The 144,179-nt window shown below is 42.6% G+C and overlaps 1 protein-coding gene across 2 annotated transcripts; it reads left to right on the top strand.

Moving 5' to 3' along the window:
- Positions 1 to 36,083: 36,083 nt before the first annotated feature.
- On the top strand, positions 36,084 to 119,546 carry hace1 (HECT domain and ankyrin repeat containing E3 ubiquitin protein ligase 1). 2 transcript variants are annotated; one of them, XM_078542490.1, is made up of 24 exons: positions 36,084 to 36,237; positions 45,985 to 46,039; positions 48,038 to 48,127; positions 50,620 to 50,724; positions 52,360 to 52,435; positions 57,582 to 57,713; positions 60,730 to 60,812; positions 65,761 to 65,857; positions 73,868 to 73,969; positions 76,839 to 76,945; positions 77,667 to 77,817; positions 81,421 to 81,767; positions 84,886 to 84,954; positions 85,036 to 85,123; positions 86,863 to 86,974; positions 90,643 to 90,740; positions 91,804 to 91,891; positions 92,111 to 92,260; positions 95,357 to 95,553; positions 99,004 to 99,135; positions 101,500 to 101,598; positions 103,089 to 103,159; positions 109,497 to 109,610; positions 118,673 to 119,546. In XM_078542490.1, the coding sequence occupies exons 1-24, from the start codon at positions 36,147 to 36,149 to the stop codon at positions 118,773 to 118,775; spliced, it is 2,757 nt and encodes a 918-aa protein (XP_078398616.1). In that variant the 5' UTR covers positions 36,084 to 36,146; the 3' UTR covers positions 118,776 to 119,546. The 2 variants fall into 2 exon arrangements, with proteins under 2 accessions (XP_078398616.1, XP_078398615.1); XM_078542489.1 differs by having other exon boundaries at positions 77,667 to 77,913.
- Positions 119,547 to 144,179: the final 24,633 nt, after the last annotated feature.

The following is a 144,179-nucleotide window of genomic DNA, read 5'->3' as shown; positions in this document are numbered from 1 at the left end:
ATGTTTGTGGATTGGGTGTCAATCAAGCGGATTGCTTTGTCCAGGATTCTGAACATTTTAGAGGTCCAGGAAAAAAAATTAAGTTATAAGTATGGTAAGCCTTGCCTTGAAGATGTTGAGAAAAAATACATGTTAAAAGGTGATTTGAAACTTAGAAGGAGCATGAGAAAACATCCAGTGGAGCAACAGCAGTAGTGTTATAAACACAATGGAAAAATACAAGAAAGGAAAGAGCTTGGAGGCTAAAGTGGAGAGAAGGGTCAGCTAACAGCTGATGAAATTTTCTTGTATCCTGCCCAGGAACATGAAAGAGGAATTAAACAAACTTCCCAAGATATTCCAGTTCAGTGCAGGCTTGAGAGTTAAAAATTGTTGAGAGGAAAAGAGGCAGTTGTCATGAAAGACAAACCCAAAGCCTCTTAGAAACAACTTTCAACTATACAAGTTGAGGGAGTTCCATGACATATCTGATTAGATAGGATGTCTGTTTCTATAGATGAAATAGGATTAAAGGTGAATCCAAGTAGTGGTTGCTGTTGATTGGAGTAAGGATATGAAGAAATTGTAGGGGTAATTCTACAATCCACTGGCAGAAAGACACACCTCTGATTTCTTGACGTATGCTCTCTGCAGGCATTGCCTCCCACCACCCTGCACCTGCCACACCACAAACGATATATTTCTGAGTCACTCACTTCTTGTGCCTTTAAAGAAATGAGAGAAACAAGATTTTCATTGTACCAATTAATATTCATTATAACAACTACATAAATATTCAGGTTTATCAACATCCACTTCGCCCCATTTAATGGATGGCAAGCCTAGATGTTAGCGATTCAACTGTTGCACAGTAAGAGGAATAAAGTTTACATACACCAAGGTTATGTGATTTAAGTAAGTTGATGAACAAAGCTGGGCAGAAAAGTAGATTTGAAACTTTGCACCACGCTTGTTTTGCCTTTGGGACCCTCCTGGACAGTGGCATTACCTGCAATTCTGTTATATGTATACAAGAGTTCAAATGCTAAGCGAATTGTTAAGAAGCTGAGCCATTGAACCAGTGCAATAGAAAAATAAGACTTGTATTAATATAGCACCTTTCACAGGAATTTTTAAGTGCTTCACAGCCAATGAAGTGCGATAGGTAGTGATTTGCCTGTATACATTCCTTAGGCCTTTTGATATTGTTAGCAACTGCCAAGTCAGACTCAAGAGACCTCTATCTCTGTTAAGGTTGCCACCAGCTGCACTATGCTATTGTGTTATTTAATGATGAAAAACATACACTTTAAATGTGCTTTCTTTCAATAGCATTGAATGGAAGGGCACATATATTTAATTTTAAATAATCTGTCAAATATTTGAATTAATATGAAATTGACAAGATCTTGCTCTTTTTAAAGCAATTTCAATAACTGCTTAGAGATGACAGAAAGTGGATGTTGATAAACCTGAATATTTATGTAGTTGTTATAGTGAATGTTAATTGGTAACAAAGATTTGGTCAAAATATTAAATGCTTTCCCTTGCAAAACCAAAATAGCAATCAAAGAAAAGGATTGCCTGACACAATATAATTAGTCGCAAAAGATTAATTCATCCTTAGATTTAGCAGGATAAGTCCAACTGTCTTGCAAAATATTGAATTTTATCAATTTGCCGTTACCAATAATGAAAGTAGCTCACAGCTGAGAATGATTTCTTTCCCAATACATATTGTGTTCTTTCTGGCTGTAAAGTTTGATGTTGAAAATGTAAAGTAGAACAGCTGTGGAGACGGAAAGTGATTGTATTACAAAACATAACATATTCTCCATCAAAAATGTTTGTTTAGATTTTAATTATTTCCCAACTGTTTTATTGTAATATAAATTAGTTAGTTACATGCTTTGAACTGATGATTGAAATAAACAAGGGGGAAACCAAAGCTGTTGGCATTGACCTCTATTTAAATTAAGGTGATGTATTTTCATAACATTTAGAGGACTTTCAAGTGGGAGGAAAAGGCAGTCATCATCTGGAAGAAATGTTTTGCACAGTTGGTGTGGGATTTGGGTTTCCAAGCCTTAAATAGCTTGGTCTTGTGCTTCTGACACTTCTTCACTTGATACATCCTCCAATACATCATCTGGGCTAGATGACAATTGAGTAACAAATACCGGGGGGTGAAGGGACCTTGTATTGTTTTTTATGTGCATTCAAATTAAAATTTTAATATCAAATCTTAATAAAGCTTAAGGTGGATGTCATTCCTTTTAGAAGCAGCCAAACCCATGATATACCTAAATTCTTGTTCTCTCTTTCTTGTCACTTGTTTGAAAATCTCCACTGTAATCAAACTATTGACTAATCTACATCTATTATAGAATCATAGATTGAAGGATTCCTTTTTTTCCAATGTGGAGTACACATACTTCCACAGAAAATTCATCCCGCTTACCACAAAGCACAGGTGCAGATTTGCAGACCCAGGGCACAGGGATACCACTGGAATGCACGCACATCAGATTAGGTCATTGGTAAGCTTCTCATTGCTTGTTCAGATAGGATCACTCTTACTCTTTAAGATTTTGGCCTGCAGGGCGATCTGGATCCATATGGGAAGAATCCCAGCCCCCCCCACCCCCCCCCCGACCACTGCTATCAGGTTTGTCTCCTCTGATTGAATTCGTAGAGAAACATTCTGGGCACATCCGTCATGTGAGGAAGTTTGATAAAAGACACTTCTCCTAGATAAGTTTGTTTTTTAGTGTGAATACATTAATCAGATTTATTTCAGCTTTTTTGTTGGATTTTCCAGAATTTAGGAATAAATTTGGGAATGGGGTTGAAGTGGTGAGGAGTTACACTTAAATAAATATATTTTGAAATTCCATATTTTGGATTTTACTGCGGTTATTATTGTTATTTTGTATGGCAGGGGAAGCTGTTATAGTTCAATGTTGAGATTAACAATCCATTCAATGGTTTCAGCTGATGCAGTTTGAATGATTGTGATGCCACCAATGGAATGGATCTCTTCGGGCAGTATAATACCATGATCGTGCAAACCATTGGCTTGCCTTTAAATAGTACATTAAATTAAATAGCAAATTAAATAATAGCACTTATTCTTCATGGTATTTATTTATTTCAGCTATTTTGCTGTTGATCACTAGCTTTTCATGTATAGTTCCAGTGTTCAGTATTTTCTTGTAAAAATAGCTCTTGAGTACCAGATCATTAACTGCCAAATATTTCGGAGGGAAATGGAAAACATGACTACAGACGTGAAGCCAAATAAAATTGTGGAAAGCTCATGAAGTAGACTGTAAATACTATGGAAAATTACATGTCAGGAGTTTTTCTAGAACCCCACAGTTACATGATATAGCTAAGGTCTGCAGAGGCTCGCTATATACTATTAGCCCAGATCTTCTGAGCAGCAGCAATGATCATCGGATTGCTGCGGTGGCCGTAAATTCCCCAGCTCGACCTTGCTGTGCGTTTCTTCCGGGGTCTCCTGGGCCTGGCTTTCAAAAAAATGCGCAGCTCAGCGTCCTTAGATTTGGGGAGAAGACAGGACAAGCCCACTTTTTATGGCACTAACTGTAGTCTGGTAAGTTTAAAGGTCCAGTCTTTGAATGTTGGTGAATGGATGAGTGAATGGGTGAGTGAGTGAATGGGTTAAGTGGGTAGGGATTAGGTGGGTGAGGTGGGTAAGTGGGTAGCTGGGTAAGTTGGTAGATGGGTAAGTGGGTAGGGATTAGGTGGGTGAGGTGGATAAGTGGGTAGGTGGGTAAATGGGTGAGGTGGGTGTGTGGGTAGGTGGATTGGATAGGTAGGTGGATAGGTGGGTTAATGGCTAGTTGGGTTGGAGGGGTAGTTGGATCAGGTTGGGTCATGATTTGAGTTGGGTGGTTGGGAGGCTGGTCAGGTTGGATCTGAAAGGTTAGTAAGGTTGTGGAGGAGGATAGTCATGCTGGATAGTCAGGTTGGGAGGGTAGTTAGGTGGGTGGGGTAGGTAGCCAGGTCAGGGGTAGTCAGGAATGGTCCAGAAGTTAGTTGGGCAGTCGGGAGGGGTATTTCGGTTAGGGGGGTAGTCAGGTCTGGTCGGGAGGGTGTGGGGGTGGGTAGTCGGATCAGTGTGGAAGGGTAGTCAGGGGATTGGGGGATAGTCATGTTGGATGGGGGTAGTCAAATTGGGTTGAGTCAAGGGGTTAGTCGGGTGGTTGGAAGGAATACTCAGATCGGGGGTGGAGTAATCAGGTCAAGTCAGAGGGGTAGTCAGGTCGGGTTGGGAGGTAGATTGGTCGGGCCGAGAATGTAGTCAATGGTGGGGGATGTGGGGCGGAGGGCATTGGTAGTCAGATCAGGTTGGGGGGAGTAGTTGGGTGGTCAGGAGGGGTAGTCAGGTTGGGAGAGTAGTTGGGTGGATGAGAGGGATAGCCAGGTTGTGGGGTAGTCAGGTGTGGTTGGGGGATTATTCGGGTGATTGGGAGGAATAGTGAGGTCAGGAGGGGTAGTTGGGTCTGGTGGAGGTTAGTCAGGTGATTGGAAGGGGTCGTTAGGTCGGGGAACATAATCAGGTCAGGTCAGAGGGTAGTCGGGTCAGATTTGTGGGAGGTAGTCTGGACAGGGGTGTAGTCATGTCGGTTTGGGGAGGTAGTCGGGTGGTTGGGGGCAGTTGGGTCAGGGGCAGTCAAGTGGTCCGGGGGAGTAGTTGAGTTGTGTTTGGGAAAGGTTGAGTTGTCGGGGGTAGTCGGGTGAATAGTCGGGCCGGGGGTAGTCAGGTTGGGTCATTGGGGAGTTGGGTTGGAGAAGCTAGTTGGATATTTGCGGTGTAATTGTGTAGAGGGATAATCAGATGGTCGTGGAGGTTAGTTGGGGAGGGTCAGAGGGTAGTCAGGTGGTCGGGAGGTTGTTAGGTCGTGCTGGGGGTTAGTTGGGTGCTCAGGGGGCAGTCAAGTTGATAATCGGGCTGGGGGGTTGTCAGGTTGGGTCAGTGGAGAGTTGGGTTGATGAAGGTAGTTGGATGATCGGGGTGTAATTGGGTAGAGGGATGGTTGGGGGTGTTAGTCAGGGTGGTCAGAGGGGTAGTCGGGGGTCGGTGGGGGGCTGATTAGGGGATCAGTTGTGCAGTTACCTAGTGTAGACTAGACTTTAATTTGTCTAACACTCCCTTGGTAACTATCTAGGCACATACTGTGGAATTGTACAAAGTTTCCGACTCTAACTCAGGGTCCCGGGAAGCAGGGGAATTGCCTATCGAAAATTAAAACTTCACAGGCAATTCCCATGGACGTTCATACTTCAGGACTTCTGCAGGGTTCTGACGTGCATCTTCAGATGATCCAGAGACCGGAAGATTTGGCCCATTGTCTCATTAGGGTATTAGTCACAGTTGTTGGAAGTATATCATTCGTAGTCTTCTTTAGTGCTTCCTGCACAGAATTGTTCCATCTTGCCAAGTCGAACCTCTTTATCAGCATTTGGACATTTTAGTATGTTAAAGGTGCTATATAAATGCAAGTTGTTGCTGTTGTTCATCATCATCTGTCTCAAAATGAAGATCATCAAATATATTTGGTGCTTCTATGGTCATGTTGGTAATTAGTTCAACTGCTAGCTCCACTGGGAATGATACATTTTCAATAATACAACCCCCCTATCTGTACCTCCTGTTAAAAGATGCTGGTGGATTCAGAGTGAATTATCTCAAAATCTGTCACCATTCAGGGTGCCTCATTATTCTTTGCAAATTGGGGTCCTATGTTGTACAATGGGCCCTGATGCACTTTCCTGCCTGGCGAGCAGTGTATATCATGCCAATCAGTGATCCTGAAAGACTGCTAGGGGTCATTCCAAAAATGGAAAAGCAAAGCTTTTCAGATGACCTTTGGGGCCTGGGGGACTATGACTGCCATAAAAATCTTCCTGTGTGGAGCGGTTTAAGGAGGGAATTTCAGAGTTTAGGTTCTAGACAGCTGAAGGCACAGACGCCAAAGGTAGAGTGATTAAAATCAGGGATGCTCAGGAAATCTATACTGTAGGAACGCAGAGATCTCAGAGGGGTGTAGGGCTGGTTAAGGCTACAAATGGGCAAGGCCATTGAGGAATTTGAACACAAGGATGAGAGTTTTTAAATCAAAGTGTTGCCAGACTGGAAACCAATGCAGGTCAGTGAGCACAAGGGTGATAGGATGCGAATTAGGATGCAGGCTGCAGGGTTTTTAATAAGCTCAAGTTTGTCACGGAATCACAGAATGACTACAGCACAGAAGGAGGCCATCAGGCTCATCATGTCTGTGATGGGTCTCTGAAGGAACAATTCACCTAGTGGCACTTCCCCACCTTCTCCACACACTCTCAGGCAGCGCATGCCAGATCCTAATCACTTATTATGTGAAAAGGTTTTTCCTCATGTCACCATTGTTTCTGTTGCCAATTACCTTAAATCTATGCCATCTATGCCATCTTGTTCTCAATCTTTCCACCAAGGGGAACAGTTTCTCCCTATTGACTCTGTCTAGACCCCTCATAATTTTGAATCCCTCTATCAAATCTCCTCTCAACCTTCTCTTCAAGGAAAACAGTCCCAGCTTCTCCTTAACTGGATGCGGAGTGGAAGGTGGGATGCCGGCCAGGACTGCATTGGAAAACCTGAGTCTGGCTTTAAAAATTGCCTGGATGAGAGTTTCAGCAGCAGGTGAGTTGAGAGAGGCAGTTGCATCTATAATGGAGGTGGAAGTAGGCGGACTTGATAATGGAGAGAATATGTGGTCAGAAGGTCAGCTAGGGGTGAAATATGATGCCAATAGTCCAGCTGAAAAATAAATTTTGGCAAGTGAGGGATGAAGTCAATAGCCAGGGAATAGATTTTATGGCAGGGACCAAAGATAATGGCCGGAATTTTCCGGCCCCATTGGAGTCCCGGCGTCATGGCAGGCAATATGGCGAGAAGGCAAAAAATTGGTTTTATGTTGTCGTGACACCAGTTTGCGATCGTCCACTCCACCCGTCAATGGCGGGCCGCATTTCCCACTGCCGCACATTGGGAATGTCATTTTAATATATTTGCATCTAATTATAAGCCCTGCTTGCTGTAATCATACCCCGATGTCAAATTTACCGCCCACATCATCGTGACTTCAGAACAGTGTGCTTCACGACTGCCTTTAAAAGGTTTGCACCTGACGACCTGAACTTCGAGGGGAACTCGGAGGTGAGTGCACACAACCTTGCGCAGCGTTCACAAACATCAAGGAAGAGGTGCTGTGGATTCGAGGGGTGCCCCAGGCAAGTTGTTTTTACCCAGCTGGTTTTCAGTGTGGTGCTGGGGCAAGTGCTCCAGTGCGGGTTAGACTGTGGGTTGGGGGCAAGGCAACACAGACAGACTGAAGGAAGGGGGTGGGGTGGGGTGAGGGAAGCAGCCACGCACTTGGAAAAGCTTGTCAAAAGTGAGCATTCTTCTGCAGCTGAGACCGTTCAGCTGTAGCTCCATTGACATGCTTGGAGCCGGGCCTTTAAAGCTTTTCTGCCCATTGCCCATTCAAGCATCGCAAAAGCATGAAAGTGCCACCAAATTTCACCCCTTGGGCGCAGACTGCAAATTAATATGAATTTTATGGGGCAGCAGAGCAATTGGCCAACAGGGCAAGTTGTACAATCCCCTTGCGAAAGGTAGCCATGGCGCAGTCACTGGCGGAGATGCACACAGCCCCTTGCAATGTCTTTATTAAGCTGTGGACCAGTATCCCTCATGATTCAAGCTAAAAGCGCAGTCTTGCAGTGTGGGTTAGAAGAATGCCTGAGCCTGAGCTGAGAGCACAGCATGCAGTCCAATGGCTGAAGCTGCCACCAATCGGTCAAGTGGAGTGGATCGGAGATGGGTGGGGTTTTGGATAGACAATGAAAATACTACACACTGGCCATCCAAATGGTGACCAGCGCTCTCCTGCATGCGTGAAGGGGCCTTCAGACTTAACCAAGAGAGGTTCTTAGTACACCCATGCCAACCCACGCGCCTCTCTCTTTGATCCTGCAAGAGGAGAACATCAGGATCACGGAGCCTGGTGATTTAGCAGTATGCCTCATGGCTTACAGAGACCAGAGAAGAAGAAGAAAAGAGTAGCGGAGGCGCCTGGCTCACCAAAGGGAGGAGCATCTCCCTCAAGATGAAGGGACGACAGGGCCTGCTGCGCACACAGTTGATGATCCACAACGAGCTGTTGCTTGTAGGCACCTCTCTAGACCCAGGGCCTATAGATGGTGCCTGTCATTTTCGCAGATGACAGAGAACCCATCTCAACAAAGATTGCGAATGTCTAGGGAACTGGTCAGTCACATATGCCACCTGCTGCAGGATTTGCCGCCACGGGGAACATGGAGGGCATCCACTGCCAGCGGCCGTGAAAGTGATCGTGGCACTCAATTTTTATGCCTGTGGCTCCTTTAAGGGCTCCACAGGTGACCTGTGCAGGATCCCACAAGGCTCCATGCACAAATGTATCCAGGAGGTCATGGACGCCATCTTCGCGAAGGCACAGAACTTTGTGCATTTTGCCCAGAATCAGGAAAGCCAGGAAACAAGAGCTCTGGGATTTGTGCAGATCTCAGGTTTTCCACAAGTGCAGGGTGCCATCGACTTCACTCACATGGCGCTTAGGTCTCCGTGGCAACAAGCAGTCAACTATGTCAAGGGCTTCCACTCGCTGAATGTTCAGCTGGTGAGTGACCACCAAATACACATCTGCAGGTCTGTGCATGACTCCCAGGGAGCATCCACAACTGCTACATCCTTAGCAGGTCTCGGATCCCTGACATCTACCATGGTCCAGAGAGGCTGCAGGGTTGGCTCCTAGGGACAAGGGCTACTCACAAAGGATGTGGCTGATGACGCCTGTGCAGCCTCCTCAGACTGCAACAGAGTGACAGTACAATGAGGGTCATACCGCAACCTGGGCTTTGGTGGAACAAACTATAAGCATTTTGAAAACAAGCTTCCGGTGCCTCGAAAGGTCCGGTGGAGCACTGAAATACAGTCCCCAGAGGGTGTTGCGCATCATTGTTGCTTGTTGCATGCTCCACACCCTGGCACTGGCGGACCTGGCTGAGGAAGAGATGCAGAAGCTGCACGTTTCCTCCGATGAGGAGGACATCGAAGGGGATGATGGCGATGAGGCTATCGCACTGACCAGACGAGGCAGGCGCGCTCGGGAGGCCCTCGTAGCTGGAAGATTTGTAGAGGATGATGATGAGATGCAGTGAGCACAGTCCTGACATCTTCACTTTGCATTTGTGAATGTTTGACTCCTATGAGGCTGATGGCAGCACACATACCCTCAGTGCTCATGCTTCTGTCATGGAGACAAGACTCATGTCATGGAGAGGCAGCCGAGGCCCTAATAGTTGCAAGATTCCAGGAGGATGATGACGACAAGTAGTGAGGACACTCCATAGATCTTCACATAGCCTCTGTGAATGCCTGACCCCTGTTTGGCCGGGGGCAGCTCGCTTGCGCTCTGTGATCAGGGTTATATCATGGAGACTGTTATGACCGGGATGGGAGGAGTGTGCGATTTATCAAGCCCCACTACTCCGCAGGTCGTACCATTAATTCAAATGTTTAATTTTCTCACCGAAATGACCATTTGTGTACCTATACCCCTAGTACCCAGAAGAAAAGAGACCCTGATCAGGCTTCTTTCAAAAACTCATAATGATTAACTTATTTCAAAACAAAACTTCTTTTAACAAGTTGCAAAGACTGGTTAACACACAATTGTAATTAGGAAGTATAACTATCTATCTCTTCCTAAAGAATTCCACCAGTGCGCGCGCGCGCACACACAGACAAACAAAGGACAAACAGAAAGAGTATCTTTGCAGAGATGGGCTTTAGGGGATGGTTGTTATAAAATAAAGGATAAAGTCCACAGGATCTTGATGCTGTCGACTTGGAGTGCCGTTAGGGACTATTAGGACTGTCTCCAATGCCAGTATACCTTTCTTTAGACAAGGGGACCAAAATTGTTCACAGTATTCTAGGTGTGGTCTAACTAGTGCCTTGTATAGTTTTAGCAAGACTTCCCTATTTTTATAATCCCTTCCCTTTGAAATAAAGGCCAACATTCCATTTGCGTTCCCTATTACCTAATGAATTTGTATGTTAGCTTTTTGGGATTCATGCACAAGGACTCCCAAATCCCTCTGTGCTGCAGTCTTTCTCCATTTAAATAATATTCAGCTCCTCTATTCTTCCTGCCAAAGTGCATAACCTCACATTTTCCCACATTATATTCCATCTGCCAAGTTTTTGCCCACTCACTTAACCTGTCTATATCCCTCTGTAGACTCTTTCTGTCATACACACCACTTGCCTTCCCACCTATTTTTGTGTTACTTGCAAAATTGGCAATAGTACATTCACTTCCCTCATCTACGTCATTAATATGTATTGTAAATAATTGTGGCCCCAGCACTGATCCCTGTGGCACTCCACTAGTTACAGGTTGCCATCCCAAAAGTGCCCCCATTATCTCAGCTCTCTGTCTTCTATTAGTTAGCCAATACCCTATTCATGCTAATATACTACCCCCAACACCAGGGGCTCTTATCTTATTTAGTAGCCTTATGTGCGGTACCTTATTGAACGCCTTTTGGAAATCCAAATATATTACATTTACTGGTTCCCCTTTATCTATACTACTTGTTACCTCCTCACAGAATTCTAATAATTTTGTTAAGCATGATTTCCCCTTCATGAAGCCATGCTGACTCTTTTTGATTAGATTATGTATTTCTAAATGCTCTGCTATTACATCCTTTATAATAGACTCTAACATTTCCCAATGACAGATATTAAGCTAACTGGCCAATAGTTACCTGTTTTTTGTCTCCCTCCCTTTTTGAATAAAGGTGTTCTCCAATCCTCTGGGACTTTTCCAGAATCTAAGGATTCTTGGAAGATTACTGCCAGTGCATCCACTATCTCTGTAGTTATTTCCTTTAATATCCCAGGATGCAACCCATCAGGTCCAGGGGACTTATCGGCACTTTAGCCCCATTAGCTTCCCTAGTACTTTTTCTCTAGTGATCACTGGTGGAACCAAATCTTGATGATTTGAGTCTCTCTTCTTTATATGGTCCACTTGTTTACAGATGACCCAGCTTTCCACTGCCATGTGGTAAGATAGAGGTCCAATCACTGCACTTATTTCACCCGGTAACCACTTTGGTCCTTCTCTGAAGTTTTTCACATCTATCGGCTCTCCCATGGTAAATTTCCTCTCACGACTATGCCAGTTGTGACTAGTTTTCTAGCTTCCCTGACTCCTTTGCGCCTTACCCTCTAAATTCAGCATTATTAAGCTCAATATTGTCCTGAGATGACGTTTCGACAGTAACTCTGCAGGGGTGACACCTGTTGTTGTATGAGGGGTAGTCTTGTAATGAAAAAGAAAGTGTGCTGGTTTGGTTGCCAAGGAATCACTAGTTAGCTTTTTCATGCCTGCCTTGAATGTTTGAACCTCCCTTTTGGCCAGTCCATTTGAGGAAGGGTGGTACAGTGCAGTTTTTACATAAGTGATACCGTTAAGGCTGATAAACCATTGAAACTCATCACTCGTAAATGCCATGCCGTTATTGGAAACAACTACTTCTGGCAGTCCGTGAATGGCAAAACTCTGACGTAGTTTCTCAATTGTAGCGCCCAACATTGGTGACTTCACCTCATATATGTCCAATCATTTTGAATGGGCATCGACAATGAGCAGAAACATTGTTCCCAGGAAAGGTCCAACGTAGTCAATGTGTAACCGCACCCACGGTCTACCTGGCCACTCTCGTGGGTGTAATGGAGCTGTCACTGGCGACTTTTGCAGTTGCTGACATTGCACACAGTGCTTTATTAAACTCTCTATTTTGCCATCCATCCCAGGCCACCATAAATAGCTGCGTGCTACGGCCTTCATTTAGGAAATTCCTGAATGGGCACTGTGCAGTTCAATTAAATGTGTCTCCCTTCCCTTTGGAGGAACTATGACTTACACTCTTCATAATAAGATGCCATCCAGGCTGGTTATTTCATGTCTTCGGTTGAAGTACGGTTTCATGTTGTCCAATGTGGTCTCCTGTGCCCAACCATGAAGCACTTGTTCTCGTACTTGAGATAGGACTGGGTCCCGACTTGTCCAGTCTCTGATCTGTCGAGCACATACCATTGAGGAATCTAAGAAATTTAACAGTATAACAAATTCCTGGAGCTGGAACATGCTCAACATTTTCTTGTAAAGGCAAACGATTAAGGGCGTCAGCGTTTGTGATTTGATTGCCAGGCCTATGTATGAAAGTGTATTCATATGCTGCCAGAATTAAAACCCATCGTTGTATTCTTGTTGAGGCTATGGGTGGTATAGCCTTGTCCTCACTAAACAATCCTAGCAATGGTTTTTGATCTGAAACGATTGTAAAATGGCGGCCGTATACGTACTGCTGAAATTTCTTGACACCAAAGGAGATGGACAGGCCTTTTTCTATCTGCAAGTGTCCCTTTTCCACTATGGTGGGCATTCTCGATACATAATCTATTGGCCATTCCATGCCGTCATCCATCCAATGAGAGAGCACTGCTCCCACTCTGTAGGAAGATGTGTCATATGTCGGCACCAATTCTTTCGTCGTACTGCACTAATAGATTGGACAAGTGCAACAATTGTTTCATCTTCATGAAAGCTTCTTTCTGGGGCATTTCCCAAGACCAACATTGGTTCTTTTTGACTGGAGAATGCAGGGGGGGCCAGCACTGTAGACAAATTGGGTAAGAACCTCCCATAATAGTCGATCATTCCAATGATTTGAGCTCTGAGGGATTCTTTGGTGCAGATTTTTAAAAAATACATTCACAGGTTGTGAGCTTTGCTGTCTGGGCCAGCATTTATTGTGTTTCCCTAGTTGCCCTTGAGAAGGTGGTGGTGAGCTGCCTTCTTGAACTGCTACAGTTCATGTGGTGTAGCTACACCTACAGTGCTATTAGGAAGTGAATCCCAGGGTTTTGATCCAGCGACAGTGAAGGAATGGCAAGATATTTCCAAGTCAGGATGGTGAGTGACTTGGAAGGGAATTTCCAGGTGGTGGTGTTCCCATCTATCTGCTCCCCAGTCCTTCTAGATGGTAGTGGTCGTGGGTTTGGAAGGTGCTGTCGAAGGAGCCTTGGTGAATTTCTGCATTGCATCTTGTAGATGGTACACACTGCTGCTACTGTGCATCGATGGTGGAGGGAGTGAAAATTTGTGGATGTTGCGCCAATCAAATGGGTTGCTTTGTCCTAAATGGTGTCAAGCTTCCTGAGTGTTGTGGGAGCTGCACTCATTCAGGCAAGTGGGGAGTATTCCATCACACTCCTTACTTGTGCCTTGTAGATGGTGGGCAGACTTTGGGGCATCAGGAGGTGAGGTACCCATCGCAAGATTCCTAGTCTCTGACCTGCTCTTTTAGCCACAGTATTTATATGGCTAGTCCAGTTCAGTTTCTGGTCAATGGTAACCTCCAGGATGTTGATAATGGGGGATTCAGTGATGGTGATGCCATTGAACGTCAAGAGGTGATGGTTAGATTCTCTCTTATTGGAGATAGTCATTGCCTGACACTTGTGTGGCACGAATGTTACTTGCCACTTGTCAGCCCAAACCTGGATATTGTCCTGGTCTTGCTGCATTTGGACATGGACTGTTTCAGTGTCTGAAGAGTTGCGAATGTTGCTGAACAGTCTGCAATCATCAGTGAACATCCCCACTTCTGACCTTATGATGGAAGGAAGGTCATCGATGATGCAGCTGAAAATGGTTGGGCCGAGGACACTACCCTGGGGAACTCCTGCAATGATGTCCTGGAGATGAGATGGCTGACCTGCAACAACCATAACCATCTTGCTTTGTGCTAGATATGACTCCAACCAGCAGACATTTTCCCCCTCATTCCCACTGACTCTAGTTTTGTTAGGGCTTCTTGATGCCACACTCGGTCAAATGCGGCCTTGATGTCAACGGCAGTCACTCTCACCTCACCTCGGGAGTTCAGCTCTTTTGTCCATGTTTGAATCAAGGCTGTAATGAGGTCAGGAGCTGAGTGGGCCTGCCGGAACACAATCTGGGCGTCAGTGAGCAGGTTATTGCTAAGCAAGTACCGCTTGATAGCACTATTGATGACCCCTTCCATTACTTTACTGATGATCAAGAGTACACTGATAGGACGGTAATTGGTCAGGTTGGATTTGTCCTGCTTTTTATAAAAAGGACGTGCCTGGGCAATTTTCCACATTACTGGGTAGATACCAGTGTTGTAGCTGTACTGGAACAGCTTGGCTAGGGGCGTGGCAAGTTCTGAAGCACAAGTCTTCATTATTGCCGGAATATTGTCAGGGCCCATGGCCTTTGCAGTATCCAGTGCCTTCAGCTGTTTCTTGATATCACGTGGAGTGAATCGAGGTGCCTCTCTTATGGCTCTCACTTTCTCCCCAACTGGGTGGAGGCCCTGTGAATCTACCTGGTGACCTCAGTCACTTGGAACGTGCACTTTTCTTTTTTTATATACACTCCAGATTGCAAGAAACATTTTAAGACTTTGTCAAATGCTCTTTTTCAGTGAATCCTGTCACCAATGCTTTGTCTAAATAGACTACACCTGGGGCAGTCCCTGCAGTAAGCTTTTGATTGTGCTCTGAAAGATGGCACAGAGTAGACAACGAAAGGCAATCTTGCATATTGGTACAACCCTTTGTGGGTATTAATGTGACAAATTCCCAACTATCCAACTCTAGTTGTTGTTAAGAGGACTCAAGTCAAATTTTGTGTATGTTGTCCCTCCTGCCAGCTTGGCATATAGGTCCTCAATTTTTGGAGTGGCGTGCCTGTCTAGCCTAGCTACTTTATTAACCATCAGTTTGTAGTCTCCACAAATTCAGACGCTTTGGCTGGGTTTAAGGAGGGGGACTATGGATTCTGCCCATTCTGAGAACTGAACAGGTCATATAACACCCAGTTTCTCTGGTCTTTTCAGTTCAATGTCGACTATTTCTCGCAGGGCATATGGCACAAGTTTCGCCTTCATAAAGCGAGGGGTTTCTTCCAGATTCACATGAATGTTGGCCTGCAGGCCCTGGATTTTCCCCAGTTTGTCCTTGAAGACAGTGACGTACTTTCTAAGTAGCTCTGGTAGCCCACTTGCTCTCAACTGGAAAATTTCAGACCATTCTAACTTAATCTCCTTTAACCAATTTCATTGCAGGAGGCCTGGCCCTTCACCTGCTACCACCATCAAGGGTCGTTTTGCCCATTGGCTTCCATAATGGACGATTACTCTGCTTATGGCTTTTACTTGAATGTCTTCACCCGTGTATGTTTTTAACTTGGCAGCTGTTTCTTCTAAACTTAATTGATGTTCACCATTATTCAAATATCTGTAGTGGAAGCTCCCGTGTCCACTTCCATTCTAACAGGTTCGCCATTTACTTTCACTGTGACAAATATGGTTCTGTCTTTCCAACTTTCAGATTAAACAACGAGTAAATGTCTGAATTTGTTGTTTCAGGCTTTGGGCTTCTTCTTTTGTTTACAAACCTGCTTGAACCTTCCCTTGCATTGTCTCATCAGACGTCCATTTCTATCACAATAGTAGCATTTGATTTTTTTAAACTGCCAATTGCTATAAGACTGCTTGTTTCCACCTCTATTAAAATTATTTGATTTTGCTGCCAAGTTATTTTTCTTTATTCTTCGGCTAGCGGGGGCTGTTTCTCGCTTCTCGGCAGTCTCATTTTTTGCGCCACTTTCGGCTGAGTTTTCCCGCCCGATGTGGAGGACATTTTGCACACCCTATATTGCTTTTGAATTTCTTGCTGTGCTTTCCATGACCAGCATTATTTCTAGCATCTTCCTGAAATCAAGATTCACTTCAGACAATAATCTTTTCTGAATAGAATCTTCTTTTGCACCACACACTAAACGATCTCTGAGCATGTCGTTCAGAGTCGTACTGAACTCACAGTGTTCCATTAGCTGCTTCAAATTTTCAACCACAGTGTTGGGGGGGGGACCTCAGTTAAGGAAGAAGGAAGACATGTCAGAAGTGCCATTTTGGAAGGCGGCATCGGAGGCAAAGGAACTGAGAGAATGGGATGGAGTCCTTACAGGAAGCAGGGTGTGAGGAGCTGTAGTCGATGTAACTGTGGGAGTTGGTGGGCTTATAATGAATATTGGTGGACGGTCTATCACCTGAAATGGAGACAGAGAGGTCAAGGAAGGGAAGGGAAGTTTCGGAAATGGACCATGTGAAGGTGAGAGAGGGGTGGAAATTAGAAGCAAAATTGATAAATTTTTCCAGGTCCAGGCGAGAGCATACAGCGGCACCAATGTACCAAAAAAAGAATTGTGGAAGGGAGCCTGAGTAGGACTGGAACAAGGAATGTTCCACACATAATGAGACAGGCATATCTGGGGCCCATGTGCCCATAGCCACACCTTTCATTTGGAGGAAGTGAGACAAGTTAAAGGAGAAATTATTCAGTGAGAGAACAAGTTCAGCCAGGTGGAGGAGAGTGGTGGTGGATGGGGATTGTCCGACCCATCTCCCACACCCTCACCCCTTTCCCTCCCTCCCAGAATCATGTTAGGGTCCCCTTTGTCCTCACTTTTCACCCCACCAACTTTTGCATTCAAAGGATCATCCTCTGCCATTTCCGCCAACTCCAGCATGATGCCACTACCAAACACATCTTCCCCTCACCACCACCCCCATCAGCATTCCATAGGGACATTCCCTCTGGGACACGCTTGTCCACTCCTCCAACACCCCCAACACCTATCCGATTCCCACGGCACCTTCCCATGCAATCACAAAACGTGCAACACCTGCCCCTTTACCTCCTCCTTCCTCACTGTTTAAGTGCCCAAACACTCTTTTTGGGTGAAGCAGTGCTTCACGTGCACCTTCTTAAATTTGGTCTATTGCATTCGCTGCTTCCAATGTGGTCTCCTCTACATTGGGGAGACCAAACATAGACTGGGTGACTGCTTTGCAGTCTGTCCGCAAGCATGACCCAGACCTTCCGGTCGCTTGACATTTCAACACACCATCCTGCTCGTGCCCACATGTCCGTCCTTGGCCTGCTGCAATGTTCCAGTGAAGCTCAACGCAAACTGGAGGAACAGCACCTCATCTTCCGACGAGGCACTTTACAGCCTTCCGGACTTAATATTGAGATCAACAACTTCAGACCATGAACTCTCTCCTCTATCATCACCCACTTTTTAATTCCTTATTTTAAAATTTGTTTTTATTTTTTACTTACTTAATTTACTTTTATTTTTATCCATTTATTCATTGTTTATCCCTTTTTCTATCCTTTTCCCTCAACCAATGCCCCCTCCCCCCACACCCACCCAAAAGGGCCATCTGGCACTTGTTCTATGTTGTTCTTTCACAGTGTGCTGACCTTTGTTCTGCTATTAACACATTCTGCTTTCTTACCTTAATGTCACTATCAGCATCTTCTTTAGTCTTCACCACTACCATTAACTTTTGTCTTTTGTCCATGACATCTTTGTCAATGTCTCCTTAGCCCCCACCTATCACTGACCTTCTATCCTGTTTTACCTGCTCCACCCCCACTTAAACAGTATAAATTCCATCACATTTATACCACTCTTTAGCTCTGAAGAAGAGTCATAGGGATTCGAAATGTTAACTCTGTTTCTCTCTCCATTGACGTTATTGAGTTTTTCCAGCATTTTCTGTTTTTATTCCAGTGAGTGTTAAGCCAGACCATCACATTGGTTTGAAAGTTACACATTGCACAGGGAAGAGGCCCTGGACTGAGACACCTGCTTTTATCTTGTGCAGGAACCAAAGCTTCACATCTGAGTAACACAAACACTGCTCATCATAATGAGGTGCCATAGGCAAGGAGTTGGGAGTTTTTTCACAATAGTGAACATTAAGTACAAGTGATTAATACCTATGCCCAGGCTGTGCAATTACATCTTCTTAACTTCCTAACCCTGCTGCTACTTCTTGGTGCTCCCCCCAATATCCACAATAGATGTGGAGGCAGCCTGCTGATCGCTACGCCCTGTCTGTGATGACCTTGACGGGTGTCCTCTGGAGGGCCGAGACCTGGAGGGTCCCAGCCTGCTTTCGGGCTCCTGCTGTGTGGCAGTGGCACTCTCCTCAGCCTGTGTAGCTGGAGCTGCTGGAGTCACAGCAAGAGGGGATTTGGATGGGCCGGACACTCCCGGGGGTCACCTGGGTTGATGGCCCCGAGGAGCACACCTGCTGATCCTCCTCCCTATGCCCAAGGGCTGCTGGCTGACTCCTTAACTTCTCCTGGCAAAATGAAACATTTCACCCCCTCTTTTGAATTCAAGTTACTCTAGTTTATTTAAAAATGCAAATGTTCCCTTTACACCTCACATTCTAAAAGTTCACCCTTGTTTGTCTAGTTAGCATTTCAAACCTAGCTTCTCTTCTTACATCAACACCTTCAGACCGGCTGCCTCTAATTCAGTTAAGTCGCACACACACAGACACACACACATACATAGACACAGACCCCACTATTACTCTACAGTAAATTCCAAATAAATAAAATTATTATATAGTCTTGACACCCTTGAACTGGCAGTGAGCGAGATCCCTGTGGATGTTTGATGGGTTTGTGAGTGTGTGCGTGATGAGAAGAGTGACTTCCCTGGTGGAATGAAGGAGATTCATCCTCTTTTGGCACTGGGTGGCTGTCCTCTTTTGCAGGGTGTGGACACTGACCACCGCTGCCACTGCTTCCCATGCTGGATTGGTGAAATTGCTTGCTGGTCTTCGCCCAGAGCTGGGGTAGAGGACTTCACAGCAGCCTCCACAGTGTCCAGTAGGCATCTGAGGGAGGCGTCGCTAAATTTGGGGGCAGCATGTTTCCTCCCTTTGGAGCCATGGCTTTGCAGAAGCTTCCGATGCCTTAGAGGGTACTAGCTCTGTGCAGGGGCACCCTTTAAATATGGTACCTGGATTTACTGAAGGCCTGAGGTGATGGCAGGGCGGGCAAGTCAGAGGCCGCCCCGTCAGCAACCTTACATGTTTCTCAGGACTGCATAATTAATAACGCAAGACATGTCAGGATGTTCCATTGGCTGGAAAGCGTTTTGAATCGGCTGATGGTTGTAAAAACCATTATATAAATGCAAGCTTTTCTTCTTTCTATAATATAATTGAAGGATAATTCTTATTGCCAATAATGTTTCTTATCCAGTAAGGTGTGGTGAAAAGCACAGGAAAAGCACATCATATTGACACGAGCCTGTTACCCATTTCCCATGCAAAACAATTTCCCAAAACCTTCTTCAGGTGCCAGCAACACTTTGGTCTTTTGTGTGCCACCAATTGTTGTTTTCTGTACATGTCAATAAAACATTTGATTTCTCTTTGATCTCCAGATCTGCAGGAATGTGGTTGACACTTAAATGCCCTCTGAAATGGTCTAGCATGCCACTCAGTTGTATCAAACCACTACAAAGCCTCAAAAAGGAATGAAACCGGACAGACCACCCGGCATCGACCTGGGCATTGGAAACAACAACGGCAAACTCAGCCCTGTTGATACTGCAAAGTCCTCCTTACTAACACCTGGGGGCTAGTGGCAAAATTGGGAGAGCTGTCTCACAGACTAGTCAAGCGACAGCCTGACATAGTCGTACTCATGAAATCATATCCTGCAGTAATGTCCCAGGCACCACCATCACCATCCCAGCAGAGGTGGCGGCACAGTGGTTAACAGTCGGGAGGGAGTTGCCCTGGGAGTCTTCAACATCGACTCCGGACCCCTTGAAGTTCATGGCATCAGGTCAAACATTGGCAAGGGAACATCCAGCTGATTACCGTGTACCATCCTCCCTCAGCTGATGAATCAGTGCTCCTCCATGTTGAGCACCATTTGAAGGAAACTCTGAGGGTGGCAAGGGTGCAGAATGTCCATCACCAAGAGTGGCTCGGTAGCACCACTACTGACTGAGCTGGCCAAGTCCAAAAGGACATAGCTGCATGACCATCATAGTGGCAGATGGTGAGGGAACCAACAAGAAAAACACACTTAACCTCATTCTCACCAACCTGCCTGCCGCAGATGCATCTGCCCATGACAGTAATGGTAGGATTGAACACCGCACAGTCATTGTAGAGACAAAGTCCCACCTTCACATTGAGGATACCCTGCCTCGTGTGATGTGGCACTACCACCATGCTAAATGGGATAGATTTCGAACAGATCTAGCAACTCAAGACTGGGCATCCATGAGGTGCTGTGGACCATCAGCAGCAGCAGAATTGTACTCAAACACAATCTGCAACCTTATGGCCCAGCATATCCCCCACTCTACCATTACTATCAAGCCAGGCGATCAATCCTGGTTCAGGGTTAAAAATGAGGTGTCGTGCCTAAAAATGAGGTGTCAACCTGGTGAAGGTATAAGACAGGACTTCTTGCATGCCAAACAGCATAAGCAGCAAGTGATAGACAGAGTTAAGCGGTCCCACAACCAATGCATCAGATCTAAGCTTTGCAATCCTGCCACATCCAGTCGTGAATGGTGGTGGACAATTAAACAACTCACTGGAGGAGGAGGCTCCACAAATATCCCCATCCTCAATGATGGGGGAGCCCAGCACATCAGTGCAAAAGATAAGGCATTTGCAACAATCTTCAGCCAGAAGTGTCGAGTGGATGATCCATCTCGGCCTCCTCCGGAGGTCCCCAGCATCACAGATGACAGTCTTCAACCAATTTGATTCACTCCATGTGATATCAAGAAACAGCTGAAAGCACTGGATACTGCAAAGGCTATGGGCCCTGACAATATTTTGGCATTAGTTCTGAACGCTTGTGCTCCAGAACTTGCTGCCCCCCAGCCAAGCTGTTCCAGTACAGCTACAATGCTGGCATCTACCCGGCTATGTGGAAAATTGCCCAGGTATGTCCAGTACACAAAAAGCAGGACAAATCCAACTTGGCTAATTACCGCTCAATCAGTCTACTCTCGATCATCAGTAAAGTAATGGAAGGGGTCATGAACAGTGCTATGAAGTGGCACTTGCCTAGCAATAACCTGCTCACTGACACCCAGTTTGGATTCTGCCAGGGCCACTCAGCTCCTGACCTCATTACAGCCTTGGTTCCAACATGGACAAAAGAGCTGAACTCCCGAGGTGAGGTGAGAGTGACTGCCCTTGACATCAAGGCCGCATTTGACCGAGTGTGGCATCAAGGAGCCCTAACAAAACTGGAGTCAATGAGAATCAGGGGGAAAACTCTCTACTGGTTGGAGTCATAACCCAGCACAAAGGAAGGTAATTGTGGTTGTTGGAGGTCAGTTATTTCAGTTCCAGGATATCACTGCAGGAGTTCCTTAGGGTAGTGTCCATAAGACCATAAGACATAGGAGCAGAAATTAGGCCATTCGGCCCATCGAGTCTGCTCCGCCATTCAATCATGGCTGATAAGTTTCTCAACCCCATTCTCCCGCCTTCTCCCCGTAACCTTTGATCCCCTTACCAATCAAGAACCTATCTATCTCGGTCTTAAATACTCAATGCCCTGGCCTCCACAGCCTTCTGTGGAAATGAATTCCATAGATTCATCACTCTCTGGCTAAAGAAGTTTTTCCTCATTTCTGTCCTCAGCCCAACCATCTTCAGCTGCTTCATTAATGACCTTCCTTCCATCATAAAGTCAGAAGTGGGGATGTTTGCTGATGATTGCACAATGTTCAGCATGATTGGCCACTCCTCAGACACCAAAGCAGACCACGCCCAAATGCAGCAAGGCCTGGACAATACCCAGCCCAGTCCTGGGCTGACAAGTGACAAGTAACATTCACGTCACACAAGTGCCAGACAATGACCATCTCCAACGATAGAATCTAACCATCGCCCCTTGACATTCAATGGAATTAACATCATTGAATCCCCTACTATTAACATCCTGGGGGTTACCATTGACCAGAAACTGAACTGGACTAGCCATATAAATACTGTGACTACAAGAGCAGATCAGAGACTTGGAGTCCTGCGGTGAGTAACTCACCTCCTGACTCCCCAAAGCCTGTCCACTATCTACTAGGTACTAGTCAAGAGTGTGATGGAATACTCCCCACTTGCCTGGATAAGTGCAGCTCCCAAAACACTTAAGAAGCTTGACACCATCCAGGACTAAGCAGCCCGTTTGCTTGGCACCCCATCTACAAACATACACTCCCTGCACCACCGACACACAGTAGTAGCAGTGTGTACCATCTACAAGATGCACTGCAGCAACTCACCAAGGCTCCTTAGACAGCAACTTCCAAACCAATGAGCACTATCATTAAGAAGGACAAGAGCAGCAGACACATGGGAACACTCCCACCTGGAAGTCCTCCTCCTAGTCACTCTCCATCCTGACTTGGAAATATATCACTGTTCCTTCACTGTCGCTGGGTCAAAATCCTGGAACTCCATTCCTAACAGCATTGTGGGTGTAACTACACCACATGGACTGCAGCGGTTCAAGAAGGCAGCTCACCACCAACTTCTCAAGGGCAACTAGGGATGGACAACAAATGCTGGTCCAGCCAGAAAAGCCCACACCCTGTGAATGAATAAAAAAAAACCTGTTAGGCTGAATGGCGTGCCTCTGTGCTGTAAAGTTCTGTGTAATTCTGTGAATCTTTTCCATCTCATTTGCTGCCTTCCATGGATGTTGGACATTGTGTCACCCTGTCTGGTATTCTCCCCCACTTTCATTTGTTATAAGGGGATGTGTGTGCCACATAGGAATGCTACTATCTTTTTACTCTCTAGTTCTCGCATAGTAAAAGTTGTGATTAAGTTAGTATAATTTAATGCTCACAAGATGCTGAGCGGAATCACAAAATAGTGCAGCATAGAAGGAGTCCATTTGGTCCGTCTAAATGCAAAAAAGAGTGAATTAATGATATTAACAGTTGACTATAAATCCATATTCCCTATTTTACATCTATTACTGTGTGGCAGGAAGCTGTTACATCTCCATGCATTCAAACCTATTTATTACCCCTTTCAACAATAAGTAAACTCAAAAATGTTCTTTAAGGTGCAATCTAAAGTTGAACAATGAAATGCTGCACAAATTATGACATTCACTTCCAGTGGGCACTGTCTTGCTTGTATTCCAGAATTTCTAGATACATCTGCATGTTCTTTCCTCAGGTTGAAATACACTGTACTTCCGATTCTCGCAATTGTCGTCCTATTCAAAACAGGTAGCATTCCTATTGCGAGTAATTTTCAACCATAATTTGAAATATTCGGTGTTGCTTGTTTTGTTATGCATTGCCTTTTTACTTAGGCTATTTTGACAAATGCAATTTGAACTATTTTATTGCCTATCATTTCCTTGCAATTTAATCCATTGTTCACTAAATATTTTGGAACAGAAAGGTGTAATTAGGTGTCAAGAATGGTTTATTTATTTTTAGTCAAAAAATTATCATTTCGAGCAGTCCTACATTGTCGTATGAGTTAAGTTTTCTATGATCAATGCATGGGAAATCCAGGTGTGGAGCAGGTCATAAGATGGGAACTGGTTTGAGGCTAAAGGTCAAGGGAAGGGAGGTTGTTAGCTTGTTAATTGCCACTGGGAGCAATACTGTTTAGGGTTGAGCTTGGAAGTTGAGAAGATCATGGGCTGACTTTGAGAGCCAGGGCATAAGTTGAGGCCAAAATCAACCCTGGGAAGAATGGTAGGGCCAGGGATATAATTATTTATGTATTTCATTGGTCAACAGAGCTTTCAATGAAATATGTTTTTTTGTTGAGTATGGCTGGTCAACACTTATCCAATCAGTTTCAGGAAAATAGACACATTGGACACAAAAAATGTAATTATATAAGTTCATAGATACATATGTACCTAGAAATTTGGAATGAAAAATGGCCTACCAACCCCAGTCATCTAAAATCGCCGTATGATTATTTGACTAAGCAGTTCCTCATTTGCCCCACCGAACAAAACTGTTGATCTCCAATTCAAGAAATGTTAAAGGGTAACCAATCCACCACTGGGCCCTTTGCACAGAACATTTTAGAATGATTGGAACAGAGGGAAGCTTGTAGAGAATCTAGTTGATTCAGGTTTGATTTATTATTGGGAAATATTGAATATTAAATATTGTGAAGACTGAACCCATTGTTTTCAATCCCTGCTTCAAACCCTGTTCCCTAACTACCGACTCTGTCCTCTACCTGACAACAGTCTGAGATTAAGCCAACTTTAGTGCCATATTTGATCCAGAGATGAGCTTCTGACCTCATATTCATGCGATCGCTAAGACCACCTATTTCCACCTCTGTAACATGGCTCGATTTCTCCCCATCTCAGCTCATCTGCTGCTGAAACCCTCATCTATGCCTTCATTACCTCTGGATTCGACCATTCCAATATAATCCTGGCTGGTCTCCCACGTTCTACCCTCTGTATACTTGAGGTCATCTAAAACTCTGCTGCAAGTCTCTTAACTCGTAGCAAGTCCCATTCCCCTGTCACCCCTTGCTGTCCTACATTGGCTCCTGGTTAATGAATTAGGAGCAAGAGCAGACCATTCGGCTATTCAAGCCTGCTCCACCATGGCTGATCTGATTCTGGCCTCTACTTTCCTGTCTACCCCCTATACCATTTGACTCCCTTGTCAGTCAAGAATCTATCTAACTCAGCCTTAAAAATAATGAATGACCCAACCTCCAACGCTCTCTGGGGAAGTGAATTCCACAGACTAATGACCCTCTGAGAGTGAAAACTTCTCATTTCCACTTTACAGAGACATGGTTGCAGGATAACCAAAGCTGGGACCTAAATATTGAAGGGTATTTGGCATTTCGAAAAGATAGGAAGCTAGGAAAAGGTGTTGGGGTAGCTCTGTTAATTAAGGATGTCATTAGTACAGTTGTGCCAGATGACTTTGGTTCGAAAGAGTCCAATAGAAGGCATTTGATGATCTGCCAACTCAGAGGTTACTATAGAAGATAAGGTTATTTCTGTAGGGGGCAACATATTAGCATGGATAAAGGATTGGTTATCTAACAGGAAGCAGAGAGTAGGGATGGCAAGCTGTAACAAGTGGAGTGCCACAGGGATTGGTGCTGGGGCCTCACTATTTACAATCTACGTCACTAAATTGGATGAAGGGACTGAATGTATGGTGGCTAAATTTGCTGATAGCACCAAGATTAAGTTGTCAAGAGGAGGTAGGGAGTCTGCAAAGGGATATAGACCAGAATGGCGGAGACAGAGGAAGGAGAAGGAAGCCAACCTGGGCTGCAATTTCCACTCCCCTGTGCAAAAACTTGCCCCCAATGCGAAAGAACATGTCAATTCAGAATTGGACTCCTCAGTCATCTGAAGTCTCACCAAGTCTGACGGATGTCATCCTCGATTCCAAGGGACTGCCAATGATAGACAGGTTAAATAAGTGGACAAAAAATTGGGCAGATGGAGTATAATGTGGGAAAATGTGAACTTGTTCACTTTGGCAGGAAGAATAAAAAAGCAGTATACTATTTAAATGGGGAGAGATTGCAGAAGAGGAATCTGGGCGTCCTGGTACATGAATCACAGAAAGTTAGTATGCAGGTACAGCAAGTGATTAAGAAGGCCAATAGAATGATGGTATTTATTGCAAAGGGAATGGAATATAAAAGTATGGAAGTTTTACTGCAGTTGTATTGGGCCTTGGTGAGACTACACCTGGAATACTATGTACAGCTTTGGTCTCCCTATTTGAAAAAAAGATACAATTGCATTAGAAGCAGGTACAAAGAAGGGTCACTCAATGCATGAATGGCTTATTTTATGAAGAAAGGTTGAATAAGTTGGGCCTATACCCACTGGAATTCAGAAGAATGAGAGGTGATCTTATTGAAACATATAAGACCCTGAAGGGATTTGATAAGGTAGATACTGGGAGGATGTTTCCACTGTGGGAGAGACGAGAACCAGAGGACACTGTTTAAGAATAAGAGGTCTACTGTTTAAGATGGAATTGAGGAGAAATTTTTTCTCTCAAAAGGTTGTTAGTATGTGGAATTCTCTTCCCCAGAAAGCAGTGGAGGCTGGGTCATTGAGTTTATTCAAGGCAGAGTTAGATAGATTTTGATGGACAAGGCAGTCAAGGGTTATGGAGGGTAAAGTGGAGTTGACCACAACCAGTTCAGCCATGATCTTATTGAATGGCGGAGCAGGCTCAAAGCGCTGAATATATATAAGTCCTATGTAAATAGGAGATCCCTTATTTTTAAACTGTGCTCCCTAGCTCTCATCTCTCCCATTAGGGCACAAATCCTTTCAGCATCCACCCTGTCAAGCCCCCTTAGGATCTTATATGTATCCAATGGATACATGGAATGGGGGCATTCATGGGATGGGGGTGTCACTGGCTGGGCCAACATTTATTGCCCATCCCTAGTTTCCCTTGAGAACTGAGTGGCTTGACCCCAGATGCCAATATAAAACAAAACAGTACAACAGTAACATTAATATGTAATTATTAAAGTTTGCACATTAAAGAGAAACACACATCATATACACATGAAAATCTGTGTTTTCAAACTATTTTGTGAAAATGTTATGTGATTACTGTGCCTAACTGTTCAGATCCAGATTAGAAAAGCACCAAGCTAATGACGAGCTCTTGAACTTTCTGCACAGGGCTTCTTCCTAGTCCCAACCCCTCACACCAACCCTCCAATTGCATCATGATCTCTCTCAGCCATTCACAGATCTTCCCATTGATTGATGCAACCTTCTCATGTATGGGGTCACTTGAAGGTTCTCTCTCCTTCCCTCCCAGTGAAATGGGACCAGAAAAAAATTGGGCGCGCACATGCGATGGGACCTCGGACCGATCCCAGCCATGACCCTAATTGCTCATCCCATAGAACCATATAGGTTTTCAGCACGGCAGGTGGCCAATTAGACCATCATGGTACCAGCTCTTTGTGAGAGCATTTCAAACCTAATCCCAGTACCACGTTCCGCCCTCAGCTATGGTTCAGTTGCTATCACTTTTGTCTCTGAGTTAGAAGGTTGTGCCGACAAGTTTGTTCTCAGTCCAGAAACCTGCGCACAAAATCTAGGCTGACACTTTAGCTTGGAACTAGGGGAGTGCTGCACTGTTGGAGGTACTGTCTATCAAATGTGACATTAGGAGACCCATCTGCCCCTCAGAAGAATGCAAATGATCCCAGGACGGGAGTTCTCCCCAGTTTTTTTTCTTTATTCATGGGATATGGGCATTGCTGGCTAGGTCAGCATTTATTGCCCATCCCTAATTGCCCTTGAAAAGGTGGTGGTGAGCTGCCTTCTTGAACTGCTACAGTCCATCTGATATAGGCATACCCTCAGTCCCTCAGTGCTGTTAGGGACGGAGTTCCAGGATTTTGACCCAGCGACAGTGAATGAACAGTGATATATTTCCAAGTCAGGATAGTGTGTGGCTTTGAAGGGAACTTCCAGGTGGTGGTGTTCCCATGTGTCTGCTGCCCTTGTCCTTTTCGATGATAGCGGTTGTGGATTTGGAAGGTGCTGTCTGAGAAGGTTTGGTGAGCTCCTGCAGTGCATCTTGTAAATGGGACATAGTGCTGCCACTGTGCGCACGTGGTGGAGGGAGTGAATGTTTGTGGGTGGGGTGCCAATCAAGCGGACTGTATTGTCCTGGATGGTGCCAAGCTTCTTGAGTGTTGTGGGAGCTGCATTCATCTAGGCAAGTGGAGAGTATTCATCACATTCCTGACTTGTGCCTTGTCGATGGTGGACAAGGTTTGAGTAGTCAGAAGGTGAGTTACTCACTGCAGGCTTCCTAGCCTCTGACCTAGTGTCCTGGTCAATATTTTCCTCTCAACCAGCATCACTATAAAACAGGTCATCTGAATTTATTGCATTGCTGTTGGTGGGAACTTGCTGTGTGTATGTTAACTGTTGCATTTCCACAACGGCAAAGTGGAGTTGAGACCACGAGGGCCAGGGAGAGAAATCATGGGCCAAAAACAAAAGTGCTGGAAAAACTCAGCAGGTCTGACAGCATCTGTGGAGAGAAAGACAGAGTTATTTCCCCTTTCAGGATTCACTAACCAATTCACCAAACAATCACAGAAAGGTCTGAGGAAAATGAAAACACCCATTGTTGGCATCTGGTTACAAATAACATCCGATATATGCAGCAATTTTTTAAATTCATTCATGGGACGTGGGCATCACTGGCTAGGCCAGCATTTATTGCCCATCCCTAATTACCTTTGAGAAGATGGTGTTGAGCTGCCTTTTTGAATCGCTGCAGTCCATGTGGTGTAGGTATATCCGCAGTGCTGTTAGGGAAGGAATTCCAGGATTTTGAATCAGTGACAGTGAAGGAAAGGTGATATATTTCTAAGTCAAGATGATGAGTGGCTTGGAGGGAAGCTTCCAGGTGGTGGTATTCTCATGTGTCTGATACTGTTGTCCTTCTAGATGGTAGCAGTCGTGAGTTTGGAAGGTGCTGTCTCAGGAGCCTTGGTGGGTTCCTGCAGTGCATCTTGTAGATAGTACATAGTGCTGCCACTGTGCGTCGGTGGTGGAGGGAGTGAATGCTTATGGAAGGGGTGCCAATCAAGCGAGCTACTTTGTCCTGGATGGTGTCGAGCTTCTTGAATATTGTTGGAGTTGCACTCGTCCAGACAAGTGGAGAGTGTTCCATCACATTCCTGATTTGTGCCTTGTAAATGGTGGGCAGATTTTGGGGAGTCAGGAGGTGAGTTACTCGCTGCAGGATTCCTAACCTCTGACCTGCTCTTGTAGCCACAGTATTTATATGGCTAGTCCAGTTCAGTTTCTGGGTCATTAATATTAAGAACAGCAATGATATAATGCGATGTTACCATAAAGGTGATCCCACCAAGTCTATACAACAACCAGAGAGTACAAATTTTACTTTAACAACATTGTGTAATATTATTAATTTGACATGAAAATATCACTTAGTTATTTATAATACTGTGCAGATAATAACACTGATTTCAGTGACTCCCTCAGCCCACATTAATATGTTCCAAACATTGCACCATATGGACACGGTGACAGTAAATTCATATTTGGAGGAAAAGATTCAATACTTGCAACCCAGATAAACGGCACAAGATCTTTTCCATTCTGTCGAAGACTTTCTCTTGCCTAGTGCGTGATATTATTCAATATAATTATTTTATACAAGGGGTGATGTTGGTTTCTATTTTGTCAGTAATCTCACAGGATAAAAATCAAATAATTCCTGAGCAAGCAAGTTGAATGATTGAACAGCATTGGTCTTCATTGTCAGTGAGAAGCATTAGCCCTCAGGTGTCAGTGCAACACAACCTTTTAGATGCCAGAGGACAAAGACTGAAGGGTTCACAATTGTATCTGTTTTCTTGATCACTAAGTCTGAAAGCTCTGCTGATGGCTGCTTCTCACTACAATATATTTTCAATATGCACTATGCAACTCAACTTTATCATGATATTTCAACATCTCAAAAACTCGTAAAAAGCACCATGATAGAGTGGGATAATAGGTAAGTAGACAGAAGGACAAGACTGAAGTCAATGGAAAGGACTCTTGAGAATCATGTGCAGTATAAAATAGATTACTAATTCATGATGTGCCCATTATGCACTCCTGTACTGTCAATCTCACCCCACAAAGCCTGCTCACAGTAAACTTTCATTAACAACAAAATAAACAGCACTCCAGCCATGATTCCACCCTCTGTTCGCAGGATAATTATGGATGTTAAAGGCAATCCAGCCCAGCTCATCTCATCCATCCAGAATGACATATGAACAGACATAAAAATAAAAACAAAAAGCTAAAAGCTTTTTGTATGAACAGACATATTGGGAGCAGGAGGAAGCCTCGAGCCTACTCCGTCATTAGATAACATTGCCTACATAATACCGGTGACTACAACTCAAAACTACTTAATTGGTTGTGAAGCGATTTGGACATCATGAGAGGTGCTGTATAAATGTAGGTTTTGTCTTTCTTTCATTACATCTGCATGCAGCAATAGTGAAATTGGAAGCCCAATGCTGAGTCTCTAAGGATAATTAATCACAGAGCTGCAACTGATGTTAGGAAAGTGGCAACAAAAAAATCATTAAATTTACAAAACAATTCAACTCTGTAGCCAATGCAACTTTACCATTCGACTTCCTTGGCGCCAACCCAACAGATGTTCAAAAAGGGAGTGAATAATTACAGGCCAGGCCGTCTAACCTCAGTGGTGGGCAAATTATTGGAATCAATTCCAAGAGACAGGATAAACTAACACTTAGAAAGGCACAGATTAATCAAGGATTGTCAGCGTGGATTTGTTAAGAGATCATGACTGACTAACTTGATTGAATTTTTTGAGCAAGTAACAAGGAGGATTGATGAGGGTAGTGCAGTTGATGTGGTCGACATGGATTTTAGCAAAGTTTTTGGCAAGGTCCCACATGGCAGCCTAGGTTAAAAAAAAATCCCATGGAATCCAGGAGAATGTAGCAAACTGGATACAAAATTGGCTCAGTCGCAGGAAACAAATAGTAATTGTTGACGTGTATTTATGCAACTGGAAAGCTGTTTCCAGTGGGGTTCCACAGGACTCAGCACTTGGTCCCCTGCGTCTTGTGGTGTATATTAATGATTGGATATAAATGTAGGGGGCATGATCAAGAAGTTTGCAGATGATACAAAAATTGGCCATGTAGTGTTTTTTAGCAAGGAGGGTAGCTGTAGACTGCAGGAAGATATCAATGTACTGGTCAGGTGGGCAGAAAAGTGGCAAATGGAATTCAACCCGGAGAAGTGTGAGATGATGCATTTGTGGAGGTCAAACAAGGCAAAGGAATACACAATTAATTGGAGAATACTGAGAGGTGTAGAGGAAGTGAGAGACCTTGGAGTGAATGTCCACAGGTCCCTGAAGGTTGCAGGACAGGTTGGTAAGGTGGTTAAGAAGGCATATGGAATTCTTTCATTTATTAGCCAAGTTTTGGAATATAAGAGCATGGAGGTTATGAGGAAACTATTTAAATCATTAGTGTCATGAAGCTATTAATGTATATAATGTTATTGGAAATTAATTTTTTTAAAAGAGGTTTAGTCTGTGGGTGTGTCTTAATTGGATTAAAGCCAGCTAGTCTGGGTGCTTTGATATATAGTGGTTTTGAGATGTGAACAGTAAGGTAGAGTGCATTTGCATTTTGTTGAATGGAGCATTCAAGAGTGGGAGTGAAATCTTGCACCTAGCTAGCAGACACGAAGCAATATGTTTATATTACTAATAAAATTGGTACTATGAAAGGGGTTTTATTGTTAGAAGAGGTAGAGTTCAAAGGGGCTGATGATACAATGAGAATTTACATTCATAGAGATGTGCTGGGTATAACAGAAAGCAGTTTTGTGTGTGCAGGGCAGAGGCATGTAACATCAAAGCTGCTGTAAGCCTACAACTGTCTGCCAATGAACCAAAGTGAAAGGATCCTCATTTTGAATTTGTACAGTGAAAATGCTTTGCCTGATGTCTGGTTAAATTCTATGAGTTGTTGTTGCCTTAGTGGAGATTAGTTTGGGAATTTGTTAAAAGTTGTGATAGTAGTAATTTGTAGCCATGTGTATATGTTTAACTTGTGTAAATTAATAAATGTCTCATGTAGTTTGATATAAAAACCTCTTGAGAACTGCTGGTCTTACTCCTGAATTTAGAGTTGCAACTCAAAACATACCACTTGAAAATATGGGTTATGCCAGATGTTAAGTTTCCCTCTGGGATTTTAAAAAACAGCGTTTACCAACTGCTGTGTCATAACATTAGTTAGACCACAACTTGAGTACTGTGTGCAGTTCTGATCACCTCATTACAGAAAGGATGTCATTTCACTAGACATGGTACAGAGTGGATTTACGACGATGTTGCCAGGGCTGGATAGGCTGGGGTTGTTCTCCTTGGAACAGAGGAGGCTGAGGGGAGGTTTGATTGAGATGTGCATAATTGTGAGAGGCCTGGATAAGGTACATGGGAAGGGTCTATTTACCTTAGCAGACAGGCCAGTGACTCGGGTGCAAAGATTTAAAGTGATTGGTAGAAAGATTAGAGGAGAGACGAGGAAAACTCTTTTCAGTCAGAGGGTGGTAGGGATCTGGAACTAACTGCCTGAAAGGGTAGTAGAGGGAGAAACCCTCAACTCATTTAAAAGATGTCTTGATATGCACCTCAAATACTGTAAACTGCAGGGCTATGGACCAAATGCTGGAAAGTGGGATTAGGCTGGGTGGCTCGTTTTTCAGGCGGTGCAGATTGGATGGACCAAGTGGCCTATTACTGTGCTGCAAACTTTCTATGATTCTAACCCACTATTGTACAATTGTGTTGTCTACTGTGAATTTACAGCCTATCCATTGGTTCCATATGATTTTGCATTATATTTGTACTAAATAAATGTACAAATAGTATTTTTTTAAATTCTAATTGTTGTTTGAGAAACAGGCAAATTAAGTGGAAAAATGTAATTAATTACTAAAAAACTCCAACAGCAAAATGAAGTGTAACAGCAAATTCCTGAGAGAAATCATTTCTAGAAGCACTTAAGTCATAGGATTGGGTAAAGGCTCTGGGATTTTAATGGGTTTTTTTGCCAAAGTTAGTGGATGATTGGGAATCCTCACCCCCCAGAGAAATTTTAATCGCACAGTATGACCGCCTTCTGCTAGATTTTAAACAGGATGAGGTGAACCTAGGGTGGAGTAGCGATTTGTAAAACTTTTCTTTAAGCAATCTCTTCGTGACAAATAGGGATTTCATTCCCAGACTTTGCAAGAGTAGTAAAATGAGTGATAGAGTCAATACATTGTTTAGCATCACTCCTGGTTTTTTGTTTCTTACATTTATTTTGATTGGACACAAGATTCTCAAGCCTCTGGTACATCAACACAGCATGTCATCAGAATTGTATCTACTTTAGGGATAATGAAAATTTAGACTGTTATTTATGTGCTAGTTTAAATTCAAAAGAGAATTTTGAGAAGTGTACAGTATTTAATTTTTTTAATTCAGTTACGGGATGTGGGTATCACAGGCTAGGCCCATCCCTAATTACCCTTGAGAAGTTGGTGGTGAACTGCCTTCTTCAACTGCTGCAGTCCCTGTGGTGGACGTACACCCATAGTGCTGTTAAGGGGGGAGTTCCAGAATTTTAACCCAGCAGTGAAGGAACGGCGATATATTTCCAAGTCAGGATGATGAGTGGCTTGGACGGGAACTTCCAAGTGGTGGTGTTCCCATGTGTCTGCTGCCATTGTCTTTCTAGATGGTAGCAGTCGTGGATTTGGAAGGTGCTGCCTAAGGAGCCTTGTTAAGTTTCTGCATTGCATCTTGTAGATGGTACTCACTGCTGCCATTGTTCACCTGTGGTGGAGGGAGTGTTTGTGGATGGGGTGCCAATCATACAGGCTACTTTGACCTGGCTGGTGTCAAGCTTCTTGAGTGTTGTGGGAGCTGCACTCATCCAGGCAAATGGGGAGTATTCCATCACACACTTGACTTGTGCCTTGTAGGTGGTGGACAGACTTTGGGGAGTCAGGAACTGAGTTACTTGCTGCACGTTTCCTAGCCTCTTGTAGCCACAGTATTTATATGGCCAGTCCAGTTCAGTTTCTGGTCAATGGTAACCCCCAGGATGTTGATAGTGGGGGATTCAGCAATGGTAATGCCATTGAATGTCAAGGAGCAGTGGTTAGATTCTCTCTTGTTGGAGATGGTCATTGCCTGGCAGTTGTGTGGCACGAATGTTACTTGCCATTTGTCAGCCCAAACCTGGATATTGTTCAGGTCTTGCTGCATTTGGACATACACTGCTTCACTATCTGAGGAGTCGTGAATGGTGCTGAAAATTGTGCAATCATCAGTGAACATCCCCACTTCTGACCTTATGACGGGAGGTCATTGTTGAAGCAGCTGAAGATGGTTGGGCCTAGGACACTACTCTGAGGAACTCCTGCTCTGTGTCCTGGAACTGAGAATTTGACCTCCAACAACCACAACCATCTTCCTTTGTGCTGGATATGAGTTCAACCACCAGAGAGCTTTCCCACTGATTCTCATTGACTCCAGTTTTGCTCGGGCTCCTTGATGCCACACTCGGTCAAATGCTGCCTTGAAGTCAAGGGCAGTCACTCTCACCTCACCTGTGGAGTTCAGCTCTTTTGTCCATGTTTGAACTAAGGCTGTAATGAGGTCAGAAGCTGAGTGGCCCTGGCAGAACCCAAACTGAGCATCAGTAAGCAGGTTATTGCCAGGGAAGTGGTGCTGGACAGTACTGTTGATGACCCCTTCCATCAGTTTATTGATGATGGACAGTAGATTGATGGGGTGGTTATTGGCCAGGTTGGATTTGTCCTGCATTTTGTGTACAGAACATATCTGGGCAATTTTCCACATTGCCATGTGGATGTCAGTATTGCAACTGTACTGGGACAGTTTGATTAGGGGGCGCGGCAAGTTCTGGAGGACAAATCTTCAGTACTATTGCCAGAATACTGTCAGAGCCCATAGTTTTTGCAGTATCTAGTGCCTTCAGCCGTTTCTTGATATCACGTGGAGTCAATCGAGTTAGCGAAGACTGGCATCTGTGATGCTGGGGACCTCCAGAGGAAGGCATGATGGATCAGCCACTCCGCACTTCTGGCTGAAGATTGTTGCGAATTCTTCAGCCTTATCTTTTGCACTGATGTGCTGGGCTCCCCCATCATTGAGGATGGGAATACTAAACCTTAAAAGTGACACCCTATCCCACCTCCCAAACACCCTTCCCATACAACCTTCCTCCAATCTCCCCACAAACCCTCCCCCAACAACTTGCCCCCAACCCCCTCCCAACTTCCCCCCCATCACCCTCCAACCTCCCTTCAACTTCCCACCCATACCCCCACTATCACCATTTTTCAGCCAAGAGAACTCTCATGGTAGTTGCTGCTGTGGACCATCGGGCAGCCTTGTGGTTTTTTTGGTGTGCTTTTCAAAAAAGATGGGAGCCACGAATCTGCCCGAAAGCTAGAAGCAGGTGCGTAGCAACTCAGTGAAACTGTCCTGAAAGAACGGTTATAAAATTCAGAAATGTCAGCCTGAGTGTTCCAGTTTTTTTTTAAGCCCGTGCTTCAGGCCTGAAGGACTAGCTGCTCAGGCTGGTTAAAGGGAACTCCGTTTAAAACACCAAGCCTGGGTCGCCCCCAAGCCCAGGGGCCCCAGTGTTTGGCACCATCTGCACCCGCCTCTCCTGGGCCCTGACCACAACGAGATCAGCCGTGATCTTTTTGAATGGAGGAGCAGGCTCGAAGGGCTGAATAGCCTCCTCCAGCTCCTAAGTCTTATGACAACAATAGTTATATTTTACAGAGTACTTAATTGGCTGTAAAGTGTTTTAGGCCATCCTGAGATTGAGAAGTGCTATAGAAATGCAAGGTCTTCTTTCTGATATCTACCTCTTTATCAAAGCTGTTGGTCACCTGTCCTCTGGTCTCCTTGTGAGGCTGTCTCAAATTTTGCTAACCCCTCCTGTGAAGCGCCTTGGGACATGCAATGATGTTAAAGGTGCTTTGCAAATGCGAGTTGAAAATCTCCTGCGGCTCGACATCCATTACAGCACTTTCCCTCAACAAGGAAATAACAGAGGATGAGTTAGATGTGTCAATGGACAAAAATCCTCCTCCCCTGCCCTTCCCTTCCCTGGGGACCTGATGTCAAAATTCCAGTACTGCGGCCCCCAGAATGCCACGCGGTGCGCTTCCGGTTTAACGTCCTCCAATCGGGTGGGCCGCTGAGGCCGGAAGTGGGTTAGCAGAGGGGAGCCTGGGTAACGGGTACAACAACAAGGAGTTCTGTTTGTTGTTTGAACCGGTTGGTGGTGGTGGCGGCGGCGGCGGCAGAGGCGGAGGGGCGAGGTCGCGCGATGTGGCGGAGCGGGAGGCAGCCGCGGTGAGGAGGAGGGAGGAGGGGCAGGTGCCGGTCCTGGTCCTGGTCCTGGTCCTGGTCCTGGTCGCTTTCCTCTTCCCGGTATCGCTGCGGCTGATGATGGAACGGGCGATGGAGCAGCTGAACGTGCAGCTGAACCGACTGACCCGTTCCTTGAGGCGGGCACGGACTGTCGAGCTACCCGAAGGTGAGTCAGGGAGATGCGGGGTGGGTGGAGGGAGGAAGAGCCTGTCTGCGGTGGTGGGGGGGTCAACTTGTTCCCCGTCCGAAGAAAAGTCACATTGGACTCCAATCGTTAACCCTGTGTCTCTTTCCATAGACGCTGCCGGATCTGCTGAGTTTTTCCAGCGTTTTCTGTTTTTATTTGATTTGCAGCATCTGCAGTATTTTACTTTGATCGCATTGGCACAGTTGGAACTGTAGACAGTTCCTCCGTGTCTAGCTATTCTGTTGAAGGGTCATACGGACTCGAAACGTTAACTGTGCTCCTCCCCGCAGATGCTGTCAGACCTGCTGAGTTTTTCCAGGTATTTTTGTTTTTGTTTTGGATTTCCAGCATCCGCAGTTTCTTTGCTTTTATCCTCCGTGTCCACCTAGTTGTTGCCTTCAAAGAGCTTGAATACCTTTTTATCCCATGTTTAAGAAAGTATACACTTGCATTGGAGGCAGTACAGCCAAGGTTCACTAAATTGGTCCCTGGGATGAGGGAGTTGCCTTGTGATGAAAGGCTGAGTAATTTGGGCCTATATTCTTTGGAGTTTAGAAGAATGAGAGGCGATCTCATTGAAACATACAAGATCCTGAAGGGGCTTGATAGGCTAGTTACTGAGATTATTTCCACTGTTCAGGGAATCTAAAACATGGGGCCACAGTCTCAGGATATGGGACTGATGATTTGGGACAGACAAGGAGAAATTTCTTCACTGAAAGGGTTGTGAATCCTTGGAATTCTCTACCACAACCTGAGGGCTGTGGATGCTCCATCACTGAATGCATTTAACCTTGGATAGGCAGATTTATGGTGTCTCAGGAAATCCAGAGATATGGGGAGTGGGCTGGAAAGTGGTATTGAAGCTCAAGATCAGCCATGACATATTGAATACTGGAACAGGCTCGAGGGCCACATGGTCTAGTCCTCCTGTTTCTTGTGTATTCCCTGTGTTTTTCTGCAGCGTAAATAAACTCAGCTCCTGTATCTCTCTCAGCTGCGCTGTCTGATATCAAGTGAGATGTGAGGTGCCCTTTGCACCTTGTCTGGTACCATGACATTCTTCCTTCAATATGGTGATCAGAATGGCAGAGTAGTCTAGGAAGAAATAAATCCATTGCTGTAACTCCAGTAATTTTTGTTCCATGTACCATACAGCCCAAGATCATATTTATAAAATCCAATATACTACAGATGCTGGAGATTTCAGATGATCCAAGATTATATTTGCTTTGTTTACCATTGTTGTACACAGTAGATTCTGTCTATCACTCTGTCCACCAATATTCCCAATTCCTTTGAACCATGCTGTATTCTATTGACTGGCACTGTTCAGTTTATCGTTCCAATGTTTGTACTTATTAACATTGGATTTCAGTTACATTTCTCGGATTAATTTTCCCTTTGCACTCCATCAGCCTGCTGTTAATTGTTTCCATCTTGGTGTTACTGACAAATTTTGACCTTCTCTACCTATATCTCCTCTAGTGGATTATTGATGTACACCGTGAATAGTAAAGATGCTATTTCTGATTCTTGTGTCCATTGATAGTTAGCTTCTAATTCACTTCAACAACTAACCTTTTGTTCCATGTTGTTCTACATTAAGACCAACCTCCCATGTGGTCTTGTGTCAGAGTTCTTGCAATCCTGATAAACATTATCCATCCCTTCATCCACAAGCTCTGATATCCACAAAAAAAATCAGCTGTTTGTTGAACGTGGCCTGCTGATGGACTTAATTTGTTTAGTTGGTTTGTGAAGTCCATCTTCAGGACAACTGGTAGTTTTATCCATGACCGATGTTGGGATCATTAGCTTGTATTTTCTAAAGCTGTCTTTTTACCCTTTTTATAGATAGCTGCTATGTTCCTTTCTCTCCAACCCTTTTGCTGATTGTCATGGTGCCATAAAGATCCCTATGGAAATCTGAACAAATTTTTACTTCTTTAAATACCTGTTTTTGTGGTTAAGCTGTCTTATCCTCATTCAGTGTCTTCCTTATTTTCCTCATTTTAATTTTTCATCTAGCCTGTGATCAAAATTTAATTCCTGTCTATGACCAAATTGGATGGATTAGGTTATGAATACATACATTGAGTATAGCATGTGCTTCCTATAAATGGGTGTACTGTAACATTCCCTGCCACTTGTTGATAACTGCTCTATTATTCATAATGTACAATATCATGGGAGATGTGTTAGTATGTCTGAGAAAGTGTGATTTCAGTATACTGATTTGACTTTAGATAATTTAGTTAATTATGATTTAAAATAAACAGACTTGCATTTATTTAGTGATTTTCACATTGTCAGAGCATCCCAAAGTGCTTCACAAACAGTTAATTACTTTTAAAGTGTAGGCAAAGATTTGCATTATTTTGGACTAGCTAATCTGTTCTTGGTGATGTTTATCATGCGAAGAATGTCTGTAAGGACATTTGAGAGTTTCTTGCTCTTTCAAAAGTATTGTGGGTCCATTTGAATGGAAAATCTAGGCTGACACTTCAGTTTGGTACTGGGAGAGTGCGGAATTGTTGGTGGTACCAACATACCAGCCTCTGTTTGAGCTTACTTAAAACTTGCTTCCCACACCCTAACTTGCACCTCTTTAGTAACAGGTAAAGTCCTCTTTACCTGTTACCCCTTTGCTCAGTTGGCTCTCACCAGGGCCTTGCTCCCTCCCCGCCCCCCCTCTCCCTGTCTCTGTAACCTTCAGTCCTATAACCCTCTAAGATCTCTGCACTCCTTCAACCCTGGCATCTTGCATATCCCTGATTTTTCTTTTAGAATAGCCTGAGAATCCAAAGCAGTACAGTGCCTCAGCTCTGTTTCCAGTGTTAACATGATAGAAATGTCGAGTTTCCTAGTTACTTTTTTAAGATACTAAAATGGAAAGCTATTGGAGTACTTTGTACTGATTATTTTGAAGTTGGTTAATACTGCTCTGTCAAAGTTTTACATTGAGTGAAGGATCTGTACACTATCATTTACTTGCTGATCTGTTGATTTCGGCTGAGTCATAGAAATTTCAGCATACAAGGAAGCTGTTTGGCCCATCATGTCTAAATTGTTTGAAACTGAATTCATTGTTTTTTTTCACCTCTATAACCTTTCTTTCTCTTAAGTGCTATGATTGATTTAGTTTTGTGCAACAAAGGGTTTGCATATTTGGTGATTAATTTATTAGCTACATTAGACAGCAAGATCAAAGTTGCCAAAAATCACCAGTTTGTTACCAAAATCATTGAGATATCTCAACAACAGCTATTCACCCATCAGCCCTTTGCTAGCTGACCTACAATGGCTCCCAGTTGAGCAAAGTCTTGTGATTTTAAAATTCTCAACCTTGTTTACAAATCCCTCAATAATAATAAATTGCATTTATATTGTGCCTTCAACATAATAAAACCTCGCAAGGCGCTTTGCAGGAGTGTTATAACGAAAACATAGACAATGAGCAACGAAAGGCAATGTTAGGTGAGGCAGCGAAAAGCTTGGTTAAAGAGGTAGATTTAACATGGAAAGGTGAGATGTAGAGGTGGAGAGCATTAGGGAGGGTCTTCAGAGCTTCGGGCTGAGGCAACTGAAAGCACGGCCACCAATGCTGGAGCAACAAAGATCTGGAATGCTCAGAGTCAGAGGAGCACGGATGGCTCAGAGGATTGTGACTGTAAGAGATCTCGTGGATGAGGGGATGAGACCATGGAGGGTTTAAAAATAAGTTTAAAAATTTTAAAATCAAGCTGTTGCTTAACTGGGTACAGGTGTAGGTCAGTCAGCACAGGGCTAATGGATGAATGGATCTTGGTGTGGACAGCAGAGTATTGGGCGACCTCAAGTTTCTAGAAGATAGTGCGTGGAAGGCTGGTTAGGAACGTGTTGAAATCGTCAAGTCTAGAGTAAACAAAGCCATGAATGAGGGTTTCAGCAGCAAAACAGCAGATGCAGGGGGTTGGATTCAGGTAGTCATAGAGAGATGTAGGTAAGTGGTTTTGGTGAGGCACAGGTATGTGCCCAAAAAATTTATCTCAGGACCAAACATTACATCAAAACTTGTGATTTGACAAGTTCAGCTCTGACATTGGTCAAGGAGGGGGCTAGAGCCGATGATGGGGGAACAGAGTTTGGGTAGCAGGGACTGAAGACAATGGCTTTGGTTTTTCTAATATTTATTGAGAGGAAATTTCTGCTCGTCCAGCACTGGATGTTGGACAAGCAGCCTGATAATTTAGTGAGATTAGAGGAGTCGAGAGAGGTGGTGGTGAGGTAGAGCTGGCATGCATGTGAAAATTGATGCTATGTTTTTAGAAGATGCCGCCTCGGGGCAGCATGCATATGAGAATTAGAAAGGGGCCAAGGAATGATTAATTGGGAGCAACAGAGTTAACAGTGCAAGAGGGAAGAGAAGCTTCCCACAACCAACGGATCAGATTTAAGCTCTGCAGCCCTGCCACATCCAGTCGGGAATGGTGGTGGACAATTAAACTACTCACTAGAGGAGGAGGCTCTACAAATATCCCCACCCTCAATGATGGGGGATCTCAGCATATCAGTGCAACAGTTGAGGCTGAAGTAGTTGCAATAATCTTCTGCCAGAAGTGCTGAGTGGCTGATCCATCTCAGCCTCCTCCTCTTGAGGTACCGAGCATCACAGAGGTCAGTATTCAGCCAATCCTGTCCAGCCTCATGATATCAAGAAACGGCTAAAGACACTGGGTACAGCAAAGACTATAGGCCCTCACAATATTCCGACATAGTACTGAAGACTTGTGATTCAGAGCTTGCTGCGCCCCTCAACAAGCTGTTCCAGTACATGTGTAACACTGGCATCCACTTGGCAGTGTTGGAAACTGCCCAGGTATGTCCTGTATTGCAAAAAGCAGGACAAATCCAACCTGGCCAATTACTGCCCCATCGGTCTACTCTCCATCATTAGTAAAGTGATAAAAGGAGTCATCAATGGTGCTATCAAGCAGCATATCTTGCATAGCAATAACCTGCTCACTGATGCTCGGTTTGGGTTTTGCCAGGGTCACTCAGCTCCTGATCGCATTACAGCTTTGGTTCAAACATGGACAAAAGAGCTGAACTGCAGAGGTGAGGTGAGAATGACTGCCCTTGATAGCAAGGCAGCAGTTGACCAAATGTGGCATCAAGGAGCTTTAGCAAAATTGCAGTCAATGGGAATCGGTGGAAAACTCTCTGCTGGTAGGGAGGTGGTTGTTGGAGGTCAATCATCTCAGTTCCAGGACATCATTGCAGGAGTTCCCCAGGGTAGTGTCCTTTGCCCAACCATCTTCAGCTGCTTCATCTATGCCCTTTCATCATTAAGGTCAGAAATGGGGATGTTTGCTGATGATTGCACAATGTTCAGCAACATTCGTGACGACTCAGATGCTGAAGCAGTCCATGTCCAAATGCAGCAAGACCTGGACAATATCCAGGCTTGGACTGACAAGTGACAAGTAACATTTGTGCCACACAAGTGTCAGGCAATGACCATTTCCAATAGAAAGATTCTAACCATCGCACCTTGACGTCAAGGGCATTACCATCACTGAATCCCCCACTATCAATATTCTGCAAGTTACCATTGACCAAAAATTGAACTAGACTAGCCATATAAATACTGTGGCTACAAGAGAGAAAGAGGCTAGTAATTCGCCTCTTGACCACCCCGCATTCTGCCGCCCGCCAAAACCTGTCTACCATCTACAAGGCACAGGTCAGGAGTGTGACGGAATATTCTCCACTTACCTGGATGAGTGCAGCTCCCACAACACTCGAGAAGCTCCAGGACAAAGCACCTTGCTTGACTGGCACCCCACCCACAAACATTCACTCCATCACCGACGCACAGTGGCAGCAGTGTGTACCATCTACAAGATGCACTGCAGGAATTTGCCAAGACTCCTCAGACAGCACCTTCCAAACTCACAACCACTACCATCTAGAAAGACAAGGGCAGCAGATAGATGGGAACACCACCACCTGCAAGTTCCCTTCCAAGCCACTCATTATCCTGACTTGAAAATACATTGCAGTTTCTTCACTGGCTGGGTCAAAATCCTGGAAATCCATCCCTAAAAGCACTTTAGGCATACCATGGACTGCAGCGATTCAAGAAGGCAGCTCACCACCACCTTCTCAGGGGCAATTAGGAATGGCCAATAAATGCTTACCAAGCCAGTGATGCCCACATCCCATGAACGAATTAAAAAAACCTGAAGATAGCTCAGCAGAATGGGTCAACAGGTAGCAAATGGAATTTAATATAGAAAATTGTGAGGTGATGCATTTTAGGTGAAGGGACAGGGAGAGGTAGTATAGACTTATTGGCATAGTCCTAACGAGTGTGCAGAGGATCCTTGGGGTCCATGTGCATAGATCCTTGACAGTGGCAGGACATACTGTGAGAGTAGAAGACTATACGCGATCTTGGGCTTCATAATGAGAGGCATTGAGTATAAAAACCATGCTGAAGCTTTACAAGTGTCAGCTGTGACTCAGTTGGTAGCACTCTCACCTTGAATCATAAGGTTCAAATCCCACTGCAGGGCATGAGTGCGAGAGTTGTGGCTGACACTCCTGTGCAATGCTGAGAGAGTGCCCCCTTTCAGATGAGATGTTAAATCATGGCCTCAACTGCATGCTTGGGTGGATGTAAGAGATCCCACTATTTTGAGGAGCATGGGAGTTATCCTCAGTGTCCTGACCAATGTTTATCCCTCAATCAACACCAGAAAAAACATTAGCTGGTTATTTTCATATTGGGAGTTAGTGTGCAAATTGGCTGCCGTGTTCTTACGTTATAATAGTGACTATTCTTATTTCTTAAAAATGTATTCTTTCATGGGATTTGGGCATCTCCAGTAAGGCCAGCATTTGTTGCCGATTCTTAATTTCCCTAAACCTGAATGGATTGTGAGGCCAGTTCAGAGTCAACCACATTGCTGAAAGTCTGGAGTCACATGTAGGCCAGATCAGGTAAGGATAGCAGATTTCCCTTCCCGAAAGGGCATTATTGAATCAGATGGATTTTCTACAGCAATCAATGATAGTTTCATGGTGACCATGAAACTGAGACTAGCTTTATATTTCAGATTTATTAATTGAATTCAAATTTCACCTGCTGCCATGGAGAGCATTAGCCTGGGCCTTGGGATTTCTCGTCCAGTCTACTATGTCATCACCTCCCCCACTTCATTGGATGTAAGGATATCTGGTTGTCACGAAATGCACTATATAAATGCAAGTCTTTTTTTATATAAAGTCCTGGCTACTCGAACATTTTGTCCAGCTCTGGTCACCACACTTTAGAAGGGATGTGAGGATCCTTGAGAGGGTGCAGAGGAGAATGGGTCTCTAGAGATCTGAGATCTTAGCTACAATGTTAGGATGGAGAAGCTGGAGTTGTTTTCCTTTGAGCAAAGGAGTTTGAGGGAAGTTTTGATAGAGATTACAAGATTATGGCAGGCTTAGATAAGGGAGACAAAGAAAAGCTGCTCCCATTAGCTGCTGGTACAAGGACCGCGGGATATAGATTTAAGGTTTTGGGTAAGAGATTCAGGATGAATGTGAGGAATATATTTTTTTTAATGTAGCGGGTGGTAATCACCTGGAACTCACAGTCTACAAGGTCAGTGGAAGCATTGATTTCAAAAGAAAATTGAATGGGCATAAGAAGGAAATAAACTTGCAGGGCTACGGAGATAAAGTGGGGGAATGGGACTGACTGGATTACTCTACAGATTCAGTGGGCAGAATGGCCTTCTATGTCGTTATGGCTCTGTGTATGTACAAATGGTCTCGGCACCCATTTGATTTTCTTTGTTTTATTTTTCTTGGGTGTTGCGTACATTTCTGTGAGCAGCCCTCTTGCACTTCACCCAAGTGAAGGAGTGTGATGGAATACTCTCCATTTGCCTGGATGAATGCAGACCCAACAACACTCTAGAATCTTGACACCATCCGGGACAAAGCAGCCCACTTGATTGGCACCCCTTCCACTAACATTCACTCCCTCCATGACTGACGCGCAGTGGCAGCAGTATGTACCATCTACAAGATGCACTGCAGGAACTCAACATGGCTCCCTAGACAGCATCTTCCAAACCCATGACCATTACCATCCAGAAGGACAAGGGCAGCAGACACATGGGAACACCACCACCTTGAAGTTCCCCTCCAAGCCACTTGCTACGCTGACTTGGAACTATATCACCATTACTTCACTTTAGCTGGGTCAAAATCCTCGAACTCCTTCCCTAACAGCATTGTGAGTGTAGCTGCACCATGTGGACTGCAGCAGTACAAGAAGGCAGCTCATCACCACCACCTTCTCGAGGGCAATTAGGAATGGGCAATAAATGTTGACGTAGCCAGCGATGCCCACAGCGCGTAAATGAATAAAAATAAATTTCTTCGAAGAACTGAATGAGTGCCCGAAGGCACTTACCCATGGAAAACATTACTACAAAACCTGTTCCAATCTCCCATGCCCACATTTAGGTACAAGTAGGAGTTACTAGAGTGATGGGGCAATGTGTAGAAATGTTAATGATAATTGTGGTGTTGCACTTGTGCTGCGTGACTGAACTCAGATACTTAACTATGGGGCAACGTTGTTCAGTTCGGTTAAATATTTTACCATGTAGGCCATCTATTTGTTAAGGCATGGTTTTAATATTCTATGACTCAGTGTTGCCGGAATAGATATTGAATGAGGAACCAGCAGGTGAATCATTTTGGATTGTTCCAATTACACTGGCTATGTAATTACATAGGCAGAGCCTTGGGAGCACGCTGTCTTATTGTATTTTAGGTCAGGAAATAAAGCCAGGATATCATTGGGTGGGGAAGTGGGAAGTCAATTTAGCACTGGGTTTGTACACTCTCTGTTTCACAAATGTATTTATGAAGCCCTGCAGGCATCCATTTCAATGCAGCAGTTTATAGAACAGATAAATTGAAATATTGTTCAAAAGAAAAATTTCTTCAGCTTCAGTATGGAGATGGGAGCTCAACATCTTGAACGATTTTAAAAAATGTGAGCATTTTTTATTTTCATTGAACCAATGAAACTCCTTTTCTTTCCTCTTCCCACAATGAAATCTGGCCCAGTTTATTTCGCCAAAATAGTTGAAAGGAATTCTAATTTCATGGAGTGGGCCAAATTGAAAGGAACCTACTGCTTAACTCCAACACAGTAACCCGACAAACTACTACAAAAAATGGTTATTTGCAATTTTACACAGAATTTTGGTAAAAGAAAACAATAAAGAAAAAGGGAAAATGATGGAATTCTGAAACAATGTTGAAATTAAACAGCAGGTTTATAAAGAGAAAAGTTACGATGTGATATTTTGGATATGAACCTGTTAAAGGCTGCATGCCCATAAACTTCTCTTTTCTCTTCAATAAAACTGACCTAGCCTATTGTGCACTTCCAGCAGTTTGTCTTTTTTCTTGAGTTTTGAAGAGGGGCTGATGGAAAGATATTGGAAATCAAAGAATATTGCGTGGCCAAGTACCTTTGATTAAGTTTTCCTGATAATTGGACCGTTCTATGTGTTTCTAATCAATGGTTTCCTCTTGTTTCTGTCTTATTTAATAATTTTGAGAAAATCGAAATGCACATTTAGCATGCTGCTGCTTCAAGATATTCAGTAGATCATCATAGCCAGGCTAGCAAATCATGTTTTTTTTTTCCTCCTCTTACAGATAACGAGACTGCAGTTTATACATTGATGCCGATGGTAATGGCTGATCAGCACAGGTAAGCTTTGTTTTTAGTCTCACTTTCCATAAAGAAGTGTTGAAAAGGAAGTGTGATTGTGCAATAATCTAATGGTAGGAAGTCATAACGCCATTAATGGCAAGAGAATGCTGATCAGGTTTGTACCTCTTCATCTCGAAACAGTAATTCAGTTTTCATTCTACGTGGGGGTTTCATTCTCTTTTAGATTTGGATTCATAGTGAATGTAACTGTTATTGGGATGTAATGATATTGACTTTGGAAGATTAGTTGCATGTCACTAATCTTAAAATTGTTTTATATGCATTTCAAGCATCCAAGTGAGGCATTTTTTTTTCCATTTGTCCGTGGCATGTTGGCATTGCTGACAAGCCACCATTTGTTACCCATTCCTAATTGCCTTTGAGAGAGTGGTGATGAGCCGCCTTCTTGAGCTCTTGCAGTTTGTGAAGTGTTATGGAGAAACTTCCAAGATTTTCACCCAGTGACGATGAAGAAACAGCGATATATTTCCAAGTCAGGATGGGGTAACTTGGAGTTGAAGATGTTGCCGTGTGCCTGTTGCCTTTGTTCTTCGAGTTGTTTGAGGCTGTGGATTTGGGAGATGCTGTTGAAGCAACTTACCAAACTTTCTGTGAAGCATTTTGTAAGTGGTACATACTGCAACCACGGTGCAACAGCAATGGAGGGAGTGAATAATTAAGGTTTTGGATGGGATGGGATGCCCATCAAATGGGTTGCTTTGTTCTGGATTGCTCAGCTCCTTAAGCATTGTTGGGGCAGCAGTTGCCCAGGCAAGTGGGGAATATTCTGCCACACTCCTGAATTTTATCTTGTAGATGATACAAAATCTTTATGTAGTTAGGAGGTGAATCAAATGCTGCAGAATATAGAATTTTTGACCTGACTTGTAGCCCCGGTATTGATGTGGTTGGTCTAGTTAAGCTTTTGGTCAGCAGTGACCCCCAGGATGCCAATTGTGGGGCAGTGGGGGAGAGAAATGCAGTGACGCCATTAAACCTAGAAAAGGAAGTGGCTAGAATCTCTTGGAGATTGTCATTGCCTGGCACTGTGTAGTGTGAATGTTCTTTGCCTCTTCTCAGATGAAGCCTGAATGTTGCTCAGGTTGAAATCCCTGCTGAGTGCCACCCCTAAACATAGAAACTAGGAGTAGGCCATTCGGCCCTTTGAGCCTGTTCTATTCATTATGATCATGGCTGATCATCCAACTCAATAGCCTGCTCCCGCTTTCTCCCCATACCCTTTGATCCCTTTTAGTAACTTGACAAAAATTTCCACTTTTAAGTTATTGGTCTTGATGTAAAAACCTTGAAAAAGTTACATCTTGATGAGGTGTAAGTGGGCTTTTAAAGGCTAACTAAGTTCATAACTACTGCCAAATGTCTTCACTTGCCCTGAAAAGCTAATTTTATATTTGTGGAATGTCATATTACTCCATTATGCTTTTTAAAAAAAACAGATTTTTTAAAATTAGTGTTAACTTTCTAGTTTGCTGTCTGTCAGAACACTTCAGTGCAATTGCTTACCTTGTTTGCTGAGATCTCTGTTGCCGGATGCCTGGGTATTTCCATGATTTGGTGCCACTGGAAAATTTAACCTAGCATCAGGAAAGGAAAAATCCATGCCACAGAGATTACTACACCTTTGTGGGTAGCTGTCTTTGAGGTCAGGGTGAGCACCTTTGCTTCACTGCTGACCACAAAACCAGCCCATTGTATATATCAGTTGTGTTTCTTAAGATCCTTTTTTCCCTCCTCCTGATTTAAATTAAAATCCTCTTGGGATGCATGCTCCCAAACATCTATAATTCTGCTTGCATTCCTATGGGGTTTGTTATTCTGTTAAACTAAGTTGCCTTTAGTTCTATTAACTTCAAAGCTGAAGAGATTCTCAAAATAACTGAAGAGGTAATGTAAGACTTAATTGTGACTAATAATGAAATGTAATCTTTGAAGTCATTTAATGAAATAAATAATGTGTAATGTATTCCTTTCAAGGTCTGTTTCAGAGTTGCTGACAAATTCCAAGTTTGACGTCAATTACGCTTTTGGTCGTGTCAAGAGAAGCTTACTGCACATTGCAGCAAAGTAAGATTCTGAACAGCTCACTGAATGAGTTATGTGATAGAGGTATAAGCATTATTCGTGTGATATAACCACATGCTGTAACTGTAAGTCCCATCTTACATTCTCATTATTAATCATGGAATGTAGCTCACTGGCTTCTTGAGAATCTGTTGGGTTTTCTAGACTAAAGAAAAATAGCCAGGATTGGAGTCCTTGTCATCCTGTTAACTCGTGTTTCCCGGTAAATTCACTATTTATTTCTGTGGACTTGGACCACCATAGATTTCATAAACGAAGATAGAGGGCATGTAAATGCGAAGCGTAACGTGAACGACTTTTTCATTTTTTTAGGATCCTGAAATTTTAAAAAATCTTGTTGACCTTTCTTCTAGTATTTTCCCTTCCTCCCCCTTGGCTACTATGCTGACATGCAGTCCCTACAACCTGTGTTACCTTGCTCAAGTGGTCATTCTTTGTGTAAGATGGTGAGTTTCAACAGACCTGTTCAATTTAAAGGCAACATGGTGGATAACTTGATCCTGTTCTCACCTGATATTCACATATATGCACCTCCTGAAGCAGTTAGCAGCAGGAATGGGAACTATAGTGTGATTTTGATTCTCATCGCCACCCCCTTGCTCCACCCTGCTACCAATGCTAAAATGCTAGTTTGATGACTTATAATGTCTTAAACTAAAAATCTAAACAAAGCTTAGTGTGCCACAAGTACCAATGTGCTGCACTAGAAAATTGTAGGACATGAGTTCTTGTCTGTAGCATCGATTTGGCAAGCCCAAATTGCAGATTTCTACAAGAGTTCCTGATCCTACCTGACACATCGGAGGTAGAGCACTTTCCATGGGATGAGGATCAACATTTATGGATAACGAGCAATAATTTGTATTTATATGATGTGTGTAATATAGAACAATGTCTCATGTTGGCTCATAGGAATGAGACAGAAATTGACACCAAGTCTCAAAGAGAGGTTTGTACAGGTCATCAAAACCTGGTTAAAGAGAGAGATTTTAAAGCGTGCCTTGAAGGAGGAGAGTAAAGAGCCTGAGAGATTTAAGGAGAGAATTCCAGAATCTGTGACCTACACAGCCCAAAATACGTGTCCAGAAGAGGCCAGAGTTGGAAGAATGCAAAAATCTCAGCGTTGTCAGATGTGGCTCGGTTGGTAGCTCCCAGTGCACTACTGAGAGAATGTTTCACTGTCAGTGGTGCCGTCTTTCAGATGTAACGTTTAACTGGGCCCTGTCTGCTCTCTCAGTTGGATGTAAAAGATTCCATGGCATTGTTTTGAAGAAGAGTAGGGGAGTTCTCCCTGGCGTCTATCCTTCAGTTAGCATCACTTAAAAGAAACCCAGATTATCTGGATATTATTGCATTACTGTTTGTGGGAGCTTGCTGTGTGTATATTGGGTGTAGCATTTCTTACATTATATCGGTGACTACAATTCAAAAGTACTTAATTGATTGTAAAGAGTCTGGAGGTTGTGAAAAGAATTACGCAACTGCAAGCTGTCCATTGTCTGATCTGGAGAAGGCTGCAAGGATGGGAGAGCAAGGTCATGGAGGGATTTGAACCAAGGATAAGAATTTTACATTTTGAGGTGTTACTGGACTGGAAGTCACTGCTGGTTAGTGAGCAAGGAGGTTGGCGCAAGTTAGAATACAGGCAGCAGAGATTTGGATGAGCTCAGGTTTACAGGAGGAGGAAGATGAGACGCCTACCAGGAGAGAATTGTTTGTTGTTGTTGTGTTGGTTGAGGGTTACATGTTGGCCAGGAAACTTGGGGGGGGGGGACTAAGCTTGAAATGGTGCCTTGGAATTTCTTTTATCCAGTTGAGGGGGGCCAGCTGGACATTGGTTTTAAATTTTACTTGAAAGATGGCATTTTGGACAGTGCAGCAATTCCTTAGAATTGTGCCAAGCTTTCAGTTATAGTATAGATCAGCAGAGCAGCTTGAAGAAAGCTGTACCCCATGTTTTTTCGTCTTTTGGCTGCTGTTAAAACTTCTGCATCTGATTACAGAAACAGCACAAAATTAATATTATACAGTACATTGCAAGTATCAGCTGTCGTGATTGAGCAAATTGAATCATTAAAATTGAGCAGGCTTGGATGATCAATGAGTCTGTGTATTCACTAGTAAAGTTTCATTAATGCCAAGCAATAGTTGCTGGCTGGTGAAAAGCAGCTGCCCTTTGACATTCCAAACTCTCCAGGTTTAGTTGAAATTTAATTTGAGGGAATTTGAATGTTAGTTGTATAAACTATTTTAATTATGCCAAAATGATAAAATTCAAAAAAAAGGTCTTGCCTACTGATTTAATAAAAGCAAAATACTGTAGATGCAGGAAATTTGAAATAGCAACAAAGTGCTGGAAAAACTTAGCAGACCTGGCAGCCTCTGTGGAGAGAGGGAAACAGAGTTGATGTTTTGAGTCCAATATGACTCTTTATTTCTATTGTCAACTGATTTGTTTTCTTTGTCTGGTACAGCTGTGGCTCTGTTGAATGCCTTATTCTACTGCTGAAGAAAGGAGCAAATCCAAACTACCAGGATATTTCTGGGTGTACACCCCTTCACTTAGCAGCTAGGAATGGGTGAGTTTGCTAAGCCATCTCAATCCTTGAGTTCTTTAAGAAATCACCAGTTTTTCCACATTTCTTAGAACATTTAGAAAATAAATCAGTGCAACTTCCAGATAGTCTCATAATACTCAAGTATGTGGTTATATTTTGTTAAAACAGGTCTTGTCATGGAACAGGTTGTTTTTCATTTTGGAAATCAAAAGACTAATTAACCACTGAATTGGACATATTTTTCAAATGTTTTCATGCTATTACTTAATACCAAAAATAAATTAGAACGCAAGTTTAATCTCAAGTTACTTTTACTCTTGGAATTTGTGAAGATGAGGACTGGCTTGCTGATGGTGTATTTGCAATGTTTCCAATAACTGAAACCTGAATTCTAATATAATCCTAAAGTTTGGGATTGAACACTGCAATCTGGCTGCTCAGGCAAATTTTATTCCAACACAAATGGACATGGTCTGGAGTGTCAAAGTTATATTTTGTAATACAGTTGATAGTGATGCAGCACAGAAATTATGCAGTTAGTGTTGGAATAGCTTTGGTAGAGTAGTGCCTTGTTTAATAATTTACATTTATATAGAAAGACACTAAATAGTGAAGAAATGAATATTGAACAGGAGGGAAGAGGGAGAACACAAAATTTAAGCCCAGACAACAGAAAGAAGTTTAGGGTGCTCTTGTGGACAGAAAGTTAGAAATTGAGGCAAAGGAAGTGGAGAGGTCCAGAGGATCGATGCAAAACCATCAATGGAGGTGAGAAGTAAACCAGTATTAGTGAAATAGAGGTTACCAATAACTGTGCATCACTGATAAAGTTGGGGAAAGAGTTTAAAATGAAAGTATCATTATAGAATTAATTCAGTGGAACCCAAGGGACTTACAAGGACAACAGATTGGTGAAGAAGTTGATAAGGGCATGAGCTGCAGCATTCTGAATGAGTTGTAATTTATGAAGAATGGAACTCTGTATTTGAGAAAGTGAGCTCCAAGATGATGGGCATGGATTAGGATTTCTACAGCCTGAGAAATATGTAGAGGCAAATGATTTTGTATTGGCGGGAGAGAAATGGTTTTGGTAGCAGTGTATATGGAGAAGGAAGCTGACTACAAAGCACAATGCACAGGGCCTGCATCTCGAGACTGAGCTGTCAGTGAGCCAGTTTGATGGATTTGAGATTAGTCGCATGTAGGTGTGAGCAGAAGCTCAAGATGGTTGGATTGGATTTACTGACATTGAGATCAATCTTTTGGTTTGTTCAGGCCAGACAGACAGATGGAGACTGTAAAAATGGTCTTTGGATTGATGGGGGAAGTGGAGAGTTAAAGTTTGGTATTATTGTATGTGTGGGAGTTGACCCCATGTGTCAAGTGTAGTGTACTTTTTCTATCAGTAAGTATGTATGATAAACATCGTTAAGGGATGGGGAGAGAGAAACAGTGTTAATGTTTCTAGTCCATAAAGAGCTCTCTTTAGCTCTGAAGAAGGGTCATACGGACTCGAATCGTTAACTCTGTTACTCTCTCCACAGATGCTGTCAGACCTGTTGAGTTTTTCTAGCATTTTCTGCTTTTATTTCAGATTTCCAACACCTGTAGTATTTTGCTTTTATCATATTGTTAAGGAATGTATTCTCTTTGTAGGCAGAAAAAGTGCATGGGCAAACTGTTGGAGTATAGTGCTGATGTGAACATCTGCAACAATGAAGGGCTGACTGCGGTAAGGTTGGAATTTTCATGGTTAAGGTTTTTCCTTTGTCTCTATTTTTTGTGCAATATTTAATCTGGAACAATTGAAGTTTGATTACCTTTGTTTATCATCAATTTGTGTATTAAAATTATTTTTATATAGTTCCTTTCATGACCTCAGGATATTGCAAGGTGCTTTATAGCCAATTAAGTACCTTATGAAGCTTAGTCACTGTTGTAAGATCTTAGCTTGTATAAGACAGATTTTAATTCGGGATAAGTCATATTTGACTCAAAACGTTAACTCTCTCCACAGATGCTGCCAGAGCTGCTGAGTTTTCTAGCACTTTGTTTTTATTCCAGTTTGCTCCTTGTTTCACTCCAATTTTTCTTATGACAATCTGAAATAAGGTTGCCTGTTTAAATGTATTTCACAATTCTTATTGCTTTTTCTCTTGAACATACGAACATGCATACACTGTTTACTATTTGAATAAATCAGCTTTGAACTTGGTGAGATTTCTTCAATAATAACTTCTGTAAATAAAATAAAAATTGGGAGTATAAGAACCATGTATCTTAAAAATAAGGAAAATTAGACTTTGACCACCTTGATGATAAATAAAATTAAGGACAGAAGTTTTGAAGCTTTTTCAGTTCAATGCTGAGATGGGCTTTTTCCAATGGCTTAACACATTTGAAACCCAACTGAAATTCTCAGGTTTCAAACTAGTCCATTAAAGTAGCTCAACTCAGTTACAGGAGTGGGAGGGGTGCTCCCTCCAGAACTCCAGTAAATTTACTGAAAAGCAGACATTCATTTTGACGAGATGCCCAGGAGTCAAGCTGAAGCTACCTGATTGCAGGAAAATGTACTGAAGTTACAACTTCTGATGATTAGTAAATATTGCAGATGCTGGCAGTCTGGAAACAATGTGACAAAGCTGGGCATACTTGAGTTCATCTGTGAAGCAAAAGGTCAATCTTCAGGGATGGTGTTAGAAATGAAATGTACTGATTGGCTTCTGTTTCTTCACAAATGCTTCCTGAGCGCACACTGTTCTAATTTTGTTTACCATTTCTGACTCTTACCCAGGATTGGCACTGAGATTTGATAAATCCTTTCTCATCGGCCTCCGAACTCCCTTAGGTTTTTAAGTTCATTCATAGGATGTGGATGTCGCTGGCGAAGCCAGCTTTTATTCCCTATCCCCAATTACCATTGAGAAGGTGGTGGTGAGCTGCCTTCTTGAACCACTACAGTCCATGTGGTGTAAATACACCCACAGTGCTTTTAAGGAGGGAGTTCCAGGATTTTGACCTAGCGACAGTGAAGGAATTTCCAAGTCAGGATGGGGAGAGATTTGGCGGGGAACTTCCAGGTGGTGGTGTTCCCATGTGTCTGCTGCCCATGTCCTTCCAGATGGTACATGTTGTGGGTTTGGAAGGTACTGTCTAAGGAGCCTTGGTGAGTTGCTGCAGTGCATCTTATAGATGGTACACACTGTTGCAACTGTGCGTCGGTGATGGAGAGAGTGAATGTTTGGAAGAGGTGCAATCAAGTGGGCTGCTTTGTCCTCGATGGTGCCCAGTTTCTTGAGTGTTGTTGGAGCTGTACTCATCCAGGCAGGTGGGGAGTATTCCACCACACTCTTGAGCTTGTAGATGGTGGACAGGCTTTGGGGAGACAGCAGGTGAGTTACTTGCCACAGGATTATAAGACATAAGACCATAAGACATAGGAACAGAAATTAGGCCATTCGGCCCTTCGAGTCTGCTCCACCATTCAATCATGGCTGATAAGTTTCTCAACCCCATTCTCCCGCCCTCTCCCCGTAACCTTTGATCCCCTTACCAATCAAGAGCCTATCTATCTCAGTCTTAAATACACTCAATGACCTGGCCTCCATAGCTTTCTGTAGCAATGAATTCCACAGATTCACCACTCTCTGGCTAAAGAAGTTTCTCCTCATCTCCGTTCCAAAAGGTCTTCCCTTTACTCTGAGGCTGTGCCCTCGGGTCCTAGTCTCTCCTACTAATGGAAACATCTTCCCCACGTCCACTCTATCCAGGCCTTTCAGTATTCTGTAAGTTTCAATCAGATCCCCCCCTCATCCTTCTAAACTCCATCGAGTATAGACCCAGAGTCCTCAAACGTTCCTCATATGTTAAGCCTTTCATTCCTGGGATCGTTCTCGTGAACCTCCTCTGGACCCTCTCCAGGACCAGCACATCCTTCCTGAGATACGGGGCCCAAAATTGCTCACAATATTCTAAATTTCGTCTGACCAGAGCCTTATAAAGCCTCAGCAGCACATCCCTGCTTTTATATTCTAGTCCTCTCGAAATAAATGCCAACATTGCATTTGCCTTCCTAACTACCGACTCAACCTGCAAGTTAACCTTAAGAGAATCCTGGTCTAGGACTCCCAAGTCCCTTTGCACTCCAGATTTCTGAATTCTCTCCACATTTAGAAAATAGTCTATGCCACTATTCTTCTTACCAAAGTGCATGACCTCACACTTCCCCAGGTTGTATTCCATCTGCCACTTCTTTGCCCATTCTCCTAACCTGTCCAAATCCTTCTGCAACCTCCCCGCCTCCTCAATACTACCTGTCCCTCCACCTATCTTTCTAGCCTCTGACCTGCTGTCGTAGCCACAGTATTCATATGGTTTGTCCAGTTCAGTTTCTGGTCAATAGTAACCCCCAGGATGTTGATAGTGGGGATTCAGTGGTAGTAATGCCATTGAATGTCAAGTGGAGACAGTTAGATTCTCTCTTGGTGATGATCATTGTCCGGCACTTGGGTGTCGCGAATATTACTTGCCACTTGTCAGCGCAAGCTTGAATGTTGTACAGTTCTTGCTGCATTTGGACATGGACTGCTTCAGCATCTGAGTCGTCGCGAATCTTGCTGAACATTGTGCAATCATCAGCGAACATCCCCACTTCTGGACTTATTTTGGAATGGAAGGTCATTGATGAATTATCTGAAGATGGTTGGACCTAGGACACTACCCTGTGGAACTCCTGCAGTGATGTCCTGGAACTGAGATGATTGACCTCCAACAATCAGAACTGTTTTCTTATGTGCTAGGTATGACTCCAACCAGTGGACAGTTTTCCCCCTGATTCCCATTGACTCCAATTTTGTTAGTGTGCCTTGATGCCACACTCCGTCACCTGCTGCCTAGATGTCAAGGGCAATCACTCTTGCCTCACCTCACCTCGGGATGTCAGCTCTTTTGCTCATATTTGAACCAAGGCTGTAATGAGGTCAGGAGCTGAGTGGCCCTAGTGGAATCCAAACTGAGAGTCAGTGAGCAGGATATTGCTAAGCAAGTGCCACTTGTTAGCACTGTTGATGACCCCTTCTATCACTTTACTAATGATGGAGAGTGGACTGATGGGGCGGTAATGGGCTGGGTTGAATTCGTCCTGTTTTTTGTGCACAGGACATACATGGGCAATTTTCCACACAACGCTGGCATCTACCCAGCTATATCTGTACTGGAACAGCTTTGCAAGGGGCGTGGCAAGCTCTGGAGCACAAGTCTTCAATACTATTGCAGGAATGTTGTCAGGGCCCATAGCCATTGCAGTATCCAGTGCCTTCAGCTGTTTTTTGATATCATGTGAGTGAATAGAATTGGCTGAAGGCTGGCATCTGTGATGCTGGGGTCTTCCGGCGGAGGCCGAGATAGGGTATCCACTTGGCACTTCTGGCTGAAGATTGTTGTGAATGCTTCAGCCTTATCTTTTGCACTGATGAGGGGATATTTGTGGAGGCTCCTCCTCCAGTGAGAATTGTCCCATCAGCATTCCTGACTGGATGTGGCAGGACTGCAAAGCTTAGAAATAAGACATAGGAGCAGAAATTAGGCCATTCGGCCCATCGAGTCTGCTCTGCCATTCAAACATTGCTAATAAGTTTCTCAACCCTATTCTCCCACCTTTGCCCCGTAACCTTTGATCCCCTTACCAATCAAGAACCTATCTATCTCGGTCTTAAATACACTCAATGACCTGGCCTCTACAGCCTTCTGTGGCAATGAATTCCATAGATTCACCACTCTCTGGCTAAAGAAGTTTCTTCTCATCTCTGTTCTAAAAGGTCTTCCCTTTACTCTGAGGCTGTGCCCTCAGGTCCTAGTCTCTCCTACTAATGGAAACATCTTCCCCACGTCCACTCTATCCAGGCCTTTCAGTATTCTGTTTCAATCAAATCCCCCCTCATCCTTCTAAAATCCATTGAGTATAGACCCAGAGTCCTCAAACGTTCCTCATATGTTAAGCCTTTCATTCCTGGGATCGTTCTCGTGAACTTCCTCTGGACCCTCTCCAGGGCTAGAACACCCTTCCTGAGGTACAGGGCCCAAAATTGCTCACAATATTCTAAATGTGGTCTGACCAGAGCCTTATAAAGCCTCAGCAGCACATCCCTGCTTTTATATTCTAGTCCTCTCGAAATAAATGATACGCTGGTTGTAGAATTGCTTAGCCCTGTCTATCACTTTTTGATTATACTGTTTGGCATGCAATTCGTCCTGTGTTGTAGCTTCAGCAGGTGGACATCTCGTTTTTATGTATGTCTGGTGCTGCTTCTGATATGCCCTCCTGCACTCTTCATTGAACCAGGCTTGGGGATCAACTTGAATTAACTTAGTAGACTAGTGCCTCAGCCATTTAGACACAGTTGCTGAGATTCTTCCAGTTTTGTACACAGTTTTCAAAAGTAGCAGAGCGATCTTCCCATCCGGGGTAATAGCTATACAGTAAATCAGCGAGATTTTGTTAACAACAAAGCTTGCATTCTAGCAGTACAAAAAGGAAGTTGTCGTCAATTCAAAATGCAGATTGCTTGATTGCATACACTAGAATTGCATCAAACTTGATGCTGGCACTCATTAAAATAATTAGAATTAGCTGAACTTGAGTATATGTGTGCTTAGTTCAGTGAAGCAGTGGGAGATTGAGGATAAATGCAGTAGTGTCCTGTGTTGCTGCTACAGAAACTATAACTTCAATCGGGAAGGATGTCATGATGACTTTGTTTAATTATCAATGGAAGTAATGGTGATGTCGAATAAGCATGCTTATTTCGAAGGAAGGTCTTGCTCTATAGCCAATGACTACAGCTTGCTAACGTTATGAAACAAATCTATTGCTGCAGATTCACTGGTTGGCTGTTAATGGGCGTACTGAGCTTCTTCATGACCTAGTTCAGCATGTTACCAATGTGGATGTCGAAGATGCAATGGGTCAGACTGCTTTACATGTGGCCTGTCAGAATGGGCATAAAACAGTGAGTATACATGGCTTTAAGAAAGTGGCTATCAGGCATTCATAACTTTTTTTCTGACCATCTGATAAGTTTTAATAGGCTGTTTAACTTCTTGGACTAAATTTGCATTTGGAGTCATTCTGAAATGCTTTTTAAACCCAAAGAACATGAAGCATTTATATTTGCTGTTTTTTTAAAATATGAGTGGAGAGCACATGATGTTCTAAAATTAAACTGGAATTTTTGCATTGGAATTTTTTTCTTGGTACATTTAAAAAAAATGGCAGATCCAAACCCTTTTTAGCTGAAGAGTGTTGTATACCAAATATGTGGTAGAGAACGTATTTTAACTTAACACACCAGTATACCAGCCTGAATCTGTCCTAACAGACGGATTTCCATTGTCCTGTAAAAATATCTCTCCTCTATATTTGCTGTTGTGCTCTCGCTCACTTCTACTACAGTATGGCCTTAATTCCACCCTTGGAGGGTGTGCAGCGGACTCGGGAGCAGCCTGGAAACAGACTGCCGACCGCGATCGACCCCTGACTCCAATTTCACACTGGCTGGCCAATTAACAGCCCGCCAGCATGAAATGTGCACTGAAAAGCTGAGTGCTGCCGGGGTTGAGGTGGGAAGAGAGCAGGCGATGACGTCACCGTGGGTGAGTGCCGTGAGAGAACTCCCTGAAGGCAGACAGCTGCCTCAGGGAGCTGCAGACCTTTAAATGATTAAATAAAGATGTAAAAAGTTGCAAAAAAATCACCATGCATCACAATCAAGCACCTGAAAGCACACCTGATAAAAAATACTGTCCACAAATATTTTTATTTATTTCATAACAGAGAGGTGAGGTTTGATGAAAAATGTAAAGGCTGCCTGGCCGATTCACCTGTCCGCCAACTATAAGGTTGGACCAGACCACGGAAAATCCCAGACCGTTGCGCCGTTAATGGGCTTAATTGCCTGCTTAATTGTTGGCGGATGCGCTTCTGACTTTTGCATGCGCCTGCCGTGCGAAATATCATGCGTGTGAGTGATGACATCAGGGCGCTTGCCCGACGTAATCTCACACGATTTTATGCCCGATCGGGTCAGGCATGTGCCCATCCACAGGACATAAAATTCTGCCCTATATGTTTTGTTCGCTCTTACTTTCAGCATTAGTAGGAATGCCACAGCCACTCCTCACATTGTTTCTTTGTCTTTCTCACTGCCCTCTGTAATGTGTGCTATGGCCATAGATCTCTTTCAAATTGCAAACACTGGTCCTCAGGAGAGAATGTCAACTGCTTAACCTGTATATGCTGGAGGCAATAAAGTTGATAAATCAGTTTTAGTTTTTATTGTTATTATGGAAGACAGGGAAAATGTTTGAAAAGATGCCAGTTGCATCAGCTCCCACCTTTCCTGTTCAATTCTTTTGATTGTGGCATTTTTACGGTTTTTACTCCAGACAGTTTTCTCTGATTCAGTATTTCAACCAACATCTTTAGGATGCCTTTTTGTATCTAGTATCTAGATCATTTGTAGACAATCGGGGCTCAAAAAGAAAATCATATTGTTCTGTGACTGAAAGAAGCCAATGCCATGACTAAAAGACAAAACCAAGTCTTCTATTGTCCGATGACGTCAGTTTTCTGTTTATGTAGAATTGAATTGTATTCATGGAATCAGAAAGACCATATTTGTGATAGTTAACATTTCTTACCAGTTAACATTTCTCATCAGATGTTGCATAGTTTTCCTAGATGTAGACCTATAGGCACTAGCCTAAGCTTGAACACAATTAATTTGGAGTTTTATTTTGGCAAAAGTGATGCTGTGTTTTGAGTGAAGTGCTTCTTTGTGTCAGCCATGGCTTAGTGGTAATAGATTTGCCTGAATTGGAAGGCTGTGAATTCAGTCCTCACTCTCTGAATCTGAATGCAATTTGGACTGCTACTTCACTGCAGAACTCTGCTTCTCTGTGCGAAACTATAGAATGAGACAGTGCAGAAGGAGACCATTAGACCATAGTGCCTGAAAGAGCTATCCAATTAATTCCACTGTTTCGCTGTAATCCTGCTAATTTTTCTCCTTCAAGTATTTATCCAGTTCGCTTTTGAAAGTTACTATTGAATCTGCTGCACCACCCTTTCAAGATGTGCATTCCAGACCATAACCTGCTGCATAAATTTATTTTCTCTCATGCCATCTCTGGTTGTTTTTGTCACTTATGTTAAACCTGTATGCCCTTATTACTCACCACTGCCACTGGAAACAGTTTCTCTTTTATTGACTCTATCAAAACGTTTCCTGATTTTTGAAAACCTCTGCCAAATCAGAGTTCTCTTTTGGGGTGAGATGCTAAGCCAACTACATGTTTGTCGTAAAACTCATCAGGTCTAACAGCATCTGTGGAGAGAAAAAAAAGAGTTAACGTTTTGAGTCCTTATGACTCTTCTTCAGCTCTGAAGAAGAGTCATGAGGACTCGAAATGTTAACGCTGGTTTTTTTTTCCTCTCCACAGATGCTGTTAGACCTGTTGAGTTTTTCCAGCATTTTCTGTTTTTGTTTCAGATTTCCAGCATCCGCAGTATTTGCTTTTATATACATGTTTGGCATCTCTGGTAGGGCCAAAATATACCCAGGTAGTGCTTTATGAAGATCAGGAGAGTTCTCCTGATGTCCTGGCTAACATTTATCCTTCAACCAACGTTGATAAATTATCTGTCATTCTCCTTGTGGAACTTGCAGTAGGCAATTTTGCTGCCACGTTTAGTTACATTACTGAAGTAATTGCACTTAAAGTAGTCCATTTGCTGTGAAGCATGTTTTATTTTGTATGATTCTGAGATGTGTGCTTTACTAACAAGGCTAGGCTTTATTGCCCACCCCTAATTGCCCTTGTAGGCAGTGGCCGTCTGCCTTCTAGAACCATGTGGCTAGATTCTCTGCTGTTGGAGATGGTCATTGTCTGGTACTTGTATGGTGTGAATATTATGTTTTGGATGCTCACTGAGATCTCCTTTGTCATCCTTTCTTCTTTTCACAGACAGTACTTTGCCTTCTTGATAGTGGTGCAGATATTAACCGGCCTAATGTTTCTGGAGCTACCCCTTTGTATTTTGCCTGCAGGTATTGTGGATTTCTTTTTTTAGGATTACACTGCCCACAAATTTATTTAAATCTGTTCAGTTTCACATTAGATATTTGTAATTGTATTATGTTTGTAGAACAAGTTTGACTTTGGAATTAAAAGTTCTTGAACCCACTTTTAAGATTCCTTAAGTTGTGTTATGACACAGCAGTTAGTAAAGGCTAAATTGTTTAAACTGCAGAGGAAAACTTGAACAACTGTCATAATGTATATTTTCAATTCGTATGTTTGAGATGCAGCTCTGAATTCAGGAATAAGACCTCGAGGTGTTTTATATAAAACTAAATTAAACATTTATTATTTTAACAACAAATTAAACATATACACATGTCTACAAATTACTACCATAATAACTTTTAAACAAATCCCCAAATTAATCACTCCCAGGTAAACCTCCACCAAGGTAACAGTAACCCATAGACTTTAAACAGACATCAGGCAAAGCGCATTTGACCTAATGAATTCAAAATGAGATTCCTTGCAAATTGGTTCCTTTGTTGACAGGCTGGTTACGTCTCAAATGCCACTGCCTTAAAATCCTCAAAGAACTCTAGCAAATTTGTCAAACATGATTTCACTTTCACAAAACCATGTTGACTCTGTTTGATTACGTTAAGCTTTTCTAAATGTACTGCTATTTCTCCCTTAATAATGGACTCTAGCAAATTCTAATAGACTCTCACATTTTCATGATAAATTGATTTCCACTGAAATGGAATAACTGTCTGCTGAGTTTAAAGATGAACAGCTCTAAACAGGAGCTGTGAATAATGTCATCTATTCATAGTTTTAAACAAAGTAAACCTGTGTTACTGTTTCATAAATACCAACAAGTCAAAACCAAAATTCATATTTGTATCATGTGTTTCCTCAAATGACACCATAGCAAAGTACTCACATCTAGTTATTAGATCGAAGTAAGCAACTAAACTACCATTTTGTATCTCTTATACTAGTTCCAGTACAGCTTGAAAAATCACAGAATAAGCTCTTTTAAAAGCTCTGACTGCAACCAAATTTTCTTTCAGCATTATATATATATATATATTGCTTCTTAAGCACAAGTTCATCAATTTGTGAAACTGCCTTTTCAGAAGTGAAAGCTAAAACAAAAACTATAGCCTTTTATGCAAAGTTCATAGGCCAAGAAAGTTACAGAACAGATTGGAGTCTAGGCAATGGCTATTGCCTCCATGCAGTTCATCAAAGTAGAAAGCTTATTCTGGGGCTCCAGCTTTTGTTGCAGATGTCAAGTGTGTCTCTTAAAATGGAAGATCTTTCAAGTATAGAAGCAGTTACATTCTAAGTGTATCTTGCTCTTGCTTTTCTCTTGCCTTCCTCTTGCCTAAAGTCTTTAATTTGACTGTCAAGTGCTGATCAATATTCTGTACTACTCAACTGTGCAGAGCCAGAACCTAAGCTGGTGGCTTTGATTTTCAGATCAATTCATGATGCTTCTCCATCAGATGTATAGTGTAGTTCTGTTCATGATGTGGCTGCATTAGCTGACCAGATGACTGTTTTTGGGTACCTGAAAACATAAATGCAGAAAGGCCAGGGTATGAGTCAACTGGGGTGGGTAGAAAGCAAGAGCTCCATGGTCACAACCATCTGCAGCTTGCATTTCATGTCAGATGGCAGGATGGGGGTGAGGTGGAGTTTGAGAAGAGGCATAAGGCAGGAACATCAGGCTATCCTGAATGTTCTTGGCAACACCAGATACAGCAGCTTCAGTAACAGCCGTCCATGTGATATTGCACACCCTCTCTTCTAGGGTGCTCAGTCAATGCAGATATGCCTATCTTCTGCCAGTTCTCACTGCTCCCTGTGGTTATGAGCCATCTTATCCTGCAAGAGAATGGGAAGAATGTCAGTGAAACATAGAAAGATAGAAAATAGGAGCAGGAGTCGGTCATTCAGCCCTTCGAGCCTGCTCTGCCATTCAGTATGATCATGAAGGATTTTGGGAGGAAATGAGGAGAAACTTATTCCAGTGCCAGAAGGTTCAGTAACCAGAGGGCACATTTCCAGAAGAGCCAGAGGCGAAATGAGAATGTAATCATGCAGCAAATTGTGATCTGGAATGCATTGCCTGAAAGGGTGGTGGAAGTAGATTCAATAATGTTCAAAAAGTAATTTGATAAACACTTGAAGTGGAAAATTTTATTGGACTATTGGGAAAGAAGGAGAATGGGGGTAATTGTATAGCTCTTTTGAAGGGTAGCTATAATGGGCTGGGTGGCCACCTTTTGTGCTGTAATATCTTCCGATTCTATGTTGATTGATCTGCAATACCTTTCCAGTATTTTCCAATTTTATGACCGTAAACACTTCAAGGTCCTTTAGTGATACCAGAACAGTGTAGACTTAGAAGCAACTAATGGACTTAAAACACAGTCTGTCAAATTCTTGGTCTGGTAATTTCCCTATTTACTGAAAAAGCTAACAATATGTACAGACAGTAGTGATGCAGAGCTATTTAGTTAATGACTGTCCAGGGAATACTGGAGCTAAAATGAATAGGTGTAATATTTGACTGTCGTGCATTGTTCTACCACTGAGTGTTTTATATTTGAGAGCAATTTATTAAAAACATTTAAATATTGGAAATATTCAATAGTCGCTGCACAAGGATACTGTGATTTGCTGTCTCCAATGTAATCGGACACAGGTTCATGTAATTTTCCCTTTTCCTACCTGATTTTTTTGCTTGCTTTTGGTGGGTTGCTGAGCAGCTTCCTTACTGTGAGAAGGTAGAAGTTAAGTCTCCTAAATCATTGCACAACTAAAAGCTCAAGGCCAGCAGTGGCACAGGCCTGGGAACAGACTATCTGTCTCATAGTTCAGCTGAGTGTCAGTCTGTTGTTCAGAGAACTAAAAAGTAAGTATTCCCAGGCTTTTCTATAATATGATTATATGATTATAGCTATGATTTTATATAGTTTATTGCATTGAAGTTCAATTCATGGTATGTTGACCACGTATTTATTTTTAAGAAACCATTTTTTAAAAAAGCTCTTTATATTTTAAACCAAGAGTTTTAATATGTAAGGTTGTTAACATTTAGTGTTTTTTACAGTTTGCAAGTACAGAAACTTTCTCAGTAAGAAAATTAGTTGAGCTGTTATTCTAAATGGTTTCTCAATTGCTGCAGAGGAATTTGGGGTCACAATCAGCCTACAAAATTCAATGACAATGTTTCAAAGCAGCATTACAAGAACACTGAATTGAAAAATGTAGGCAATTTCTACTACCTAAAATCAACGATTTCAAGTAAAATAAAGCTTGATGAGGAGATAGCTGCTCAAGCTGGTAGCGCTGCTACGGCATTTGGTGAGCTTTGGGCAAGAGCCTAGAAAAACTCCAAACTCTCAATTGCTACACGGATATGAATCTGTAATGTCTGTGTGCTAATTAGACTGCAGTATGGTGCTGAACCTTGGGCTTCATATCAGAAGCAGGAAGGCATATTGAATTCCTTTCATATGCGTTGCTTGAGAAAGATCCTTGGGATCCATTGGCAGCATAGCATCCCCAACACAAAAGTACTTCAGCTTTCCAACTCTAGGTACGATGGCATGTTAGAGTGGGTTAAAAACAGAAAATGCTCAATACTCAGCAGATCAGGCAATCCTAATGAAGGGTCACCAACCTGAAATGTTAATGGTGTTTCTCTGTCCACAGATGCTGCCTGACCTGCTGCGCATTTCCTGTTTTTATTTCAGATCTGCAGTATTTAATTTTGTGTTGTTTGTGGAATGGATGATGGTTGCCTACCAAACGATGTACTGTGTGGAGAGCTTGATGGTGCGAGTAGACCCATTAGGTGACCAAAACTAAGATAAAAGAATTCATGCAAACAAGATATCATTTCATGCCAGATTGACTTCTCCAGCCTGCATATGACAGAAGCACTTGGCACCAAAATCTCCACACTGGAGAATGGCAATTTTGAAGAACTACTCACTGCCACAGAAAATGCGATCACAGGAAGGAGTGTGCGGCAGTAGCCCCTGCATCAGTGAATGACGACTTGCAATGTACCCACTACATACAACATTGCTCGAATTGGACTGTATCGCAACCTAAACTCTCAGCAGATGAGCAGTGGATATGAATGACTGGCAAGAATGCAAAGTCAGAATAACAATCTGTATGACATTTGTTTGTATGGCATTTATCTAGTTGAAAGTATTCTAGGCACTTTGTGCCTCCTTCATTTGGAGGTTTCTGTTGGGAACTACCACTGAAACAAAGCAAAGTGGATATTGCTTGTAGTACTTGTATAAGGTCCACCACTTAAGGTCTGCCCTTTGGCGTCTGATGTGCATATTCCCTGTTATTGGGACCATTGACATAGACTTCTGCTCAATTTTGCATTTATTTCATTGTTGGCTTGCAAAAGAACCTGTACTCAGATTTTCCAGAGGCAATTTGGCAACAACAAGAAGAAACTTAATTACTGAAAACAGTAATTTAAGGTACCATTGAATAATACAGGTTTCATGCAGTCCAGTTTTCTTGTTTTTTTCCTTTTCGCACTGAGTACTGGAATTAAAAAAACACACACACTTTCATGCTACCTAGTCCTGATGCTTATCTTGAGCTTGCGATGAAACTGTATATATAGATCATCTGGTAGTGATTTGGAGTAGATATTCTGGCTGATTTCTTTTCCTCCTTCCCCAAAACTCAAGCCGCTCAGATCAGATTTAACATTCCAGTAGCAGAATGAGCATGGACCTAGGGGTGAACCATGGACACTTCTAGCTCCATGTCATATCTGTATTCTGAATTTATTCTTGACCCATCATATATTTTCTACAAGTGAGTGCTACAAAAAAAGAGCTGAGTTGATTTAAAGCACAATGTAATGAATAGGCGTAAATTATGAAGTTGTCTAATTTACCTATCAATGTATTGCAGTCATGGCCAAAGGGATACAGCACAGATCCTGATTTCAAGGGGAGCCAAGTATTTACCTGACAAAAATGGCGTTACTCCACTGGATCTCTGTGTACAGGTACAAACTGAACTTCTGCTATTGTGATTAGGAAATATACTTTGCTCTTTATTTTACAATCAAGGGAGGAATAGAAACTGGATTCTAGACTGTTGAAGTATATTTTTCAGCAGTAGAATAAGCTTTGTTACATGCAAACCAGGAGCAGGAGTAAACCATTCAGCCCCTCAACCTTGCTCTGCCACTTGATAAGATCATGGCTGATCAGACTGTGACCCCCAACTCTCCTGTCATTCCCCCAATATGCCTTCACTCCCTGCCAATCAAGAATCTATCTGACTCTGCCTTAAAAATATTCAATAACCCTGCCTCCACCACTCTCTGGGGAAGAGAATTGCACAGGCTCATGATCCTCTGAGAGAAAAGATTTCTCCTCATCTCCGTCTTAAATGGTCTCTCCTAGATCTAGTCTCTCCCACAAGGGGAAACATCTTTTCAGCATCTACCCTGCCAAATTCACTCAGGATCTTATGTTTCAATAAGATCATCTCTTATTCTTCTAAACTCCCAACGAGTACAGGGCCAACCTGTCCAACCTTTCTTCATAAGATTACACCTTCATCCCAGAAATCAGTTGAGTGAATCTACTTGGAACTGCTTCTAATGAAATTATATCCCTTCTTAAATAAGGAGACCAAAACTGTATACAGTACTCCAGATGTGGTCTCACCAATGCCCTGTACAACTACAGCAAAACTTCGCTACTTTTATATTCCATTCCCCTTGCAATAAACAACAACATTCCTTTTGCCTTCCTAATCACTTGCTGTACTTGCATACTACCATTTCTCTCCATTTAAATAATATGCTGCTTTTTGACTCTTCCTGTCAAAGTGGACATGTTCACATTTTCCCACATTGTACTCCATCTGCCAAATTTTAGCCCACTCACTTAACCTATCTGCATCCTTTTGCAGGCCCTTTATGTCTCTTTCACAATTTATTCTCCTACCCATCTTTGTGTCATCAGCAAATTTAGCAACCAAACGTTATGTCCCTTCATTCAAGTCATTAGTATAGCTTGTGAGTAGTTGAGGCTCCAATATTAACTCCTGTGGCACTCTACTTGTCACATCTTGCCAACCCAAAAAGACCCATTTATGCCTACTCTCTGCTTCCTGTTAGCCAACTCATCCTCTATTCATGCTAATATGTTCCCCCATACATCATGAGCTCTTATTTTGTGTAGTAGTTAGTCTTTGATGTGGCACCTTGTCAAATGCCTTTTGGAAATCTAAGTACGCCACATCTACAGGTTCCCCTTTATCCACGTTGCTTGTTACTTCCTCAAAGAACTCTAATAAAGTAGTCACACAATTTCCCTTTCACAAAGCCACGTTGACTCTGCCTGATTGCATTGAGATTTTCTGAGTGCCCTGCCAAAACCTGCTTTATAATAGATTCCAGCATTTTCCCTATGACAGATGTTAAGCTAACTGGCCTGTAGTTCTTGCTTTCTGACTCCCTCTTTCCTGAACAGAGGAATTGCATTCCCTATTTTCCAATCTGATGGGATCTTCCCTGAATCTAGGGAATTTTGGAGAATTAAAACCAATGCATCTACTCTCTCAGCAGCCGCTTCTTTTAAGACCCTTGGATGAAGTCCACCCGGACCTGGGGACTTGTCTTTAGTTCTAATAATTTTTTTCAATACCCTTTCCCTGATGATTAATTATAATTCCTCCCTCTTTTTCACCTCTTGATGCACACTTTTTTTTTGGGTTGTTATTTGTATCTTCTGCAGTGAAGACAGATGCAAGACATTTGTTCAATTCATCCGCCAACTCCTTATTTTCTGTTATTAATTCCCCTAGACACTCTGTAGAGGACCAACACTCACTTTGGCTACTCTTTTCCATTTTAAATATCTGTAGAAACTCTTGCTATCTGTTATATTTCTAGCTAGCTTTCTCTCATTCTTTAAGTTTTCCCTCCTTATATTTTTTAGTCATTTTTTGCTGGTTTTTATAATCCGTCCGATCTTCTGACCTGCCATTAATCTTTGCGGAATTGTACACTTTCATTTTGATGCTGTCTTTAAGTTCCTTAGTTAGCCTTGCATGGTGCATCCGACTCTTCCCCTTTCTCACTGGAATGTATCGTTGCTGATTGTTATGAAATACTTTCTTAAAACGTCTGCCTCTGCATCTCTACTGACCTCTCCCTTAACCTAATTTCCTAGTACACTTTAGCCAGTTCTGTTTCAAATACTCATAATTGTGAACATACATACAAACATACGAATTAGGAGCAAGAGTAGGCCACTCAGTCCCTCGAGCCTGCTCCACCATTCAATAAAATTATGGCTGACCTGATTATAACATCAACTCCACATTTTCACCTACCCCTAATAACTTTCATCCCTTGCATAGCAAGAACCTATTTAGCTGTGCCTTAAAAATATTCAAAGACACTGGGCAGAATTTTCTGCCTGTCAGGTGGGCGGGTCCGACCCAATCTCCGGGGGGCAGGGAGCTGATCTCCGCCGGAGAAGCGGGCCCCACCTCCGTTTTCGTGGGTGGGCCAATTCAGGCCCGCCCAGCGTGACATCCGGTGGGAAGCACTTTGCGCTTCCTGTGCGGGCGGGTGGGGATTCCCCAAAAGCGAGAGTGCGCTCTTTGGTGCATGCACACGAAAGAGCGCACATCTCCCTGATGCTAAGTGCTGCCTCAGGGAGATCGCTGACACTTTAAAAATATGAAAAATAGAGAAAAAAAAATTCTCTAACATGTCCCCCTCATGTGACAATGTCACATGAGATGGGAAATGTTCATAATTTACATAATAACTTTATTAAAATGTTTAAAACCCTGCATGAAACCTCATCCCGCCAGTGGATGAGGTTTCATGTTTTATCTATTTGCCGCCGGGGCTCCCGGCCTGCCCGCCAACCTTAAGGTTGGACGGGCAGGTCCTTTAATTGTTTAATTATTTAATTTATTTAATTGTTTAATTTGATTTTGCTGCGGGCCTGCCTTCCTGAAAATTTAAATGGACGGGGATGACGTCGAGGGTTCCACCCGATGTCATCCCGTGTCATTTTATGCGTCGGTGAGCGGGCCCTGCCCCCTGCTCGCCGAAGGCAAAATTCTGCCCACTGTTTCTACCCCCTTTTGAGGAAGAGTTCCAACAACACCCGACCCTCTGAGAGAAAAAAATTTCTCCTCATCTCTCTGTCTTAAATATGTGACCCCTTATTTTTAAACAGTGACTCCTGATTCTTTATTCTTTCCCAAGAGGAAATATCCTTTCCACATCCACCCTGTCAAGACCCTTCAGGATCTTATGTTTCAATCAAGTTGCCTCTTACTCTCTTCAGCTCCAGTGGATACAAACCTAGCCTGTCTAGCTTTTCCTTATAAGACAACCCTGCCATTCCAGGTATTAGTCTAGTAAACCTTCTCTGAACTGCTTCCAACACATTTACATCCTTCCTTAAATGAGGAGACCCAGTACTGTACACAGTACCCCAGATGTGGCCTCACCAATGCCCTGTATAACCGAAGCATAACCTCTATTTTTGTATTCGATTCCTCTTGCAATAAATAACATTCTATTAGCTTTCCCAATTACTTGCTGTACCTGCAAACTAACCTATTGTGATTCATGCGTTAGGATACTCAGATCACTCCGAATCTCTGAGCTCTGCAATCTCTCCCATTTCGATAGTCTGCTTTTTTATTCTTTCTACCAAAATGGACAGTTTCACATTTTCCCACATTATACTCCATTTACCAGATCTTTGCACACTCACTTAATCTGACCATGCCCCTTTATAACCTCCTTATGTCTTCACAAATTAATTTCCTACCTATCTTTGTATCATCAGCAAATTTAGCAACCATACCTTCGTCCAAGTCATTTATATAAATTGTAAAATGTTGAAGCCCCACCACTGATCCTTGTGGCACATCATTTGTTACATCTTGCCAACCAGAAAGTGACCCATTCTACTATCCATGCCAATATTTTACAGCGATATGTTACCTGACACCGGGTAGGCAACACAGCTTTCTGGACTCTTGCTCTTTGCTGCAGAGAACAGTATCAATCCCCTTCACTATACTGTTCCCTATTATAACTACATTCCTTTTTTCTCTCTCTCCACCCCCCTTCCTGTACCACAGTGCAGTAGTCAGTCATCTCATCTACCCTGCAGCCGCACTCTCATCCAAACAAGTTAAAAGAACCTCAAACCTGTGAGACAATTGCAGAGGCTGAGGTTTCTGCACTCCTGTCCTCTGGGTCCCCTTACCTGCCTCACTCACAGTTACACCCACCTGTCCCTGACCACTGGCCAAACCAGAAGACCCTTTCCTAAGGGGCATGATTGCCTCCTGGTTCAAAGTGTCTAGGTAACTTTTGCCCTTCTTGATGCATTGCAGAGTCTGCAGCTCCGCATCCAGCTCAATGTCAGCTGAAACACCTCGAGCCACAAACACTTACTGCAGACATATTTTCCCTGGATCACAATGGCATCCAGGAGCTCCCTTATTGGCCTTGTTGCCCTTTTTTAAGTTAAAAACACTACTCTTAGACCCTCTCTTCTCTCCCTCAAACTGTATACCATATTCAGTCATATGATCAATGCTACCTAGGGGTGCCTTTACTCTAAGGTCATGAATTAATCCTGCCTCATTGCACATTACCAGATCTGGAATAGCCAGCTTTCTGGTTGGCCCAAGAACTTGTTGCTCTAAGAAATTGTCCTGAAAACACTGGGCTGAATTTTTACATCGGCAAGAAGGGGGCGGGGCCCGCTCGCCGACGCAGGATGACGGGAATCCCCGACATCATCCTGCCCCATTTAAATCTTCAGGAAGGCGGGGGCACAGCGCGATCAGCTGTCCGCCCACCGACCTGTCAATGGCCAATTGAAGCCATTGACAGGATAATTAAAACAATTAAAGGACCTGCCCGTCCAACCTAAAGCTTGGTGGACAGGCCTGGAACCCCGGCGGGCTTCTGAAAAAACATGAAACCTCATCCACTGGCGGGATGAGGTTTCATGTCAGTTTTTTAAAAGTTTATTAAAGTTTTTGTGCAATTTATTAACATGTCCCATCTCGTGTGACATTGTCACATGAGGGGGACATGTTAATGATTTTTTTATTTTTCTATTTTTAAAGTTTGAAAACCTTTCAGTGATCTCCCTGAGGCAGCACTTTACCTCAGGGAGATGTGTGCTCTTTCGTGCGCATGCACGAAAGAGTGCACTCTCGCATTTGGGGAATACCCCCCTGCCTGCACAAGAAGCGCATTGCGCTTCCCAGCAGACGTCATGCTGGGTGGGCCTTAATTGGCCCACCCACTTAAAATGGCGGAGGGGCTTGCTTCTCTGGCAGGGATCGGCTCCCTGCCCGCCGGAGATTGGGTCGGGCCCACCCGCCCGACAAGCAAAAAAATTCAGCCCCCTATGAACTCATCTTCCAGGCTCCCTCTGCCAATCTGATTCATCAAATCCATATGTATATTAAAATAACCATGATCATCACTGTGCCTTTCTTACAAGTCTCCTTTTTTCCTGTATACCTCGTCCTACAGTGTAGTTACTGTTCAGGAACCTATAAACTACCCCCACATGTGACTTCTTACTATTGCTATTTTTTATCTCTGCCCAAACTGACACTATATCTTGAACTTTAGAGCTAAGATCATTTCTCTCTGTTGTGCTAATGTCACCCTTCATTAACACAGCTACCCCTCCACCTTTCCTCACTTTTAGTATCATGAATCCTTGAATATTCAGGTCCCAGCCTTTGCCACCTTGGCTATTATTTCTATTTGAGTTGACAATTCATGCATTTTGTTACAAATGTTACATCACATTCAGATACAGAGCCTTTAGTTCTGTCTTTTTACTATTTTTGCCACTTTCTACCCTTATCTGCTGGTTCACTCCTTAGTTTGTCTGCTTTGTCCCTGCCTGCCATGATCTGATCATTATTACACCTGGGTGAATTATGAAATGGTTCTCAATTCTGAACTGAGCTATGGAGGAATGTACAGTACTGCTTGTCCATCTCCTATTACGCCTGTTAGAATAGATAATTTATGTAGTTTGGCCTAGGTGGGCCAAATAGCCTTTTTCTCATTTCTCATTCTGTGCTTCACAATGGAGTTTTTTCTGTGAGTATGCCTCTTTGCTTTGATGTGTTTCCTGGTATATGGAACAGGGTTGATGGCATCTAAGTATTGGGTTATCCTTTGTCCCTTCTTCCCCGACCGACCTCCCTTCCCCTCCACCTCACTACTCAGCCAAGTTTCTCACCACACATCTGGTATGTAATTACGATCCCCTTGCAGATTGAAATCTGTGTGTACACTTTCATCACCTTTGGGATAGGTTGTTTTAAGCTGTTCTAATTAGCCTTAGCTCTACCAACTTTGCCCAAACTCTGACCCATGTCCTCTCCCAATGTTCATTTTTGCTGCGTTGACCTCTTATACCCTTCAGTTCATAGTATTATGCATTATTTATAGCACAGAACAGGCCATTCATTCCAACAGGTCTGTGATGCTGTTTAATAACATATGAGTCTCTTCCCCACCTTTCTTCATCTGACCCCGTGTTTAACATAGCCTTTAATTCTTTTCTCAGTCATGTTTATCTAGCTTTCCCTTATATGGATCCACAATTAAGCCTTGTGCTACAGTGTTTCACATTCTTTACCCAGAAAGTGGTTAGAAGTTTCTCCTGAATTCTCTGTTGGATTTATTATTGACTTATATTTATTGCCCCTTGTTCATATATGCTTATATATTTTTTCTATTTTATTTTGGAAGTCGTGTGATGACACTAGTTCAACAGTTATTTAACTAGCCTGAGCTGGCAGGCTTGAAATAAAAGTTGCTTGCAATAGAATATCTTTTAGTCCCTTATAGAAAATATGCAATTCATTGGTGAAGCAAATCTTGCTGATTAAAGCCCATGCGATTAAAGGGGCTTAGAACTTTTTCTAGCAGGTGTAAAGCCTGCTCAGGAGCACAGCTTGAAGTAAATTAGCTCAAGTGTCAAAGCATTCCAGCACCCCAGCAGTATTCAGTTCCATCTCACCACACCCGCCCCCAACCAGCCCAAAGCCCCCAACTCACCTTGTGGAATTCTTGGCTGCTGTCTGGAGAGTCGGCATTGTTGGGGAGTGTGCTGGGAGGGGGGGAATGAGCAATATTTGGGTGGTAGTGGGGGGGGGGGGGTGGGGGATGGGTAGGAGAGTGTGGGGAGAGGGTGAGCACTGTCAGGGTGACAACTCTGTTTAAAAACAGCGTAAATCAGTGACCTGGAGACAGACCTTGAAAGGGGTGTGTCTTCAGTTCATGACAAGGAGTCGTGGCTTTGCTGGAATTGTGCTCGCCACTTGGGCTTCAGACTCCGCTCATCGCTGGAGCCAAGACCAGAAGGCTCTTGGTAAGTGGGCAGTTTAAATCGCAGTCACTGGGTGTGTCAGCTCGGTGGCTGAATGGAAGATCTGGGCCATTATGTAATTACATGTTATTAAGTTGATTGACGTGAACAAAGACAAGTTTAAAAAAAAACGAAATGTAACTTTTCTATGAAAGCACTACAGCTAGCCTTTTTAATGAGAACTATTTTTTGATTGGTGCATACGAACGATACCTTCTAGAGCATTGGTATTTTCCTCCTCTTCCTGCAATGGTAACACCAGGCATGGGTTCGGTCTGTTCTGAAGGCACTACTGAATTCTGCTAACGTTCTTCAAGACTTTTAAACAGCTAAGAATAGCTTGCAAGTTCCAGTTGCTGCTGAACAGTTCTTTAAACAGCATACAGGACTTTAGCTATTTTACTAAGCCTTAGTTGATCAGAAAGAGGAGCGATTTAGATTATGGTACCACTGATGTTTGGCAATAGGCCAACTATGTTTTGTATATATAGGCCATTGTCTTGGCCTTTTCACTAATATCTGTATGAAGATTTACAATTTTTTAACTTATTTGAGAAACTAAATAATCAAAAATATAACTTCTTGTGATCCTTTTGCCTCTTCAGGGAGGGTATGGGGAGACATGTCAAATTTTAATCCAGCATCATCCCAGACTCTTCCAAACGCTTATTCAGATGACTCAGAATGAAGATATCAAAGAGAACATGGTAATATTCTTTTAACTTAATTCGTGAGACTAGTTACGGATTTTAAATGTCCTGTGTAACCTACTGTATAGAATAAAATATGCAAACAATGATGGACAAGAAAAGATGCTCTCGTCCATCCAGTCTGTCCCACACAATATCAGATATACACTGTCCACACCAAGGGATTGCCTGGGAGTGGCACAAAATGGATTTAAAAACTCAGGCCAATTTGGGGGAAAAATAAGAAATTCCCCTCCCCTATAAACAAAACCATAGCGATCAAAGCTTGTCCAGGAAATGGCCCTGGCTCTGATAATTCCTTGTATTATCTATCTTTTACCTCCCTAGTCTGAACAAATTCAACCTGTACTTGAAGGAATGCAGCAAATTTGATGGCCATTGCACGAGCCAGTAGCCTGTTTCCAGAGCCCACATAACCATCTCCTCACTCTAAACCTAGATCTGAGTTAATACAAATTAAAATTTTGATCCCCTGGTCCTAACCTCCTGGTATTAACTGGAACAAATGGTCAACTTGATTGCCTTCATTATCTTATAAACATCAATCAGATCACCCCATAGCCTGTGTTGTCCATAGAGTCCCAGCTTTTTTCAGTCTATCTTGATAACTAAAATGCAAAAAGTGGGTATTAGTCTTCTGGCCCTCCCTCTGTACCCTTTCTAAAACCTCAGTATCAGGCACCTTGCAAAGAGTCCAAAATAGTTTTCCAACTGAGCCCTGACCAAGGTCTTGCACAAAAATAACTTGTACCCTAATATAGCATTCTAAAAGTAGTAAAGCTTCCCCAGGAGCATTAACACACAAAGTTTTACCTTGAGCAACACTGTGGTCCAAGGGATAGGTTTCGAGGAGCAGCTTTAAAGGATAAAGGAGAGGTATATAGGCAAAGAGGTTTAGGGAGGGAATTGCAGAGTTTAGGGTGTGCACAGCTGAAGCCACAGCCAGCAATGGTGGAGTGATTAAAATCAGGGATGCTCAGGCCAGAATTGGAGTGCAGGTACATCAAAGGTTAGAGGGCTGGAGGAGGCTGCAGAAATTAGGGAGGGGAAGCCTTGGAGGGATTTGAAAACAAGGATTTTAAAGTTGATGGCTACTGATTAAGCAGCACAATGTAGGCCAGTGAGCACAGTTTAACTTTATTAAGGATGCAACATGGGAGGCAGACTGGGCAAAACCATTGGAATAGTGAAGCCTACAAGTGACAGAGGCATGTGTGAGGGTTCCAGCAGAAGATATAGTGAGGCAAGGATGCAGACGGGCAATGTTATGGGTGTGGAAATTGGTAGTCTTAGTGATGGTGCAGCTGTGTGGTCAGAAGAACAATTTGGGGTCAGATATGACATCGAGGTTATATAGATGGTGAGAGTAGTCTGGTTTAGCTTCAGACAATTGCCAAGGAGAGGAATGCAATTGGTGACTAGGCAACAGAGCTAGTGGTGGGATCTGAAAACAGTAGCTTCAGTCTTCCCAATATTTAATTGTATGAAATTCCTGCTCATCCAATACTGGATTTTAGACAAGCAGTTTGAAAATTTGCTAACACTGGTGAAGTCAAGAGAGGTGGTGGTGAGGTAGACTGGGTTAGTTTACATGTAGAAGCTGCTTTTGGACAGTGTTACTGAGGACAAAATAATATGCTTTGCCTTACAGTCAATTGTCCTACAAATAAATACACTCCAACACCCCACTTGCTCTTGCTATTATTTTATGGCACAGCTCATAAAATTCAGAGATCTATGCACTAGAACACCCAGATCTATTTTCCCTCTTTCTTTAATGCTTTTCCCAAAGCATGCATACATGAATGTTGAGCATTCATCCTTCCCATATGCATAAAGCTACATTTTCCAAATTAAACACCTTTTCAAAATCATGAGCCCAGTTCCCCCAAAATATCAAAATCTGCCTGAAGTAACTGAACATCGCCTACACTTGCACAGAGCTTGGCATCATCTACAGATTTGTCAATCGTGTCCCCAAAAATTACATCTAGATTATTAATAAAAAATGGTCAAGAACAATGTTCTCAACACCAATGCCTGTGGGACATCACTGGCGACCAGTCTCCAAACAGATCCAAATCCATCTATAATTACTTTCTGCCTATGTTCTTCAGACAATCCTCAATCCAGCTCAATTATTAACACTAATACCAGTAGTGGCATCTATCTTGTATAGTGAAGCCTCTTGTGTATTATTTTGTCAAAGGCTTGAACAAATGCACCAAATCTCCGAGCAATATATAGTGCTGACACTGCTTAATGGAGCTAAGGCTTCAGATGTTAATTATAAATTCCAGTATGATTGATCTGTGTAATTTTTAATCTTTCACTATAATCTAGTATTACACCATTTTAAGAAAATCTTTGGGCAATGTTTTGTACTTTATGCAATTTAATTGTATTTAATTTCACGAAATCTTGTAATAACAAAGTTTATAACCTGTAAATTCTGCTTTTTAAAAATTGTGGAATCTGATTTTAATAGCATTTGAAGTTAAACTTCTTGAAAATGGAAACCTCTAGGAGTGCGGTTGTTTTGACAGATATTCAGGAACTTTAAAAGCTGCTGCAATTTTTCAGTTAAAAAAGGCTGCTGCCATTACTTTTTAATTCTCTTTGGATCTCCCATCTATTTCTGTAATTAGAACATTTAAGCAGGGAGACCTGTTCAATCTTAACTAACTTCAGAAGAAATCTGTTTCCTAATACTTATGCATCTTTGAGAATGATTAAGATGTATCAACATTAAATTGTTGCAAGCTAATTTTAACTTTGAGCTCCTGGTTACTTTGCAGAAAGCTTCGTTATTTGTCATTCGTTTTGTGTTTCATAAGCATTTTAGATTGGTTTCTTTTCTTTTTAGCTGCGTCAGGTTCTTGAGCACCTGTGTCCACAGAATGAAAGTCAGTATCAGAAGATCTTGACCAGTCTTGCTGAAGTTGCTACAACAAATGGTCACAAGTTGCTTAGGTGAGTTAAGAAGTGCAGTTGGACCCAAATGCAGTTTTGACTCTAATTTCAGTCCCTTCAGCACAGCTTACCAATAGCATTTGAAGGGGAATCTGTTAGTGGAAGGTTAAATACTAAGTAATTACATGGATCTCTTATGGGGAATTGGCCAAATTTTTAATTTCAAAATCAGTTTTTTCTCACTTGTCCAAGCCTGGGTCACTGGCCCTTCAATAATTCTTTTGTGCTGAGTGATCAAATTATCATCCTTTCTCCAGAACAATGAAGGACCAAAGGCCGGTTCACTTACTCTTCCAGCTTAAAGTACTTAGATCTGATTAAATCATTATGGTAAACGAGGAAGCTATGGGACTGGGTTGTAATAGGGAGCTTTGTATAGTAAATTTGTTCTAAAAAAAATTGTTTGAGCCATTGAATATAATGATCAAGCAACGGTTTCTTTGCTAATGGCTCCAGCAGGAATAGTGTGGCATGCATCTGAGTTTGCACTGTTGTAAAATTATTGTAGGGAAGACTCAAATTTCCATAAGCTTGTTTTCATGTTGAATTACCTTTCAAACATGAATAAAATGGCCAATGTGTAAGATTGAACAATACCCATGCTTTGAGTACAAATTATTTACAGAAATTGAAAAATGTTACTCTTTGCAAAATAATTAGTGTTGTAGGACAAAATATTAAACTTGACTTATTTTCCTCCTCCGTTTTCCTCCTCCTTCAGTATATCAAGTAACTATGAAGCTCAGATGAAGAGTTTGTTGAAGATAGTGCGAATATTTTGCCATGTGTTTCGCCTAGGCCCATCCTCTCCCAGTAATGGAAATGACATGGCTTACAATGGAAATAAAACTCCGAGAAGCCAAGTTTTCAAGGTCAGAAAAATATATGACGTTATTAGGAAGATTGAAGTAAAAGAGATGAATTTCACAAAGCATGCAAACATTAATCAGACAACTCTTGAAAAAGAAGTAAGTTTGGTTGACGGAGTATATACACATTAACAAACTATGTGAAACTTAAATTGTCACTTGCAAGTGCAGAACTTGAACATTGCTGGAAAAAGAGTACATTAATAAAGCTTGTCATCTTGCACTTAGCAGGACAAAGGCAAGAATGCCAAATTTCAAATGAGCTCAACAATTTATACTACAGGAGATTGGTTGACAAGTTGACTCTGGCTGAGGTGTTGCCATGTAGAAAGCAATGGGGAACTATAGGCTCCCCAAGCTCCTGGGTAATGTAAAAAAAAAACAAGGCTTGAACATATTTCTTTTGTTTGCAAAGAATAGGTCCCAGCGTATGAATGTATGTCGTTTCTGGCAAGCATAAATGAGCCATATTATGAGCTGGACTTCTTATCTTAAGTTATTTGTTAGTATAGGTATTAGAGCACTCCAGGATTGTTCAAGTCGCAGAATTGCATCTAGCGGGAGACATTTTGTTTTGGATTTTGCAAGTGTGGGCTGACTGAGTACGGCCTGTAGTCTGTCAATTAAATGAGCAACCAAAGAAACACGATGTTGGATTTGATCAACTAATCGTTGGGACATACAGCCTGCGTATCTGGCATCTCGCTGGCACTGAAATTCATACATAATGGTGTTGAATTGTGTGGTGGCAAAATATCTTTTTGGACTGACGACAGCATCCTATTCGTGGAAAATACCACACTCTGCTTTCTCCATGGCAATGCGTCAGCCAATCAAAAGTTGACTTGCCAACCAATTAACACCCTTTTCTCCTATAGCATAAGTTATTGTGATTGTTTGAAATTTAGCATTCTTGCATTTGTCCTACTGAATGCAAGATGAAAAGCTTCAGCAACATGTCTCTTTTCAGCAATGTTGAAGCTTAAATTCTTCCTTTAAATGAACAATTGATTTTTGGTGTGCCCTCAGTTGGAAGTTGCTATGCCAATTTATCCTTTAAAAAATTACTATATGGATATTTTAATGTAGAAAATCCTTTCTATTAATTTTCCAATTTAAATCTCTTCAGTTTCTTGGGTACAGCAGCTTGTAAATTTTGAAGCAGCCTTTAAGGATTTCTAATTGATCTACATTTTTAAAAAAAAATTGCCCTTCGTTAATGTTGTATTACTCAGTTTTGTCCTGTGCATTAATACAATGCATACCTTTTTCCCCTTTATTTTTTGATCTACAGAGCAGGGACATCCATCTGAGCTTTGTTTTGTCTTTATCCTTTTTTAGTAAGCTTTTATATTAACATTGAAGTTTGAGCCTTTGCTCAGAGGTATCGCTCTTGCCTCTGAGGCAAAAATTCAAGGGTTCAAGTTCGATCCTGGAGACTTGAACACCTAATCTAGGTTAACACTTCAGTGCACTTCTGAAGGAGTGCACAACCTCTGAGGTGCTGTCTTTCAGATGAGATGTTAAACAGGTGGATGTGGAAGATCCATGGTGATATTTCAAAGAAGAGCAGGGAAGTTCTTGTGGTGCTCTCGCTCATATTCATCCCTCAACTAACATCACTAAAAACAGACTTTTAAAAATCTATTCTTTCTTGGCACATGGGTGTCACTGGCAGGGCCAGCATTTGTTGCCCATCTGAATTGTCCTTAAACTAAGTGGCTTGCTAGGCCATTTTAGAGGGCAGTTAAGTTGTGGGCCTGGAGTCACAGACGAGGCAAGGATGGCAGATTTCCTTCCCTAAAGGACATTAGTGAACCAGCTGGGTTTTCATAACAATCGATGATAGCTATCATGATCACCACTACTGATACTAGCCTTATATTCCAGATTTATTAATTTTAAATTCCACAGCTGCTGTGGTGGGATTTGAACCAATGACCTCAGAGCATTTGCCTAGTGCTCTGAATTACTAGTCCAGTAACATCACTATGCCACCATCTCCCCCTAACTGGCAGTTTAATTAGTCATTATCTCATTTCTGTTTTGGGACACAAATGTGCACAAATTGGCAGTCTTATTTTCTCACATTACAGTAGTGACTACACTTCAAAAGCACTTAAAATGTGCTTGGACATCCAAAGATCATGAAAACTGCCATATAAAAGCAAGTTCTTTTTTACTCAGAATCATGACGGAGTAATTTAGTGCTGGAAAGAAGAGAAAGACTTGTATAGATTTATAAAGACTCATATAGTGCTTTCCATAACCATTGGGCAACTCAAAGCACTTTACAGCCAAAGTAGTACTTTTGAAGTGTAGTCATTATTGTAAAGTAGGAAATGCGGCAGCCAATTTGCACACAGCAAACCCCCGCAACAACAATATGATAATTATCAGAATCTTTTTCTGTGATGTTGATTGTAGGATAGATATTGGGCAGGACATGGGGGTAATTCCCCTGATCATCTTCGAAATAGTACTACGTGATTTTTTTACATCTACCCGAGTAGGCACATGGGTCCTTGGTTTACCTGTCATCCAAAAGATGCCACCTCTGGCAATGCAGTCGTCCCTCAGTACTGCAGTGGCGTGTCAGCCTTAATTTTGTGCTCAAGCTGGACTTGAACCCAGAACCCTGTGACTCGGGAGAGAGTGCTACCAACTGAGCCATGACTGAAGGAAACTGTTCTTTCACAAATTGCTGATAAGAGATATATAATCGAAAAAAGCAATTGTGACATATGTGCACACTCAACTCCTCCTCTTGAACTTGCCCATCAGATCTCTTGGATGGAAGGAACTTGCCTTGCTTGCCAGATACTACTTAAATGTTACAAGCTAGCACATTGTTATTATGTTTAGCATTATGGTTCAAGCAGGACTGTACCATCAAAATAATTGTGTAAAGCATACTGACCACCTAACGTAAACCTAGACTTTTATAGGACAACGATAGTTTCATTTATATAGCACATTTAATACAGGAAAATATCCCAAGGTGCAATAAGTGCACAATAAGATGAAAATTGTTTTATAAGCTTGAACAAAAAGGTAAGTTTCAAGGAGGGCCTCATTCTCTCCTCTTTCTCTTTTTTCCTTTCCCACTCTCCTCAGCAGGCTGCTGGATACTGATGAAGGGTGATTTATCCTGTAATCCAGAGGTCATGAGAACAATTGTAACATTTCTAGCACAGTCTGTGGTTGAACCTGTGCCCTCCTTAGTTCAGCAGGCTGAAACTGCATTCACTAACCAATATCAAAAAAGCAATCTTTGTGTTCCCCAGGAAAGCTTATTGTGATTTATTCTGGTTCCATATATTTTTGTAAACCTACCATTCAACATTATGGGAGCTGAAGTATTTCACTAGTGACAAAGTTATAAAGAGCTGCAGGCTTTTCGACTGTTTCTTCCCATTGCGTTACTATGATTCTAATTGCCGCATTCTGTACTTGCTAAGATTGAAGCAATAAAAGCAAATAGAATCAATTATAGTAATTAATTGGCATTCTTGCATTGTTACAAATAATTTCCCAGATGACAGCTCAGTTATAAAGTTATCTTTTCACAGTGATGGTAATATTTTTCTTTCTCTGTCTTCATAGCCTTTGGAACTACTGTGGCACTCGTTGGATGAGTGGTTGGTTCTTATTGCCACAGAATTGAAGAAGAGTAAAGAAGACTCTGAAATGGATGCCAAAAATATCACTTCCATTTTACTGAAACGAAGAGCCCAAGAGCAGCAGGACGTTGTCACTACTCAGATGTTTAAAACTGTGAGAAAAGAGACCTTGGAAGACCAACATACAAGCTTGGAGCAGCTTGAATATGATGACAGCACTACACAAGATGCCAGTTCAGATGGTCTAGATGTAATTTCTATGACAGCAAACCGACTGAGTGCAGTCATCCAGGCCTTTTATATGTGCTGTTCCTGTCAGATGCCTCAGGGGTGAGAATAATTCAAAAGTTAGGTTGTTTTGAGTCATAGTCATTGTATTTCTTCATCCTCAGCCTACTGGATAAAATAGTCTGAATGTTGAAATCTCCACTGATTTGCACTTGTGCTGTATGTTACCAAATAGATTTCCTTTTCCCTAGTAACAGGCACAAGTTGCCTAGAGGGGGTTGTCAAGGACAGAAGTCCCGTTTTGACATTAGGACTGAAATCCAGTGTGCTACCTATGTTTCTAACTCTGTTGCAGTATGTAGGAACTTGGGCATTTTTAGACCTTTCATCAGTTGAGAATTTGTTCAGAGCATCAACCATTTATATAGCCTATTAAGCATAGAAAATATCCCCAAACTGCTTTGCAGAGGGATAGAAAAAATAAATAAAATTGATATTAGACAAATGCAATATGACTGAAAGCTTGGTCAAAAATTAATTTTGAGAAAACTTTAGAAGTAAAAGTGCAGAGAGTTTAAGAAGGGAGTTGGAAAGTGTGTGGCTGAGGCCGAAGAGAGATGCACAGATTGTCAGAGTTTGAGCCAGAGGGGACACAAGAAAATGAAATAGGAGCAGGAGTAGACCACATGGCCTGTTGAGCTCCGCCATTCAATATGGTCATGGCTGATCTAGGGCTTCAACTTCACTTTCTGTCCCGCTCCCCTTATCCCTCAATTCTCTGAGAGACCAAGAATCTGTTTGTCCCAGCCTTAAATACATTCGTATGAGGTGTCCATTTTAGGGCGCCTTCTGGTTTTTCTGCCTGCTTTAGCAGCGCCCACCTCTCTTGGTAGGGCAGCTGGCCTGACATCGCTGTGAACCCTCTGGGCCTCTCACTTCCCTGGCTTGCCTGTTGTTCTTAATTGCATGGAGCTTAGAAGGGGCCATGACTTAACATTGATCATGATCTTCCCGAGTTTCCAACCCAGGATTGTGGCTGACGTTAGGATCACAATCCAGCTTATTTTTAATTCGTTCATGGGATGAGTGTTGCTGATTAGGCTAGCATTTGTGGTCCATCCCCAATTGCCCTTGAGGAGATGCTGGTCAGCTGCTGCCTTGTAATGCTGCAGTCCATCTGGTGTAGCTACACATGCAGTCCTATTAGGAAGGGAGATCCGCATTTTTGTCCCAGCGACAGTGAAGGAATGACGATAATAGTTCCAAGTCGGGATGGTGTGTGACTTGGAGGGAAATTTGCCTATAATGGTGTTCCCGTGCATCTGCTGCCCTTTTTCTTCTAGGTGGTAGAAGTTGTGGGTTTGGAAGATGCTGTCGAAGGAGCCTTGGTGAGTTGCTGAAGTGCATTGTGTAGATAGTACACACACTGCTACTGTGCATTGGTGGTGGAGGGAGTGAAGGTTGCAGGTGGTGGATGGGGCACCAGTCAAACTAATTGCTTTGTCCTGAATGGTCTTGAGCTTCTTGAGTATTGTTGGAGCTGTACTCATCCAACCAAGTAGAGAGTATTCCTCATACTCCTGACTCATGCTTTGTAGTTTGTGAACAGACTTGGAGAGTCAGGAGGCAAGTTCGCAGAATTCATAGCCTCAGAATTTGGCCTCATCAATACAGTGGCAAGCTTAATTTGACAGCAAGATTCCTGGGACATTGAGGGGAAATACTTATGACAAATGCATTGACGTTTTTAAATAGAAAATGGGCATTAATGGTAATCTTACTGGAATATGTAATGTTTGTGGTGCCATGAAAATCTGGAGAAGTATATACAATGTTGGCAATTCAAAAGGAGAGAACAGAAACTAAATTATTTACTATACCTCACCCTAACCTTGAGTTAACTCGATGCAGAGAGTGTAGAACTTATCCATTGTTTTAATCTTTAATGTCTGTTGTATTCAGAGATTCTATTCAAAAAGCATTGACCTGCGTTTGCAACAATTTTACTGTTACTGCTAATTGGAATCGACTGTACATTTAGGGTGACCACATTTTCTTTTTTTATGCAAAAGGTGATCCTTAGCAGTGATCACCTGCAATGTCTCTCTGCTCTTTGACACAAAAAGTTCAAAACCCACTCGGGGACTTTGAATATGACATCCTAAACTGTTGTTCTGTCTGCTTGACCAATGATTTGCATTACAGTGCAGACTTTGTACTGGCTTGGTATTCAGAGGAATTTTTATTCAGGAGCTTATGGATTTTGATATGCAACATGTTCATACCTTACATGATGTTGAATTTGACCAATTATTTTTGGCTGCACCATCACACTCTTAATCTTGCCTCGGATTTTAGTTCTATTGATATGCTGGGCGTACAACATTCCTCGTTTACTGTGCCCAGGTACACAAAGTGATGTTGAACCATGTATGCATGCCTGAGGGTGTTGGTAGTGAGTTAACATTTGCATGAAGTGCAGTGCATAAACTTTAGGATGTAGAAGTAAATTTCAAGGCAACAAATTGAGAGTTAATACAAATCGCAGGGATTGGTTGTTAGCAAAAATTTGAGGTGATTTTACATTTTTTTTTGGAGGTGGTTTCTCATACTTGACAACACTCCAGTGTCTGCCTGCATTGTAGAATTGTATTTGTAACAGGGTATTATACTCTTTGGGAGCAATCAGTGTTCGTATAGTGTTTACACTATTGAGGATTCCCAGCGGGAGAGAAAAGTTGAACATTGTGTGGTTATATTTATTATCAAAATTGCTAGTTTAGTATGATAAACTGCTTTATTTTGAGTGCATAAGATTGAGGCTCGAGAGTTCTGTAATTTTGTAATTCTGTTTTTATTATACATATATGATCTTAATTAGTCACAGTCTTAACAGCACAGAAGGAGGCCATTTGGTGTAATCGAGTCCATGCCAGCTTTGTAGAGCAATCCAGTCAGCCCCATATCCTTGCTCTATCTCTGTGGTTTTGCAAGTTTATTTCCCTAAAGTGTCCATCTAGCTTATTTTTTAAATTGTTGATCGTCTCCGCTTCCACCACCCTTGTAGGCACCGAGTTCCAGGCCATTACCACTTGCTGTGTTTTTAAAAAAAAATGTTCTTCCTCACATCCCACATTTTAAAAAAAAATGTTCTTCCTCACATCCCACATTGAGCACATAATGTGCATGAAAAAGAACACATGGCATTTTTCTTTTACAGAATGACATCGCCTCGCTTTATAGAATTTGTGTGCAAGCATGATGAAGTTCTGAAATGTTTTGTGACAAGGTGAGCTTGTGTGCTTTCAGATGCCTCTTCATTGTTGCATTATTATAAGTGCCCATTTTAAAAAAAGATACTTTGTTACAGAAACCCTATAATAATATTTGACCACTTTCACTTTCTTCTGGAGTGCCCCGAGCTGATGTCAAGATTCATGCATATCATCAAAGCACAGGTAAGCTTTGGTTAATACTTATAAATGAAAGCTTTTTTCAATGCCCCAGTAAATTTATATAATGAGTTTGCAGATTATAAAAGTATCGAGTTTAGTTATCTCATTAAGTAGCTGATGTCATCTGTGATGGTTGTTGCATTTAACTGCTCCATTATTTGGTTGGGAACGGGGAGATTGACTCAGATCACTCTTAATTAAAATCCAGTGATTTTCTACTGGCAAGGTATGGGTCTGGTGAAGGTAAGCTTATGCTTGGCTGCAATGCTGTTTCACTGCTGATACAATACATAATGGCCGCTAGGGAAAACACAAAAAGGCCACCTCTGCTCATTAAATTCTACCCTGGGCATAGGTCAGCACTGAGGCCAATTTTCCCCTTCCTAACAGTGCCTATAGTCACTCCAGCTGAAATTAGCTTTGTTAATAATCTCGGGCTTAATCTTGGGACCTTCAATATGTTTGTGACTCAGCTACCAGCTGCCTTAACCAACCTAGCTATGGGTGAAGCTTTTGTATAAACTCCTATTACTAACTGGCATTGTTGTACTAAGGTGTAGCAGTAAATTGTTCTGCATGCGATTGCAAATGGTGGCCAAGGTATTACTATTCCATTTTGTCTACAATAGGACAAAAATGCAGGTTGGAAACCTGGTTTGTAAAAAGCCCTTGTTAAAGTCCTTGCCTCGATCAGATCATTGCTCACTGTGTATAGTACACACTCTCAAATGGGCCTAAGGCCGTCACTTTCAGATCTGAAAAGTGCCCAGTTTTCCTCAAGTTACCCTGGAAGGGTAAGGTATCTCAAAAATTTGAGCAGCAGGCAAAACTGACCATTTCACACTGCCACTATGCAGTAGCAATGCCAGTGGTATTCTCCACTAACAGGATGCTGCTGTCAAGCCATAAAGATGTTCTGCTTACCACACAAATGAGTAATGTGGTATATGCATTTCAGTACTGGTGCGATGCCAGGTTTGTAGGATGTGTTTCCCAATGACAGATCGATAGTATCAAATAGCACATCCCTTTGGCTGTTCGCAGTAGGCAGAGCCGTACTGAACCAGGCCATGGTTACAAAACTCATCATAATATCTACGGTTGGATGTGATTCTGCGTTTGGACAGCACTTATTGAACAATCTTGAGTGTTAGAATTACACTAACAACAAATTTAAGATTATCAGTCAGGCTTGCTAGAAACCACATATATTCATGCGCAGGGACCTGTCCTGTGCAGGTAAAAGGAACATGTCCAGGCACTGTGCTTTCTTTTTGAATTAAACATAAGCATGGGGGACAAAAGTTCCCTGGTGCATTTCCTTGGCAAATCAGAGTAGACTTGTCAACCAGTCAGCACCCTTTTCTCAAGCTCCGTTTGAAATTTGGTATTCTTGCATTTGTCCTGATGAGTGCAAAATGAAAAGCTTTGACAACTATTTTTTAGTAATTCCCTTATTAAATAAATCATCTTTTCCTCCCTCTGTTTTTCTTCCTCGTCTTAATCTTGCTATTATCATCTCACGTTGTGAAACTTGTATCTTTACTCTGAACTAGCATTGAGTGATGAGGGATAATGGGCTATTGATTGAGGTCTAGTATTACAATGATGAGGAATGGGGACACATAGATTCTGTCATTGTCTTCATCTCCATTTCAGTTGCCTATCTTTATATCCATTTTTTTTCCCTGAAAATTGAATGAGAGAAGGTATTAATTATATTTTTCATTCTCCATATTTAGCCCTTCAAGGATAGATGTGAGTGGTTCTACGAACATCTTCACGCTAATCATCCTGACTCTGATATGGTGCACAGGCCGGTTAATGAAAATGATATCTTACTTGTTCATCGAGGTACAAATAGTTATTTTAGCTGTACTAATTAATTTTCACTTATAAATTTTATCTTGCAGATAAAATATTTTATTTCCCTCTATTTCATAGCTCATCTCACTGTAAAAAAGAGTGGACTAAGTCTTGTCGGTTTAATATTGTGGTTAAACCTTTTGAGTGTCAGCTATTGTAACTAAAAGCATACTGCTTCAAGTTGCCCTTCAATGTGATGTTAGGATGCTTCCTTCAAATGTAGAATGGTAAACAACAGGAAGACCATGGATCTTAAAAGAAATTATATTATGCTACTGCTCAGTTTTGTTTGAATTTATTAGAAATATTCTAACTAGTGATAGTTTTATTCCCATTCTAAAGATAGGAAGGGTTGGATTTTCCAGTAAATTAGGTTAACCATCAGAGCAAGGTTGGGCAGGATTTTCTCGTGGCTGTTGTGACCCTGAACCATTTCCTGTATGGGTGGGTTCTCCCAGCAGGGTGTGTACTGCAAAGAGAGAGCCCACTGCTGCTGTTGAGGGAAATAGGGATCTCCAAGCCGGTGTCCTGCTGCAATGCCTTGAAAAGGAGCAGGAGTAGCTTTTTTTTAAAGTATGTGTATTTTTTAAGCATTCCTAAGAAAAAGTTTTAGTGAGTCACATCAAAGTACAGGTGCCTAAGAGGGAGAAGCAGCCATATCTAAGCTCTACGTCCAACATTTGAAAGCATGGCTTGGTCACTACCAGAAGAGGGAGAGCCATATACCCTGGGGTAATGACTGGGGTTTGTGATGGCTAGAAGGAAAATCGATTAGGTTACTGTGCCCAGACTCTACCGTTGTTTCGACCTGTGGGACAGACGAGGAACCTGGCAGACTTCCTTCCTTGGGTAAAGGATGGACAGATTCCTAGTGACAATGTCAACATTGTAGTGATTATCCACCCCTTTTTTCCTTCACTTTGTGTTACTATATCACCTAATTTTAGATGTTGCAGCAGATCCACCACAATTCCTAGCTAGTCAGTAAATGACTTATAAATCATAAGCAACCCAATCCTTTTTGATCGTTATTGGCTCCATTTCCACCATTACATAAAATTTTTGTCCTCTTAAAAGCACTCCTTTCTTTCGCACAACTCTTAAAACAACAAAGGATAATTGCATAGTGCTTTTAAAGTAAAAAACGTTCCAAGGCGCTTCACAGGAGCATCATGAAACAAAATGAGACAGTGAACCACATAGGAAATCTTGGGTCAGATGACCAAAAGCTTGGCCAATGATGTAGATTTTAAGAAGCCTTTTAAAGGAAGAAAGAGAGGTAGAGAGACAATGAGGTGAGGGGAGCTAATTCCAGAGCTTAGCGCCTAGGCAACTGAAAGCTCGACCACCAGTGGTGGAGTGATTAAGATTTGAGATGCTTGAGGCCAGAATTAGATGAATGCGGATATCCTGGAGGGTTGTAGTGTTGGAGTAGATTAGAAATAGGGGGCAGAATTTTTCCGTCGGCGAACTGAGGGCGGGGCCCGCTTGCCGACATGAAAATGACAAGGGATAATGTTGGGGGGAACCCCCGACGTCATCCCCCCTCATTTAAATATTCAGGAAGGTGGGTGGACAGTGCAATCAGCTGTCTGCCCGCCGACCTATCAATGGCCAATTGAGGCCATTGACAGGATAATTAAGCCAATTAAAGGCCCTGCCCGTCCAACCTTAAGGCTGGCGGGCAGGCCAGGAGCCCCAGCGGGCTTCTGAAAAAACATGAAACCTCATCCACCGGTGGGATGAGGTTTCATGTCTGTTTTAAAAAACTTTAATAAAGTTTGTGTGATATATATTAACATGTCACATGAAGGGGACATGTTAATAATTTTTTAATTTTTCTATTTTTGAAGTTTATAAAACTTTCAGCGGTCTCCCTGAGACAGCACTTAGTCTCAGGGAGATGTGCGCTCTTTTGCGCACATGCGCGAAAAAGCGCACTCTGACAGTTGGGAAATCCCCCCCCTGCCACATAGGAAGCGCATAGCCTTAATTGACCTGCCCACTCAAAATGGCGGCAGGTCTCCGTTTTGGCCGAGGCGATCGGCTGCCCGCCTGCCCATCCAGGGCAAAATTCTGCCCAGGGAGAAGCGAGGGGAATTTGAAAACAAGGTTGAGAATTTTAAAATAAAGACATTGCTTGACCCAGAGCTAATGTAGGTCAGTGAACATGGATGATAGGTGAACAGGATCTGTGTAAATAAGGACACAGGCAGCAAAGCTTTAGATAGTTTCAAGCTTATGGAGGGTAGAATATGGGAGATTGCCAGGAGGGTGTTGGGATAATTGAGTCTAGAGGTGGCAAAGCTTGAACAAATGTTTCAGCAGGCAATGAACTGAGGTGGGGTGGAGCCATCCATTGTTTCGAAGGTGGAAATAGGCAATCTTAGTGATGGTGCAGAAATGTGGTCGAAAGCTCATCTTGGTCAAATATAACACCAAGTTGCAACTGTATCCCTCTCTGCAGATGCTATCAGACCTGGTGAGTTTTTCCAGGTATTTTTATTTTTGTTCTAGATTTCCAGCGTCCACAGTATTTTGCATTTATCTTAGTGCAAACAGTCTTGTTTAGTCTCAAGTTGTCAAGCCCACCTCCAACATTTAACTTTCATTTTATTCTCTTCATATTATTTATCCAGCCCTTTATGCCTTCTCAAGCATTTGATTTTTCTGACTGGTTTTCAGTACATTTTGCTCTCCTGAGCCCACTACCGACAGCAGAGCCTTCACCTATGTCTTCTGCACACCTTGAAACTTCCCTTAAGCTGTCAGCCAACCATCTAAAAAGTGCAGCATTCTGCACAGGGCATTTGAGACCTGTGTGAACAAGGCAAGCAATTGTGCATCTCCTTAAGCAATCAAATTGAACATTGTTATTGAGCAGCACAGTCTGAACCAGGAAGTGCCAGTTAGAATATTGAATTTGTGTTAAATCAGGTACAGAAAAGCAAAACAGAGAGAGAAAGATAAGACTTTTTACTTTTTAAAACCTTCAATAATTAAAATCCGAACTTATGAGAATCTGGCACTGAAAATTAACTTTAAGTGTAGAAGGGTTACTTGGCTATTGCCAAGTCCCATGCAATTAAAAAGGTACACTGGAATGAAGAAGTTCTAATTTCTTCTGCTGAGTTTAGTCTATATCTATTAGATAAGTATAGGCACCTCCTTGCCATTCAATTGGTTTGAATGGTGAGTCAGATGGCAAAAAATGGATATCTTTTAGCTTTTGGAGGAGCAGGGAATCTCTGACAACAGCTTCCTGAATTTTCACATTTAATGGCACGGTTCCGATTGCCACATAAATAATGATGAAGCCAGCAGTGGAGAGTTTCCGCACCTTTGGTAGATACATGAATACTCGATGACTTTACATGCCAGAGAAAATGATGGTAGTGGAAGCTAAACTGCTCTTTTACAGTTTATCTGCTGCTTCGAGTTGACTGAATGAAAGATAAAGAAAAGAGAGGGCTGAAATTGTGGTGACATTATGCATTACTTTTATAAGGTCAGAGCTAATTTGTATATGAAAAGAAGGGTGAGAAGAGTATGAGGGGTATCAAAGCTCACCTTAGCATGCTTTGTTGTGTGATTTGTGTCATGTATCTTGTCTTTCAGGGATGTACCATAGTGACATTTAGATTTTCTGTTTGCAGATTCAATTTTCCAAAGTAGCTGTGAGGTTGTCTCAAAAACAAGCTATGAAAAATTGAAACAAGGCGTTGCTGTACGTTTTCATGGTGAAGAAGGCATGGTATGTTTTTTTTCCCCTCTCTTCAACTTGACTCTCTGATTAAAAGATGGTGACAACTGTGTTATTGTACCTATTCTTAAATAATCTTCATGAAAAAATATGTAATTGTTCTGGAAGCATGGAATAATCTTATGATATCTGCAACAATACTGGAATACTTAAATCAGTTTGCAATTATTTAGGAATACTATAATGTTTCGAAGATTACCTTCTGAAATTATTATGTATGCAGATCTTTGAGACATCGTGAGAGACAATTCTTTCTTTTGCAGCTTTGCAGTGCCAAATTAGATGAATTGTTTTATCCCAGTTCCATTTGCTAATTCTTTTTTCAACATTATCACTGGACTAATGCATATATTTATGTAGAATAGATTATTAAAAAAAATTGTTTTGTAAATTGATAATATATTGCATACTATTTGAATTCTGTGGGGAGATTTTCTTAAAACTGACCATAAGAAATGTCAGTTAGAAGTATAAAATGAATGGAATTCACTTATGTGGCAGCTGAGAATGGGAGCTGATCAGTCACTTTCAGTGTCTAGATAATGGTGAAAAGATATTTTAAAATCTAATGGAATTATAAGTTTTATAAATTTATCTACACTTACCCTTTTAATATATTTAGTAGTTGCTTTTGACTGCTGTGGCTGCAAGACTAAAATATTGTTTTATTTTAATGACAAATGAATCCTAAATAGGATTTGTATTAGCATCTGCAATCTCTCTGGTACTACTGAGTACCAATTCCCAGAGCATTGATGTAGAGAAATGCTGGGTGCATTCCTGGGACCTTAGATTTGGCAGTGGTCAGAGCAAGGGAAGAGAGTATAAGTGAAGAAGAAACAAAATCACCAAGGAGACTCTTGCAAGTTGTACGCACCAAAGTGACCTGTTCTAAATGAGACTGATAGATGCCTGCAATCAGTTTAACTGTGAAATGCATTTGGAACATAGACTGAAGAGATAGGGAAATGGGGAGCTAAACTCTAGCATTATTCACTTTCATAAATGAATTAGTATGGCACCTTTCAGCCCTGTGTTCCTTTTCTTTATTCAGGGCCAAGGTGTGGTACGTGAATGGTTCGACATCCTTTCCAGTGAGATAATCAACCCAGACTACGCACTCTTCACTCAGTCAGCTGATGGTACATGTTTTATGTGGAGTTGAAAGGAAATAGTTTTATATATGTAGCCTGTTAGAAATCTTTAAAATCCAAAGCTGGAATCTTTCATTTTGCTTTCAACTCAAGTTGTCGATTAATGATGTAATGCAAACTAAGTTTTGTGTGTACTGTTTTTTAATATTCATTGGTTTATCAATTGAACCAAAGAAACTCTGACAAAATACATCTATGTTCTTACAGGAACCACCTTCCAGCCTAACAGTAATTCCTCAGTAAACCCAGACCACCTGAATTATTTTCGGTTTGCAGGACAGATTCTAGGTTTGGCACTTTATCACCGACAACTGGTTAACATCTACTTTACGCGTTCATTTTACAAACATATACTCGGTAAGAATTGCTTCAGTTGAAAATTTATATTTTAATTTGTGCTACTTCTCTTTAGTTTCCTTGAATAACATTGTACTGAGGGAAAGCTGTACATTAGCTATATTGCGAGTAGTTCATTTTTCAGACTTCGGTCATGCCATGAAATGGTGCAGGTTCAGATTGGGGTTGGTGTATCTGATAGTGTGCAGAGTAAGCAGAACCCAGCTGGGATAGAGAAATAAGATCCACACAACTGACCCTATTCAATAGATACAATGTACTTGTTAACTGTGAGGATAAGGATATGGACCGTCAGAAGGAAAGCCAGAATGTGGACCATGACACTGGAGCCAAAGGCTATAGGGAGGAGGAAGGAAAGCATGATATAGTAGTTGTGGGTGATTCAATAATTAGGTGGACAGATAGCATTCTTTTTCGGCAGAACAGTGTGTCCCACATGATATGTTGTCTACCTCCTGCCAGGGTAAGGGGCATCTCAAACTACTGTGAAAGGATATCGGATGGGAAGGATCCAGTTGTTACGATTCATGGTGAGATAACACAGGGAAAAGTGCCAGTAACTAGGAGCTAATTTAAAGAACAGGGTCCCAAGGATTAGAATCTCTGAATTACTTACCTGAGCCACATGCAAATTGGCGTACAGATTAGAGAGGTGAACTGGTGACTGAGGGAGTGGTGTGAGCAAGAGGGATCCCATTTCATGGGACACTGGCACACTACTGGATCAGGAAGGAATTGTACTGTTGGAATGGGCTCCACCTGAACCATAGTAGGACCAGGGTTCTAATGGAAAGGATAAATAAGGCAGTCACAAGAACTGTAAATTAGTAAATGCTGAGGGGAGGGTGATAACTGGGTGGGGTGTGGGGAAGGGATGGTGGAAGGTGGGGCAGCGTTCAGGTATAAAAGATGGTATAGATAATAGTTGCAAAACAAATGAAGGGGAAGATAATTGTCAGAAATTGTACTTGCAGCACTACGGGTGAAGGGAAAGCTAGAAGATATGAAGTATTGAATCCAGGAGGAAGAATTTAAATATCATGTGACTGAACGTAGCATATGAAATAGGATCAGGAGTAGATCTTATGACCACTTGAGCTTGCCCCACCAGTCAGTATGATCATGGTTGATCTGCCTCAAATCCAGTTTCCTGCCTGCTCCCCATATCCCTTGATTCCCTGAGACTCCAAAACTTTGTCCACCTCAGTCTTTTATATGCTCAGCCGTAGAGCATCCGCAGCCCTCCGGGTTTCATGTTCCATAGATTCTCAAATTCCTGAGTGAAGAAATTTCTTCTCACCTCAGTTCAGAATGATCGAACTCTTATCCTGAGACTGTGTCCCTGTTCTGGATCCACAATTAGCGGAAACAACCGTTGTGCCTAGCCCTGTCAAGTCCCTTCAGAATCTTGTATGTTTCAATGAGACCGTCTCATCTTTGGAGAGAGAAACAGAGTTAAAGGCCTGAATTTTCAGCTCGGTAGATGGGCGCGATCGGCGGGTCCAGGAGTGGTTGGGCAACAGACCGCTAACTGCGATCGGCCCCCGACTGCGACTTCACGCTGGTTGGCCAATTAACGGTCAGCCAGCATGAAGTGCGTGCTGGTACGATCAGCACTGCCTGGGTTGGGGGCGGGAGGAGGGCAAGCGCCGAAGTTGGTGCGGGGAGGGCGCGGAATGAAAGCTCCCTGAAGGCAGAGAGCTGCCTCGGAGCTGAAGAATTTAAATACAAAAAATAAAAATTTTAAAACTGGGCAAAATGTCCACGCATCAGAATTAGTATGGATGAAGAAAATTCTGCCCAAACATTTTTTAAAATTAATATCAGAAACCACATCCCGCCCTTGGATGAGGTTTCCTGAAAAACGCAAAGGCCGCCTGGCCGATTCGCTCGCCTGTCACCTGTAATGTTGGACGGGCAGTGAAAAATCCCAGTTAATTGCGCCGTTAATGGGCTTAAGCCCTCTTAATTGTCGGCGGGCGTGCTTCCGATTTTAGCGTGCACCCGCCGACCAAAATATCGTGCAAGTGCGCAGTGTTCTGTTGAAGGGTCATTTGGACTCGAAACGTTAGCTGTGCTCCTATCCGCAGATGCTGCCAGACCTGCTGAGTTTTTCCAGGTATTTTTTTTGTTTTGGATTTCCTGCATCCGAAGTTTTTTGCTTTTAGCTTAGTGACTTTGGGACGCTCACCCAACGTCATCGCGCACTATTTTTGCACTTGAGTGTGTCGGGCACATGCCCAGTGAAAAATTCAGCCCATGTTTCAAGTCTATGACCTTTTATCAGAACTGGGAAAAGTTAGAGATGTAATAGGTTTTGAGCAAGCGGGGGGTGGGACAAGGACAAAAGGATTGTCTGTGATAGGGTGGAAAATAGGAGAGCTAGAATGACAGAAGGGTTAGTCGCACAGGGCCAAAGAGAATGATGATGCGACAAGAAAAGAAAAAGATATGCCTAATGCAAGTGTGCTGCCCACTAATAGCAAAAATGAGAGAGAAAGTGAAACGTGCAAAGACCTGAGCTTCCTAGTGGCCTGTCATTTTAATTCACCCACTGACATCTCAGCCCTTGGACTGCTGCCCTGTTCCAGTGAAGCTTGATGCAAGCTTGACGAACAGCACCTCATCTTCTGATGATGCGTTTTACAGCCTTCCAGATGTAGCACTGAGTTCAACAATTTCAGGCTGTAAACACTATTTTCCCCCCAATGTGCCCAACTCACCCCCCACCATTTTGATTCCTTATCTTTGCATGAGAAAAGGCGAATAAATAGAAGAGGATGTGAGAAATAAAGCCAGGTGGATTTACAGCAGTGATTAGCAAAATGAAAGCTAAAAATTAAGAAGTGACTGTTTCCCTACAGAAAAGTGTGTGATTGGAAAGGTTGCACAATCTTCAGTTAAATCCCAAAGTCGCCCAAGAAGTGGCATTTGTGGCTGAAGGTGCAGAAATTGCACTTTTATATACAGGGATTTGATTTTGTATTTTAATACATGAGCTGGGCATTTTACATTTCTTGCTTAATGTTTTAAATATTTACATTAAACCAATGCACTTGATCTGAAGATTTTTCTGTTGTGAATACATGTTTTCAGGTATCCCTGTAAACTACCAGGATGTAGCCTCCATTGACCCGGAGTATGCTAAAAACCTCCAATGGATTCTGGACAATGATATTAGTGACCTTGGTCTGGAACTTACTTTTTCTGTCGAGACTGATGTATTTGGTGCAATGGAGGAGGTGCCTTTGAAACCTGGGGGGATAAGTATACTTGTCACACAGGAAAATAAGGTAAGTTATTTATCTTTTAATCTTTTTTCCTGTTTTCACAGGTGCCAACAGTACCCCGCTATATTATCCAAGCAGTTGCTCTTTTGTGTCAGCTTTGGCACTGAGTTCCAATGACTATTTAACTGCAAAAGGGGGCTTAGAATTCCAGCTGAGCAAACCTTTTCATTGGGCAACATAAGGCTTCCTGTTGGGTCACACTGGGTAGTGATCAGGAGTGAGCACCTTATTTAATTCACCCTATCACATGAGGCAGCATGTTTACTTGCCCCACGACTTCAGCGTGTTAATTTTTATAATAATTACAGAATATTCCTTGCTTGCCTGCACACTTTGATTCATTTTTAATCTCTGCTGCTGCCGGCATTCTATATTACATGCGCTTATTAAAATCAGCAATGTCTTAAATATTTAGCATTTTAATGGTATGGCTAAACTGGGTTATTTCATCAAATTGACTCTTATTGTGGCAAATTCTGTTTGGTTTCAAGAAGTCCAGGTGTGAACTATATTCCAACATTAGTCAGCACCGTCAGATCTGTGCATTTAATTCTGTTTAATGCGCAGTTTTAATTAAGTTTTTTTAAAAGAAATGCAGTGTTGCCTGAGAAAAAGATTATCAAAAATTAGATTTAATGCTATCATACAACAACAGAAGCACTGATTGTTCCTATATACCAATTTCATAGTTGCTAGATCTAAAAGTACATTTTAATGGCACTCCAGTTTTAAAATTGTTTTTGTATGTATCTTAATGCATTTGGGACTTTTTGGCAGAAAAGAATGCCCTATGCTTGAAGAATTACGATAAACATTTTTAGACACTGGCCAGATTTTGGTGCAAGAGATTGACTTCAGTCAGGAATATATTATGCATTAAAAGATTCAGTGGCTGAATGACCGTTCTTATCAAAGACTTCTGTTCTTGTATTGCATGGCTCTCTATCTCTTTGCTTTTAAATTGGATCTAATTTAGTTAAGTCATTTTTACTGCATTTTATTGAAAGTTAGAGGGTATTAACTATTTTATGATCTTGACTGAATGGCATGCCATTCATCATTGCTACTTTTTGTGCTCTTTCTCCTCTTGCTGTTTGTCAGTGTTTGCACTTGGCAAGCTTCAGAACTGAGAACCGAGGTTGTTAATTGTGTCGACACAAGCTAGTTCTGAGTGAGTGCTGCCATTCCCAATGCTATATACTGCTTGGTTGTGATTTGAAATCTAATCCAGTTTAATCATCTTTCATCGTGTTATGTTGCTTGGATATATTGTGCATCAAAAAGTTTTTGTGCTGAGTCTTCTCAGAAAGTTTAATTTTGATAGACAACAACTCTCCTATTTAAATTTGTGATGGAAGCTGAGGAAAAATATTAGTAATTCATTATATTCAGGGCAACATACCAATCTGTTGGGCTAGGTCTTAACAGAGAATACTAGCCCAGGACTTCCAATCTGGGTCGGAATCCCTGTTTCTGACCTAGATGAGACAAGTGTTAGCTACTTGCCTTCCTATGATTGTTGGGGCCCATCTTCCGATGGAGGGTTGTTCTAAACTCATGCAGTGCAGCAATCCTCATAGGGAGCAGCAGAGAGAGTCATTGTAGAAGCCGCACCCCGTTTTTACGGCACTAGCTGCCATGTTCCAGTAAGTAGAGCGTTTAAAGGTCCCAAAGCCACTTTGAGAAGTTACAGATAGAAGGTAAGTGTGTAAAAGTTAGTGAGGGGGTAGGTGGTGGGTGAGTGGGTAGGATTGCAGGTGGGTGGGGTTAGGGTGACGGGGTCAAGAATTTAGCTACTCAGGAGTTAGAATAGGTTTTCAACCCTTCCAACTTCTCCTGGTAAACTATTAAATCTATGCCCCCTGGTTATTAATCCCTCCACCAAGGGAAAAAGGTTCCTTCCTGTCTACCCTATCTATGCCCCTCGTAATTTTATATACCTCAATCATGTCCGCCCTCAATCTCCTCTGCTCCAGGGAAAATAACCCCAGTCTATCCAATCTCTCCTCATAACTAAAACCCTCCAGCCCAGGCAACATCCTGGTAAATCTCCTCTGCACTCTCTCCAGTGCAATCACATCCTTCCTATAACGCGGATTTCAGAACTGCACGCAACACTCTAGCTGTGGCCTAACCAGCGTTTTATACAGTTCCAGCATAACCTGCCTGCTCTTATATTCTGTGCCTCAGCTAATAAAGGCAAGTATCCCATATGCCTTCTTAACCACCTTATCTACTGGTCCCACCACCTAAAGGGACCGATGGACATGCACACCAAGGTCCCTCTGATCCTCAGTACTTCCCAGGGTCCTACCATTTATCGTGTATTCCTGTGCCTTATTTGTCCTACCCAAGTGCATCAACTCACACTTATCCGGATTAAATTCCATTTGCCACTGACCAGCCTGTCTATATCCCCCTGTAATCTAAGGCTATCCTCCTCACTGTTGACCACCCCACCAATTTTCATGTCATCCACGAACTTACTGATCAACCCTCCTACATTCAAGTCTAAATCTATGTTTTAAGGAACATCTTAAAGGAGAAATGAGAGGTGGAAAGATTGAGGGAAGGGATTGCTGAGCTTCAGGCTTTGGCAGCTGAAGGCATGGATGTCATTGGTGGCGTAATTAAAATCGGTAATGCCCAAGAGACCAGAATTGGCACAACACAGAAATCATTTTAATCGCTAAAGTGAGCACTGCATATTGGCAAGGTGCTCTGTTGACATGTGTTAAGAATTCCGTTTATCGTTTATATTGCAGAATTTGTGAAGATTTCCTCTGTATTTTTAGTAAAGCTATAAATCTGTGCTTTTTAAATGCTATTAGTTTCATGAGTGATGCCAAACAAAGGGAACCTTCACAAATGTGTTGATTATGATCCTTGATTGAATATTGAAAGTAGCTCTCTCCTCTTTTCCCACCTTGCTCCCCAAATCCCCCAATCCAAAGTTTGGATCTCTGACCATAATTCAAGAAATTAGGAAATGGGTATGTTTCTGTACTACATTGTTGAGTACCCAAGTTGCTGCTACTATTGGACCTTGCTGTTCTGGCGTAGGATTTATCCATAAATAAGATGATACTAATTCTAACAGAATAAATCGGCAATTGAGTAGTATATGCACATGGCGCTAAGTTTCCCAGACTTTTGAGACCTGCATGTGGTCCTCAGGCCAAAGTTTCAACTGAACTTGATTTTCTTAAATGGACCTAGTCATTCCGAATATTTCCAGTAGGTGTCACTTTTTAAAAGGGATTGTTTTCAAAATAAGGCTTTCAACAGATTGTTCTTTGTACCTTGGGAAGTTTTTTTTACTGAATGCAAGGAGCTTATGTTTGTGTGTTAACTACATTAGTAACCTTTTGCATCTATTGTTTCATTCCGTTAAATGTTTTGGTAAAATGAGTTATCTTTTTCAGAAGATTAAACAGCTACTTTCCTTTTCAGGCTGAGTATGTCCAGCTTGTTACTGAATTAAGAATGACCCGAGCCATTCAGCCTCAGATAAATGCATTTTTGCAAGGCTTTCATCTGTTCATTCCACCCTCTCTCATTCAGCTTTTTGATGAATATGAGCTGGTAAGAACACTAGTATGTACAGAACATAATGTAGATGCTGATTAATCGTGTTTGTGAATGTAAGGGATGGAAATGAAGGAGAGGGTGCAGCACAATATGACGTGCAGAATTCTCATATTTTTAATAAAAGTAGAAAAGTCTTGTATGATTGGGATACATGCATGACAGTAGTTAACTGGCAATGATTATAATTGATCTATACATTGATTGAGTTGACTGATTTGGATGACCAATGTTAAGCTATTTCAGCAGAGGTGGAAAAACAACAAATGTAATTGCTCTCTGAAGAGACTAAACAAATAAACTCAGTGGTAATAGTGATATTGCACAGTACTGGTGACCATGAAACTAAAAAAAAATGTTTTGCTTCTCAGCTTGTATTTATTTGTGCTGCAACACCAAGGGCTGCACATGTGCAGTGTCAGCGTGTTAGCTGGCTGCATTAAAATGAACAAGTTAGCTTGACACATACCAACAATAAAGTCCAAGTTACACATTTTTAGGCCTCTGTAAATTCTTGAATCTAGTTTACCTATCATTTATCACTGTTCCCTCTGTAGAACATGCCTTTGACAATTCAGAAAATGATGAAGATATGTAATCAGGAAATTTCAGTCAATGAGATTCCCAACTTCAATGAATGCAAACTGTGGATGAAGTGTTTATTCGTTTTTACCAAAAAAAAATTACAAACAATTTTGAACAAAATATTTCAGAAAAATTTCATTACCTCATGTAGGATTCAAAACATTGACCCTGGGGTTAAGAATCCCATTATCTACCAACTGAGCTACCTAGGCTGAGTAGCAACTGCCTACACAAAGCCTTAACATGCAGGGGGCTAAAAAAAAAAGGCATTTAAAAAGTTTGAACCCTTTTATTTTGTTTATTTTCATGGTCTGATTTATTATTGATTGTCGCAAGTTAAATATTGTTCTGTGTGTGGGGGTGGTGGGTGTGGAGTGGGGCGGGGGCTGCTGTTTAACCCCCTTGTAAATGCAGCCTTTACTCTTACAAAGCCCATGGGTTTTAGAGCCAGAGCGGAACGGGTAAGGGGCATGAAGTGTCAGTTCACTTTCGGTGTTTAATTGAACGATCTCAAACTCAAGATAATTGTCCAGCAGTTGAGCAAAAATTCCTTCCTACTGCTGACTGGAAAGGCATAAGGAATGGTTTTGCATGTGGTGGTAGCTGCAGTGTGGGCCGATTACGCATGCACAACGGTTCCTGATGCCTATCTGGTTCGTAATGGGAGTTAGTGTCCCTAATATACTTCAGGGAAGAAATCTGTCTAGCCTATATATAATTCAGATCCACAGCAATGTGGTTGACTCTTAACTATCCTCTGAAATGGCCTTGCAAGCCATTCAATTAGAGATGAACATTTGAGATGACAGCGACTCTCACATGCCATGAATAAAAGAAGATCAGTTTATTTCATATCTCTTTAGCACTAGATTAACAAATACAGGGTAGAGTGAAAGCAGTTTCTGTGGTTAATCTAAAAAGACACTCTTGCAGATGAATAAGTTTGGTCAGGCATTTTTAAATAGTGGTTAATTTCTGGAACTGGTACAATCAGGCTGTTAGGACCATTTTTTCCCCTTTAAAATAAAAAAGTCAATTGTCCTATAAATAACTGATATGAATATGCCAATCATTGAACTGTCAGCAGTGAGATGGTGGCATAGTGTTATTGTCATTGGACTGGTAATCCAGAGACCCAGGGTAATGCTCTGAGGACCCGGATTTGAATCCCACCACGGCAGGAATTTGAATTCAATAAAAATCTGGAATTAAAAGTCTGATGACCATGAAACCATTGCCAACTATCATAAAAATCCATCTGGTTCACTAATGCCCTTTAGGGAAGGAAATCTGCTGTCCTTACCTGACCTGGCCTACATGTGGCTCCAGACCCACAGCAATGTGGTTGACTCTTAATCCCTTCTGAACAAGGCAGTTAGGGATGGGCAATAAATGCTGGCCTAGTCAGTGATGCCCACGTCCCATGAACGAATATAAAAACAGCCTCAGTTAACTGAATAATAGGATTTTCGGGATTATTTTCAACTGATCAGAGACCATGTAGGTTCCTGCAGAAGAGTGATCCTTGAGAGACTTGGGAAAGTTAAACAATTTGCAGTTAACCTTTGAATAATTATTTTAAGTTAGAACAGGTTATGAAGGTTGGAATAAAAATGAAAAGGTAAGATGAATAGTATTGGGGAGCTGATTAAACAGGGGTGAAGAAAGGGATGAGGAGAATTAAAGCTATGAGAACAGTTCCAAAAATATTAATTTCAATCAGAAATAAAATTGATAGTATTTGGCAACCCATCTCTTTTGTTCTTTTATCTATAGGAGCTACTGCTCTCTGGGATGCCAGAAATTGACGTAGCTGACTGGAAACGGAATACAGAGTACACGAGTGGCTATGAAAAAGATGACCCAGTGATACAGGTACCAGTATCAGCTTGAAAAATAGAAAACTTAAAATAGAATCCATTTGATATGTATGTGTTCTACGACGTGATTATATTTAGGTCTCAATATAGAAAAATACAAACTTAATTCCAGATACTTTCAAATCTTACATAACACATACTTGAACTGTGCTCATGGTTCATGACTTTAGCTAAAGTTTCTTGGTTGTATAACTGTATTGTATCTCAGCCGTGCAATAACGCATAAAGTGTTATATTTGCCAGAATCAAAGATCAAATTGGATATAGCAATAATACCAGTAATCAGTAATACCGCAACAAGATTAAATATTGTAGATTAAAGTAATTGAATATTTGCTATTAAAGTTCAAATCACTAGAGGCACAATGATAATTTAATTAGTTTACAGTATTGAAGCCTCAGTTAGATTTTGTTCAAGTATAACCTGTTGCCTGTGGAATTCGCTACCACAGAAAGGCCTTTTAGTTGAGGCCAAAACATTGTATGTTTTCAAGAAGGAGTTAGATATAGCTCTTGGGGCGAAAAGGGATCAAAGGATATGGGGAGAAAGCGGGAGCAGGCTATTGAGTTGGATGATCAGCCATGATCATAATGAATGGTGGAGCAGGTTCAAAGGCCAAATGGCCTACTCCTGCTCCTAGTTTCTATGTTTATATTCAATATTCTGGATTACAATATGGTTTAGAAAAAGGAAAAAGACTTGAATTTATATAGGTCTCTTCACCAGTCTTTCAAGCACTTTACAGCCAATGAAATACTTTTGAAGTGTAGTCATTGTTAGCAAGGTTAGGTTTACAATCTGTATTCAAAATATCGATAGTAGGTTCCAGTATTTAGACAGTTCCTCTCAAGTGAGCATGCATAGCCTTGTCCACTGCAATAGATTGACTATTGTACATTGGTAGTTCTTGTGTTCCCAAGGATACTTTGTATAGTTTATTCTTTAAAGAAATTTATTTTAAAACCTCTTTTGTACATCACATGGGTACAATGTCAAGTGGTGAGTAGTGTCACAGAAAATGCTGGAAATACTCAAACAGACCAGGCAGCATCTATGGACATATAAAATAAATGTTTAAGGCTTGTAACCTTCTGTCAGATCTGGGAAATGTTATAGATTTAACAGGTTTTAAACAAGTACAGGTGCAGGGAAAGGGAAGAACAAAAGGTCTATGATAGGGTGAGAAGCAGGTTTGATTTAGTAAAAAAGCAAAATTCCTGGTCTACTTGCAACATTTTCTGTTTATATTTCAGCACCCACAGTATTTTGCCTTTTGTATTATGGCAGTTTAGTGGTTATGTTACTGGACTAGTAATCCAGAAAGCAAAAATTCAAATCCCACAATGATAGTTTGAGAAATTGAATCTGCATGTAAATATAGTATTAATAAGAGAAATTAACCGTGTACTGAATGACTAGATTTGCCTCAAGTTCTGCATGCAAATATTAATTTGTCGTTGCTGTTAATCTTTATATTTTTCAAGTGGTTCTGGGAGGTTGTGGAAGCACTCACCCAAGAAGAATGTGTTTTATTATTACAGTTTGTCACTGGCAGGTAAGGCATTCTGAGATTAAAATATTTGAACTGAAGCCATAATGCATTTATTTGAAGACCTTTAGATCTAATTTAATCAGCATTATTGGTGCAAATTATTGCTGCCTGGCATTCATATTTCTCCATGTCAGAGTTGTTCAAGGTCCATTTTATTTAAATTACTGCTATGTGGACTTTAATGTGATAGTTTTTGTTTTAAAATTACTTTCTGAAGCAGTTATTGAAGTTGTTTATGACCAAGAAATTGAGAGGCAGAGACCATTGCATCTTTTAAGTAAAGTGGATAAGCATTTAAATCAGAGTCATATGGACATGGAGAGATAGGGTAGTGAGATTAGTTTTGGATTACTCTAGCAAAGAGCTGACATTGACATGATGGGGTGAATGGCTTCCTTGTATGTTGTTAACTTCTATGTTTTTTCAATACCATATAGTACACCGTAGCAAGTGAAATGGGAAGAATGATGGAAGCTCACTTATAGCATTATTGTTGGATTGATTACAACAACCACTTGCATTTATTTTGCACCTTTAACACAGTAAAACACCTCAAAGTGCTTTTGTTTAATAAACAAAATAATTGTCACTGAGTAACGTAAGAAGATAGTAGGACAGATGCCCATAAGCTTTGACAAAGCGAGAGGATTTAAGGAGCACCTTAAAGGAGGAACTCTGCACTGGAGTGCTGCTTTGGGCTGCAATAGAGTGCTTAAGTTGGATTTTGGTGAGAGAGAGAGACTTTTACGGGTTAATTTATATCTAATGTCTAATCTACCTTTAATTTAGCAACTGACTAAAAGTAGGTGAGCTTTAGGCCAGCTTTAAAACAGGGGTTATACAGGCTGTGCTTGCAGCTAGTTAATTAAATAACTGGTTTAAACAGGCTTTCAGAAGCTAGATTCAGACAGCATAAAAGCAGGCCATCTACAGTGTTGCTTTGGGCTGCATTAGAGTGCTTAAGTTGGAGCTTGGTGAGGGAAAGAGGGATTCTTTGATTTTCTACCTTTCCTCAGAAAGAAGAGTGGTGGACCTGGTGAGTATTTCTCCTGTCCTTAATATTCTCTAAACGAAAAGAGGTAAAAGTAAAGGGAGTAATTTAAGGGTAAGTCATGGGAAGGCAGTTCAGCCAAGCGGAATGCCCCCCCTGTGCGATGTGGGAAGTCGGGGACACTTCCAGTGTCCAGGGCGACCACATATGCAGGAAGTGCCGTCAGCTTCAACTACTCGAAATCCATGTTTCAGAGCTGGAGCTGCGGCTGGAGTCGCTTTGGGGCATCCGCAAAGATGGATAGCACGTACAGTGAGGTGGTCACACTGCAGGCAAAGAGTGCACAGGCAAAAAGGAAATGGGTGACTGCCAGACAGAGAAAAAGCCCTAGGCAGGTAGTGCAGGAGTTCCCTGGGTCCATCTGCCCCTCTAACAGATTTTCTGTTTTGGATACTGCCGGGGGAAATGGTTTCTCAGGGGAATGCAGCAAGAGCCAAGTCTGAGGCACCACGAGTGGCTCAGCTGCACGGGGTGGGGGAGGGGGTTAAAGAGTTGGGAGAGCAATAGTGGTAGGAGATTCTAGCATAAGGGGAACAGAGACATTTCTGTGGCCGCAGATGTGACGCTGGGATAGTACGTTTCTTCCTTGGTGCCAGGGTCAAGGATGTCACTGAGCGGCTGCAGGACATTCTGAAGGGAGAACGTGAACAGCCAAAGGTCGTGGTCCCTATTGGTACTGAGGTCCTGAAAACAGAATATCAGAAGCTGGGATATAAATTAAAAAGCACGACCTCAAAGGTCTCAGGATTAATCACAATTAGGATTAATCAGGATGAATCAAATATCAGGATTACTCCCAGTGCAGCGTGCTCGTGAGGTCAGGAATAGGAGAAAAGACTAGATGAATGCGTGGCTGGAGAAATGGTGTAGGAAGGAGAGATTTAGATTCCTGAGGCGATGGGACCTGTACAAGCTGGATGGGTTGCACCCAGCAGGACCGGGACCAATATCCTCATGGGTATTCACTAGTACTGTGGGGAGGATTTAAACTAGAGTGGCAGGGGTTGGGAACCTGAGCGGGGAGACACGAGAGGGAAACAAAAATAGGAATGAAAGACACAAAAGTAGAAAGCAAAAGTGGAAGGCAGAGGAAACAAGGGCTATCAGCAAATAGGGGAAAAGTGCAAAAAAAAAGGGTAAAAATGTTAAAAAGACAATCTAAAGGCACTGTATCTGAATACACGGAGCATTCATAATAAGGTAGATGAATTAACAGCGCAATTAGTTGTAAACGGGTACGATATAATTGTGATTACAGAGACATGGCTGCAGGGTGACCAAGGCTGGGAACTGAATATCCAGGGGTACTCTAATTAGGAAGGACAGGAAAAGGAGGTGGGGTGGCATTGTTAGTTAAGGATGAAATCAGTGCAATAGTGAGAGAGGATATTGTTTCAGAAAATCTAGATGTAGAATCAGTCTGGGTGGAGCTAAGAAGCAACAAGAGGCAGAAAACATTAGTGGGAATTGTGTATAGGCCTCCAAACAGCAGTGGTAAGGTAGGGGACAGCATTGAACAAGAAATTAGAGACGCATGTAACAGAGGTGCTACAATAATCATGGGTGACTTTAATCTGCATGAAGACTGGGCAAACAAAACTAGCAATAATACTGTGGTGGATGAATTCCTGGCGTGTGTACGAGATGGCTTTTTTTTAGACCAGTATGTTGAAGAACCAACTAGGGAACAGTCTATCCTAGATTTGGTATTATGCAATGAGAACAATTTAATTAATAATCTTGTGTGGGGTCCTTTAGGGAACAGTGATCATAACATGATAGAATTCTTCATTAAGATGGAAAGTGAAATAGTCCAATCTGAAACTAGGGTCCTAAATCTAAACAAAGGAAACTATGAAGGTATGAGGCGTGAGTTGGCTCAAATAGATTGGGGAACTTCGTTAAAAGGTATGATGGTGGATAGGCAATGGCTAATACCTAAGGAACCAATGTATGCATTGCAACAGTTATACATTCCTTTCTGGCGCAAAAACATAGCAGGAAAAGCAGCCCATCCATGGCTAGCAAAATAAATTAAGGATAGTATTAAAAGTAGCTAGCCTAAGGATTGGGAGCAGTTTAGATTTCAGCAAAGGTGGACCATGAAATTGATTAAGAGGGGAAAAATAGAATATGAGAGTAAACTTGCAAGGAACATAAAAGTGGACTGTAAAAGTTTCTACAAGTATGTAAAAAGAAAAAGATTAATGAAGACAAACGTAGGCCCCTTACAGCCCGCAATGGGAGAACAAGGAAATGGCAGAGCAATTACTACTTTAGTTCTATCTAAAGACACAAATAACTTCCCAGAAATGCTAGGGAACCAAGGGTCTAGTAAGAGGGAGGAGCTGAAGGAAATTACGAGTACTAAAAAAAATTAGTCCTGGAGAAATTAATGGGACTGAAAGCCAATAAATCCTCAGGACCTGATAATCTACATGCCTGGGTACTAAGGGAGGTGGCCATGGAAATAGTGGATGTGTTGGTTGTCATCTTCCAAAATTCTGTAGATTCTGGAAGAGTCCCAGCAGATTGGAGGGTGGCAAATGTAACCCCACTATTTTTAAAAAAAGAGGGAGGGAGAAAACTAAGAATTACGGACTGGTTACCCTAACATCAGTAGTAGGGAAAATGGTAGAGTCTATTATAAAGGATTTGACAACAGGGCACTTAGAAAAGATCAGCGGGATTAGACAAAGTCAACATGGATTGGTTTGACAAACCTACTGGAGTTTTTTGAGGACGTAACTAGCAGAATAGTTAAGGGAGAACCAGTGGATGTGGTGTATTTGGAATTTCGGAAAGCTCTTGATAAAGCCCCACATAAGAGATTAGCGTGCAAAATTAAAGCACATGGAATTGGGGGTAATATGTTGGCATGGAATGAGAGTTGATTAGGAGACAGGAAACAGAGTAGGATCTTTTTCAGAGTGGCAGGCGGTGACGAGTGGGGTACCACAGGGATCAGGGCTTGGGCCTCAGCTATTCATAATATATATCAATGATTTGAATGAGGGAACCAAATGCAATGTCTCCAAGTTTGCTGACAACACGAAACTTGATGGGAATGAGAGTATTGAGGAGGATGTTAAGCTTAAGGCAATTTAGACAGGTTGAGTGAGTGGGCAAATACATGGCAGATGCAGTATAACATAGATAAGTGTGAAGTTATGCACTTCAGTAAGAAAACAGAATGTCAGAGTATTATTTAAATGGTGATAGATTGGGAAATGTTGATGTACAAAGGGGCCTAGGTGTCCTTGTACACCAATCACTGAAAGCAAGCATGCAGGTGCAGCATGCAGTTAAGAAGGCATATGGTATGTTGGCCGCCTTTGCAAGAGAATTTGAGTACAGGAGCAAGGATGTCTTACTGCAGCTGTACAGGCCTTCGTGAGACCACATCTGGAGTATTGTGTGCAGTGTTGGCCTCCTTACCTAAGAAAGGATATGCTTGCCATAGAGGGAGCGCAGCGAAGATTCACCAGACTGATTCCTGGGAAGACGGGATTGTCGTATGAGGAGAGATTGGGTTGACTAGGCTTATATTCACTGGAGTTTAGAAGGGGATTTCATTGAAACATTTAAAATTCTGACAGGGCTGGACAGACTGGATGCAAGGATGATGTTTCCTCTGGCTGGGGGACAGTCTAGAACAAGCGGCCATAGTCTCAGGATACAGGGTAGGTCATTTAGGACTGAGATAAGGAGAAACGTCTTCACTGAGAGGGAGGTGAACCTGTGGAATTCTCTACCGCAGAGGGCTGTGGAGGGCAAGTTGCTGAATATAATTAAGAAGGAAATAGTTTTCTGGACTCTAAAGGCGTCAAGGAGTATGGGGTGAGAGTGGGAATATGGTGTTGAGTAGAGGACCAGCCATGATCATATTTAATAGCGGAGCAGGCTCGAAGGGCCGAATAGCCTACTACTATTTTCTATGGGCTGAATTTTTTCCCCGTCGGAGGGGTAGTATGGGGGCAGGCTGGAGCGAGCGCGAACCCGATCGGCGCCCCCAATCGGGTGCGCGCCGCCATTTTACGTGGGCGGGCCAATTAAGGCCCGCCTAGCATGACAAACACCGGGAAGCGCTGTGTGCCCCCTGTGCAGGCAGGGGGGGGGGAGATTCCCTGAGTCAGGGCCTGTGCGCGAAAGAGTGCAGAAGTTCTAAAAAATGTGATAGAGGAAAAAAAAAATTTAAAAGACATGTCCCCTCTTGTGAAACTGTCATATGAGCTGGGACATGTCCATTAATTTTTTCAAAAAATTTTATTTAATTAATGAACCCTTCATGAAACCTCATCCCGCCCGTGGATGAGGTTTCACGAAAAATACGAAGGCCGCCTGGGCTCTTCACCTGCCCGCCAACCTTAAGGTTGGACAGGCAGCATTCTTAACAGCTTTAATTACTTTGTTAATGGCCTTAATAGGCCTTTGACAGTTTGGCGCGCGTGCAGATGACGGGGCTGCGCGCCCACTGAACTGATAATCTAAATGATGCGCGGTGACGTCGGGATGCCGGCCTGATGTCACCATGCGTCATTTTACATGTCGGCGAGCGAGCCCCACCCCTGCTTGCTGACAGGAAAATTCTTCCCTATGTTTCTATGAAAGTGAAGTGGAGAGGTTTAGGGATGGAAATCTAGTGTTTTTGGCCTAGGCAGCTAAAAGCATGGCAGCCAATGTGGAGGGATTAAAAATCTGAACCCATAGGCCTTTTGTAAGATGCCCCAATTTACTAGTGAGGGAAAGAAGTCCTGTTGAAGATAAATTATTCGTAGCAACAAGACTAAAAGCCTAATTAAATTATGAACCTTTCACTGGATAAGGTAATGTCAGAAATATGAGGATTGTTGTATAAATTCAGAACTTTTTTTTTTTATTCTTTGTGGGATGTGGGCTCTGCTGGCTGGGTCAGCATTTATTGCCCATTCCTAGTTGCCCTTGAGAAGGTGGTGGTGAGCTGTCGTCTTCAATTGCTGCAGTTCAGGTGGTGTAGTGGGTTTGCCTGGACTAAACTTCTTTTCACTGTGTCTTTAACGTTTTCTTGGACTGCTAAGGTGGTTGTCCTACTTGTCACTACTGACTTTGAGCCTGTTTCTGGAAATTGAAAGGATACAACTTGTATCCCTATTCACTGGTGATGAGGATGATGAGAGCTGATGCTGTAAACCAAAGTGACAATTTTATTTTAATTTGAAGTACAATTGTAAAATCACTTATGACAATGATACAGTAATGTTAAGTTATTTATTGAAAATGTTGCTTAATTTCTATGTTTGTGTTCTCTAGCTCCAGAGTCCCTCATGGTGGCTTTGCATATCTCATGGGTGGCAGTGGGTTACAGAAGTTCACAGTAGCTGCAGTACCATACACTTCAAACCTCTTACCAACATCCAGTACTTGGTATGTACAGTTCATATGTAAGACAAAATATAGTGAGCATGCGTTTTGTATAATTTGAAACAGTAAAGGCTTTCTTTAATCTATTTAGCAGCTATACAAATGCTTCATGCAATTTCATAAAATGTGTTGCCATTCATGAGATTTCAGGCTTTTCTATACTATGAAAGGAAGATAAATGCTGACAACAGAATTAATGCATATGTGACCAATTAGCATCACAAAGAAATGGAATAATATTTTTGAAGTGTTCAAAATCCTGTGAAATTCTGCAGTTTGATTGTAAAAATCTCCTCAAAATATCAGTTAAGTCTCATCAAAAAAAAAATATTGAGCTGTATTTGCATTTAGCTGGCAGTCTTACCACCTTTTTAATACATGGGATATGCACTTTAAAAGGCAAAACATTTATTGCCCTTGTGGACTGTCACATGGTTAAAATAGTAAGCAGTAATTTACCTCAAATATAAGGATACCAGAATAAAGAAATGTGCAGAAACTATTCATATTAATGGTATTTGCGGACTATTTGGCATCAGCAAATCTGATAAGTCATGAAATGTTCTAAGCCCAGAGGTTTATTTTAGTTCAAGGCAGTGTTTTGGGGCATCGATCATGCTTTGTAATTAGTTCTTACCAGTTTGAGTTGGAGTTATGACCTTTTTTTTGAGATGCTTCCGGGAACTGCAGACAACTTTTGAATTTTATGCGTACATAATTGCCACTTGCTTTCATGAGAAGGACTGCTGAGAAGGAATGGAATTTCTTTTAAAACATTCAACAGTAATAACCTTTTACTCTTGTTATGGACAGGAGGGGGTTTCTGATTTCTCCTCTCACCACTTGTCCGTATACAGAAGGGTGTTTTGATTTTAATTTCCCCCTTTTTAAGCGGGTGGCATATTTTCCCAACCCCTCAGTTTTGGTGTGATCCAATTTCTATTAATAACCTCACAGGAAACTTGAGATAGAGTAAACTCAGAGGGTAGTTCATTTGCGTACACACAAGCGTGAGAGGAGGGTAGCAATGTTGCCTCTTTTTCACTCATACAATAAAAGAGGGGAATACAGAAAGAAAGATTTACAGGGCAAAGACCACAGGGTAAAAAAATTATTGTTTCATGTGAACCCAGAATCAAAGTTCAATGGTGTATCCCTTCACATGGGTCAGCAGGTTGAAAATTGATACTGGATAATTCACTTTTCCAGTAGAGATTACTTCCACGATGGGCACGCAGAGATGAATTGGTCTTGTAGGCGATGGTAAAGAAGTTCTGAAGTTCCAGTGGAAACAGTATAGATGTGGCCTGGTATTCGAACCTGGACAGAACTCCTTCTCTGTGCTGTTGCTCAGTAGATGTAGAATGGCAGACTGTCTTATAGTACAACAAGACAGTATAATGGTTCTGTCAGCTGGGCGGTCATGTCACATACTTTCACCTCTCCACTTCGGCTTTGACAAAGGGTATATATCCCTTGTCTGGATTCCTGAGATTGTTAACACTCCAACCATTCAGAATTTCAAAGGAAGGTTGCAGGGCTCTTTGTCCTAGCAGACCAGTAGACTTTGGTTGGCCAACCTGGGTTCTGAAATGTAGGTGGTCTTTGTATATTTCCCTTTGAATTTGGCCTCTGCAGCCCACAAGAGTCATTAGCGTCTCTTCAGAGATAGCAAGGTGCAATTTCTGTGATACTGTCAAATGGCTCTTATTGTTTGAGGGTCACAGCCAGACATAGCTTCAGCCAATTTAAAAGGTCATTGTCCAGTTTTAAAATTTTAGAAATTATTCATGAGATATATATATTTCATATAAATATAGTGGAGTTCTTAGCCCCGTTGCACACTTTAGAATAAATAAATCTGCAGGATGTTCTGGTTTGCCATCTGGTATATGTTCTGTATGCCCAATCAAACCATTGCACCAATATATTTCGAATATATAGGCTTTTTATACTCAGAGGATTTTGGGGATAATTTTCTAACTTTGCACAACTATAAGGAGCCTCTCCCATGATTTGCACACACTAGAAATTTGAGTGTTGTACACATTTTTCCGATTAAAATAATGATGATCTGTGCATTTCCTCAGTAGGCAGGCAAGTGAAGCCCAAATCCCGTGAATGAATATTAAAAAAAAATGACATACTTTATAATATTCAGCTGAATGCTGCTTTGCAACTGCTTGCTAGCAGTAACATTGGGTGACTCACCCTTCAACTTCCTTTCCATCTGAGGGATTACGTGGTCTTCAGGTAGCTTTTTGCTTTGGTATTGTCACAATTGGGATTTTGGGAATCCTGTGAAGGTAAAAGTGGAGATTTAATAGTGTTGTTCAAAATCTTGAGTTTTGATAGCGCACGTAATGAGAAACTTTCTAGTGGGATAAGAATTGATAATCTGATTTAAGATAATGTGTAAAGAACTAGAGGCAAGGGTTGTTTTGTTACGCTATGAGTTATGTACATGCTAGACAGAGTTAAGTGCACAGCCAATGGATCAGATCAAAACTCTACAGTCCTGCCACATCCAACCGTGAATGATTGTGGACAGTTAAACAATTAATAGGAAAAAGAGGTACCTCAATGATGGCAGTGCCCAGCACATGATTGGTAAAGACAAGGCTGAAGCATTTGCAACCGTCTTCAGCTAGTACAGCTACAACACTGGCCTTTACCTGACAATATGGAAAATTGCCAAGATGCGTCCTGTCCACAAAGAGCAGAACAAATCCAAACCAGCCAAATATTCTCCCCTCTCCCCACTGCTCCTCCCCAATCATCAGCTAAGTGATGGAAGGTATCATCTATATTGCTAGCAAGTGATACCTGCTCACCAGCGCTCAATTTGGGTTCTGCCAGGCCCATTTGGTTTCGGACCACAGTACAACTTTAGACCAAACTGAATTCCAGTGGTGAGAGTGTCTTTAATATTGTATAATGTCCCAAGTTGTTGTGCGGAAGTGTATAATCGGACCAAATTTGACACCAAGCACACAAACTAGTACAAAACCAAAATATTGCTGATATCGGAGATCGGAAATAAAAATAGAAAATTCTGGAAATGCTCAGCAGGTCAGAAAACAATGTGGAGAGAGGAGAAAACAAAGTTAATGTTTCAGGCTGGTGACCTTTCATCAGAACTAGAAAAAGTTAAAGATGTACCAGCTTTTAACCAAATAGAAAAGCAGGGAAAGGTGGGGGAGAGGAGAACAAAAGGGATAATCTCGGATTGGAAGGCAGGTGAGTTTACATTGCACCATTGTCCCTTTTGTCATTTAATCTGTGTCAGTTCTTAAGATCTTAAACTTGGATCAAATCTCCTATTAACTTTTTAAATTTCAAGAAACACAATTGCAGTTTGTGTTATCTCGTACTGTAACTCTTGAAGTCTAGATATCATTCCATTAAATCTATGTTAAATTTCTTTCAAGGCCAATATATCATTTCTAAGTTGTCATTTCCAGACTGCTCATTGTGTTCCAGGTATGCTATAACTAGGACTTTGTACAGCAGAACTGGAGCACCCTTGTATTCTACTCCTCTGGTTATGTTTTCTGCACATGTTCATGACATTTAGCGATCTATGTACATGGATCCCAAGGGCTGAATTTTACAGCCTCCTGCTGGCATTTTTTAAAATTCATTCAGAGGATGTGGGCTTTGTTGGCTAGGCCAGCATTTATTGCCCATCCCTAGTTGCCCTTGAGAAAGTGGTGGTAAGCTGCCTTCTTGAACCGCTGCAGTCCATGTGGTGTAGGCACACCCACAATGCTGTTAGGAAGGGAGTTCCAGGGTTTTGACATGGCGATATATTTCCAAGTAAGGACGGTGAGTGACTTGGAGGGGAACTTCTAGGTGGTGGTGTTCCCACCTATCTGCCCTTGTCCTTCTAGATGGTGGTTGTCGTGGGTTTGGAAGGCGCTGTTTAAGGAGCCTTGGTGAATTCCTGCAGTGTATCTTGTAGATGGTACACACTGCTGGTACTGTGCGTCAGTGGTGGAGGGAGTAAATGTTTGTGAATGTGCTGCCAATCAAGTGGGCTGCTTTGCCCTGGATGGTGTCAAGCTTCTTGAGCGTTGTGGGAGCTACACTTATCCAGGCAAGTGGAGAGTATTCCATCACACTCCAGAATTGTGCCTTGTAGGTGGCGGACAGGCTTTGGGGAGTCAGGAGGTGAGTTACTCGTAGCAGGATTCCTAGCCTTTGACCTGCTCTTGAAGCCACAGTATTTGTATGGCTAGTCTAGTTTAGTTTTTGGTCAATGGTAACCCCCAGGGCGTGATAGTGGGGGATTCAGTGATGGTAATGCCATTGAACGTCCAGGGGTGATGGTTAGATTCTCTCTGGTTGGAGATGGTCATCGCTTGACACCTGAGTGGCATGAATGTTACCTGCCACTTCTCAGCCCAAACCTGGATATTGTCCATGTCTTGCTGCATTTGGACATGGACTGCTTCAGTAACTGAGGAGTTGAGAATGGTGATGAACATTGTGCAATCATCAATGAACATCCCCACTCTGACTTTATGATGGAAGGAAGGCCATTAATAAAGCAGCTGAAGATGGTTGGGCCGAGGACACTACCCTGAGGAACTCCTGCAGTGACGTCCTGGAGTTGGGATGATTGACCTCCAACAACCACAACCACCTTTATGCTAGGTATGACTCCAACCAGTGGAGAGTCTTCCCTCCTGATTCCCATTGACTCTGGTTTTGCTGGAGCTCTTTGATGCCACACTCAGTCAAATGTGGCCTTGATGTCAAGGGCAGTCACTCTGATCTCACCTTGGGAGTTCAGCTCTTTTGTCCATGTTTGAACCAAGGCTGTAATGAGGTCAGCAGCTGAGTGACCCTGGCGGAACCCAAACTGGGCGTCAGTGAGCAGGGTATTGCTAAGCAAGCGCTGCTTGATAGCACTGCTGCTGACCCCTTCCATTACTTTACTGATGATTGAGAGTGGACTGATTGGGTAGTAATTGGCCAGGTTGGATTTGTCTTGTTTTCAGGCAGGTGGGGGTTAGTGAAACCCCCCTAATGGCCTTCCTGCCATCCTCTTGCCTTCCCTCTGACCGGTCTGTAATTTTTTGGTGGATGCGCGAGGCCTATGGCAGCCTGTCTGCCCTTGTCTGAATTGAGGTCATTAAGTGGTCACTTATTGGCTACGTTAGGGTGGCTTTCTGTCTGGCTTTGATTTTGATGCTGGCAGGAGGAGTTCAGGGTGGGGAAACTCTTCGGGTGGGAAGGTACGGGATGCAGAGTGGTGGGTGCCTTCCTTATTGGTTCCCTTTCGACATTGGGTGACCATTTCCCCACCAAATCCTTGCAGTGGTCCTGAACTCTGGGACTTCGAATCTGGAGAATGCTTGTAGTTCAGTGTTGGTCACCTCTGCTGGTGGCACTGCTGGGACTACAGAGCTGTCAGCCAGTCAGATTGACCAGCAGATCTCAGGCTGGGCTTCCACCTGAGTGAGGGGTGAAAGCCCTATCTCCAGCCAATTAATGCTCCTCGGAGTGTTAAATGACTGCGGGACTGCTGTGTTCCCCGCTGATTCTTTGGGGTTTCCGAAAACTCCTGCCCTAAGTCCCTTTGGACCTCCACTGTTCCTAGATTTTCACCATTTAGAAAATTCATATTCTATAATTTTTTAGGTCCAAAGTGGATGACCTCACATTTGCGTTGAAATCCTTTGCCACAGTTTTGCCTATTCACTTAAATTATTGTTACGACCAGGCTAGGAGGAGGGAACTGACTCCTCTTTGTCTTACTCCTGGTTGGTTATTACAGAGAGTTTGAATTAAAAAGGGTGGTATTGCCAGTTCAATATATATACCTAATGATGTGTAGCTCAGTTTTCGAAATAAGCCAGTCAGGTTCCCTAAGTTAAAAGTAAAGAGTTAGTTTGATTACTAAAACTTAATCAGGTAAAGATGCAGAAATTATGAACGAAAGGTTTAAAATGTACAAATATGTCCAACTACCCATTAATGCAAAAACAACACATGCAACCACCCCCAAGTATGCAAAAAAAGAAATAAAACTCTGCACAATATCAGATTTTAAAACTTGGCCAAGTAAAAAGTAAAGTCACAAACATTGTCCGAATGCTTTTTTGCAGCTGAAGGGCCACTTTTCCACAGTAGCTGCTGGTACTTGGATTTCTCACTTGAGCAGTGGCTGATCATTCTATTTTCTCTTGGTGACAGTGGTTTGATTCGGAATCATCCATTAAGAACTCTCGATTTGCTCAGCTTTGAGAGAGGGTTCAGAGAAAGAGAGATGGGGTAAGGCAGTTTCTCTGACAGTTCAAATCCAGTATATTTTTTTACACCCAAATAAAAAAGGTCCGAGAATGAGAGGGCACAGATTTAAAGTGAGTTACAAAAGAAGCAAATATGAGAAAAAACTTTTTCACGTATCAAGTGGTTGGGGTCTAGAATGCATTGCTGGGAAGTGTGGTGGAGGCAGGTTCAATTGAGGCATTCAAAAGGGCATTAGGCAATTATTTAAATAGAAACAATGTGCAGACTTAGGGGTAAAAGGCAGGAAAATGACACTGAGCCATAACGTTCATTTGGAGAGCGAGCGCAGACATGGGCTGAATATCCTTCTTTTGCACAGTAACAATTCTGTGATTCTGATTCTGAAGAGCTGGGTCATGTGACCTCTCTGGTTTCAATCTGGGCTTATTTTAGTCACTATCTCTCAGAGCTCCATATACTGTCTTCATAAAAGCAACTTATGCCCTTTGGAAATGCAACATAGCAGCTGTGGTAGGCCGGTATCCTTTGCTTATCAAAAGTGTCTTTTCAAGAAGTTCTCTCTCTCTCTCTCTCTATATATTTTCTGGAGATATATTATATATCCAGCTAATAAATTAATATTTTATCAAACACATCTTCATGACACTAATATCTCTTTGTAATTTCATACTTCCATTTGTACAGTTAATGTTGCCAATCATTATCATCAGCAAACTTAGATATGTGGCTTTCTATTCCATCATCTAAGTTGTTGGCAAATATTGTGAATCCTTCAGGCCTCAAAACATTGTTGCAGGACACCATCAATAGCACCCTCCCAACAGGAGTACATGCTTATTATCCCTTTTTTTTCATTCGTTCATGGGATGTGAGCATCACTGCCAATGCCAGCGTTTGTTTCCGGTCTCTAATTGCCCTTGAGAAAGTGGTGGTGAACTGCTGTCTTGAACTGCTGCAGTCCATGTGGTGTAAGTACACTAACTGTGCTGTTATGAAGACAGTTTCAAGTTTTTGACCCAGCGACAGTGAAGGAACAGCGATGAAGTTCCAAGTCAGGATGGTGCGTTACTTGGAGGGGAGCTTGTAGGTGGCAGTGTTCCCATGCATTTGCTGCCCTTGTCCTTCTGCACTCATCCAGGAAAGTGGAGTGTATTCCATCACAACCCTGACTTATGCCTTGTAGATGGTGGACAGACTTTAGGAGTCAGGAAATGAGTTGGTCGCAGCAGATTCCTGGCCTCTGACCTGCTCTTGTAGCCAGTCTTTATATGGCTGTTTCAAGTTCAGTTTCTGGCCAATGATAACCCTAGTATGTTGATTGAGGGGGATTCAACAATGGTAATGTTGTTGAAGTCGAGATCTTTTATTAAAAAATATGTATTCTTTTATGGAATGTGAGCATTGCTGGCAAGGCCAGCATTTATTGCCCATCCTTAATAATGGTGGTGAGCTGCCTTCTTGAACCACTGGAGTCCGTCATGTGTGGGTACACCAAAATGCTGCTAGGAATGGAGTTCTCTCTAGTTAGGCTCTCTCTGGAAATTATTTTGTAAATGATTTGTTTAATGTATTTCCTGCCACGCAGTCAATTTCCTAACCAGGTCAATAATGTGCCTTCAGTTCCATGAGCTTCTCTTTAGCTGACAGCCTTTTATGAGGGACTTTATCGCAGGTTTTCTAAAAATTTGTATAAATTTTTAAAAATGCCTTTCACAACCTGAAGACATCAGAAAATGCTTTACACTTCACAAGTACTTTGTTGGCTGTAAACACTGTTGTAATGAAGGTAATGCAGCAACCTAACATCTAGAGACATTTCTTTGTCCAGTCATTGAATAAGTCAGAAATTCACTGACAAAGTGTTTATAAATTGTGTGTTAAGGATGCTAAAGGAGAATTGACCAAGTTGATCAAGGTACCTTGGTCACTGAGCCAAAAATTCCAAATATTGGAGGACACAAATATTCTACATTAATTACTTGGATACTGAATAAGAAGCTCATTAGAAGAGACCAAGATTTGCATAATATTCAGATTGGTGGTGTAGTTGAACAGACAAATGGCAAATTAATTTCATTATCAGCAAAGTATGTCAGTTTGGGCAAAAGTATGCAAGATAAGTATTAGAAATGAGCCTGGGAATTCTAGAAAATATGTTGCCTTCAGCATTCAGGCAATGTAGTGAAACAATTAAGCAAATAGAGCAAAAGTTTTTTGCAGTTATGCTAAAACTTGAAACAGCACTAGTCAGAATACATAATGTAGCATTTATTTCTGGTAAGCACGAAACAGAAAGGATGTACAAAAATTAAAGAGGGTATCGAGCTGGTTAGCGAGAACGGTACTGGTGGGAGGTTAGCTGGAAACCTTTTGTTCAAAAGACAATAAATGTTGATGGAGCAAGTTACCAGAGGTATAAATGGCTTTAAGAAACCACTATTTGATTTGTTTCTGGAGAGGGAAGACACAAATGTTTGCGGTCTATTAAAAATACTTGGGGGATATTGGGTTTAATTGTGTTTTCCTGGGTTTTAAAGATGATACATTTGGAGAAGTGATTCTTTTTTAATAACATTTATGGCAGCTGGCTCATTTTACGGCTTGAATCCCCTCACTAAAATGCTATAATGTTATTAGAACTCTGTAACATGAGCACATAGTATATCCGCTTATTTCATCTGTATATTCCACAAATTCACATGCTTGTATAATATTATGTTTGAGTAGATTAATGGGTATAAATGAGTTTTTTGATACAGATTAATGTAATGTGGCTTGTAATATTTTTAAAATATATATTTCAGCATCAACATGTTAAAATTGCCAGAATACCCCAGCAAAGAGAACCTGAAGGATCGAATTCTTGTTGCATTGCACTGTGGCAGCTATGGGTACACCATGGCATAAATATGTCTGAAAACTTGAAAGTGGCGCCTGAAAAGACCTTCACTCCTTAACACTGTTTAATAATGCTTCTGATTTTTAAGTGCTCTCTCCAGATTCATATGCACATTTGTGTTGTAGCACATCTGTATATGCATGGCATGCATTGCCTATGTCAAGCATTTGCATTTAAAATCGTTATGTTTTCATGCAACTAATCACGTACTTGTGATAAAGTATAGGAATTTGCAAACTGCTGCACGATGTGAAAACATGTGACATTCTGAAATGGAAAATGCCATGTCTGCGGGTGTACTCTCTGTACGTTTGAATCGATAGCTGGGGTGTATAAGTTCTATTGCCAAGCTTCATATATTTATGGTGAGGGGAGGGAAAGAGAAGAAACCAGTTGTTCTCCAATGCCAAGATCTCATAATTTTTTTGTAAGATGGGGAACATTTTATATTTTTTGTGAAGATGTAAATGTTTAGTTTATTACTCACTACATAATTTAACATCACCGAAATGGAGGACATTCAGTAGAAAGGGCAGAATATATTGTATTGCCTGCCCTAACAGCCAAATTATTTTGCAGAATTTCTGCAATGCAATATTAGCTAGTTTAAAAAGATTAATGTTTCATATGAAAGTATTTGTATATTGTGAAAATTATGCACTGTATATATTGCTTGAAGTCCTGTATATTTGTATTTGTAGAGTATGATGCAGCTGCTTATGTATCTCCCTGTTGTGCATGTCTTTTTTTAAAAAAACTATTAAATTTTTTAGAATTAATTCTTTTTTTCTTTTACGTCTAATGTAAGAGGGATAATATTATGACAGTAGTACATTAGTCATCAATTGAGTGGCTTCTACTCTGGGCTCTCCTTCGCAACTTATTTTCTCCTCCATCTTTTGTAATCAGGAGGACAGGTCGTACAAGATTAGTAATGACCCAGATTTGGCTGTTTAGATTACTAACTAATCATAATTGAATTCAATGGAAGGCTTGGAAAGAGAAACATAACACCATTACTATGATTCTAGATTTTGGTAAGGTTAATTTTAATGGAATGAGACTGATGACAGAAAATGGGGCAAAACTGCAACCTGGTAAAACTACAGATGAGCAGTGGAACTTAATACAAGACCAGTATATACCCCTAATGGGCAAGAGCTCTCCTTACCAAATAAAGCAATCATGGTCAACAAAAGAGGTGAGAGATAATATAAAATTAAAGGAACAAGCATACAAAAGTACACGGAATAGTGGAAATCCAAGGGACTAGGAGAGATAGAGAACAGCCAAGGAAATAAAAAAAAAATCTAAGAAGTGCAAAAAGGAATATAACAAAAAACCTTGAAGAATATCAGTTGTGTAATTATATTAGAAGAACAATGGTAGTTGAATAATCACTTTGTATCAGTCATCACAGAAGAGGATAATATAATTGATATTCCAGGGAAACTAATAATGAATCGGTAACTCACTAAAATAAAAGAAGCTAGAAAAACCGTATTAGAAAAAAAGTGGTACTAAAGACTGACAAATCCCAGGACCTGATGCCTTCCACAATAGGATTTTAAAGGAAGTAGGTAAGGAAATTGCAGATGTTTCAACCATAACCTGCCAAAGCATGTTTGATTCAGAAGATGTCCCTTTAGATAGGAAAATTGCAAATATAACTTCATTATTTAAGAAAGGTGAGAGAAAAACCAGGATGTTATTGGAATCTAAGAAGAAAATTACTAAGCAATGAGAGAAATTTGAGCTGATTAGAAATATCCAATAAGGATTTGTAAAAGGTAGGCCATGTCTAACAAAACTGAGTTTTTTTATCCAGAAAGTAACGAAAGCAGCAGAGAAGAGAAAGTCTATGGATGTTTATATGACTTAAAGAAGAAATTTGATTAGGTTCCACATGAAATTTTTAGCTAACGTCAAAACCCAAGGAATTGAATGCAAATTATTGACCTGGTTGGGCAGTAGAAGGCACAGAGATGGGATAATGGATAATGTACTCAATTAGAAAGATGTGACACGTGTCCCATAAAGATCTGTGCTTGGGTCTCAAATATTCATTCTACTTATTAATGATTTGTATAATACAATAGTGTCATGTACAAGTAAACTGATAACGCACTTAGCAGACTAAGTAAGGAATGTTGACAGGAGCATAAAATTATAGATATTGATCGATTCAGTGGGCAAAACTGCCATATTGATTTCAATGCAGGTAAGTGGGAGGCCATCCACGTTGGACCATATGTTCCTGCAAAACCCTGCAAATTAAATGCCAGGATAGCTGTTCCAACATTGAATTGAAGGGCTCGTTAAGCCCCTTAACTTGCTAATTGTGTACAATTTTGAGGGGCCCTTGCGAACTTCGGGTCGGCGCATGGGCCCAACGGGAAGGTGGGTATGAGATTATTTAAGAAAACTTTTGCAATGTCAGGATATGTGGACTCAGAGGGGTTGTTCATGTTTTTCACGAAGTTATAATTGATGAAAGTGTTTAAAACATACCTGTGTGATTGTTAGTAGTTCTCATCGATGTCCAAGAGGTTTTTATGTAAAGTGAAAGTATTCTGCAGACAGCATTCTTTTTCGGCCTTACAGCTTTCCGGAGGCCTTCATTTATCCTGGGGCTATGGGTCCTGACCTCTCCAGTGGAGGCAGATCCCCTGAGGAGGAAGAGAGGGATAGAATCAGCCTCCAAGGGAGGCACCTTTGGGTGTCCAGGCACAGGCACAAGGGGTGCAGGGCCAAGAGGTTGTCGAAGGTGCAAGGGGCCACAGACGATGCCACTATCCTGCTGCCAGGGTATACAGGCGGCAAAGCAGCTACCTCAATATGACTGAGGTGCAATGCCGAAGGAGGCTCTGACTCTCAAGGGAGACAGTCAACTACATCTGTCAGATGATTGGCCCTGAGATCTCCCCCAACTGTGTGGGAGGACACCCCATGCCAGTGGCTCTGAAGCTCACATTTGCCCTCCACTTCTATGCCTCTGGTTTCTTCCAGGGCTCGGTGGGTGATCTTTGCGGTGTCTCCCAATCAGCTGTCCACACTTGTGTCAAGCAGGTTACAGACGCTCTGTTCAGACGGGTATCCACCTTCATCCACTTCCGCCTCGACCACGCAAGTCAGGCACAGCGAACTAGAGGCTTCGCAGCCATTGCTGGCTTCCCCTGTGTCCAGGGTGCTATAGACTGTACACACGTGGCCATCAAGGCGCCAGCAGGTGAGCCCAGTGCCTTCGTCAACAGGAAGGGCTTCCACTCCATGAACGTGCAGATAGTGTGTGATCACAGGATGCAGATTTTACAAGTCTGTGCAAGGTTCCCAGGCAGCTCCCATGACACCTACATCCTCAGACACTCCCAGGTGCCGGGGCTTTTCAGTGCTCCGGTTCAGCTAGATGGCTGGCTGCTGGGTGAGGAGGGCTATCCCCTGCGAAGATGGCTCATGATGCCAGTACGCTGTCCAAGAACAGAAGCTGGGCATCAGTATAATAGGAGCTAGGGCACCACAAGGGCTGTGGTGGAGAGAGCCATCGGTCTTCTCAAGATGCGCTTCCGTTGCCTGGACCGCTCAGCGGGTGCACTCCAGTACCCCCCAGATCGCGTCTCTCTGATAGTGGTAGTCTGCTGCGCCCTGCACAATCTTGCGCTGGAAAGGGGGGATGCAATTGACGATGAAGACCTTGACGCCCTGGATGAGGCTGCACATGATGTATCCAGCAGTGCCTCAGAGGATGAGGAAACACAGGGCGATGATGAGGGCCACAATGATGACCCGTGTTTACACCAAGGAGGCAGGGACGCCCGGGACAATTTAATCCAAAGAATCTTCAGCTAGCTCCACACACATGGATCAGCAGAAGCAGCATTGCCTGGAACTTCCACACGTGGCACTGAGGTGCTACCTCTTCCACCTGATCAGCTGCAAATAAGGCCTTAGTACAGAAACATCAATCTCCACTCAAACACTCATGATAATTACGTGAAAATGAAAAAAACACCACAATGAAAAGACGCTCAGCCATGGTAACAAAGGTGGACTTTATTCTGTCCACAATTAAAGTCCACGTGATTATTTGACAATGTTACAAAAAGGGGTCCCTCTTCTAAGGCCAACACAAAATTACCAGTGACATACCCGTGGAGTGCTTAAGGTGCCTTATGCTTACGTTTTCGGGTGCTACATCTAGGTGCCGCCCCATCGCTCAGAGTGGCTTGTGAGACAGCCTGCTGACTTTGCCGTCCTATTGGCCTAGCTGACCTTGGCGGGCGTCCTCTGGCCCGTGGAGCCTGTGATGGCCCCGCCTGGGAGGGAGTGGCCAGCTCCTGAACTGGCACCTCCCCAGTTGTCGCAGCTTCAACAGAAAAAACGTTGACTGGCAGAGGGGCGGAGGAGCTGCTGCCCTCATCCGGAGCACCATGAGAGGAGCTCGCAGCGATGGCAGGAAGCTGCTGCGCCGACGTGAGGTCCAAATCTACCTCCCTGATCACCGCAGATGCATGGGCACCGAGTGTCGGAGCTTGGTGTCCACAACATCTCCCACAATGGAAAACACCACCTGTGGCCAGAACCGCTGTGAGGGCTTGCAGGTCAGAACGTAACCCGATCATATTTTGATCCATTTGGTGGAAGCCCCTCTCTATGAGAGTCGCCAATCTCTCATTGAAGGAATCCTGATGCTCTGCCCTGAGGGCGGATTCTTCACGTGCACTCTGCCTAAACTCCGCCGTCACAGAGAGCAACTGAACCATTCCCTCATGCAACCCTGCCAGATGCAAACGCACTTCCTGCTGCCTTTCCTGCAGCTGCTGCAATGGGGACAACTCCAGAGGCACGTCATCAGTGTCGGACTCAGCATGTGCCTCGTCCCCTGCAGCCCTCTGGCTGCTGGAATCATCGGCACTCTCTGCCCCTACCATCTCCTCCAGCGATCGTGATGTGCCCTCTCCACTGTGACCCGGGACACTAGTCGACGGTAAAGTCCCCGCCGAGGTGTGTGTGTCTGCACTGGTGCCTGGCTGGCTGAAATGATGTGCCGCAAGTTGCACTTGTTGGCCCTCAGGTGTGGAGGGGGGGCAGCGGAATCGAGGTGTGGGTCACTCTGGTGGTGATGCTGAAATTAACAACAAGGACAGTGCATCATTTAGCGTACATTCAGTTTAACCTTTCATCCCTTTCTCCCCCAGCCTCATAAGTAGCTCATCCTTAAAGACCCTTAAAAGAAGAACATTGGTGAGGTCCAAATGAGTCAAGATGGGTCCCAAGCATTAAACGCACATGCAAACAGGCTGGTTCGATGGCCTCAGGGATGGCACATTGCATGTTATGAACATTAGGAGTGGGGAGAGTGCAGGGGTATCTGACCTGGATGCATTGTTGCCTGGTTAGTTGCCCGGCTGATGAAACATTTCAAACAGTTGTCATTTTCCGCCGAACTCAGGAGATTGAGAGGTCATATTATTGCCCTTCATTCTGTAAGGAGGGGCATAGACCGGGTGGGCAGAAGGCAACATTTCCCCTTGGCGCAGGGATGAGTAACGTGGTGGCATTCATCTAAGTTGAGTACCATGATGTTCACAGCTGAGGTGCTGAGGACCTTCTGGACGAAGTAATGTGGGGTGCACTGGCTGAAAGGGTGCTGGAGGTCCCAAACCCCCGAAAATGGAATAAGTCTTTGGGTGTGCAGCAGCAATCCAATGGCATGTTAGACCATGGTGATAGTGGTCACAAATGGGATAAGGTGACTTTGGAAGGTGGTGGAGATGCGATTCCTCAAGGGGACGAGGGTCCCTTCTGTATGACCCAGATGTCAGAATGTCTCAGTTTGTGAATGAGCAGTGTTGCAGCATTAACGATTGCAGCAACCATCAGTGGTTTGGATGGTGGGCAGACAGAGTGGATGGGACTGTGGACCTCAAATACCTGCCCGCTGGACCCCAGCCTTGCCGCCCCCAGCCGTCCTGGCCTCCTGCCTCCTACCCAGCTCCATGGCCTGCTCCTCGAATGGGGTGAGGCGCTGGAGGAGGGCGCGCCCACCACCAGTCCTCTGGCGCTCCCGGGCATTGTGGTTACTTTTTGCCTGCAAAACACATAGGATGTTTGGGGCAGGTCGCTCATGTACTCTGCACGCACATGCCGCACCCCAACCACAGTGGGCCATCTGAGGTCTCCAGCGGTCCCTGTCCACACTACTAGTGATGAATCCCCAGAAGATAGTACGGCTGGTCCCAAACCCCTCTTCCAACGGTCCCCTTGGACACATTCGGCGTCCATCACTTTGAATAGCACAGAAGTCCTAGCGCCCATGGAAAAGAGGATCAAATAGGTGCGGCGCTGATGCCAGCAGATGGGACTTGCCAAAAAGACCTTGAGGCACCCCTTGGATTACCATCAATATGACATGTGTTGGAGTTCTGAGTATGTGTCTACCGGCCTCCCCTGCAGCTTGCCCTCAAACTACTCAAATGCCACAGAAACCAACATATGCTGCGCAGAAAGCCCTTCTTCTCCTCAACCAATAAGGCTGATGTAAGCTTTGTCAGTACCTATTTGCCCACCCAGCGTGCGACAGATGCCCTATGCAGTAACGGCAGTCATACATGGAGGTTGAGGGGTGGTGGGGGGCAAAGGCTAAGGCTGCCTTCTGCCTCAAATAGCCCAGACAGACGTGGTACTCACCCGTCTGGAGCGCAGCAAATCATTGAAGCGTTTTCGGCACTGTGTGCCAGTGCATCTGACGTCATCATGGGCACTTACAGCCTCGCCCATCTCCTCCCACGCCAGGCTGGTAACATGGGGGGCCCTCCTCCTCCCATCCTCAGAATACAGAACATCACGTCGCTGGCCCACCTCTTCCAGGAGGACAGCAAATCATGCGTCCGAGAACCTGGGTGCACAGTGGCCCCCCGCTAGCCTCTCCTGCAGCCTGCACCCCCCTCCTCCTCCACCTCCTCCTCCTCCTCCTCCTCTGCCTCCTTGGAGCATTTCTACCTCCCCGAGTGGCCATGGTGCACTGCCTCAAGCAGGCTGCCTGCTGGTCACTCTTTAAACAGGCTGCCGGCTCCCCATTGGAACCGGCAGTCTGAGGCCGCCCGCCCCCGCGACTATTTTCCCATTCTTTGCGGGAGTCGCAAAGCCGCGGTGTGGGCTTTAATTGGCCAGCCCGTGGAAAATGGCGGCGCAGCCCGTTTCGCCAGCGGCAATCGGCCACCCGCCCGCCGCCGAGTCAGTCAGGCCCGCCCGACGAACGTAAAATTCTGCCCATAGTTTAATAGTTAAACTATTAATTAATAAAACTAGCCTAGAGAAACTATACCTTGGTCTTTTTTGTCCAGCAATTCCTATATTCAAATTCCTATTGCAGAAGCACTACTGTTATTGTAGAATCGTCGAAATGTTAAAATCGAGTAATGTTTCAGTTCATCAAGCTTGAACCAAATCCTCATTGGAGCTATTTAATTCAATTTTGCTGCTCACTTCCTGTAGCCTTTAACATATTTTAGTCTAATTCTATCTTAAATTAACTTGGCTCCAGTGGTTACTTGCATACTTTAATAATCTATTGGAAAATTATAGGTAGTACATTTTTTTCATCACTACCTCGCTTACTGTTGCGGTCAATAGATTATCTTGGTTCAGAAGTGACTCTATTAACTTCTAAGTTCACCCTTTAAAAGTCAGTTTCTCTATTCCATCCCCTGAGCCTGCTGGTTTACATTCACCCACAGCTGTATCCCTTCTCCCCTGAGCCTGCTGGTTTACATTCACCCACAGCTGTATCCCTTCTCCCCTGAGCCTGCTGGTTTAAACTCACCCACAGCTGTATCCCTTCTCCCCTGAGCCTGCTGGTTTAAACTCACCCACAGCTGTATCCCTTCTCTATGCTGGTGTGGTTCTGGTGGGAAATTATCAGCAACAATTGAGATGAAGTTCAACTTTGGTGGAGGTGCAAAACGAAGATTGGTGGATTGTCCACCTGTTGCACACCCTGAGCAATGGTGGATTATCCATCCGTTTTACATTATGCCAAATTTGTCTTAACATGGTTTATAACGTGGCCTGTCCGCTCCCACCCATTCTGCACCCTCGCTGAAATTGAATTTTCCCCCAGTGTTTTAACTAAACGTGCATTTTTAAAAAAAAACTAGATGCTCCAGGCAGCACTCCCCCTGATTATCTGCTCATTTAACTCATTTGCTGTTTACGGATCACTGGCTGCCATGTGACACAGAATTTACAGCACAGAAACAGGCCATTTGGTCCAGCAAGTCTATGCCACTGTTTATGCTCCATACGAGCCTCTTTCCTATCTTACCTCATCTCATCCTATCAACACATGCTTCTGCCCTTTTCTCCTTTGTATGTCTAGATTGTCCTTAAATGCATCTAGGTTGCTTGCCTGAATTGCTCTTGTGTTTTTGTGGATTTTTTTATACATTCAAGGGATGTGGGCTTTGCTGGCTAGGCCAGCATTTACTGCCCATCCCTAACTGCCCTTGAGGAGGTGGCCTTCTTGAACCGCTGTAGTCCATGTGGTGCAGGTGCACCCACAGTGCTGTTAGGGAGGGAGCTCCAGGATTTTGACCCAGCAACAGTGAAGGAATGTCGATATATTTCCAAGTCAGGATGGTGAGTGACTTGGAGAGGAACTTCCAGGTGGTGGTGTTCCCAAGTATCTGCTGCCCTTGTCCTTCAAGATGGTATTGGGCATGGGCTTGAAAGGTGCTGTCTAAGGAGCCTTTGTGTGTTTCAGCAGTGCAGATTATAGACAGGCTTTGGGGAGTCAGGAGGTGTGTTACTTGCCACAGGATTTCTAGCTTCTGGCCTGCTCTTGTAGCCACAGTATTTATATGGCTAGTCCAGTTCAGTTTCTGGTCAATGGTAATCCCCAGGATGTTGATAGTGGGGGATTCAACGATGGTAATGCCATTGAATGTCACAGGGCAATGGGTAGATTCTTTCTTGTTGGAGATGGTCATTGCCTGACACTTGTTTGGCGCGAATGTTACTTGCCACTTGTCAGCCCAAGCCTGGATATTCTCCAGGTCTTGCTGCATTTGGAAGTGGACTGCTTCAGTGTCTGAGGAGTTGCGAATGGTGAACATTGCGCCATCATCAGTGAACATCCCCACTTCTGACCTTATGATGGAAGGTCTTTGATGAAGCAGCTGAAGCTGGTTGGGCCTAGGACAATGGACTCCTGGGTCAAATTTTATAAATCCATGATTCCCAATAGGTGTCTTTGCTGATCAATATCTCATTCCAACTAACTACATACACTTAATTGTATAATGTCGTCAGTGTATTATTCAGTGACCATGAGGATCAGTTCCTAGTTCCATTGACCACATTAAAATTAAGGGAATGTAAGCTGTTACAATTTACATACATTATCAGTTTTATTCTCAGCACCTGCAGCTCCATGTGCCTGTTGTTAACGGCATCCAAAACTCTCTGCGCAGGTAACAGTGGCCCCCAAATGCAGAATGGTGGAATTCAGATGCACAAGACCCAATGGAGGTGCATTTCTGCGGCACCAGATAACTCCTTGGAATCTTACTAAGCAGGGAGGTGGGAGGGGAAGAATGGCCATCTTCTCCTAACATGCCCCCTTGATGCCAGAGGGAGTGGATGTGCCTACTGAACAACAGCGATTAATTTTCTGAGAGAATGAGAAGTGCTTTATAAATGTACGTTCTTTCTTAGCTCACTAAATAAAACCTCTGATTTAATAATCATCTTTGAAATGTGCTTTTGTTTTATGCTGCTGAGGGGGGGTGGGGTGGGTGGTGGCTCCTTGCCCTGGGCTGGAGGGGACATTTGTGCTGGGCAGAAACGCTGAGCTCACATCTTTTGATTAGGCTTGGAGCATGATGAATAATTTACTGTTTAAAGTCTTAGTCACGGAGATTCAATGATGGGCAAAACCCCCCTTCTATGACAAAGAAACTAACCAATAAGGAGAGACCAAAGAAGGAACGATTAAACAAATCAAAGCGAATACTGCATTAATAAGGTGTGTTTTGTTTTAAGCTGTCAGTCATGTGGCATAGCTTCAGTAAATCTGCCCTTTTATAATGATGGATGAGCCATTATAATGTTAGACTGCAGTAGGACTCCAGTAAATATCAGAAATCACTCACTACCTCTGAACAGTGCCACGCGAAAGCTTGTAGTTGTGTTAACATATGAGGTTGTGGTTAAAAAAAATAAATCACAACATTTATAATCCACAAAGTCATGGGAGTATATTTATTTGAGTATTTTGTGGTTTGGTTTCTATGTCTAAAGTGGTGTAACAAGAGGAAAATGAGAGTGACCGATTAGCAATGACCTGCTGTCATATTAGGATAAAGTTAGGGCAATCCCAGTTCAGTCAACCCTGGGAGAACTGTCCCACATACTTGTCAAACTACCTAATTATACTCAGAATCATGTTTACCAGCTACTGTCGCAGGGCCTCCCATCTCGATCCTTGATATGCCCTGGATAGTCCGGCTAGAGGTGGGGTGCTGCAGTCAGCTGGCAATGGACCTGGGAGTTCTCAACATCTAGGGATTCACTTATATAGGACATTCCAGGAGCAGCAGCAGGAATACCTTAGAAATTGTTACAAAAGTAGTGAAGCAATAAAAAATAAGCAATAACCAAGTGGGGTTCGTCTTACTTTCTTCATTCAACCCCTTTTTTGTGTTTGAGATGTATTATTTCCTATAATTGATAATTATGGTTTTGGTTATGTTTGAAGAATCACGTAAATTATATATAGAAACAGACCCAACCAGTCTGTGGTGCTTACCTTCCACACAACTAGTGGTCTAAATCCAAAATGCCTGTCATGTTCCCATCTCGTTCCCTCTTCTTCAACCACCTGTCTAATCTACTTTTAATGGCATAGTTACAGCTTCAGTTGCCACCTCTGGTATTGCAATCAGCAGCTTCACAACCCTCAGCCTAAAAACGTTTCTCCTGCTCTTTGTGCGAAGCCTCTATATTAAATCTTATACCTTCTACTAGGTCAATCAATCGTTGACACTTTTATCTCCGTTCCATCATCTTATCAATGTCCCCTTGCAGCTTATTTTGGTTTCAGAGATATTTACTATTCCTCCTATTTTAGTATTGCTATGATCCCCACAGAGGCTGATAACTTTAAAAAGAGATTTGAAGTGACCGACTTAAAGGAGCTGCACAGCAAGATTAAGTTTTAAGACTTACACTGCAACAAACAAACCAAAAGGAACAATGACTAAACATTACCTAATAGGCAACTAATACTCTAAACTACAGAAAAGAAAAACCCTTATTAATGTCTTAACGTGACCTATAACACCATGTCGAAAACGGCCCACAGTCACTCCCAGCTTCCGATAAGTTCATATCTCCCCGTTTTGCTGAGCCGTAATGTCGAGTGACTGTTGAGAGGAACCTCCCTCCATTTTTGGAGAATTTACAAACTAACTACCAACAGTGAGGCTCATTCCAGTGATTTCTCCAACTGGCATCACCAACAGACTCTCCTAGAGTATTTAGGTTGCCACAGGATGTGTCTTCGACCAGAGAAGATCCTCTTTCTCCCATTCTGCCTGTTGTTTGCCAAGGACTTGCAGCCTTCTTCATTCTGCTGACCATACCAGTTGCAGCTTTTTGACTCTAAGACACCCCTCTATCTCTCTCTTTCCTTTTCTGTCCAAAATCTTGGAGACAGAAAGTCTGTCCACAGTCAGCCCAATTTCTCTTGCCTTCATTTTCAGGTGTGAACATTTTACACATTGCTCCTAGTAAATTTCAATGTGCACCCCTCAACCCCTGTCCCCAGAGTAACCAAGCTGCCCAGGCTCCTTGTTAGGCAGAATTCGTAGCAGATCACATGACCCTCTTCATTCCTTCATTGTACCTTGAATTAAAGAGACAGTCCAAAACTTCTTAAAGAACCTGACATTCATTACAGTATCATCTGCAAATCTGGACACCATTACTTGTAGTCATTGAAATTCAATGATATTGAAAGGATCTTTTTCTCTGTATGTGGGTTGGTGTGCTATATTGTTTAAAGTCTCAGCATTTTACTAGAATTTGTATTGAGCCCAAATTTACACAATTTTAAAAGTAATTAAATATGCATACATTTGATGCATGAAATTTAATTTGAAAAATGTTGGACACCCTGGAGAGTTGTTTGCTAGACATCGTGGAGATTTAAGGGTTGGCAATCAAACTTCCCTGTATCTGGATCCAGCCAGATGGTGAAGTACGGAACAAAACACTGATCTTTTCCTTGAAAGTAGGTTTATTCACAGGATGCAGGATTTCTGCCCCCTAACTCCCTCCCCAGTGTCCTAGCTGACTCTCTTTAAACTCTTTTGAGTATGCCAATAAAATTGAATAGACTAATTAACAAATTAATTAGCTAATTGACAGACTCTTATAGGCACACTGTAGTGAAAGACAAAACTTTAAAGGAAACCTAACAAAATAAGTTAAAAACAGAAACAAAAATACCTGGAAAAACTCAGCAGGTCTGATAGCATCTGCGGAGAGGAACACAGTTAATGTTTCGAGTTCGTATGACTCTTCCACAGAACTAAGGAAAAATAGAAAAGAGGTGAAATATAAGCTGGTTTAAGGAGGGGTGGGACAAGTAGAGCTGGATAGAGGGCCAGTGATAGGTGGAGATTGCCAAAATATGTCATAGACTAAAGAACAAAGATGTGTTGACGGTGGTGATATTAGCTAAGAAATGTGCTAATGATGACATTAGGGGTAGAAAGCAGGACTAGCAAGGTACAGATAGCCCTAGTGGGGGTGGGGTGGGGGGAAGGGATTGAAATAGGCTAAAAGGTAGAGATAAAACAATGAATGGAAATACATTTAAAAATAATGAAAATAGTTGGGAAAAGAAAAATATATATAAATTATTGGAAAAAGGTGGATCAGAAAGGGGGTGAGGATGGAAGAGAGAGTTCATGATCTAAACTCAATATTCAGTCTGGAAGGCTGTAAAGTGCCTAGTCGGAAGATGAGGTGCTGTTCCTCCAGTTTGCGTTGAGCTTCACTGGAACATTGCTGCAGGCCAAGGACGGACATGCGGGCATGAGAGCAGGGTGGTGTGTTGAAATGGCAAGCGACAGGGAGGTCTGGGTCATGCTTGCCGACAGACCGAAGGTGTTCCGCAAAACGGTCACCCAGTCTGCGTTTGGTCTCTCCAATGTAGAGGAAACTGCATTGGAAGCAGCGAATGCAGTAGACTAAATTGAGGGAAGTGCAAGTGAAATGCTGCTTCACTTGAAAGGAGTGTTTGGGCCCTTGGACGGTGAGGAGGGGGGAAGTAAATGGGCAGGTGTTGCACCTTCTGCGGTTGCATGGGAAGGTGCCGTGGGAGGGGGTTGAGGTGTAGGGTGTGATGGAGGAGTGGACCAGGGTGTCCCGGAGGGAACGATCCCTGCGGAATGCCGCCAGAGGGGGTGAAGGGAAGATGTGTTTGGTGGTGGCATCATGCTGGAGTTGGCAGGAATGGCAGAGGATGATCCTTTGAATGCGGAGGCTGGTGGGGTGATAAGTGAGGACAAGGGGGACCCTATCATGGTTCTGGGAGGGAGAGGAAGGAGTGAGGGCGGATGCGAAGGAGATGGGCCAGACACGGTTGAGGGCTCTGTCAACTGTGGGTGGAAAATCTTGGTTGAAGAAGAAGGAAGACATGTCAGAGGAACTGTTTTTGAAAGTGGCATCATCAGAACAGATGCGACAGAGGCGAAGGAACTGAGAGAATGGGATGGAGTCCTTACAGGAAGCAGGGTGTGAGGAGCTGTAGTCAAGGTAGCTGTGGGAGTCGGTAGGCTTGTAATGAATATTGGTGGACAGTCTATCACCAGAAATTGAGACAGAGAGGTCAAGGAAGGGAAGGGAAGTGTCAGAGATGAACCATGTGAAAATGATGGAGGGGTGGAAATTGGAAGCAAAATTAATAAATTTTTCCAGGTCCAGACGAGAGCATGAAGCAGCACCGAAGTAATCATCGATGTACCAGAGAAAAAGTTGTGGGAGGGGGCCTGAGTAGGATTGGAACAAGGAATGTTCCACATACCCCATAAAGAGACAGACATAACTGGGACCCATGCAGGTACCCATAGCCACACCTTTTATTTGGATTAAGTGAGACAAATTTAAGGAGAAATTGTTCAGTGAGAGAACAAGTTCAGCCAGACGGAGGAGAGTAGTGGAGGATGGGGATTGACGGGTCTCTGTTCAAGGAAGAAGCGGAGAGTCCTCAGACCATCCTGGTAGGTGATGGAAGTGTAGAGGGACTATCACTGACCTCATCTCCTCTGGAGATCTTCCCTCCACAGCTTCCAACCTCATAGTCTCCCAACCCTGGACAGCCCGCTTCTACCTCCTCCCCAAAATCCACAAACAGGACTGTCCCGGTAGACTGATCGTGTCAGCCTGTTCCTGCCCCATGGAACTCATTCCTTCCTATCTTGACTCCGTTCTCTCTCGCCTTGCCCAGTCTTTTACCACCTACATCTGCGATTCCTCTGATGCCCTACGTCATATCAACAATTTCCAGTTCCCTGGTCCTAACCGTTTCCTCTTCACCATGGTTGTCCAATCCCTTTACACCACCATCCCCCAAGGTTCTGAAACAGTCATCGATGTACCGGAGAAAGAGTTGTGGGAGGGGGCCAGAGTAGGACTGGAACAAGGAATGTTCCACATACCCCATAAAGAGACAGGCATAACTGGGGCCCATGCGGGTACCCATAGCCACACCTTTTATTTGGATGAAATGAGAGGAGTTTAAGGAGAAATCGTTCAGTGAGAGAACAAGTTCAGCCAGACAGAGAAGAGTAGTGTTGGATGGGGATTGTTTGGGCCTCTGTTCAAGGAAGAAACAGAGAGCCATCAGACCATCCCGGTGGGGGATGATGGTGTAAAGGGATTGGACGTCCATGGTGAAGAGGAGGCGGTTGGGGCCAGGGAACTGGAAATTGTTGATATGATGTCGGGCGTGAGAGGAATCGTGGAGGTAGGTGGGAAGAGACTGGACAAGGGGAGAGAGAATGGAATCAAGATAACGAGAAATGAGTTCTGTGGGGCAGGAACAGGCTGACACGATCGGTCTGCCGGGACAGTCCTGTTTGTGGATTTTTGGTAGGAGGTAGAAGCGGGCCGTCCGAGCTAGGCAGACTCTGAGGTTGGAAGCTGTGGAAGAAAGATCTCCAGAGGAGGTGAAGGTCAGTGACAGTCCTGGAAACAATGGCTTGATATTCAGTGGTGGGGTCATGGTCCAGGGGGAGGTAGGAGGAAGTGTCGGCGAGTTGACGCTCAGCCTCTGCAAGGTAGAGGTCAGTGCACCAGACAACAACAGGACCACCCTTGTCGGTAGGTTTAAAATAAATTAAAATGTTGTTTTGGGGGCTGATGATGCACTCCAGTACCAGTGAACACCACGTGTTTCCTCTCCAGGGACATCCGGGCGCAAATGTAGCCACGGAAGAGGGACAGACAGTCGGACCAGATGACCTGACTCTCTTTATACTCTTTTGGGTATATCAGTAAAGTAAAATGGACTAATTAACAAATAAACCAATTAAACAAATCAACAGCCTCTTAAAGGGGCACTGTAAAAAAAGACAAAACTTTTAAGAAAACTTATATAATTAGGATGTTCGTTGTTAAATACAATGTTTATTTCTTTCCTTTTTGTAAAGTTATCTTTTTTTCTTTTTCTTATCATTAATAATTGTTTAATAAAAATTGTTGTTTTCACACATTATTTGGTATTGAGTCACTCATCCCTGTTACATCCAGAATACGACTCTGAGCCTAAGTGAGACTCCGCAAGGGACTCTCACACACCCCTACGGATTCCTGGAGAGTCATGCATGAGCCCAAAAATGAACATGGATGAGGCTAAGATTAAAGGGGAGCCCAGAGAAGGACTGTTGCACAATTTTAAAAGTAATTAAATATGCACACATTTGATGCATGATATTTAATTTGAAAAATGTTGGACACCCTGGAGAGTTGTATGCTAGACATCCTGAACTCACTGAGTCATAACATACTTTAAAACTCATCTTCCTCATGAGGAATTTCAGCTCCTCTCTTTCGAGAATCATCCGTCAGAAGCAGCTGCAGCCAAACTGGAAGCTCTCTTTCTTCTTCTGCCTGCAATGAGTTATCAGGCAACTGGTCTCCAGCTCAGACTACGCCAATGACTGCTCACCTCCCAGCCACTCAACCATTTCATCTGAGACTGTGCCTCACAGCATTTGCCAGGCTGCACTACAAAGTCTATACTCAGGCACAGTTCCTGCTCCCCAGCTGCGCTGCTATCAATAACTGCTGCCAACCTTCTTCCCAGCTGCACCGAGCAACTACTGCTCCCGGGCTTCTCTGACCCCCAACTCCCAACTGCACTGAGCAACTGCTGCTCCTGGGCTCCTTCTGAGCCCGAACTCATCAAGCCAATGCCTGCCCTTCAGTCTCAAGCTCCCACTGCTTGCATGGCTGCTCCGAGACTCGTGCTGCTAACCTTCAGCTCCTGTAGCCTGGATTAACCTTGCCACATGGGCTTGTTTTTGCACTGAAAGCCCTCTCGCTTTGTCATTCTTTTTGTACCATCTCCCCAGGTCCTGTCAAAAGAAACCTAGGACTGAGCATGCACAGCCCGGCCCCCTGGCACTGCCTGCATTTGCGTCAGAACCTCGAGCATGCCCGGAGCTGTAGTCCTCAGGCTCTGCACTAAAAACACACAAAGTCCAGAAAGATATACTCCCTCACAATAATATTAGATGAAAAAAAAAAGGCTTATAATGTTGCAAAGAATGGTAGTAAGTCTGAGGTGTTTTAGCAACCAGTAAAGAATCAAATAAAAGCTGATAAAAAGGAAGTAATAGAATATAAATTAGCCATGAATATAAAAACAGATTACAAGAGCTTTTGCAAGTATATAAAAAGGAGCAGCCAGAGTAAAAGTTGATTCCTTAGATGCAGAGACAGGGGGAGAAATTATCATGGGGGATGAGGAAATGGCTGAGACATGGAACAAATATTTTGTGTCTGTCATCACAGCAGCAGATGCAAATTACATAACAGAAATAGGGAGCAAACTAGGGGTTAATAAGAGTGAAGAACTTAAGGTAATTAATATCAGCAGAGGAAAAAGTATTGAAGATACGTAAGGGACTAAAAACTGCCAAATTCCCAGGCCTTGATGGCCGACATTCTAAGGTTCTAAAAGTGATAGCTGTCGAGATAATGGATGCACTGGTTATGATTTTCCAAAATGCCCTAGATTCTAGAATGGTCCCTGTGGATCAGAAGTTAGCAAATGTAATGCTGTTGTTCAAGAAAGAGTTTCAAGGACATCAGCCGTTGGAAAAGTTGTGGAATCTATTTTTAAGTATGTCTTAACAAGGCACTTAGAAAATCAGAGAACGATCAAACAAAGTAAACATGACTTTATGAAAGGGAAATTGTGTTTGACAAATTTATTGAAGTTTTTTGAGAATATAATTAGTAGGGTGGATAAAAGGGAACCAGTGGGTGAGGTACGTTTGGATTTCCAAAAATATTTAATAAGATACCACGGAAAAGGTTAACAAAAAGATAAGGGCTCCTGGAGTTGGGGTAATATATTAGCATGGCGAGAGTGTAGAGTAACAGACAGGAAGCAAAGAGTAGGATTAAACAGTGCATTTTCAAGTTAACAGCTTGTGACTAGTGGGATGTTGCAAGCATTAGTGCTTGGGCCTCAGCTATTTACAATTTTTTTTTCATTCATTCATTTCTGGGATGTGGGCTCCGCTGGCTGGGCCAGCATTTATTGCCCATCCCTAGTTGTCCTTGAGAAGGTGGTGGTGAGCTGCCTTCTTGAACTGCTGCAGCCCATGGGGTGTAGGTACGCCCACAGTGCTGTTAGGAAGGGAGTTCCAGGATTTTGACCCAGCGACAGTGAAGGAACGGCAATGTATTTCCATGACAGGATGAGTGACTTGGAGGGGAACTTCCAGGTGGTGGTGTTTCCATCTATCTGCTTCCCTTGTCCTTCAAGATGGTAGTGACAGTGGGTTTGGAAGGTGCTGTCGAAGGAGCCTTGGTGAATTCCTGCAGTGCATCTTGTAAATGGTACACACTGCTGCTACTGTGCGTCGGTGATGGAGGGAGTGAATGTTTGTGGGTGTGGTGCCAATTAAGTGGGCTGCTTTGTCCTGGATGGTGTCAAGTTTCTTGAGTGTTGTGGGAGCTGTAGGCAAGTGGGGAGTATTCCATCACACTCCTGACTTGTGCCTTGCAGATGGTGGAGAGGCTTTGGGGAGTCAGGAGGTGAGTTGCTCATCACACAATTCATAGCCTCTGACCTGCCCTTGTAGCCACAGTATTTATATGACTAGTCCTGTTCAGTTTCTGGCCAATGGTAACTCCCAGGATGTTGATAGTGGGGGATTCAGTGATGGTAATGCCATTGAACATCAAGGAGCAATGGTTGGATTCTCTCTTGTTGGAGATGGTCATTGCCTGGCACTTGTGTGGTGTGAATGTTACTTGCCACTTGTCAACCCAAGCCTGGATATTGTCCAAGTCTTGCTGCTTTTGGACATGGACTGCTTCAGTATCTGAGGATTGCGAATGGTGCTGAACATTGTACAATCATTAGCGAACATCCCCACTTCTGAACTTATGATGGAAGGAAGGTCATTGATGAAGCAGCTGAAGATGGTTGAGCCTAGGGCACTACCCTGAGAAACTCCTGCAGTGATATCCTGGAACTGAGATGACTGACCTCCAACAATCACAACCAACTTCCTTTGTGCTGGGTATGACTCCAATCAGTGGAGAGTTTTCCCCCTGATTCCCATTGACTTCAGTTTTGCTAGGGCACCTTGATACCACACGCGGTCACTTGCTACCTTGATGTCAAGGGCAATCACTCTCACCTCATCTTGGGAATTCAGCTCTTTTGTCCATGTTTGAACTAATGCTGTAATGAGGTCAGGAGCTGAGTGGCACTGGCAGAACTCAAACTGGGTGTCAGTGAGCAGGTTATTGCTAAGCAAGTGCTGCTTGTTAGCACTGTTGATGACCCCTTCCATTACTTTACTGATGAAGGAGAGTAGACTGATAGTGCGGTAATTGGCTGGGTTGGATTTGTCCTGCCTTTTGTGTAGAGGATATACCTGGTCAATTTTCCACATAGCCGGGTAGATGCCAGTGTTGTAACTGTACTGGCTAAGGGTGCGGCACAGTTCTTCAGTACTATTGCCGGAAAATTGTCAGGGCCCATAACCTTTGCTCTATCCAGTGCCTTCAGCCTTTTCTTGATATCACGTGGAGTGAATCGAATTGGCTGAAGACTAGCATCTATGTTGCTGAGGACCTCCGGAGGAGGCCGAGATGGATCATCCACTCAGCATTTCTGGCTGAAGGTTGTTGTAAATGCTTCAGCCTTAACTTTGCACTGCTGAGCTGGGCTCCTCCATCATTGAGGGTGGGGATATTTGTGGAGCCTCCTCCTCCAGTGAATTGTTTAATTGTCCACCACCATTCATGATTGGATGTAGCAGGACTGCAGAGCTTAGCTCTGATCCGTTGGTTGCGGGATCGCTTAGCTCTGTCAATCACTTGCTGCTTATGCTGTTTGGCATGCAAGTAGTCCTGTGTCATAGCTTCACCAGGTTGAAACCTCACTTTTATGTATGCCTGGCACTGCTCCTGGCATGCCTCCTGCACTCTTCATTGAACCAGGGCTGATCCCCTGGCTTGGTGGACTGTGCAGTGGTCACTCCTACTGATGCTGTCATGGACAGATGCATCTACAGCAGGCAGGTTGGTGAGGATGAGGTCAAGTATGCTTTTCCCTCTTGTTGGTTCCCTCACCTCCTGCCGCAGACCCAGTCTAGCAGCTATGTCATTTAGGACTGAGCCAGCTTGGTCAGTAGTGATGCTACCGAGCCACTCTTGGTGATGGACATTGAAGTCCCCCACCCAGAGTACATTCTGCACTCTTGCCACCCTCAATACTTCTTCCAAGTGGTGTTCAATATTGAGGAGCACTGATTCATCAACTGAGGGAGGGCGATACGTGGTAATCAGCAGGAGGTTTCCTTGCCCATGTTTAACCTGATGCCATGAGACTTCATGGGGTCCGGAGTTGATGTTGAGGGCAACTCCCTCCCGACTGTATACCACTGTGCTGCCACCTCTGCTGGGTCTGTCCTGCTGGTGGGACAGGACATACCCAGGGATGGTGATTGTGGTGTCTGGGACATTATCTGTAAGGTATGATTCCCTGAGGATGACTATATCAGTCTGTTGCTTGACTAGTCTGTGTGACAGCTCTCCCAATATCTTTATATTAGACAAAGAGACAGAGAGTATCTAAGTTTGTGGACGATACAAAACTAAATGAGGATGTGAGCTGTGAGGAGGACACAAAGAAACTGCAAAAAGGTATAGAAAGATTAACTGAGTGGGAAACAAGGTGCAGCCTTCTCAACGGCAATTAGTGATGGGCAGTAAATGCTGGCCTAGCCAGCGACACCCACATCCCACAAATGAATAAAAAAAAATGGAGAATAATGTGGAGAAGTGTGCAGTTATTCACATTGGTAGTGAGAATAATAAAGCAGAATACTTTTTAAAAAGCCCACTGTCCCTCAGTTTGGATTCTGCCAGGGCCACACTGCTCCTGACTTCATTACAGCCTTTGTTCAAACATGGATAAAAGAGGCGAACTCCAGAGGTGAGGTGAGAGTGACTGCCCTTGACATCATGCAGAATTTGACCAAGTGTGGCAAAAAGGAACCCTAGTAAAACTGGAGTCAATGGGAATCAGGGGTAAAGCTCTCTGCTGGTTATAGTCATACCTAACACAAAGGAGGTAGGTTGTGGTTGTTGGAGGTCAATCATCTCAGCTCCAGGACATCACTGCAGGAGTTCCTTAGGGTAGTGTCCTAGGCCCAACCATCTTCAGCTGCTTCATCAATGACCTTCCTTCCATTATAAGGTCAGAAGTGGGCATGTTTGCTGGTGGTTGCACAATGTGTTGATATTCAGAAGAACTTGAGTGTACAAGGAGCACAGAAAACTAGCATGCTGGTACGGCAAGCAGTTAGTAAGACAAATAGCATGTTGGCCTTTATTGCAAGGGGATTGGAGTACAAGAATAAGAAAGTCTTGCTACAATGGTACAGGGCTTTGGAGAGACCACACCTAGAGTGATGCGCGCAGTTTTGATCTCTATATTTAAGGAAGGATATACATGCACTGGAGGTGGTACAGCAAAGGTTCACTAGATTCGTTCCTGGGATGAAATGTTTGTCCTATGATGAGATGCTGAGTAAATTGGGCTTGTACTCTCTGGAGTTTCAAGGAATGAAATGTGATCTCATTGAAACATCCAAGATTCTGAAGGGTTTTGATGGGGTACACACTGAGGGTTGTTTTTCCTGGGCTCATAAGTCTTGAACATGGCGGCACAGCCTCAGGTTAAGAGGTTGATCATCTAGGACTGAGATGAGGAGAAATTTCTTCACTCATGAGTTGTGAATCTTTGCAATTGTCTTTCTCAGGTGGTTGTGAATGTCCTATGGTTGAATATATTTAAAGCTAAGATAGGTGCATTTTTGGTGTTTCAGGGAATCAAGGACAGGGAAGTGGAGTTGAGGCTGAATATCAGCCATGTTCACATTGAATGGCAGAGCAGGCTTAAGGGCAGTGTGGTCTACCACCACTCCTATTTCTTTTATTCCTGTAAAATATATTGGTAAAGGAGTGACACCACTTTCAGTTTGCATTCTTTATTCCATGGTTCTGCATTAACGAAATTCAGTTTTCTGCGAGCAAATACACATTCTTGATCTGGTAGAACTGAATAGAGACAATTTTAACTCCTTCCACTCAGCACTAATGGCCTGAAAATCACCTTGGCCTACTTCCCGCTGCATTTACACTGCCGCTCTGACCTCTGCCATCTAGGCTTCTGAGGTGGGTGGCCAGACCACCCACCTATTTCAGGTGGGACGCCACTTGTAATATGGAAATTAAATAATTAAATCCTATAATGTCCTATTTGGCCCTGATTATGATTTTGTGGTACAAATGGGCGAGTTGTCATTGTGTCAGGTGGTGAACTACTTAATCAGCACTCCTGAAAGAAATCTGGTGCCGCACACAGAAGGGCCCAGGGAATGTTACTTTTGATGAAGCCAGAAGCAGGATAAGTACTCCTCCTAGGGCCTGTTTGGCACCTGCATCTTGCCTGAACTGGATCAGGTCTCAAACCAGAAAGAATGAGTGAGTGCAGGCATGCTGCATCTGCCTACCTATTCTCTGCCTGAGGTTAAAATAAGCCTAGGTGTGTTTAATCACCTTCTTACCTAATGGCTATCTAATTCAAAAGGTCGCTTGCAGTGAAAACATGCAAACAGATGGTTATCTGATGATATTCTGATCCAATACTAAGTAACAGCAGTATGATAGAATGATTATCATCTATTGGTCACATTCTTTCAGTGTATGATATAACCTATTACCAGAAAACTATTTGGTAAGTTTCCACTTCTGACTAATGATTAACTAAATTTGATAATCTAAATGTGTAAGTTGTCTAAACCAAATTACTCCCAATGCTCCTCTTTTATAGAAGATGCAATGCAGCACTGCCAAAGTCAAGGACTATTTGCCACTATTGATAAACACAATTAATATTCCACAAACCACATGCTTCGAGGTGTTTTGGGTCAATGCTCTTCCTCATTACTCTATTGGCAATATTTGCATACTATTATCTGAAGCAAATTATTAATATGCTTCAGAAAGATGTGTCTGTTCAGACGGATAATGTGCACTGGAATGAAATGTGAAAGCACTACTCACCCATTTTGTTTCACATGGGTATGTATGACTGAAGTGTGATACTATCTTTCTATAGTTTTCTTCATAGAACAAGCAATGACTTTCACTTGTAGAGGGTAGCTGTTTATTCATTAAACATTATTCACAGTGCCATATTCCTTATTTTAAGCTTATTTTATCTCCTTTGAAGAAGACATTAAAGGATCAGACAGAACGGTTTTAGCATTTATATGCCAAACACTGTATTTGTACAATTACAAGTATTCCACTTCCCAGCAAACACTGAGATGATGTTAATGATAAACAAGGACAATTTTATATAGGTATTTCTGACATAGACAAAATGCTTCAATAGATCCATTTTACTTTGGCTATGATCACTCAGTGATTGTATTATGGGGAGCAGAGGAATACCCAGGTTATTCTAAGAGTGAGAAATGGCTGGTAACCCATGAGTAATGAAGGAAGATGGATTTTGCACTGCTCCTCATTATGTATTCTGCTAATTGTGTTTGAAATAAAATGACGCTTTTTAATTAAGATTTAATGCAGATTATTGCAAGGGTGGAAAATATGTTAATACTTCTCATTATCTTCTGTGAGCTGCTTCTTCCTTCTTTCCAAATGTAATTGGCTTCCACTTTGAAAATCCCACGAGCAAGGAAGAATTATACACATGAGGCATCTCCATGCCAGCACCACTGTTATAAGTCAGTCACAGAGCTGGTCTGGATATGCAGCTCTGGAACCCTGCATGGAGACAAAAAAAAAAGATTGCAGCTTATGAATTGTGCCAATGGGAGCAGTAGGACACGGACAGCTGATATTCCCCCTTTAGTTTCAAACCGTAGTCCCTAAGTATTGCACTGTTCGTGTAAAGTGACTCATTTTGCAGATTTGTATTCTCGTCACAACGCGAATAACCTCTTAGCACGTTTTGTATGCATGAAAGCCTGTAGTAACTGCCCGATTTAATAACACATTGATGTAACAGTTTTGTTTTTAAATGCTCTGCTGTCTTGAGACAGTGCGACCTCGTACTGTCACTGTGTGAAGCAGGGCCACCTGGGTTTGGATCCAGTGGCGGTTACTAACTGTGATGGCAGATTAAGCGACAGGTGGCCGGCCGGCTGAGCTTTCTTTGGTTGCAATGGCTACAGAAGTAAAAGAGGGTGGGCAGAACAATGATGGATCAAGCTGAAAACATAAAAGTACAATATCATTACGTTGGAAAGATAAAAGCATCGTAAGTGCATTCAGACGGATGGCACAAGAACAGCTCGAGAAGTGAACTGAGGTTTATCAGATTCAGCAGTCAACAGGACAGGTTTTCATTCCAGATAGGTGTCGGGAGGTGAGCTCATGTGGACCACCCAAAGGCCTTGCTGCAAAGCCTCGTCCATTGTGAGGGCTGGGTCTCATTTGCTTATGTGACATCAAAGTTTCAAGCGCTGTGCTAGTGTTCACATTGGCCCCACAAATATCTTTGAAAGAAAAACTTACCTGTTTTTTGAGTTACCTCAGTTGTCCCTGTTACAGTCCGAGTTGGTTAGGCCACTCTATGCCCACCGTCAATGGGTGGAGCATACGCAATTCTTGGTCCCCTGTTAGTACTTCAAAATCATGCTGGAGTCTGACATCCATCACAGGACCCTGATTAACATTCTATATTGGGGAAAAACTCTCCAATGGTTGGAATCGTACTTAGCACAAAGGAAAATGGTTGTGGTTGTTGGAGGTCAATCTTCTCAGCCCCAGGATATTACTGTAGGAGTTCCTCAGGGTAGTGTTTATGGACAGGAGGAGGTGTTAATGAGAGATTTCTCCTCTCATTACCCATCGTAAACAGAAAGGTGATTTTTGAGTTGCTTTTCCCTTTTATAAGTGGTGGCGTCTTTCCCGTCAGTTTTGGTGTGATCCAATTTTTATAAATAACTCCACAGCAAACTCGAGATAGGATGAACTCAAGAGGGTCAGTTTATTTGCATACACTCAAATGCGGGAGGAGGGTAGCAACATAGCCTCCTTTTCACTCATACAATAAAGACGGGAAGAGAAAGAAAGATTTACAGGGCAAGGACAACAGAGAAAAGAATTATTGTTTCACATGTATCCAGATTCCAGAATCAAAGTCCAATGGTGTGTTCCTTCATAGGGGCTGGCAAGCTGAAGTGATGCTGGATAATTCACTTTTCTAGTGGTGTTGACTTCCACCATGAGATAGACACGCAAAGATGAATCAGTCTTGTAGGTGATGATGCAGAAGTTCCAGTTGAAACAGTGTAGATGGGGCCAGGCATTCAAACCTGGACAGAGCCCCTTTTCTGTGCTGCTGCTAGGCAGAAGATGGAAAGATGGCAGACTGAGCTCCCCAAGGCAACACTACTGGTTCCACCAGCTGTAGAGTGGGTGGGGGGGGTGGGGTGGGGGTCATGTCAGATGACTCACACCTCTCCACTTTGGCTTTGACAAATGGTGGGTGTCCCTTTGTCCGGGTCCCTGAGATTGTTAATGTTCCAACCATTAACTCTTAAAGCGAGGTT

This window comes from Cetorhinus maximus, chromosome 5 (assembly GCF_964194155.1).
Source record: "Cetorhinus maximus chromosome 5, sCetMax3.hap1.1, whole genome shotgun sequence".
NCBI lineage: Eukaryota > Metazoa > Chordata > Chondrichthyes > Lamniformes > Cetorhinidae > Cetorhinus > Cetorhinus maximus.
Note: the sequence above shows the minus strand (reverse complement) of the source record. Positions and strands in the feature narration are given on the sequence as shown.

Bases quoted from the DNA above. Each gene is read 5' to 3' on its own strand.
- hace1 (XM_078542489.1), top strand. From the start codon at position 36,147: ATGATGGAACGGGCGATGGAGCAGCTGAACGTGCAGCTGAACCGACTG. The intron at 36,238-45,984 runs GTGAGTCAGGGA...CTCCTCTTACAG, and splicing joins GACTGTCGAGCTACCCGAAG to ATAACGAGACTGCAGTTTAT. The intron at 65,858-73,867 runs GTACAAACTGAA...TTGCCTCTTCAG, and splicing joins CACTGGATCTCTGTGTACAG to GGAGGGTATGGGGAGACATG.